Genomic DNA, 144179 nt, shown 5'->3' with positions numbered 1-144179 from the left:
TAACCTGGGGTCTGAAATTTTTTTGAAAATTATTTTATAGATATTTCAATGTAATCTGTTTCCGTGGTAATCCTCTGTATTTTACTTTATTCTTTTAAAAACATTACTGTGAGAAAAGGCCCATGGGCTTAAAGATACACACACACACACAAATGGTTAAGAACTCCCTATGGTCCAACCTCCTCAATTACAGATGATGAAACTAAGGTCCAGAGTGGTCATGATTTAGAATCATAGATCTAAAGATGGAAGGAACTTTGAAAGCCATGTAATCCAAAACTCCTTGTTCATTCTGATACTTGTTAAATATTTAATCTAAAGATATCTACACTGAACATCCTCTAGGGAGATGGTTATAGAACATTCTGACTCTTACTCCAAAAGATTCCCATACTAAAGAAATCACATGTTCAAAAGAATACATTGGATATACTCTCAAATTAAGTGCCTACAGAAAAGGATTGGAATTCAGAATATTCTAAACTATTTTGCCAGAAGAATTTCACTGTAGGCACATTGTAGACCAGCATTAGAGGTAAATTAATACATATAAATATTCCTCCTTTTGGTGAACCATCAAATGAAATCACTGCAATTAGTTTATATTATTAATCAAGTTATATAAATAGGCTGTTTTAAGTAAAACTTGAGTAATAAAATACCTGTATAGCCTGTATCATATTACCTACTATCTTGGGGAAAAGGGGTGGATGAGAGGGAGAAAGAAAGCATGGATTGCAAAATATTTGAAAGCATTTTATTGATAATTGTACTCACATAAGTTGGAAAAATTTTAAACATACCTAAAGTTTAGGTTTTTTAATAAAATAAATATTGTTAAAATAATCAATAAGAAGAAAAATATTTCCCAGAGGGCAGATTTGCTCATTTTTATAAGTATAAGAAATATTATATATGGAATAATGCCTTTTATTAATGTTAGCTGTTTCTGTGCTGGGGGTGGTTGTGGAAGTTATCTGCAGCATCAGGTGGCTAAATGGTTAGAAATCAGATTCTGAAATCATTTTTTAAAGAAGAGATGGATTTTGCATTGAAAGGTTTATTTTATAGATTATGAACTGGAGTTTTAGGAAAGTTAAATGATTTCTTTGTGGGCACAAAGAAAGTACCCTGAATAGTATTTTTGCTATTCTGCATCACTTCTTTCTCTCTCCTCTGAATGTTTATACAACTTTTTTGTACTTATTCAAAATAACATATTTAGCTTTCTATTATATTCTTCTACTGGAGCTTTTTTGAGGACTGATGCTTAATCTTACACTTAGATCCCTTTAAGCATTTAATGGTATTTTTCACAATGTAAGTGATCAATAAATATTTGCTGACCAAATGAATGAATATTCTTCTTTAGGAGATGCTCTTCAGAGTTGGTGTGTGTACAATATGAGCAAATGTTGTTATTTGTATTAGCATTGCTACCCATAGTTTTGACAATAGCTTAAAAGTACTATTTCTGAGTGTTGAGGTCTTATTGTTATAATATACTAGAATCTTACTGTACCCTCAGACATCTAGATATTTACCCAGAAGCACTTAAGAAAAGGAGAATGCTATAGCTGAAAGTATCTTGGTCTGAGCATCAAAATTCCTGAACAGTGTCAAAGTTCTGCCTCTTCCCCCACATGCCCTGTATAAGTAATTTTACTTCACCGGGATTCAGTTCTTTTGGAATATCAAGACCATAAGCTCTTGAGAAATGTTCAAATTTCATTTTGAGCATTTACACTTTGAAAACCAGCAAATACTACAAACCAGGCTTTGATTTATTGTTTTCTTGATTGACTAGACCAGGAATTAGCAAATTATACCCAGATGTCATGTGTTTTTTCATAGTTCTTACATTTTAAAATAAAGTTTTCAAATAAAAATATAATTCTTACCTCATAGGCCATACAAAAACTGTCACTTCTAGATTTGGCTCTCAGAGCTGTAGTTTACCAACAGCTGATCTAAACTTTTAAAAGTTAAAATAATACAGATTAAATTGAAAAGTGTTTCATATGTATATTTTTCCCTTGGAGAGATGGCTGCTAAACATTTACTCTCATATCCCTACATAAAACACAGAAACTGAACCTGATGATGCCTAAACTCCCCTTCCAAATCTGTTGGTATTCTAAGCTGTATTAGTCACAGAAATACATTAATTTCATTTTAATTAAATAAATATTTACTAAACATTTACTCTGTCAGATATATAAAAAAAATCAAAAGATTGTCCTTGCCCTCGAGGAGGTTACAGTCTATAGCTACCAGGAAGAAAGTTGAAACTGCAAGCTTATGACAGAAAATTTTTGAAATTTTATGTAAATATCTCTTACTTCTGGTATCCCATCTCTGCTTAACCTAGAATTTTAAGTCTAAATAATCTGCCAGAATGATGTAATAAGCAAAAACTATGATGATATCATTGATTTATACTATAGATGAACCAGTATTATGGAAAGAATACTATGTTTAGAGTCAATAGATTCTGATTTAAATCTTAAGTCTGCTACTTTCTATTTGTGTGACCTTGGGAAAAACTTTTAATTTCCTCATTCTATAAAATATAGAGGTTGAGAAAATGATTTTGAATATTCTTTCCAAATCTAAATCTATGGTCCAACAAACCACAAGTCAAAGATGAATGAAATCTTTGGACAGTTGGATCACTGAGTATGTAGATACAACTTCAATCTTTTAAAAGTTCTTGATATAATAAAATCAGTGCTTTCAATTTTTCCAGCAAACGACTTCCTGGATGTAGAAATGCCAATGAACCAGCAGGAGCTCAAACCCAATAAATCTGTATAAATGCAAACAGTTTCTAATAGCCTACAGTTCCAAAGTGAACTCATTACATAATGTAAAATATTGGTATAATTAGTCTCTTTTCTTACAGAGTCTACTGTATTCCTATCAAGTTTATGGTTTGTCACATGGGTAAATACACAGATACACAGTTGCTCATTTTTAATAAGTCAGATGTATGAGGGATTTTTTCAATAATAACATTATGAAATCCATTTGTGAATGTATAAAGAGATTTACATAATGGTACCAGTTAGAACACTAAATAAAAAGTAAACAAATTAGACAGTGAAATGTAGTGCTCATAGAAACAAAAATGCACTTAGAAAGGTTATGTTCCTTTCCTTCTTCATACACATGTGTATAGTATTCTCCTGAATCACAGATTTGGAAAGATCTTCAGAAGCTATCTTTTAAGAGTCTTTTCTTGAAGACCTTAAATAAAAGGAGCTGTCCAAAGACAGCCCTTTTAATTCTGAGGTAACTAAATTATTCATATATTTTCCTCAAATAAAGACTAAATTTGCCTTCTCTGAATTCCACCTTTTTAGTCCTCTAGGATCAGGTTGTATAGATCTAACTCTTCTTCTATTTGATAGCCTTGCAAATATTCAACAACAGTTGTCATGTCTCCCCAAGTCTTCTCTGGTCTTGAAAATTCCCATTTCCTTCATCTAATAATTATATTTCATCAACTTTCCAAGTCCTTCCCCATCCCAGTGGCCTTCCTCTGGGCATTATCCATCTTATTGCTTAGTTCCTAGGACTTTCTCATCCTGAAGCATCTGTGTACTCTTTCATTGTCTTTGTCCCATTGGTGAGTTCCTCCCATGGCCTCCATGTTGGGGAAGGACCCAGCCTGCCCATTCCTATCCCAACTCTGTTTCTGATTCACTAATACCAAATGCCCAAGCTGGTACCCCTCCCCTCCACCTTTACAGTTCCCTTTTATCTATTGTCTTCCTCCATTAAAATGTAAGCTTTTTGAAGTCAAGGACTGTTTTACTCTTTGTTTATATTTGTAAACTCAGCACTTAGCATAGTGTCTGGTACACAGTAAGCCTGTAATGAATGCTTATTGCCTGCTTATCTTACTAATATGTTTATTAAAATATTTTCACTCAAAATGAACAGTACTCCAGGTGGGATCCAATCAGGGCAGAGTGCAAAATGATTATCATCTTGCTAATTCCAGTCATTAATCCTCTCTGAATACAGTTTAAGATTACATCAGCTTTCTTTTGCTGTATTATCCCAATATTGACTTTAATGAACTTGCAGCCCACTCAAATTCCACATTTTTGCAGATTAATTCTTTTTCATCTTCCCTTCCTGATATACTTAGGAAATTTATTTTTTGAACCAAGGCAAGATTTTACACGTTGTGTATACCTTTTTTAGATTTCATTTTGTTATAATTAGATCAATTTTTTAACATGTCAAGTTTTTAATCCAGTTCAATAAATGATATAGTTAACTTGATTCTAAGTTAACTTAATAATCTTAACTAATTACAGCTAACTTCAAATAATGTTAACTAATTACAGTTAACTTCAAATTTTCAAAAAGCACTCCAATCATAGTTCAAAATTAAATGACCTAGTTTGTGAAAACTCCTAAGGAGGAATTGTTTAAGCTACAGTCAGAAAAATCACACACACACACACACACACACACACACACACACACACACACACACACCAGGCAATATGGCCAGAACTTCAAGGTTTAATTATCAAGACATTGACATCAAAATTTCAGTATTTGCATCAACCTTGGACTAAATGACTTGTGTTCTAGTAACTATATCTTCTCTGAGCCTCAGTTTACTTATCTTTATAACAGGGTAAATTGTGCAACTGTTTTATTTTGAAAAAAGCAGGAAAGGAGATAAGAATTTAAGTGAGGGATTCAGTAGATCTTAGCCAATTCATCCAACCAACAACAGTTAGCATCCTGAATATGGGAGCAAGGAGTTATAAACTATAAGCTACTACTCCAGTTATTTCAAATAAAGTCCTGCTCTAATTACAATACCTCAATATGGCAAAGAGGTAACTTCAGGTTCTTGAAAGCCCTACCATGAGAGAATAGCACCTATTCCCCAGGATTATAAATGTGATAATATTTATAAAAACAATTATAAAGATAAAATGTGATAATATTTATAAAAAACAATTAGCACAGTGACTGACACAAAGTAGACACTACAAAAATGCTAGCTATTGCTGGTAGGAGTAAGAGTAGAAGTAGGAGTAAGATAGGAGTAGGAGTAGGAATAGGAGTAGTAAGTAGTAGTAGTAACTGTGATAGTAAGACTTTGGGTGCCAACTAGGAATCTACTGACCCTAAACAAATCTAGCAAAACACAGGAGAGTTTATCACCAAAAGGATTTATTACAAAGTGCCAAGTTCTTTGGGAGCAAGAAACTGTGAAAAACAAGAAATCATTATTTCTTAATGTAGTGTCTTTAAAAAGGAACTTTTTACATTATATAGCTCTAAAGTTTACATTATTGATGATCAGATTATTGAGAGCACAACAATAATACAGTGGCCTTTTTTACCTTTGTTTAAAAGGTCACTAGGTTTTATAGACCTTTTAGAGTCACTCATTTCCAGTAATTATGTACTATATTTCAGTAAAATCAGATGCAAAATGTCAGGAGTGGAAAAGATGCTCCCATTTAATTTTTCCTCTGCATTTTTTTAGATTGAAGGTCACAGTAACTTGCAGTCTTAGTCCCTCAAGGTACTACAAGAAACATTTCCCTGATCAGGAGCAAAATTCCTGGGAGACTAAGCTGAGCTTAATGCATCAAAAAGGTTCTACTGCACACTCTTGTAATTCAGTGTCTGTACCAGGAGATCTATCTTTATGGTATGCAAGTGGAATGAATACTTCACAGAGGGCACAGGGAAGGGAAATCCTTTTTTAAACTCTTAAAACTGATATTGTTCCAACGTAGGGACTCCTAACATATTCTGTTTTTTGTGTACCTTTTTGGAAGTCTGGTGAATCTGATGGACCCCTTCTCAGATTAACATTTTTAAATACATAAAATGTACAATAACTATATAAGAAATCAATTATCTTGAAATATAGCTATCAAAAATATTTTTCAAAAATTCACAAATATCCTAAAAGCTTTTTATTTGAAAACTGTTTTATGGCATATGAAATTTAAAATATAATCCTTCTACATTCCCTTACTCAACAAGCCACTTTGTAACAAATATTTTGAATAAAGAGGAAAAAAACAAGTATAGCACAACTACTATTGAGCATGAATTTTTCTGTCTCCTACCTCCTCATCTACAGAAAAAGAAGGAAAAAGTAAGAAGGAAGGGAAAGATGGAGGAAGAGAGGGAGGGAAGAAGGATTGAAAAAAGGAAAGAAGGAAGAGGAAGGAAGGAAGGAAGGAAGGAAGGAAGGAAGGAAGGAAGGAAGGAAGGAAGGAAGGAAGGAAGGAAGGAAGGAAGGAAGGAAGGAAGGAAGGAAGGAAGGAAGGAAGGAAGGAAGCAAGGAAGCAAGGAAGCAAGCAAGGAAGCAAGGAAGGAAAGAAGGAAGGAAGGAAGCAAGGAAGGAAGGAAGGAAGGAAGGGAGGGAGGGAGGGAGGGAGGGAGGAAGGAAGGAAGGAAGGAAGGAAGGAAGGGAGGGAGGGAGGGAGGGAGGGAGGGAGGGAGGGAGGGAGGGAGGAAGGAAGGGAGGGAGGGAGGGAGGAAGGAAGGAAGGAAGGAAGGAAGGAAGGAAGGAAGGAAGGAAGGAAGGAAGGAAGGAAGGAAGGAAGGAAGGAAGGAAGGAAGGAAGGGAGGGAGGGAGGGAGGGAGGGAGGAAGGAAGGAAGGAAGGAAGGAAGGAAGGAAGGAAGGAAGGAAGGAAGGAAGGAAGGAAGGAAGGAAGGAAGGAAGGAAGGAAGGAAGGAAGGAAGGAAGGAAGGAAGGAAGGAAGGAAGGAAGGAAGGAAGGAAGGAAGGAAGGAAGGAAGGAAGGAAGGAAGGAAGGAAGGAAGGAAGGAAGGAAGGGAGGAAGGAAGGGAGGAAGGAAGCAAGGAAGGAAGGAAGGAAGGAAGGAAGCAAGGAAGCAAGGAAGCAAGGAAGCAAGCAAGGAAGCAAGGAAGGAAGGAAGGAAGGAAGGAAGGAAGGAAGGAAGGAAGGAAGGAAGGAAGGAAGGAAGGAAGGAAGGAAGGAAGGAAGGAAGGAAGGAAGGAAGGAAGGAAGGAAGGAAGGAAGGAGTAGCCTCAGGATCACATAAGAACAGTCAGGCAAATCAAATTCCTACAATAGTCATGTCTAAAAATGAGTTCCTTATTATGCTTATTATCTAACATCTCTGATATGAGGTGGTCAGTGTTCTCTATCAGTCATCCAGAATTGCTGTTGTCATTTAATTGATCAGAGTATTTCAGTCTTTCAGAATTGATTTTTTCCCACTACTCATGCTAAAATATTTTTTTCCGGTTCTGTTCAATTCACTCTTCATCAGTTCCTGCCAACCTTTCCATGTCTCCTTGAAACTGTCTTTCCTCATTTCTTCAAACACCATCCTCAACTTTTCCTCCTCTAACCTATATCTAATCACTTACCAAATCCTGTTGATTATACCTTGACAACATTTCACATATAATTGTCTTCTTCCCACCCATTTGGTCATCATTCTGATCACTACAAATAATAACTAAGTTACTATTTCAAAGACACAGGTCAAACCATGATATTCTCCTGCTCAGAAATATCCATCATTCCCCATTGCCTTTAGGATCAAATGGAACCTCCTCAGCCTGTAATTCAATGTCCACCAAAATCTGGCACCCCTTTTCCAAGTTGTTTCATGTTATTTACCTCTAGACATTGTAAATTCACTAAAATTATCCTTTTAGCTATTCCTCCAACATAACATTTTATTTCCTTCTAACCTACATTTGAGCAGACTTATTTCTTATCTGATGAATGATCTCCCTCCTCACATCTGCTTTTTTAGAAACCCAGCCTTCTTAAAGTTCAACTTGAGTCATCTTCTACAAGAAGACATGCCTGACCTGTTCTCCTTCCACCCAGTTATTAGTATTCTCACTCTTCTCAAAATTATGAAGTATTTACTTATGTTTATACACATCTTCCTGAGAGAAGAAATTATTTTGATTTTGTCTTTGTATCTTCAGGGTATGGTTAAGTTCCTGGCACATAGTAGAGGCTTAATAAAAGTTTGCTGAATTAAATACAAACAAAGTTATTTAATATTCTTATTCAAGTGTTCAAACTTGATTAGTGATGATCACTAGCTCAGGAACACTGAATTTTTTTATTAATGAAATGCATTAAATTATTTTTGGACTGTTTTTGAATTGCTATCCCAAAATATATATTTTAAATGACTAGCATGCATCAATAAAGGCTTTGTGCAGCCTATACATATATATGGATTTTGCTCTTGTGGTGCCCTATCGAGAAAACTTGGATGTCATCCTCTAGGGACATCACGGTACATCTGGCATAGCTCTGATATTTTCAAGTTCCTGCCTTGGAGCGTAACTTATATAGAGAAATCAAATGGGTAAAATGTTTCTGTCCAGTCCAATCACTTCTCCATTTGTCAAGATTCATGCTGCCTATGCCTTTAAGAGGCAACACACAAATAAAAGTGTAGGCAGTGAGTCTTAACTGCCTCCTAAATCTTAGAATCACAGAGCTAGAGATGGAATTTGCATTTTCAAAGCCTTACCTTCCATCTTAGAATCAATACTAGGTATTGGTTCCAAGGAAGAAGAGCAGTAAGGGCTAGGCATTGGGGATTAGGTGACTTTCCCAGGGTCATATAGCTAGGAAGTATCTGATACCAGATTTGAACCTAGGACCTCACATTTTTAGACCTGGTCCTCTATCCATTAAGCTACCTAGCTGCCTCCTGAACTTAATGAAATTCAGTCTATTCCTAATTTCAGTTCCTGATCCTTGCTTTGCTTATATTAGATGTAACTCATTTCTCCTGATCATGTCTCAAGGATTACCCTCCACCATCTTTACTCAACTCTCCCTCCCTTTCCACCACCAAGAAAAAAAAACAAAACAAAAACACTATACAGCTTATTATACAATAACAGAATTATTATACAATGACCAAATATGAAAGTACTAAACCATTATAAGCAAAGCAAGTTGACAAGATAACCACAAGGGACTCATGACAAAAATACTATCCACCACCAAAAGAAGGAACTTTCAGTCTTCTCTTTTATTTCCTTCATGAAATCTTTGTCATATGTGTGATTTGTGTCTTCTATCATGACGTGAACAATGTGGAAATATGTATTTCACAAAAGTAGAGGTATAACCTATATCAGACTATTTACTTTCTTGGGAGAGTGTGTGGATGGGGAGTGCGGTTGAGAAAGGTAGGGAGGAAGAAAATATGAATCCTAAAGTGCCATAAAACAATTGTCAAAAATTGTTTCTATGTGTAACTGAAAATATAAAAATTTTAATCTAAAAATAAGAAGTTATTATTATTATAATATTATTATAAGTGATCAATGAATATGAACAAATAGTTCTCAACAGCCATATAAAAGAATGTTCCAAATCACTAATGATAAGAGAAATGCAAAGCAAAACACCTAATACTCATCAAATTGAAAAAGATGGCAAGTAAAAGAAAGAATCAACCTTTGAGAGATTGTAGAAATAGCATGCTAATGCATTGTTGTTGGAGCTATAAATTGGAACAACCACCCTGGAAACCATTTGGAATTATGCAAGAATAAAATATCTATACTATTTGACCCTGAGATTCTATTGTTATATATCTAACCCAAGGAATTCACTGACATAATGCAAAATATTTATAGTAGTATTCTTATGGTAGCAAAGATATGAAAGCAAAGGAATGGGAGAAAGGAAGGAAATACGCATTTATGTAATGTAATGCCTACTGTGTGCCAGACACTGCACTAAGAACTTTTAACAATTGCAGTTCATTTGATTCTCACAGCAACTCTAATAAATTTTTTTTTAATAATTTAGGAAAGTGAGGCCAAAATAGTTTAAATGACTTGTTCAGCATCACATCGCTCAGATGAATTTGAAATTACATCTTCCTAACTCTAGCTTCAGCACTCTATCCACTGCACCACTAACTGCCTCTAAAATTGTGGCATATTGATATTACCATGCTTTATGAACCAACTAGCATGATGATCACAGAGAAATATGGAAATACCTACTTGAATTGATGCAAAGTGAAGTAAGCAAAATTGGGAAAACAATATATACACTGACTACAACAGCATAAATGGATATAACAACAGCAATTGTGTAAATAGCACTTACTACATGCCAGGAATTGTGCTAAGTGCTTCACAGTTACTATTGGCATTTTATCATCACAACCACCTGAGGAGATAAATTGCATTATGGTTTCCTTTTTACAGTTAAGAAAACTGAGATTCAGTGACTTGCCCAAGGTCACTCAGCAAATAAATATCTGAGGTCAGATTTAAACTCAGATCTTCTTCACTCTAAGCCTGACACTATCCAATGGCATCTAACTGTCAAAAACTTAGAAAAGAATAAAAAGTAAACTGGATATTGGATAACTACAAAGATCATATTTGTCCAAAGAGGTCAGGTTCCATAGCTGTAGAATATGAAACATAATCTCAGATCTTTTTCAATGTCTTAATCTGTTTTACTGATTATTTTCTCTTTCTTTTAAAAATATTATTTGTTATAAAGGAATGGATCCTCTAGGAGGGAGCAGAAAGAAATGCACAGAAGAAAATTTGGGCAATGTGCAAACCCTTCTTTGTAAGATGGCAACCCACTGGGACAAATCATCCATCCTACCTACTAAACACTAGGGTGCCCCAAGTCTTGCCAATTATTCTAATTCTACAACTTCCAGATTCCCAGGTCAATGCAATGTATATGACCTGCCAATACCCCCCAAACCCATCCACCTTCCCAATAAATATATCTTCCTAACGGTGAACTCCAGGAGAGAAAATTCCTCTTCCTTTTCTGTTTGCATCCTTAGCATAAACCATAGTACTTGGCAGACAGTAAGTCTTTAATAAGTGTATTTTCATTTATTCATAGGATCATAGTTTTAGAACTGAAAGAGATGAGGGGTAATTAAATCTAGCCCCACCACTTTAGAGATAAAGAAAGTGAAGACCAAAGAGTTTAAGAGAGTTGTCTAAAGTTGCACATCTAGTGTTTGAGAGAGAATTTGAAGCTGGCCTTTCTTACCTTGGGTCAATTGCTCTGTCCATTCTTCTATGCTGCCTCATTCACATGGACCATAATTGATATGAGGGATCCACAAAGGCAAATACTTGGGTTCTGCTGGTTTTGTTTCTAAGTCAAGAGCAAGCATTTACTAAAAGTGCCTACTATGTGCTGGGCACCAGACTAAGTACTGGGGATGCAGAGGAAGGTTCAAACAGCCCTTGCCCTCAAGAAGCCATGATTTTCCATTGTCTTGGGCGACTGTCAAAGTTTTGACAGCTTGTTTCTTTATCTGTAAAATGTGGATAGATACAGAGAACTACCAAGGCTGAAATGAGCTAATGGATGGAGAGTACTGCCATTGTCTGGTACACTTGCCCAAGAATCCATGAGCCCAACTTCAGATGGGAGACTTCCAAATGAGATATACACACGTGTGTGTTTCTGGGTGTGTATATGGCTGCACATACAGGAGAACACATGACACACACTTCTTGCCAGCAAACTAGGCAGATCAATCATCGCTTCTATTCTACCTTCACAGACATAGCATTTTAGGGCCTAGATAAACAATGGATACTTTTTAATTTGTAAGTGACAGAATGAAGAATATTGTGGATTTTCCCCACCAGACTGTAACAATATTAAGGTAAATCAAATTTTGCACCTCATTTATTTAACAATGTCATTTTTAGTTGCTATGAGGTTTTTCTTTTTTTTTCTTTTTTCTTTTTTTTAGCCTCCCAGAATACCAAGCTGCACACATTCCACAGAACTTATTTCTGGAGAGAAAAAAATGGTTAGCACTTGAACACTTAATTAGAATTGGTTACGCTTCTTTTCTTTTATTAAGTGATAATTTATGAAAGACTACTTGAAGTTCGTCTAAAGCACTGCCTTTGAAAAGACTGAAGCAAGGGAATATGTAATCATAATGTAATGTAATCAGAATATTTAATTAACATGTAATCATAAAAAAACAGTCTCATGGCATTAGTGTCCAAAAGTCAACAACAAGAATCTGTTTAAAGGGCAATATACAGAAGCTTCATAATAATGGCATTAATGTGAATTTTATTTACTAAATCATTTTTTCTCTTTCAAACAGGAATAAAGAACCTGGGCGGGGAGGGAATAGAATGGTAAGATGGCTGACTGGCCTGTTGTTTTATACACAAATTGGGAGTTTATCCATTCACCCTCATCCCCACAATTCCTTTCTTTCTCTTCTGCCTCCTCTTCTACTGCTGCTATTTGCTGCTATTTTCTCTATGTATCCAGAGAGTATTACTGAAAATAAACAAAATAATGCAATACTATAATGCAATTAGGATCAACAAATATAACAGAATATACTAAAATCTGGAAAGATCTTTATAAAATAATTCAAAGGAAGAAAAAAAAAGAATTTTTTCAAAAAGCAGAATACACACTAACTTGAACAATATATGGGCAAAAGTGAAAAGCTAAAAGGACAAAAATTCCTCATGGAGACCTTGACTGAAACCTTGTTGACATATTTTATTGAGGGAGTAAATTCATGTAAATATAGTTATAAAGAAGTTTTACTAATCGTATTGATGTTTAATATTGAGCAAAAATATAATTTGTGCTTTTAAAAGAAAGCATACCTTCTTGGAGACAGAGCCCTGAGAGAAAAGGTGAGTTTGGTCCTGGTTCATAAATATCATTTAACTCAGAATTAAAATAAGTGCACAGATTAGATTCTACAACTTCCAGATTCCCAGATCAATGCAATGTATATGACCTGCCAATACACCCCAAACCCATCCACTTTCTCAATAAATGTACCTTCCTAACCATGAAAATTCCCTTCAAGTAGTTAACAAAAATTCTAGGTTGGTCTAATAACAGAATATTGTCTATTGGCAATTATTGTTTATTATTATCATATATTATTATTTATCTGGACTGCCTTATAAGAAATGAATCTATGAATATACCTATTTTACTCTAAAATCCAGATAAAAAGTAAAAGAACGGAGAGCATGCATCCCCAACAGGATATAAAGATCCCCAAAATGTCACAGACCTACTTGTACAAAAATATTTATATCAGTTTTTTGTGGTGGCAAAGAATTGGAAATTGAAGGAGTGTCCATCAATTGAGGAATAGCTGAACAAATTGTGTATATGGTGGTGATGGAATATTATGGTGCTACAAGAAAAGATAAACAAGATAATTTCAGAAAAAACTGGAAAGACCTTCATGAACTGATGTAGAACAAAAACGAACAGAACCAAAAGAAAACTGTACACAGTAATAGCAGTATTATATGATGATCAACTGCGGAAAATTCAGCTATTCTCAGCAATACAATAATCCAGAAGAATCCCAAAGGACTTGAGACAAAGAATGCTATCTACCTCCAGAGAAAGAATTGTTGAAGTTGGAATGTAGCTCAAAGCATACTATTTTTTCACATTAATATATTTGTTTTTCTTTGGGGGGAGGGGTGTTTCTATATGAGTATGCTCTTACAACAGTGACCAATATGTAAGTATAGTTTGCATGATAATATCTGTATAACCTAGATCACATTTTCCATCTCCAATAGTGAGGAGGGAAGAAAGGGAGACAAACAATTTGGGTCTTAAAATTTCAGAAAATAAATGTTGAAAATTGTTATTACATGTAATTGGGGAAATGGAATATCTCTTAAATTTTTAAATTTAGAAAGCTGAATTTGGAGTCAAAAAAGTTGATGAACTAGAAAATTTTTTACAGGAATAATTATTTCATTTTTTTTCTTTAAATCCCTAGAAGCTAACATAATATCTAGTATATCTGGACCCACAAGACAGGAAAAGCCAGCAGCAGAGTTTCCCTTCTCCCTTGCCTTCCCTTAAAGCACTCCTGGCACTGGGATGCTCAAAGGAATGAGAGTAGAAAGAGGGAATAGGGAAATGCCTATTTATGTGCCACATGAATGAGCTAGGAGTCACTAACCACAATCCTTGCAGGGAGATGGAGGATTTCTAGGCTTTACCATCTGCCCTACCTATCACTACCTCCTCTGAGCCTTTCAATCTACCCTGCCTCTGCACCCTCCAGACACCCTCCAGCTCCAGGAAATGGCATCTGACTTGCTGATGAACCTTAAGCATCTCCTCATCCTCTCCACTGCTGAACCTTCAAGACTCTAGATTCTAGACCATCCTTGCCAGCCTGCAGCCGAACTTCCTTAATTGTAATGCCGCTTTTATTTCCCATTAGTCTGAATTTTATGAAAGTAGCAACTGTCTTGCTTTTTTCTCCTTGTATTCATAGCATTTAGCTTAATAAGTGCTTTTAAATTCATTCATTCCTGGTAGATACTTAACAAATACTTGCTGAATGATTTAATTAGTTGGGTCCAAAACCCAATTCTACTCCTTGTTTCCTATATGACCTTGGGCAAGTCACTTTTCTCTGAATCTCAGTTTCTTCTTCTGTAAAACTGAGTAATAAGTTTCAGATTGATTTTTTTAAGATTTCAACTCTTTTTCATCTGAAGATCTATGAACCTATGAAAGCTCCTTTCTTGATCCAGATAGTTCTGTCATATACACCCATCACTTCCCTGAATTACACCTCAATGGAGCACAGAGCTAAATCTTTATTCTCAAAGACCATTCCTAGGAAGTGGGAGTTCTGCTCAGTCCTGCTAATTTGAAAAGCTTTCAGCTTTGGTCAAGTAAGGAACTATATGTCATATGAAGACTAGTGTCACTAAGCTCCAAAGGGGTTCAGCAACAAACGGGACACAAGATGATAATGTTCTCAGTCCCAGCAATCTACATCATCCCCTCAGGAAGAAAGGGGTCTAGATCTGTGAACTGTCAGTGGAGGATGTGCCACATAGAAATGAAATTACAAATCTTTAATTGTTAAAGTAAGCATAAATTGAAACTCTTGGTGTTTGGAAACATCCAGATGATTGGCTGATTTTTTTTTTTACTTTGCAACCAGCTGTTTGGGGCTACATGAAATTTTCTTTAATGGACTTTCTTTTAGAGTAATAAGAATAATTATAACTAACATTTACATGGAGCTTACTATGTATCATATAGATATTGAACATATTTGACACATATTATACAGTTGTGTCACCCTATGAAAGTCACTTAACCAACCTATTTCTTAGAAGTTGTAAAATAGAACTTGTTCTTTCTAGCAATCTATGAAACTTCCATTTATTCATTAATGTTCCTTTTTTAAAGCCAGAAGCAAGATTATTCTATGAGTGTTCTCAAGATACCATTTCTGAGGTGATATATTTTTCAGATCATTACTTCATCAATTATTCCACTAGTGTTTTAGAAGAATCTGGGCTCCTCCTAAAAATATCTCTCATGTGCCCAAGCAATACTCATTTACATTTAAGTTACTAAGTCTCTCATATCTATCTACCTTTTCTCTTTAAAAGCTTACATTTCCTTAAAAATCATAAAGAAAAACCCTGATGTCTTTTCAATACATATTTTAGCATGTTTTTTTTTAATCTTCAAAATGATTAAAAGAAGACTTAAAAACAAATTTATCCCTTGGCAATTTGATTTGTAGGCAATAGAGAACAAAGTTTTACAAATCGAGTACTTTTAAATAAATCATAATTAATTAACTATGCAAATATATCAACGAAACTTGGCTACACAGTTAGATGACTAATTACAGTTCAGAAAGGTTGGAAATTGTAATACTTTTTTTAGCTTGGTTAATATAATGCTATAATTGGGGTTGCTTTGATCATTGAAAATGTCGGAGCCAATATTTTTTTCAAGCTTGGCAGATTTTGAAATCATATGGTTTATGAGTTCTAACTCTTAACTGAAGTGGAGCCAATCCTATGAATTGGAGACAGGAGACCTAGTTTCTAGTCTTACTTATGCCACCTAACTAGCAAGAAAGAGCAAATATCTTCACCTTTGAACCTCGGTTCCTTCATTTTTATAAAAAATTATTTTTGTAATGAAATTATTTCTAAGGTGTCTAAGGCTAAACAATTATTTTACTTATATAATAAACTATTAACTTATACATTTGTGACTACTTGTGTGTGTGTGTATATATATATATGTATATATATATATACTCATGTGCCTATATATAACTAAATCACTTACACATATGTGCATACCTCTGTATTTTAGTAGAACATTGGACTGCAGATCAAGAAGTCCCTCTTGCAAATCTGGATGCTCCCTACCATCTCCCTTAACTTTTAGTCATTCAAACTTCTGGAAATTTCAGTCTCTCTCATCCCTCTCTTAATGAGTCTCCTAGCAGGCAGAAGGAACTGTTCACAACCATTCCAGTGAGTCTTTTCTGAAGTCAAGCTCACCTTTGAGAATTCCTGCCAAATTCCAAACTCTCTAACCCATCTTTAACTCCTTTCTAGTGCCTACAAGTAAAGAGATCAAATAAATGTGATAGTACCAAACAATGATTAGACTCATCCTATGTTCAGAGAGCATGATGATAGGTGCTGGAGAATATGAAAAGTTTAGATAAAACAGTCTTACCATGGAGATAGAATAATGTATAGTTGGAAATTCTTGAACCCTTAAAAACTACGTTACCCCCAATTCCTTTCTATATTAGAATCCTTTTCCCTTTTTCCTGAGTCCTTGCATTTACATGATTATATTTAAGTTTGCTATGACTCCTCCCTCTCTTCTCTTCTTCCTCATGGTCGAGTTAGGCAGGTTTCACTCTAGTACTTTTTTTATTTTAATACATCTTATAAATATAATACTTGAGTTATTGAATATTAATTTTAATCTTTACAATACTCTGCTACATTTGAAATAATATAGAAGGGGGGAATGGCATTTACTAGACATTCTCATTTTGCATTCTATAGAGTTCTAATATCCTTACTTTTCTATTGTAATATTTATTGGGAAATATATGGGGGAATTAGAAAAATGGGGGATAAAAAAGGGGGATAAGGAAGGTTTGTAGCAGGGTATGGAGGAGTTGAGGGGAGAGAGGGAATATTGCTTTGTGAGGCAAAGGAGAGAGATGCCTGCTGCTGAGTGGAAGCAGCAGGGGTCCAATAAGGACTGTCTGTCATTGAATGACTGAACTGATGTTCAGCTCCCTCTCTGCCCCAGAAAAGATAATCCACTTATCTGACTGCAAATTCAAATGATATAAAGTCTAATAACCAGTTTGGATTTTAAAGGTATCAGGAAAGAGGGAAGAGGGATGTCCCTAAATAAGATTGGAGCCTTCCTCAGATTGGAGCTGAGTGTTGGTCTCACAGGCTAGTGGAGGGTTTCTCCCATGCCCATCTATTCTATATCTGTGTTAGCTTTGTCAAATTCAGAAACTTAGCAGTAGACAGCAAGCAACCAAGGAAAGTTCTAACTTTCAGAGCTGATTGGGCCTGTGTCTTCAGGCTGAACAGAGAAGAGGCACTCTGAATCCAGACTGGGAAGCCAACATTGCTCCTACCTCCAACACCAGGAAGGAAATAAAACCGACAGGAAGGAAGTGCTAGTCACAAGACCCAACTGCCACTCCCAGTTGCCCCTTCCCCCACCAACTATCAGTCTTGACAATTTCCTCTCTCTTGATATTCCCACTGTTCCTTGTTCCAACACAGTGGGAGAAAGTTCAGAACTTATTTCTAGTTTCCTTTCCACACTATCTAGGCTAAATTTCCTAAAGAAAAGTAGATCCTAATAAAAAGTAGCCCTGTAAAATGGTTGACCATATAATGAATGAAAGTTTTTCACTAGTAAGTGTAAAAGTCAGTAATTTAACAAACATTTGTGAACATTACATGCCAGGCATTGTGCTAGGCATTGGCAAATACAAAAATAAAATAGTCCCAACCCTTAAGGAATTAAAATTTGGCTAATAGAGCATGAGAACATATTAATTCAGTTTAGATTTGAGAGAGCAGAGGAGAAACAAAAAGAAGAAATATAGAAATTTACTCATTCTTTCCTCACAGATTAATTCAAATGTAGACTTAAACACCCCTCATGTAATCAGTTCCTTTCATATAAAATGGGAGATAGATTTCTTGTGTAAGGAATATGATTTTCTAGGTTGGTGTATTTTCATTGATAACCTCTGACCATCAATGCCTTTCCATCACACAATGTTGAAAATTGCAATCTCTACCAACATTTATATGGAATCCTTGTACATGTCCATCCCCTGGAGCCCCTCTTCAAATCCTCTTCATATTTAGTAGATACTAATGGAGATTTTGGTCTCCATCAATTTATTCCTAACTGATTGCTTAATTGGTTCATCTTCTTTTTTTAGATATGAATTTCTCAAACAGCATCTTGTATATATTTTTACCATGTAATTTCTTAATTATAACTCATTGTAGGTTGCTCATACCTACCATTCATCTCTCATGGCCCTTTGAGGTAATCTTTAATTTAAATACTTTGGAGGCTACATTTTTCCATGATATTAAGTCTATAATGTGAAAGGACTATTAGATCAAAGATTTAGAGCTATGTAAGATTTAAATTAATATCCAACCCTCCAAAAATTAATTTTATAAAGTATTCTAATAATCACTTGAAGTAGAAGGAATAAAAAGGAAATGGAAGTAAAAAAAAACTAATTATTTAACAAAATTAAGACCATGTAACTAAGCTCTCCTTGCTTGTTTAAAAAGCCTGCTCCACCAAAGCCCCAACAGAAAGACCAGCTTGAAAGGCAGGGCTACACCAAATTTATATCCTCCCTAAGTCAGCACATAATGTGAGGGAGAGGGGGGTGCTGTGAATTGTAGTTTATAGGCTAACAGATTCCAATTCCACAACTGTAAGGAACCTTGAAGACCATCAACTACAACCCCTCATTTTACATATAAGGAAACTGAGCCTAAGAAAGGTTAAGTGATTTTTTCAGAGTCATACAACCAGTAAGCCTCCAGAGGCAGGATTTGAACTTGAGTCCTGCTTACTCCAAATCCAGGACTCTCCAGGGAATCACCTACTTATAAGTAAGAATTATAATCTGTTCATGTACATATTTAATACTTTACTTTGGAGCAATGATTCAATGTATATGTTTTCTCTCCTAATGTAGATCTCAACTTTCCACACCTTTTAAAGTATGATCTTTGTCCATGTTTTCCTCTAAATCCTCTGTAGTGTATTTGTATAACAAATGCTCTAAAGATCTTCCTCCAATAATTTTAATCTCAGCAATGTCATAGTACCATTCATTGTCCCTCAGTTTTAATCCATGATTGGCCCACTCCCCTTTCTAATCACAGATAGATATACAGGTATATATAGTGTATATATGTTTATATGTGTGTATATAGTCTTGATAATGTTTTTTATACTGTTTCAATTCAGTACCATCTTTGGGAATATGCTACAGCCTGCTTACACCCACAATGTGTCATTCCATTGCTTTCTGAGTTGTTTGTAATGTTAATTCCTCTAAGATTCTGGTACTCTAGGATTAACAGCCATATGGCATCCCATCACCAAGAGAATACTGGTGTGAATGTGGCGGGTTTTTATAGCAGTAAACAGTTTGGGTTCTTCAAAAGCACTACATTTTACATAGGCAATACATACCAAACTCCTCCTACTCCTCAATAATGATTGAATTGAGCTTAATTAAGAATATATTCCTATGACAATACTGTGTTTTCCCCCACAGAATCAAAAAATTTAGAGGCTGGAAGGGACCTTATAGATTATCTGAAATAATACTATCATTTTTCTTATTAGTAAACTGAGGCCAAATGCCTGAAGTCACACAGCTAATTAATGTAAGGACCAGGATTAGCACCCAAGTTTATATATTCTCCAACTATACTCTTTATTTTAATCTATCGGGATCCTGAAGGGAAAAGGAATAGTTGGTTGGAAAGGTAGGATGAAAATAATCAGAATAAAGTGTCATTGAAACAAAGAAATTAGAGAGCGTGGATAATAATCATTTGGTAGGCTTTGATGCAGTTTTGGAAGTTTCTACCTTTTTTTCTTGTTCATAGTCCCCACCTAGGAAACTCATGGAAACATGCATAATGCTCTCTAGTATACTAAAAGATTCTCCATTTGCAAGTACCGAGTTCATAATATTAAAGAAGCAAAATTTTATTTTAAAAAATAGTTTTAGCAATAAGGAAAGAAAAAACTGCAGGCCAACGAGTAGGCAATGAGAATATGAAACTATTACTCTTTGTAGATGATATGATGGTATACGTAGACAATCCTAGAGAATCAAGTAAAAAACTAGGTGAAATAACCAATACTATTAATTAAGTAGCAGAATGCAGAATAAATCCACATAAATCATCAGCATTTCTATATGTTTTCAACAAAGCCCAGTAGCAAGAAAAGAAAAATTCAGTTTAAAAATCACACTAAACAACATAAAATTCCTGGGAATCTACATGTCAAGGCAAACACAGGAATTATATGAACACAATTACAAAAGAGTTTTCACACAAATAATGTCAGATCTAAACAATTGAAAAAACATTGATTGCTCATGGGTAGGCCGAGCTAATATAACAAAAATGACAATTCTACCTAAATTAATTTATTTATTAAGTGCCACATCAATCAAACTACCAAATATTTATTTTTATAGAACTAGAAAAAATAATAACAAAATTCATCTGGAAGAAAAATATGTCAAGGATATCAAGGGAATAATTGAAAAAAATGTGAAAGATGGCCTACCAGTACCAGATCTCAAACTGTACTATAAGCAGCAATCAATCATCAAAATAATCTGTTACTGGCTAAAGAATAGAAAGGTAGATCAATGGAATAGATGAGATACCCAATATACAGGAGTAAATGACTTTAGCAACCTAGTGTTTAATAAACTCCAAAGAGCTTTTGAAATAAGAACTCACTCTTCAACAAAAACTGCTGGGAAAATTAGAAAATGGTATCACAGAAGCTAGGTATAGAACAATATTTTACACCCAAACCACAATAAGGTCCAAATGGATATATGATTTAGATATAATGATTGATACCATAACTAAATTAGAGGAACAAAGAATAGTTTGCCTGGCAGATCTTGAGAGAAGGGAAGAATTTTGACCAAACAATAGAGTATTACAAGATATAAAATGAATAATTTTGATTATATTAAATCAAAAGGCTTTTGTACACACAAAACTAATATAACCAAGATTAAAAGGAAAACAACAAACTGGAGAATTTTTTTAATATGACAAACATCTCTGATAAAGGTTTAATTTCTCAATTTTATAAAGAACAAAGTCAAATTTATAAGAATACAAGCCATTCACCAATTGACAAATGATCAAAATATGTGAATAAGCAATTTTCAGATGAAGAAATCAAAACCACCGATAATCATATGAAAAAATGTTCTAAATCACTCTTGATTAAAGAAATGCAAATTAAAACAACACTGAGGTACCACTGAGGTAGTAAAGAAAAGTAATAAATGTTGGAGGGAATGTGTCAAAATTGAGACACTAATGCATTGTTGATGGAATTGTGAACTAATCCAACCATTCTCGAGGTCAATTTGGAACTATGCCTAAAGGACCATAAAACAATGCATATCCTTTGGTCTTTTAATACTACTACTAGGACTGTACACCAAAGAGATGCTAAAAAGGGGGAAAAGCACCTACATGTACAAAAATATTGATAGCTGCTCTTTTTGTGATGGCAAAGAATTGGAAAATGAGATGACCTTCAATTGGGGAATGGTTGAACAAATTGTGGTACATGTTGATAATGAAATACAATTGTGCTATAAGAAATGATAAGTAAAATTATTTCAGAAAAAGCTGGAAAGATCTACAGGAACTGATACAGAGCAAATTTGGAGAATTGGGAAAACATTGTGCACAATAACAGAAATATTGGACAATGATTATTTGTGAAAAGTTGGCTACTCCCAGCAATGCAATGATGTGGGAAAATCCTGAAAGACTTATGACAGGGAATGCTATTCACCTCCAGAAAAAAGCACTATTCAAGTCATCTTTCATATCAGTGTATTTTTGGTTTTATTTTGGGGTTTTGGTTGTGCATGACTTTGCTGTCATAACAATGACCAAAATGAAAGTGTGTTTTGCATAACAATTAAAAAGAATGAAAAAAAATTGGTACCCAAAATGGAAGCATGGGGGAAAGGAAATTTTCTAATAATATTAGAAAATGCCTCCCAAAAATCTATTGTAAATTTCCAGTTAAATATAGTTCCAAATATGCAAGTGCTTTCATCCCTGTAGTTCCCAGTGGCTTCATATTGTATTATAGATCCTGTTTCCTCTTTACAACTAGCAGGATTGGTAACTGTCATTTTCTGGCCATCAACTAATTGTGTATCATATTTTGGCCATGAAAAGACCAAATCATGCAAAGATTTTCTCTGTCACTGACTATAGTCTTTAAGGTGGAGAATGACCAAGAGCCCTGCCTGTCTGGAAGTTTCCCCTTCATGTTTCTCTTCCTCTATTATATATTTATCGCCCCCTCTAATGTATGCCAGAGACTCCTTTTCATAAGATTCTCCTGCATATCCACTAATGAATTTTTTAAAAGAAAAAACTCATTAAAAATAGTTTTAAAAGGTAGAAAAAAAGATAGTCAAATGTTCCTGGGTTCTAGTTCCAGTCAATAAATATCCACATGGCCATGACTTCTCAGGCTCTCCATATTTTTGCAACCACTTTAATTCATCAAGCACTCATTATATTAAAATGAGTTGAACTAGAATTCTGAGTTCCTTTCTAACTCTGAAAGTGTGCTTCAAGATCAATTGAATCCTGATTTCCCCTATTTTACTATGATCCCATCAGCAAACATGAATTCAATGACATCAGTAGCTAGATGGCACAGTGGATAGAAGGCTATCTTCAGTCTAAAGGACCTGAGTTAAAATCTAACATCTAATACTTTCTAGCTTGTGATCCTAACTGCTTCCTGCCTCAGTTTCCTCATCTGTAAAACAGGAATAATAAAAGTACTTACCTTCCACAGTTGTTCTGAGGATCAAATAAGATGATGATTGTAAAGGGCTTAGCACAGTTTCTGGAACATAGTAAGCATTACATAAATTTTGAAATCACTACATGACGGTCAGAAGAAGCAATACAAATACACTCTCAAGATCTTTGAAGAACTTTGGTATTGATTGCAAAACATGGGCCATCCAGCATGGCATACCCACATTGAAGAAGGCTCTATGCTCTATTAGCAAGGCAGAATTGCAGAAGCTCAAAAGAAATTTGAAATTCATTTATTTATTTATTTATTCATTCGTTTGCTTATTTATTTATTTGTATGCAAATTTAGATACATCTCCATCCCAAATGTTCATACAGACTATTTGTGTCTTTCCCATGTAGAGTCTTCTGAGCTCATCTTGGTGTGATCAACCACTGTTGGCACACTGTATCCATCCCAGTGATGTCCTTTTGGTCCTTTTCAAGCATAAAGAATGACAACAACAATAACAATTATTATCTCTTTGCAGATGGCTCATTAGATGTGTGTGTATAAACACATTTGTACACAAATATGTATGTAATAATACACACATATATATATATTATTGCAATAGTCTACTAATTGATTTCATTGCTTTCAGTCTCTTCCTTCTCCATTTGATACTCCATATGGCCACCAAAGTGACATTTCTAAAGTACTGACCTGACCAAAAGCTCAGATGACTTTCTATTGGTTGTAAGATCATTTGGGAAAGCCCCTTCTTCAGCATTTCAAGCCCTTCATAATCTGGTTCCAGCATGATTATACATTATTCCCCTTAAAGGATTCTATGATCCACCTAAACTAGACCTAGTGATTGCACACACTCTCCAGTCCTGCCAAATTTGCTATTGTTTATAAACAAGAACCTATTTCCTAACTCCTTCACTTTGCATAGAACTGAAATGTACTCTCTCATCACCTCTACTTTTTAGAATTCCAGGCTTCCTTGAAAACATCAATGCCTCTCTGATAAGAACTTTCTTGGTCTTTCCAAATACTCATGTCATCCTCCTCAAATATATAAACATGTGGACAGATTTCTTGGTCAGTTGGTTGACTTCTCGTTTCAAAATTCTTTGATGTTAGAATACTTTTTTTTTTGGAATAGATGACTCTGAAATAATCATCATCTCCCCATCAATCCTTCAAATAAGTACCCAGTTATTTTTTATTTGGCCATGTGTGCATTTTCTGCTCTGATTTCAAATGAACCTTTTGATTCTTATGGCTATTATGGACATATTAGTTTTGATTTTTTGTGATACTTCTATTTCTCATGTCAACTGGGTGGTCACACAGGGCACTGTGAGAAGCAATGAAAATAATTGCTATCCATTAGTTGTTGCCAACCTTTTTCAGGTGTTTCTATCCCATTTTATGTTTTGATTGTTTGAGCCAAATGGCCTTTGAGGTGTTAAAAGACCTTTTAAAATTTTAACCTCTCTGGTCCTCAGTTTTCTAGGCTGTTTGATAAAGGGGTTCATCTAGCAAAATGTGGGTTATTGAGATTAGAGTTTCATTTTTGTATTTGTATCTCCAGGACTACACACATAGTAGGGCTGAAGAAGACCATAGTAGGTACTCAATAAATATTTGCTGAAAAAAAAAATGAACTCTATTAGATGATCTGTAAGGTCTCATTTTGCTCTAAATCCATGATGCTATGACAAAGATTACAATACAAACACGGATAGCTTAGTACTTTAGCAAATTCCATCCGAGATGACAAATGCACAGCAAATTGCTTCTTATTGAAAGGGAGAGCTCTTTGATCCTGCTGAGTGACATTGACAGCCTCCACTGTGTGGTATGGAATGCTTACCCCACCTGACATTTTTCATTCCTGATGGAAAAGAGTATGACCCCATTTAAAAAAATGCAAACCTTTCCTTTGGAAACTATAGGAACCATATTCATCACTTCTCCCTTACTTCATGGTTCCTGGAGTAGTTTTCCTAACTAATTCCACAGTCTGGCTACTATAATTAGGATTAAAAGTAAACTTTCTAGCTTGTGTAAAAGGATTATGAAATCACACTATTTCAATAGATACTCATTTGCTTTCTTATTTGCCATCAGAAAATTCATAGCTGTTATAACAAATATTTATTTATAGAAAAGATTTTTTATTTTATTTCATCTACCTCCTGTCTATTAAATCAAAGGGGTGTAATCCATCATTTGAATCACCCAAGCCTTTCACCCTGCCATGAACTGTGATGTAAGGCAGAGGATTTGTGAGGGTGCAGCAAGAAATAGCAGGAGGGAAAGATGGTTTTGCAAGTGATCTCCTCATCACAGATATGTATCTTCAATATTTAGTTGTTGTGGCAGGAAAACAGCAACAAATACATGAACTGTAAACCATCTGGCTTGAAATATGTTCAAATATGAATGTTCATCTTGAAAAATGAAATCTATGGAATTCTGGCATCCACTTTGACTTTTGAGAGATGAACAGCTTGGGTATGCAAAGGAGGGATCTAGAGACTAGCCTTTTTACACTTTATATTTTTTCCTGAACGGAGACATCAAATGATTTACTACCTGGGAAAGAAAACTTCCCTTTGGCTTTTATTTACTTTTGTGGAAACCACTATGTCATTGTTGTTCTTAATCTTAGGTACTGTACTCACAATAAGTGAATTGTTATGTTCCTATCTCATGTTTTGAGAAGTAAAAGAAACAAAAAGTGTTCTTATCATTTCACATTTCCAGGCACCGATACGTGCTAGACAAAATACTACACTTGTAAAGATTGTAGTAATAATCCTGGCTCTCACCAAGCTATAGTGAGAAGAGAATAACATAAGAAACTTTGTAAATTAAGGGCAGGATGGCATAGTGGGGGGGAATGGTGTCAAGACACGAGTTTAAATCCAAATTCCTTAACTTTTCAGAACCTGAGTTTTAATATCTGAAAAATGGGAATAATTTAACTTGAACTACTTCACAGGTTGGTTGTGAAGACTGATTAAATGCAGATAGTAAGAAGTTTTGTAAATATAATTCACTGAGTGGCATAAACCGTTGCCCCCGTTAGGCTTGGAGATTGTTTGCCCTGAGTTTGAGGGGAGAAATTTGAGTTATCGATTCATCTTACCTTCCCCTTGTTATTCCAGGATAATTAATAAGCCCCTTGAAATAATGTTGGTTTTGACAAACATAGTATATGGAATGCATGGTAGACATAAAGAGGATGTATTCATTGTAGATCCTGCTAGAACCTCAGTTCTAGCCCTTGGTGACTTCTCATTTAGACTTTTATTATCCCTCAGATACTTTGAGTTTCTTAGAGGTTCTTCTGAAGTAACTCCAGGTGTAGGCAATCAACCAAATAAAAAACCCTTTTAGGGGATAGACCCCAGAATCCAGCTGACTGTGTAGTATCTCAGACTCTTGGGAGAAGTTTTTCTTGCCACAAAGAGGTCTTTGTCTTTCTTGAGAGGCATTCCTCCCATCAATCCTGGAAGTCAGTTTCATTAAATAAACATTTATCAAGCGCCTACTGTATTAAAATCACCATATTAGCCAATGGGTGTACAAAACCAAAAATGAATCAAATCCTACTCTAAAAAGCTTATATTCCTGTTGGGGGAGGATATGAAAAACAGAGTGAATAATTCAAAGTATATATGAGATATAGAGAGTACTCATGCTTGAGAAGATCAGGAAAGCTTCATAGAGGAGATTGCTTCTGAATTGTGCTTTAAAAGAAGGCAGAGATCATATGAGGTGTAGGGGAGAAGGAAGTATATTTTAAAATTCTTTGTTGTTCTGTCATGTTCAGTCATGTCCAACTTTTTGTGACCCCTTTTGGGGGTTTTCTTGGCAAAGCTACTAGAGTGGTTTCTCATTTACTTCTTCAACTCATTTTACAGATGAGGAATCTAAGGCAAACAGGATTAAGTGACTTGTCCAGGGTCACACAGTTGAGTCTTCCTGACTTAAGACCTGGAACTGTATGCACTATGCTATATACCTGCCTCATTTCAAAAATTATATACTATTTTTGCAAATGCATGGAGGGGAGATACAGCAAACAAATGGCAGAACTATTTCACTGGACCAAAAAATGTGCAATAAGTAATGACTAGTATCATAAATGGAAAGCAGATTGTGGAAGACTTTAAAACCTTTATGACAGGCTGAGGAGTTTTAATTTTATCCTAGAAGTAATTAGGGAGCTATCCAATATTTTTGAGTAGGTGGCATAGGAGGAATAATATGGTCAGATTTGTGTTTTAGGCATATCAATTTGGCAGCTTTGTGGAAGATATATATTGGAGAGGGAGAGAAATCAGAGCCAAGAAGACCAGTTACAGATCTATCAAAACAGAACAGTTGATATATTATAATGATATGATACTGGACCTGGGTAGAAGCTACATTTATGGATAGAAAAAGATGAATTTGAACAGTATGGTGGAGGTAGAATCAAACTAATATGACTTGGCAACTGATTGAATTTTGAAATTGAGGGAGAAAGAAACATGAAGGATAATTCCTAGGTTTTAAATCTGGGTGACTAGAAGAATGTAATAGTTTGGAGAAAATATAATGAATTCTATTTGGGTCATGTTGAGCTTGAGAGACCTCCATGAGATATCTAAAGGGAAGAATGAGCATGGTATGCACCTATGAAATGGTTCATTGCAAAGAAAAATGATAAGAACCTATATTTAGGACTAGACTAGACTTTAGAGACCATCTAATTCAATACTTTGATTTTTACAGATGAGTAACCTTGAGTTTGAATCCCACCCCATTTCTATATTGGCTTCATTAGAATGCCTGTTCCAGGTTTGGATCAATGATCCTTTAAGTGGCTTCACTGCAGTTACAGGTGGTAAATAGAGGAATCAAGATTTGAACCCAAATGCCTAATTTTCAAATCCAGTGCTCTTCTCACAATACTGAAATAAGTCTTTAGAAGCAAGGGTTTGTTTTTTGTTTTTGTTAAATAGAAGACAAAGCCTGAGCAATTAAAGTAGTTTTGATAACAACCAAGTCAAAAGAAAAGGTGATTTAGAGATTGTTGGTTTGGTTTTTGTGCCAAAGCAGCTCTCTTATGACCAGGACTAAAGATTCAGGGCCACAATAAATCAACTTTATTGGGATCCTTTTGCCCAACCTCTCCAAAAATAAATTTCCTACATTTCTTTCATATTCTATCTCAATTCTTCCCCTTTATTGGGAGTTCCCTGGCCAACTCATTATGTTGATCTTTCTCTTTTGAAATCCCCCAACCCACTATGTATACAATTTGCGCTGCAATGTTACCCCCCCTCCTTATGTTTGTACTCTATATTTATCATAAATTCCAACTCCTAATCATACAATGGGTTTTTTTGAGGAGACCATATTATCTTTCTTTCTCTCCTAATGCCCAGTACAATGTTATGTTTGTAGTATTTTCAGTGAATCCTAATTGAATAAAATAATTAAGAAATTGTTATTGAATCAGCCTAAATGAAGATTAGCTCAGATGAATATTCTTATCAAACTTTGTACCAAAGATGATTTTTTTAAAGTGGACTGGAAGAAACACATTTTACTCAAAAGAAAATCTACCCAAGTAACAATAACTCAGATTCACATGCACATAAAGACATACAAAATGCCTTTCTCATAATGATTCTGTAAGAATGGGATCATTTCCCACCTTTTACAGATGATAAAACTGAGGTTCCATTAAGCAAGTTGCCCATAGTCCCAAAGCTGGCAGACAGAATTATAACACAGAGTTATAGATTTTGAACTAGAAAAAAGCTTGGAGGTCATCTAGTCCAAGTACCTTCTTTAAAAAAAATTCTAACAAAGGTCTGTCTTCTCTCCCACCAACCTCTCTTTTACATGCTTTACAAAAAAAAAAAAACAGACAAGGAATAGAAGCACAGAGAAGTAGATTTTGCTCAGTCATGTAGAGGCATTAAGGAGCAGAGCCAGGATTTGGAGTTAGAAGATCTTGGTTCAAGATTCCATACCAATCAATCAAGAAACATTTATTAAGCACCTATTTTGGACCAGGCACTACACAAAGAACTAGGGGTACAGAGAAATGTAAAAGATGATCTCTGCTCTCAAGGATCTCACAATCTAATGGGGGGAGATAATGTACAATAACCATGTAAAAACAAGCTGTATTCAAGATAAACTGGATGTAAGGCACAAGAATTAAGGGGATTGGGAAAGTCTTCCTTTAGAAGGTGGCATTTTAGCTGAGATTTGAAGGAGGTCATGGAAACTGGTAGAGGGAGATGAGGCCAGAGAGCATTCCAGACAAAGGGGATATAGAGGTAAGATGCCTGGAGTCAGGAGATGCAGTGTTTTGTGCAAGTAACAGCAAGGTGGCCAGTGTCACTAGATCACAGAGAATAGGAGGCAGGAGAGAGGGGAAAGGGTGGAGAGGGTTTGGGGGTGCAAGATGAAAAAAGACTAAAAAAGTGGGAAGGGCAGTTTACAAAAGGCCCACCAAGCTCTCTAATAAAAATATGAAATAATATCTGTGAAATATTTGTTCTTTAATTAAACTGCTTGAATAAAAAATAGCAATGTATTTCATATTTTTCTTCAAAGTTTTCCCATGTACTTGAATTCTTCTAAAAGGAGAAAGGAAGGAAATCAACAAAATGATCACTATGAATGTTCCTTGAAAACAAGGGCATCTCCATTGCTTTAGGGGTGATGGCAGAGTTTTGTTGTTTGGGGTTGGCTTTAGAGACTATTAACCCTAACACAGCACCATCCACAGGAAGGTGCTGACTAAGCATTTGTTTTGGGTGTAGAGGATGATATTTGGTTATTGGGAACAGGGCCAGGCAATGTTGCTCTAATGCTTAGTTAGAAGAGAATCACTCACAGGTGCTGCTTTTTCTAGGCTGAACTCCTCTGCACTATCTACAGGGAGCTCCAGTTGTTAGTATGCAGCAGCAAAAACTTCACAATGATCAATCTTGCCCTTGAGGATCAAAGAGTTCCTTTGTTGGGTCAGCCACTCTTCAACTAAAGCAGCTAAAAATATAATGCAGAAGGATTCTAGTCTGAGACCTTTGCTGCACAAGTACTGTCTGCTATTTACTATAAATTCACTCTCTTTTTGGATTTCATCTCTAACTCAACTTCTTTGCCTCAGTTTCCTCATCTGCAAAATGGGAGTGATAATTTACATATACCTTACAACGTAGTTGTGAGGACCAAATGAGATAATATGTTTAAAGCCCTTTTCAAACCTTAAGTACTACATAAATGCTAGTTATTATTTTTCCAATAAAGAAGAAGAAAATAGTATGTATTTTTGTTGAGTGTTTTTTTTTTAATTGACATGATCTTTCATTTGGGGCTAATGAAATTCTTCCTCCCTTTTCAAGATTCAGTGCAGGGGACCACCTCCTATATGATTTCCCATCCCCATCCAAAACCATCATCGGTCATTAAAATGTTGTCCTTTGTTCCTATCAGATTTTTTTTAGTCTATTTCATGTGAATTTGCAGTCAGTCAAAATTAACACTTCTTAGGTACCACCTCCAATGCAGGCACTGCTAGTGATACAAAGAAAGGCTTGCAAAGGAGTTTCCAAGAAACATTCCTGTTCTCAAGGAGCTCACAATCTAATTGTGAAACAATACGCAACAACTATGATGAAGATATATATATATATATGTATATATATATATATATATATATATATATATACACAGGATATATTGGGGGGGAGTGATCTCAGAAGGAAGCCACAGTGAAGGTACCTGGGTAGCTCAGTGGATTGAGAGCCAGACCTAGAGACAGGAGGTCCTAGGTTCAAATCTGGCCTCAGACACTTCCCAGCTCTGTGACCCTGGGCAAGTCACTTGACCCCCATTGCCTAGCCCTTACCACTCTTCTGCCTTGGAACCAATGCACAGTATTGACTCCAAGATGGAAGGTAAGGTTAAAAAAAAAAAGAAGGAAGCCACAGAGAGAAAGGAGAACTGGGGAATGATTTTTGTAGAAGGGCAAGACTTTAGCTGAGACTTGAAGGAAGCCAGAAGATGAAAATGAGGAGGGAAAATGTTCCAGACATGAAGAAAAGTCACTGAAAATGTCTGAGCCCAAGAGGTGGAGTGACTTGGTCAAGGAACAGCAAGGAAGCATGTGTCACTGGCTTGCAGAGTATGGGGAAGGAACTGGGGTTTAAGAAGCCTGGAAGGGTCAGGTTATAAAGAGCCTTAAAAGTCAAAGAGAAGGTTTTATATTTGATCCTGAAGGTGATGAGAAAACACAAAAGAGTAACATGACCAGATCTGTGTTTTAGGAAGATTATTTTGACAGCCAAATGGATGGTGGATTGAAGTGGAGAGAGACAAAGTATGAAGACCAACACGCAGGTTATCACAATAGTCTGGGCATGAGATGAAGATGCTTTGCACCACAATGGTCGCAGGAGGGTTTACATACATGTTGTATCCTCCTCATAATCTTTCTGAGGTCAAGGGCCATGCCATTAATCATTTTACAGAATCTCTCAATTGGGAGGGATTTGTTGTTGTTCAGTCATTTTTCAATTATGTTTGAGTCTTCATGACCCCATTGGGAGATTTCTTGGCAAAGATTCTGGAGTGGCTTGCCATTTCCTTCTCCAACTCTTTTACAAATGGGGAAACTGAGGTAAACAGAAGCCCAATATGAACTCAGAAAGATGTCTTCCTGATGCTCTATCTACTGCACCACCTAGTTGCCTATGACAGATCTTCAAATACTTGAAGACAACTATTAAATCTCCCTACATCATTTGACAGACTGACTGACTGACTGGTGCTCCTTTTGGAGTTGGTTCAAATCTTGTCTCTCTCATTTGCCACCTATGTCACCTTGATCAAACCCCTTACCTTCTTTGGCTTTCACATTCCTTATTTACAAAATGAAGGATTTGGCCTAGATGGCCCCAAAAGTCCCTTCCAACTCTAAATCTAGGATCACATGATCTTGAATTTCTTCAGACCAAGGCATACAATGTTTTTGCATCCTTAGCCCTGAGCACAGTGATGTAGACATAGTAGGTACTTAATAAATGTTTATTGAATATAGCAGTGGACACTGCCATTTGCATTAGCAAGACAGATTGCATCCATCGCTCAAAACCAATAAGGCAACATTCATTTCACTGGCTTTCAGGCATTTGTGACTAATGGGCAAGGGAATACTGTCTAATTCACAGCACATGTGCTTTTTTATTTTAAATTTATTCGTTTATTTGTTACATTAAAATACCCAGTTAACTCCATCCTCTCCCTCCCTTCCCCATTAAAGAAGGCATCATATCACAAAAAGATATTATATATATATATGTATATAATTATATCTTGTTTATATTTAAGAATCATGGTTGATAGCAGGACCTGCTTAAAAGGAAATGGTTTGCATCTTTGCAGAGGTGAGATATTATGGGTGGAGAATATTACGCATACTTTTCAGACAATTTGTGTTCATTGGTTTTGCTGATAGGATTTCTTTTTCTTTGTTACACAATATAGCTCCATGTATGAGAGAATAGAAAAGGACATACTTAGAAATGAAATGGAGATGAGATTTTAAAATGGTATCTATTAAAATAAGATTTTAGAGGGGAAAAAAAACCTTTTGATAATCAATTTCTGAATAAAGCAAGTAATCTTCACACAACTGACTTCCTTCCCTGTCATTTAGCATTAGAATCCCCATATTCAAGATCCCCAGCTTTCTGTCATTTTCCTTGTCTACTCTTCCATTGGTAGCTAGCTCAAAATGTTCTCTCTTCCCCTTCCATCCTATGCAACCTCCATCATAATCCTGGACCTAAGAGGAATTCCCCAACCAGTGCCTTGGGACTCCTTGTCCTGTCCTTGGTACTTCTTTTATTTGTTTGTTGTTTGTTTTTTACATTAAAATATCCAGGTAACTCCTTCTCTTGTCCCATTAGAGAAGCTACCATTTGACAAAAAAAAAAAGGTATATATAAAACTATGTCCTACTTATTTCTATTTATCAGTTCTTTCTTTGGAGTTAGACATCTATCATTGATTTATCCTTCAAACCATATTTCTGTTACTGTGTATAATTTTTCTTGGTTTTGCTTGTTTCACTCTTTTTAATTTCATGTAGATCTTTCCATTAAAATTTTTTTAATTTAAATTTAAAACATTAAAAAAAAACCCTACCTTCGGTTCTACGATCAATACTAAATATTGCTTCCAAGTCAGAAGAGTAAGAGGTAGCCAATTGGGATTAAGTGACTTGCCTGGGGCCATATTTGAACTCAGGACTTCTTGTCTCCAGACATGACTATCTACTGAGCCACCTAGCTGCCCTCTTTCTTTGTGCTTTTTAAATTAACCTGTTCATCATTTCTTACACCATAACAGTATTCCATCACAATCATATGCCATTCCCCAGGGGATGCTTTTTTTGAATAATGAAAATGAGGGGTGAAAGTGGCCAACATTCCAACCCTTCTTACCTTATTCTGGCTTCCTCTCATCCTCCTCCTGACTGTTCTACTCCCTGTCTGTCTTTTCCCCAGATAAGCACCAGGAATTCAGAGGGGGATGATTATAGCTGTGGTCCTTGCAAAGACCTTTAAAATCACTTTGGCCAAGACAAACCTCATTATCCTAAACGGCAGAACCTGTCGATATTTGTTCATGATGTTTAGGCATAAAATGTCATGAGGAAGCAGACAGGAGATAAGGCTCCGAGCACACCTGGCACCTGCACAGCCCTCAATATACTTTGTGTTGTCTGTCACAGTCCCTGCATCAGAGACAGAGAGCACAAGGTTCAATTGAAGCTGGCTCTTGTTCTCAAGATAAGAACTGACATCTGGAATCTAATCAACTTGGAGACCAAAAATGTAATCTGATGGCTTAAGATGTCTTTTAACTGAGGAAGAGATAGCACCCTCCACAGGTTGTGGCTATGAAACTGGAATGACACTGATGTTAACAATAAAAGCCTGGAGACGGCAAGGTGGCTCAGTGGATAGAGGTCTAGAGTCAGGGGGAACTGATTTCAAATCAAACCTGAGATTATTCCTAGCCATGTGACTCTAAGCAAGTCATTTAACCCCAATTGCCTAACCTTTACAGCTCTTCTGCCTTAGAACCAATACACCAGTTTGAAGTCAGAACCTAAGAGTTTAAAAATAAGTAAATGAATAAATAAAAATCTGTATCTAAGTGGCACTCAAAAGTTTAAAGAGCTTTTTTCAGCACTTAGCCCAGTGCCTGGTGAATATAGTTGGCTTGTTCATTAAATGACTGACTTCCCCAAACAAGCCTGTGGGGAAGGGAAGTCAAATAATATTATTCCCATATTGAGCTTTATTTGAAAAAAAAAATGCTTATACAGCTCCCTGGTATCACACTAATTTTTTTTCATTTTTTAAGTTTATTTGTTTGTGTTATTAAAATTCTCAAGTATCTGCCTTGTTCCCTCCTTTCCCCATACTATAAAAGGTATCATTTGACAAAAAGATTTATATATATATATATATATATATGTATATATGTATATATATACATATATATATATATAAAAGTATGTGTGGTTTATTTCCATTTATCAGTTCTAATTTCTAAAAGGAAATTATATTGGAGATTTCTGTAGGAGGGTCATATCTCTCCTTTTTTAAAGTGTATTTTAAAGCTTACATGTCAGAACCAAATGTCAGAACCAAAACTAGAACTCAGCTTTTGGACCACAGTTCTGCTAGTATACTGCCCCTGCTGAGAAGAGAAGGTTTTAGCATTTAATAAAAGAATGTGCTGAATACTGACTGAATACAACAATTTGGGGTGGTAGTGGAGGGTCTTATATTTCTTTAGTTCCAATCCTGCCATTTACTGGCAATGTGACCTCAAAAAAGTCCAAGACTCTTTCTCAGTGCCTCAGTTCCAACATCTATAAAATTAAGTGGCTGGATTAAATGATCTCTTAGGTCTTTTCCAAATATGAAATTTTGTGATATGGTTGACCAAATGTAGGGTCTTTGTAGTCAGAAGATATAGGCTTAAATCCCAACTTTGTCCATTTCTATCTGAGTAACTTTGGAAAAGTCACTTATCCTCTCTGACCCTCAATTTCCCCATCTGTAAAATCAAGAGATTTGACTAGATTATACCTCCTGTTCTTTATAAAGTTGAATCTATAATTCTATGATCATAGTATTTTCCCAAAAAAGGAAAATCTCTGAAGAAAAATAAATTAAAATATGAGCTATCCTAGGTACGTTTTCACAATGCAAATCATCACTGCTTCTTTGTAATAAGTCCCATGGATGCTATAAATGAATAACTCAATGTTAACTCAATGTAGTTCTATGTATTCAAGTGGGAATTAACGAACCTTATTTTTAAAGTAATGATGGACATCTCTTTAAAACTAAGTCATCAAATGGTGTTTTTAATGTGGGTCTGGAAATACACTAAGCAATTAACAAAAATTGTGGCCACTCTTTATTACTCCATAATATGCCTCTTTATTATTTGTATTACTAAATGAAAGATATGAAAGTCCTGAAATTTTCAAACCTTCCTCATACTCACCAGACTAAAAATAGAAGAGATAGCATAGAAGTGTAGGTATAATTCCCTCTGAATTAATTTTTATAACCCAACCAGATAAGACCTCAAAGATATGTAAATCCTAAACACTTCAGGAATAATAACAAATTATTTCATGATGGAAGATTATTGGCTTAGAGGAACGAATATGAAGATTTCAAATCTACTGTGAGTCTACTTTAAAGTAAATGACTGTAGCAATTTCTCTAGCTAAGCTATATCTCAAGTTAATTTTGCCAGAATACCTGTGATTTGATCCATTTCTAAAAGGAAACACATCAGAAAGAAGGTTCCTTTTTCTTTCTTCTAAATAAAATCCAAGTTTAAAATATTTTTACTGGCACAAAAAGCATTAGACTGCTCTTGTCCAATAAATCTTGCTTCTTTGTCCATATATATGTATCTTTGTTCTGACATTTATGGAAAATTGGGATGCTTCAATGCAAGATGAAAATGTTTAGTAACATTGGATTTGATTGAATAGTCAACTTTTCTTTCAAGTCTTTGATGCTATACAAATCAAAATGGGGGTACAGGGAGAAAGAGAGGAAGTAAAAGGTGAGATATTTGGCATACAAAAAGAGTCAACATAATGAAATGAATAACAGGAACTGCTTCAGTGTCATAGAGACCGAGTTCAAATCCTACTCCTAACCCAGTTTAGTTCTGACAAGTCACTTAATCTCTCCATGTTCTAAGCAACCCATTAAGATTATAACAGAGGGATGAGTTGTCCACCCACATTGGTGATGGAAGTTTCTACAATACAAATTACATATATTTATGAAATCATTGGTTTTGCACCATTCCAAAAAAATTCACATAAGACCTAGCTTTTATATAGTGCTTTAAGGTTTACAAATGATATATATGTATATATATATACACACATATATATATATATATAGTACTTCATTTTATTCTCCCAGCAAATCTATGAAATAGGATGCTAGTATAATCTTCATTTTTCACCTGAATATTTCAAAGAAAGGAGAAGTAGTAACTTGCCAAAGGTCACACAGATAGTGGGTGTATGAAGTAGGGTTCAAATCCAGGTTTTACTACCTCTAGGTCCAGTGTTCCAAGATGCTAAGCTACATAAAGTTTACTTAATAGACTGAATGACTATGCCCTTATTCATAGTTGAGTGTTTTGTGAAATAAAACATACTTAATAAATGCTCGTTGATTGATGTATAAGTCATTTGCAACAAACACAGAAACTGCAGCTTCAATATGTGATCTTGTATAAGTCTTCACCTTGATGAGTCTCAGTTTCTTCCTCAGTAAAATGAACAGTTAGTCTAGATGGTCTTGGAGATCCCTTGAAGCTCTTCCCCTATTATTCTGTCATCTGAAGTTTCAGGGAGATCTGAAGTCACATATTAAGTAGCAACCCCTAACTGCCACTTTTTTTCCTGTTATCTCATTTTTTAACCTTTTGTTAAACCTTTGGAATTTATCCCCCAGAAGTCCCTTAGTATTTCCCAAAATTCCCTTTAATCTCTCCTGTGCCTCCACATTTGTGTGATGACGTTATTGTTTTTATAAGTAGCTGTAGAACTGCTCCCTCTTCCTTTTTTACTTGCGACCAGGCTGAGTTCAGGCAGTTCTTTTGCTTTAGTTATTAATAATAAAACTTTAAAAAGATAAAAAATAAAAAATAATACTTTTTTGACCTGAACTATCCAGAAAATTATCCCCTTAGCCCTTCCCAAAATCAGTAGTAGGCAGAATCTGTATCCTCGTAGGAAAGATAGAGTCACAGAAGTGGCCCTAGTTTGGCCAATTTTAAGGAAATGCCAGTCTCATAATACTAACCCTGAGAAAATAATATTTGGTAAAGATATAGATTGTGTGTACATGTTGTCATATAAATACAAAGAGTAGCTCTAAAGTGGTGAGGCAATTTCCAAAAAACCCATCCAGCTCAGTCTGATTCTTTTAGGTTAATATGCCTTAGTACATGTATAAAATGTTCGTACCTATAATATTTTTCCTTTTCATCTTTGTCATTTGTTTCTTCATTACTCCCAATTAATATTCATTGAGCTCTTATTTTCATCTACAATCAAAGATTTCCTGAAAGATTAAAGAATGGGGAGAGATACTATAAGTACAAAAATATGAGAGGGAAGAGTTTTTTTCTACATTTAGGCTTCTAAATTTGGTTATTTCATGAATTGTCCAATTAGGTATTATAATTTTGACTGCAACCATGTATAAACCAGTGTAGAAAGTATAGGGAGATCATTTAACAAGAGCTTTCTTTTCTTGTGAAATATTTTGGAGAAAAGAATCATTAGACAGAGGCTTGCTTTTATTTACTTAGGTCATGAGGCATGTCAGCTTGGTGATCTGCTCTTGGCAGGAAGTCCTTAATTAGAAATTCCTAGAAAGCACATCTCCCAGGAGGTGCCTATTAAGACCTAAAGACAAAAGGAGTTAGTAGGAAAGCCCTTATGAAGGGCAGAAAATCCAGGCTAAGGTGAAGAAAAAGAGTAAGTTGCTTCTCAGCATAAAAGCAAAGCCATTCAGATGGGGTGCTGGATTTTGAATGAAAGTCTGTCTGTCGTGTTACTAGTAAGTAGCTCTTTATTTTTCAATGTTACAAAATATGTTAAACATACTTTGAATTTGAGTGTCAGAATGTTAAGTGATTTCAAGTATGACACAAACAGAGATCTGATTAGAAAACATTCAATAGTCATATTTAATCTACCCTTAAAGAATTATGTAAAGTTGTTTATGTGAGCAAGCTCGTTTTCAATTATTTTTAAAGTCAAGTATTTTGTTCTTGCATAATGTATGAATTGGCTTCTGGAAACCAAATGAGGTCTTCAAACCAGCCTGCAAGATTGGGGTCTTTCTGAAGTACTTTCTGAGGTTTTTGTCTCCCTTCCTCTAGATGTCATTGACCTTTAGCAATGTCTCATTGGGAATTTCCAACCTTCTGCAGTTTTAAAACAGCTCAGAGTACTTCCATGGGTTTTTAAACATATAATAAAAATATTTACAATTTATTACGCTTATAATTACCACTAAGAACAATTTGATAATAAGGAAGGGGCTGCTGCATTTCTGATTAGCATGATGAAATTCTAATTTAATTTTTAAAGACCTGTAAGTGATTCTGAATACAGGAAAAGGTTGACGATGGTATTGATTGGCTCCCTCTCTCCACTCTATTCTGTATTCCAGCTGTCATGGCTGGGAGGGAATTTCTATCTGTTTATTGACACATTCCATTGGTACCAAGAAGAGGATGCTTTTCTTTACACACGGGTTATTCTAGGTGTGAGTAAAAGTTTGTAAATTTTTAGAAAATTATATTTCTTTGTCTCCATCTTCCTTTCTAATGTATCTCTTTTTTTTATATACTTTTATTCATATGCAGTCAGCCTTGGCTTGGGCAAGAGCATCCGCAGTGTGCCTGAACTATAATTGCATGTTAATTCTATTGCCCGTCAGTCGAAATTTCATTTCATTTTTGAGAGGGACAGTCTTTGTAAGTACCACATCCAGCTTGACTTTTCTCTGTGGTCAGCATGGTCATTCTTCCTGTGTCAGACCAAGGCTATCCAAATAGTGTATACTTAATAAATGTTTGTTGAATTGAATTATCTAAGTTTTTTTTAGGAGGGGGAGGATGTCTAGACCCATGATTTCAGGTATTTAGAAAACTCCCAGGGCAAAAGCTCCCTCTATAAATGTTGTCACCTTTCTAGATATTGTCATCAATTCATAGCTTTTAGGCTTACAGCATCATTTCCTTAGGAGACTGAGTTTAATTGAGTTGCCCACAATCACACAGCTGGTACGTGTCAAAGATAGGCCTTGTCTCCAGGTCTTCTGATGGCAAGAGTATCCTCCTTAAATACTATGCAACTCTGCTTTTCTAATCCACCATATGTGTGCCATATAACTCCTGAGTTGTCCAAAGGATCTGTGCATTTCTCAGCAAGGGGGAGCTCCCAGTGTGGGAACTCTTTCCACCAACACCTACCAGACAACTATTAAGCATGGAGGGAGGATTTGAATTTGAGTTAATCAGCTTTCAAAATCTGGTCTCTCTCCACTGTGCCTCATCCTCCCTTCAAGTCTTTTTTTTTTTTTAATTTTCCTTCAAGTCTTAATATCCCTTTTAAACAAAGGTTTATGTCTTCCTAAGAGGAAAACCAGCGATTAAGTCAGGAAATCAAAATTTCTAGTTATACTCTCACTTCTTCCATTTGCTTTCTACAAGATATTGGCCACATCATTCAACCTCTCCGTATCTCGTTGACTCTGTCTGAAAAATGGAGTTAATAAACTTGACCCGATTCAGAAAGGTAGAACTACTATAGCAGCATGAATCCTTTCCATTTCAAATTCAAAGCACTTATATAAATAGTTCAGCAGAGAGCCCACAAGGAAACATCTTACAGAATAATGGAATTTAAAAACCTAAGTCACTGGACTTCTTCTTAGAGATGAACCTTACCCTCAAATCACCAATTTTTCCCCCTAATTATACTTATTTCAAAATGGTTTGTCCTCATCCACACATCCAGCAAAAGAGAATGGCAACTTGTACAAAAATATCTTTTTTGAAGAGGGAAAAATATGGGGTTTTCAAACATCAGTATGAATGGAAATCATTGATGAGAAGTTGCTAAAAATCCATATCATCTCCATAATACCTTTCTCTAAGAACCTAAAAAACTAATGGATCCTTTAGCCCATAGAAAATTATGTTCTATAGGTGGGATCAGATATTAACTCTATTTTTCTAAATGTAGAAACCAAGGAATGAATATCAGTAAGTTTGCCCAAAATCATGGAGGCTCATTCAGATAATCTTAGGAATTCAGACTCACTGACTTCATTTTCCCCCCTGACTTTGACTAAATTAGATTTCCTTCCTTCTTCATATATTTTAAACCTTCTGTCCTAATAACAACTTTAAGAGAGAAAGACAAGGGTGAGGCAAAAAAGATTAAGTGACTTGCCTAAAGTCACACACAGACACACACACACTAGCCTAAAGCTAGGAAGTATTTGAGGGCAGATTTGAACCCAGACACTCTAGACCCTAGACCTGGTCTTCTATCAAACAAATAGAATTGAATTGAATAAATCAACTGGCTATTTTATAATCACATAGACAAAATCTCAGTTTTGAAAGAGAAAAAGAAAGAGCATTCAGATCTCCTTTTCTCTTTCTGCTATCCATTATCTGCAAATTCATCATGTTTTCCCTTCCAGTGTTGCAAAGGACCATGGAAGAGACAGTTAGACAAAAGCCTCAAGTTCCACAAACTGGTGGCCTATGCAATAGCTATTAATGCAAGTAAGTGTTTCATTCTTTATGGACTTTCTGTTCTTCCTGATTTATGCAATTTGGGATTATCCAAAAGGATTTCCTAAGAATTTAGATATGATACCCAAATAATTAAAAAATAAAACTAAGAAAATCAGTATTTAGCATTAGGTAAGAAAATCTACAATACGGCAAGGCAACTTTGTGTTAGAATTAGTAAAGCATAATGAGAAAGTCCTGGATCTCTGACAAAGATACTGAATATTATTGTTCTCCTATGTACCTACTTGGTGGCCATGGAAAAGTCATTTAATCTCTCTTGGGATCAGTTTCCATATATCGCAGAATGAGAAATGTCTAAGGTTCCTTCCCTTCCTAAATTCTATGAATTACCTTCTGTAGGTCCATTAAAATCCAAAAGAATAATTTTATAATTAGTCTTTCAAACTCTTTTTGTTCAAATTTTCTTGCTGCCCTGTTTTCCACTATTCAGCATGATATAGTTGATTAATCACTACTTTCAGTTGTGAATAATTAAGCTTGGGAGTAGTGATGGTTGTACACTCAATTTCACCTTAAAAAGTAAACATATTTTTTTTCATATGGTTCAGTGGGATATAGCACTAACCTGTGCAATTGATATAGTCACACAACAATAATTTTCATGTTGGAAGGAAGAAAGCAGAAAAGAAGGAAAGGAAGGAAGGAAGGAAGGAAGGAAGGAAGGAAGGAAGGAAGGAAGGAAGGAAGGAAGGAAGGAAGGAAGGAAGGAAGGAAGGAAGGAAGGAAGGAAGGAAGGAAGAAGAAGGTTCTAGCAATTAGTAGATAGTTATGAAATAATTGATATAAACTGCTTTGAAATGGTATAAAACACCATAACTACTTAAGGTACATACATTTTTCCCCCAAAAGGCATCAAAATTAGTATGTCCCAATAGCCACCACATATAAAACAAGAAAACAAAGTTGTTGAAATGAAAGGCAACACAACTGATAAAGAGTTATGATTCAGAACTGTTTCCCTCAACCAATTTAACTATAAAATGTTTTTCTCATTTGTTTTTATCCTCCCATGCATAGAGAATACCAGAGTAAAAGGAACACTCCAAAACAAATGTGAATTTAATTAAGCAACAAGACATGACAGACTGTGCAGGAGTGCCAATTAACATAGACTTGGGGTGTGCAATGAGACATGAGGCAAAGATTCTCCCAATTGATTTTTCTTAACACCAGATTAAACTAACCAGGGAGATACTTTGAAAAAGTCTTTGTGGTTTGTTAAGAAATAGGGGTAAAGAGATGCAATACTCAGAAGTAAAAAAGAGCTAAAAGGGAGTATCAAATTCAACTAAAAGGAAAGATCTGAAACCAGAAAAATGGCATTAAAATATCTGTTATTTTGTATTATGAATTGTACTGGAATAATGGCACCCAGAAGGTCTTATTTCCCTTAGGTATAGATAGGCCTTTCCCTCAGGTGCTGAGATTTTTAGGTAGGTCGCTTCTACCCTTAGTGCTAATCAGACCATGAAGAATTCTCCTATTTGAAAAAACCATTTGTCTAATCAATTAGCAAGCATTTAAGGATCCTTGTTTGTGTTAAGCATAGTGCAGGGCTCTGGGGATACAAGGAAAAAATGAAGCATTCAGGCCCTCAAAGAACTTACTTCAATCACAATTTTAAAATTTCTCTTGTTAGCTTTGATTTTATTTCAAATAAGTAAACATAATTTTTGAATGGGTGCTTCAATAGAACAGAAGTGGAAAAGCTAATCTTAAAGACAAAGAAATCATAATAACAATAATTACAGCCTGGTAGTACCATGGATAGGGAGTGTTAGGCTTGGAATCAGAAAGACTTGAGTTCAAATATGACCTCAGACATTTACTAGCTATATGACTCTAGACAAGTCATTTAGTCTATTTCTGCCTCAGTTTCTTCAGTTGTAAAATGGGAGATAATAATAGCACCTATCACCTAGGGTTATTTTGAGGATCAAACCAGATAACATTTACAAAGTGCTTAGCACAGTGCCTGGCACATAGTAGGAACTTAATATGTGTTTCCTTCTTTTTATAGTAAGAGTGTTAGGGCATAATGAATTGGTTAAAATTACTAAATTTTGCTGTACAATCATCAAACTAGAAGTTATCTATAAACTGTTAAAAGTAGTTTATAGGGGCAGCTGGGTAGCTCGGTGGATTGAGAGTCAGGCCTAGAGATGAAAGGTCCTAGGTTCAAATCTGGCCTCAGACACTTCCCAGCTCTTCTGCCTTGGAACCAATACACAGTGTTGATTCCAAGACAAAAGTTAAGGGTTTTTTCTAAGTAGTTTATAAACCTATATTCACTTAACACAGAAAGATTCAGAAGAGAAGATCTAGTCTGGGTCTCAGAATATTGAACTAAAATGCTGCTAAAGGCATCTCAGGGGAGTGGTTCCCAGTGTGGCAAATTCTTCAGTATCTGACCATCCTCTACTTCTCTATCCCGATTTTTTTTAAAAAAAGAATTCCTTCCCATCTACTTCTGTCAGAGAAAGTTCTCTGGAAACTCCAGTATTTTGGTCCAAGCTAATACATTTCATGGGATTTACCAATTAATGAAATTCACACTGCCAGTGAGATGGAGACTTGAGCACTCTTCTGAGTGGGTAAATTCACATATCCTCACATTCATATATAATGAAGTAGTAATGTACCCTACAAAGAAAGGTGAATTTAAGGAATATAAAATCAATGACTCTCTGGGAATCAGATAGAATGCACTGTCTTTCCCAGCACTTATATCCAAAGGATTGGATTTTCTGAACCACTTAGATGAGCTCCCCAGAGCCAGATCCTTTTTTTTTACTAAATAGAATCAGGTTAGGGTCTAGCAGCACCCTCTGGTGGTTAAGGAAAGGAGATTAAACAGTACTTTGAATTATTTTTTTATTATATCTAATAGTATATTTGGCCTATCTCCTTTGGTACTATAAATTTTATTCACTGTTTAACCTTTTTTTTTCACAAATTCCTACTGCAATTTGTTGTTGAATGTTGCCTCGTTGTTGAAAAGTGATCCTGAATTCTTAAAGAATATAGCAGTAGAGTATTGGTTCTGGTGCTTTCTATCATACCAGAAAAGCTTTAAGTAAGGTCCTGCCAGCTGACTGTGTCTACATTCTGATCTGAAGATCAATCCAGCTAAGAACAGAGAAACTAATTGTGAGTGGACTGGCCACATGTAATGAATTATCTGGCTTTGGCAATTCAAGAATCAAAAAACAAAAATACAAAATGAACTTTAGTTCCAGGTGACTCTCTTGTTTTTCCATGGTAAATGTGTTAGAAGGGCAGAAAAGAAGGAGAGATTGTTACAAATCACATACTTTTTAGACTATCTATAAACTCTTAAATGTAAGTTTTTAAATGTTTTCTCTCCGCCCAATGACTCATGAATTCCAAAAATCAATTTCATATGTTCAAGATGGGAGAAGCACAGCTGGGTAGAAATTAATCTGAAAACATTATCTGAGGGTTTTAGTGGAATGCAAATTCAATATTCAATATTCAAATGTATCACCAGTATGAAATGGCAGCCAAGAAAGCCAATGTGATATTAGATGACATTAGGAGAGCATTCGTATTTAGGAATAAGGAGGAAATGGTCTTCTTGCTTCCCTAGAAAGACCAGGTCTAAAGTAAAGGTTTCAGTTCTGGGGACCACATTTAAATAAGAGCATTGACAAGATGGAGAACATCCTTAGGAAAATAATCAAAAAGGGATTCTTCTTCATATCTATGTTGGACTAAAGAGGATACTGATAACTGGGAGGGTGGGTAAGGTGAAGATCAGTAGCAGTAGAGTCAAGTGTAGCTCAGACCTGGAAAAAAGAAAGATTTCAAAAGCTTGCCCAAGGTCACACACAGCTCCTGTGTCAGAGCCTTAAACTCAAGGCTTCTTGGACAACTCTCTATCCACTGTGTGATACTGCCTCTCCTAAGGAGATATAGCAATAAGTCAATGCAAAATAATTCTATGGAGAAGATAGTAGAAGGAAAAGAAAGATTTCTTCTAAAAAGCGGCATCTGAAGAGAATTCAGAAGGAAAAAGAGGTTCTAAGCAAGGTGAAAACATTTCTAAGCATGAGGAAAAATCAATAAAAAGTTAAAGTGATAAGAAATGGAGTTTCATGTATGGAAAAGGTAATACCAGGTTAACTGGACTTAAGTATAGGAATAAGAGTCCTGTAGGACATGGATGGTAATATAAATCAGTGCCTGGTTGAAAAGGGCTTTAAAAGCCAAAGAGAAAAACTTACATTTGATCCTAGAGGCGATGGCAAACTAGCCTTTGAAGTTGACTAAATTGAGAAATGATGGAACTGCATTTTAGTGAAATTCACTTTGAAAGCTTTGTAGGGGAGGCTTGAAGAGAAATCTATCCACTTGTGCCAGACACACCAATTTGGAAGCTAGTACATGGTCTAGACGAGCAGGAACGGAGATCAGATGTGAGATGATAAAGTGGGTAGAGAGAAAGGAATGGATGTGAGAGATGTTATAAAGATAGAAATTATAAGATTTAGCAACTGGTTGGCTATGCGGGATGAGGAAAAGTGAAGGGTTTGGGAAAAGTGATAATATACCACTTACATAGCTCTAAAGAGTACGTACATCTCATTTACCAGCAGCCAGGTAGTGCAATATATAAAGCATTGGGGCTAGAGTACAGAAGATGTGAGTTCAAATGTGACCTTCGACACTTACTAGTTGTGTGACTCTGAGCAAGTTACTTAATTCTGTTTGACTTAGTTTCCTCATCTGTAAAATGAGCTAGAGAAGGAAATGGCAAGCCACACCAATATCTTTGCCAAGAAAACCCCAAATGGGGTCATGAAGAGTCAGATGTGATTGAAACAACTGAACAATAACAATATCTCTTTTAATCCTCACTACAACCCTGTGACTTTGGGGCAAAATTCTCCCCATTTTGCAGATGACCAAACTGAAGCTAAGTAACTTGATTAGGATCATATGGCTAGTAAGGGCTTGAGATAGAATTTTAACTCCATTGTTCCTTACTCCAAGTCCAACATTCTATTCACTGGACCACCTACTACCTTTAACACCAATAGAAGAAATTTCTTCTTCACTGTGTTCAGGGATCTATTAAAATATTGGACTGTAAAATCATATATTTTATAATAAAATATAAAAAATTTAAAAACCACAGAGTATCTCTGAGTAATATATGTATATTATCTAATAATACATTACATATAATTGTGATACTGATAAAAGGTTAGATATAGGTATAAATATATATGTAAAGTATGTGCTTCTATCATTATATCTATCATTGCCTATATCGTTATATATATGTGTGTGTGTATCTCCAGCCTCTTCAAATGATAGTAAAGATATTTCTCTACTGGTTTATACTTGCATTTTTTCTGCATTTGAATGATTGAGATTTTATCAGCATGGGCACTTTCTCCAGCAAGTACATCACAGCCTTTCCATGACTTAGTAAACAGTTTCATAAATTGCAATAGTATAAAAAAATTACTTGATGGCTAGATTTCCAATGATGAGTCTTTTTGCCTTGAGCCTGGGCTGTTTCTCAGAAGACAGATAGATAGGTCTTTCCATGATATTATGAAGAGGGAAACAAGCAAAACTAAGAGAACATTATATATAGCAACAGAAATATTGTTTGAAGAATGGCCTGGTATGCCCACCTACAGAGAAAGAACTGATAAATAGAAATAAGCAATAAATTTATATAAGCAATATAAGATATAATATAATATAAGCAATGTGTGAATATAATACAATATAGCATAGAATAACATAACATTATATATTATGTCATATTATATTATATTGTGTTATATTTTGTTATATCATATTATATCATGTTAATTATATTATACTATATTATATAATGTATCATGTTATATTATATATGTGTATATATAAGCAATATAAGAAATGGGCAACAAGTTTATATGAACAAATAAGGAAAATAAGCTTATATAGCTTTTTGTCAAATGATGACTTCTCTTATGAAGGAAAAAGGAGAGAGGGTGGGAGATACCTGGGAATTTTAAAATAACAAACAAATGTATCAATGAATTAATTTTTTTTTATAAAAGGAAAGACATATACCCAAGTTTGTCAATAAAGCTTTCTCAAAGCCTGCAGGCTTAAGAGGACTCCCCAATCCTTGATCTATACTGGCATCCTCACAGAGTCCAGGGTCATCTCTACACAACAAGTAGGCACTGGAGGGGAAATAGAAAAGAAGATTTTTTAAAATACATTTTTATTTATATGCACTAATTCAATTCAATAAAAAGAATTTAAACCCATAAAAAATGAGATGAACAATTCCACCAAAAAAGCCTTCAGATCTAAGCAAAGAATAGCTTCTGACTAGTTCAAATAGTTCTGATAAATATGTGTCCATGTGTGTGTTTATATTTCTGTGTATGATTAAGTCTTATGTGGATAAATGGAACTGACAGTAACTTTGGAGATCATGTTAGTCAACAAGCATTAAAAAAAAACTCTACCTGGAAGGTATTAGAAGTATTAGAATCAATACTGTCTATTGATCCCAAGGTAGAAGAACAGTAAGGGCTAGGCAATAGGGGTTAAGTGACATGCCCAAAATCACACAGCTAGAAAGTGTCTAAGGCGCAATTTGAATTTAGGATCTTCCATCTCTAGGCCTGGCTCTCAATCCACTGAACCATGTTGCTGCCCACATTAAATAAACATTTATTAAGTGTTTACTATGTGCCAAACACTATGCTAAGCACTGGGGATACAAAGACAAAAATATGAACCCCAAACTCAATGGGGGAAATAGCATGCAACAAATAGTACTTAAAGTCAAATCCAAAAATATATTTTAAAAAATTTCCTTTCTCCTTGGCATCCATGTCCAAGGAATGACCACAGGAATCCACCATTCACTATTTCTGTTCTTCAACTGGAGAGGGAGGCAGGGTTTGGAGTGCTTCTGAAGAGTTATAATATTAAAGAAAGAAATTGAGAGATATGGAAAGAAGAAAATATCTTTGAGTTCAGAAAGGTATTCCTGTGACTTCCTAGGAGATCAACAGGAAAAACTAAGCCTTCTGTAGTCCTGTCATGCAAGCAATGCAAACATTTAATTGAAGTTTTAATGTGTTTTTTAAATCTACATTGGTTTAGGAGGCACTTAGAAGTCTGGCAGCAAATCCAGTGCCATCAGCTAAAAACATGGAAATCCCTGTGGTGCATTTTGTGGACTTTCTCTGTAGCTCCCCTACAGAGGAGCTGCTCAAGCCTTTGAAGAGTCCATGGTGAAAATTCCCAGGATAGGCTCAAGTTTGCCAGGCATTTAGCTGCAAGATGCTGCAGCTGAATCTTACCTTAAGCAACACCATCTATTTTCTTACTAAAACCCTTTTTGAGCTAAAAGAGAGCAAGAATCTTGGAAACACTACCCAAGCACATTTAATTAGTGAGCTAACTCCAGAGTTCAAATAAGAAGCTTTTATTGAAGGGGGGGATTAAAAGGGCTACAATTAAGAGTTCAGTTGCTCTGAATATGTTCCTCTTTTCTTTAAAAAATAAATAAAGAAAGAAGATCAAAGGAACTGTAATTGAGGAAGGAATCTTGGATGTCTGGTCAGTCTTTGCTATCTTTCTGCCTGCCTGTCAGTGATAACAGTCATTTTGGAGTTAGTTCACTTCCTAATTAGCCATCCTTTAGAAAAGAGATCCCAGGGACAAATTCTGAATAGGCTTCAGCAGCCAGAATTTGGCCCCAAAGTTTTAAATCTGTGGTCCAATTTCTACAGGAGTGTATGCTAAACTGTGAGGTGATCTGAATGACATCCATTTGTAAATTCCATTACATCGTATTAACCAGGACCTGGAAGAGAGTTTTTAGAATGCTTGAAATCCTTCAGCAGGATTAGATTAGGAATAATTCTTTTTTATGGTGTCATTGCATTATTTTATTTGGAAGGGGGCGGGGTAAAGGTCAAGTATTGAAAAGAGAACATTTGCACCTTCCTGGGCCCTTTTCTCCTGGGTTGCCTCTCTTATTTCAGCATTCTAGAGCAGAGGCCTAAGAGTTCTGCTCCTGGAAGCCTCTATCTATTTATTAGTCACATACAGGTTTGCAAACTAATTTTCACAGCTTATGGGGACCTGCCAGTTGGTAATTGTCTAGTACAGGGACCTGAAGGATGAAAGGAACTGAGTCTGAGGGTAGGGTAAACTTCACACAGGCCCTTATCTCCTGCTTTCTTTGAAGAGTGATTCCCACTCAAAAGCATGCTTTGCTTTCAATGGCAAGGTTCCTCAAGGTCCACCTGGAACAGGGAGTCTAGAATGCTATGCATGAATAAGAATGAAATAGTGTGAAAGGGGAACTTTATATTACTGGGGCTAGAGATCTCTGGAAATGATTTATCAGTGGGGGATTACCTACCGCCCAGGCACCTCTTATCATAAGGAGGCATGCTGGAAGGCCAGGAGGCAGAAAGCCAGGCTAATCAAAATTCCCATCACTGAATTTACAGAGCTGCCCAAGATGCCAGAAAACACTATCCTGTGCCCCACCCCCATTTCCACCTTCCCCCTTCCCCTGTCACTGCCCTTCTTCCCTTTCCCCTTCCCCACCTCCAACTGCTCCTCCCCCTCCTCCCTAGCATCCTTCCATCAATTTCTAATTGCATCCTTTAACGATCTGACCAATGGAAGGCTGCGGTTCAATCACAGAGGAGAAAGGATGAGAAATTAGAGGTTGATGCGCAAACTTCTGGGTGGATGTGCTCCCTGCAAGGTTACCCACCTCTATTAAGATGGGTTAGAGGCGCAGGGTGACAAGCTGCTCAGGACATGTGGGCAGGACGTTCTGGGCTATTTCCTGAGGAATCGAGGCAGCGCTTAGATTGGAAAAGGCAGAGAGCTCAGTGAGACAATCAGGGCTCGGCTGGTTTGGGGTCACCCCGCCGCCCTCCCTAAAACCACAGACTGCTGGTCAAATTTCTTATTTCGGAAGGAAGGCTGTGAAAATGCAATAATTGCTTTGTCAGGGATCAGGAGACAGGGAGAGCATCCCCCACCCCTCTGAATGAGAGGAATCTGCAGGGCTGCTTGTTGCCATGGAAGTTACAGAGGAGAGAGGCACTTTATTATCAGGCGCAGCTCTGACCCTGTGAAGTCAGGCAGCCCCTGGAGCTGGCTGGAGAGGGGCAAAGCAGAAACCCTTCACGAACGAGGGCTTTGGCTAAAAGATCTGGGTCCGGATTTCTGAGTGGCAGCGAGTCCCAAAAGAGAAGTCCTTGCTTTCCCCCTATTGCTGTATAATGTGCTGGGGTGTGGAATAATCAAATTGATTTTACTGTGCCAGGCTCTGGGAGACATGCAAAGAAGACGTTTGTTATCAGTTCAACTTGACAAAAATGTCTTTAGGGTCTAAGATAGGTAAGGTATTAAAAAAGTAAAATGCAGCTAGGTGATACAATGGCTAGACCTGGAGTCAAGAAGACTCATCTTCCCAGTTCAAATCTTGCCTCAGATATTTATTATCTATGTGCCCTAGATAAATCACGTTACCTCAGTTTGCCTCAATTTCTTCATCTGTAAAAAAGAGTTGAAAAAGGAAATAGCAAACCACTAGAGTATTTTTTTTCCAAGAAGACCCCAGATGGGATCACAAAGAGTTGGACACAAATGAACAACAAATTAGACAAGTTTCTGGCAGCAAGAAACAGATAAGACAATGAAAGAAAGATGATCTTATCTAAGAGATAAAAAAAACAACTACATTCTAATATTCTAAAGGACTTGGGATCTGCTCAACATGGCTACTGCCATCCAGTGATGCAGATCACAAACTATTCATACCTACCCACCCTGTGTCACTACTGCCCATGTCCTCCCATGAATCTGTGAATGGTAGTCCAACCAGAGTGCTGGGAGGAATCTTTCACATTGTCCCTACTGTCCGTAGATGTTCATGGAGAATGCATATTACCTCTCAGTTATTTTTTTTGTTCTCCATTCAGAATTTTTTTTCCAATGATATGCTTTACATTGTTGCTTCTTTGCAATGCCATTGGGATTACTTTGTTTAGTTACTTCCATCTCCAGATTTTCTGGAGAAGTAGCTGGTGACACAGTACATAGAACTCTCAGCCTCAAGTCAAGAAGACTTGAGTTCAAACATGGCTTCTAACATTTACTAGACCTGTAACCCTGGGCAAGCCATTTAACCTCTATTTGTCTTGGTTTTCTCAACGGCAAAATAAGGACAATAATATTACCTACATTCTGGGTTATTATGAGGATTCAATGAGTTAATATTTGTTTAATTTTTTTTAAAAAGCTCTTAGCACCATCCTTGGCACTTAGAGATGCTAAATACATGTTTATTTTTTTTAAACTTTTTCCCCCTTCCATTGTATTTTGCCACATTATGAACAATACTATTCATTCTCTTATACCATCTTTTGCAAAATCTTAGAAGTTTGTTCTCTGGATGTGGTTTTCCCTGCATGCCATATTTCTATACCTATACATGACAAGGAAAATAAGTGTTCTCTGAGAAGATTTTATTCTCTTTTGATGCCCTTATGGCAAATGATCTACATTAGTTAGGGAATGGTTATAATCAGTGTCAATGGTCATGTGCACAGATAAAATTAATACATATTAGTGTAGATAAAGAGTAAACAGTACTTTAAGGGAAAGATAGAGGTTCAAGAAAGGGCTCATAGAAGAAATAGCTTTTGCTCCGAACCCTGAAGCATGAGTTTTCTATTAAATATATGATGTATTCAGAAGAGGGATTAGAATTGAATTTGTAAAACAAATAAAGGGGTTGGACTAAATAATATTTAAGGGCTCTTCCAGATATAAATCTTATAAGCCTCTTTGCTTTCTATAGAATTCAAAGGGTCATATATAGATATTAAATCCATAAAATAGATTCATGAAGATGATCAGAGGCAGGTATGACTTTTCCCATGGACAAAGATATAAAGCGACTTGTTGGAAGTCACAAAACAAATCATAAGCAGAGTTAGGAAGGAAATTTGGTCACCTCCAATGCTTACTACCTTATGTGATCTTGGTCAAACCACATGCTCCCTGTGCCCCAATTTCTTCATCTATAAAATAAAGGGTTAGATAAAATTGTCTCTGAGGTCCCTTCTAGCTCTATCCCTATGACCTTATGGCCTGACTCTAACCCAGTGTTCTATATGCTAGAGTACATGGTTTCTTATGTTTAAAAGTATTTTTGAAGCTATTTCCTGAAGCCACAGATGTGCTTTAGTACAAGAAGGATATAAGAAAAAAGAAGGGTTTTTTTTTTTCCCATTTCCAAAATACAGCACTAAAGTTGTCGGGCTTCCCTACTGGTAGCTATGAATTAAAAAGACAGGAATATGTGCTAGATGGTTGAAGGACATTGAACTTGCCTCCTTAGTTTAACTCTTGTTCTAACTAACATGCTTTCACATGATAACCAGAGAGTCTTGGAAATATTTAACCCTAAATTAGGTAGTTAGCCATAACAAAGGGCTTTGATCTCAGCATGAGGCTTAGGGGTGGACAAGAAAAGACAATTTCCACTTGGGGACACTGTGCTTAGCTTTTTTTGCCTGAGAATTTGTGGCTATGACTTGTGAACCTTCCCTTATCAATAAAAGGTTCTGGTGACTATATACTCTAGAGTCTGAAATTAAGATGGCTTTTTTTGTGACCCTGAAGAGGTGAGCCCAGAATATAGTCTCAGGGAGCAATTCCCAACAGAGGCAACCCTCTGAAGCTGTTGGAGGTACATTCAGATGAGACCAGAAGAGAAATAAGCCAACAGGGATTTGAGGCATGGCCATCAACATGAAACTATCACCATGAGGGACAGCAGGACCAGATAATGCAAAAAAAGGAATTTTCTTTTCTGGAATCTTTTTCTTTCTACTATATTTCATAAAATATCTTCACTTTGAACTGATTATATCTTGTAATTAGTAGAAGCTAGAATAAATACAAAAGTAAATAAGTTTTGGAGGCTTGTGGTCTCATAGCTTATCTTGAAACTATAAAGGTTTTTGGAGACTGTGGAGGGAAGTATGAAAGGAGAGTGTCTCAGATGCAGCAATGAAATTGCATTGGTGGGCTAATTTCTAGTGTCTGCTCTATAGAAATGTCACACATACTAGAGAATGAGCCCTGTAAGAATATGGTGATGACATTACCAGAAGACACTGAATAGTGATCTGAAGAAACTATAGGTTTAGAGTGCCAGACCTGGAGTCAGGAAGACCTGGGTTCAAATTTGGCCTCATGTATTGCCTAGCTCTGTGACCTTTGTCACTTAATCCCTCTTGCCTAGCCCATGCCACTCTTCTGTCTTAGAGTTGATACAAAGAAGTTATGGGTTTGTTTGTTTTTTTTAGAAAAATATGAATTTAAATTGCCCCCTCAACATATGCCTGGTCAAATGAGTTCTTTACATGTATGTGTCCTTTATATAAGATCCCTTTTTGTGCTCACCAATAATGATAAGGCAAGTGTTTTCAAGGAAAATGCAGTTTTTGGTTTAGGAGGTAATGTCCCATTTCCAATTTTTCTTTCTATTTTATTTTATCTTTTCTTTGCTCTAATTGTGTCCTCTGGATAATGGAAGCTATCATATAGGATAAATTCAATAAGCAAAGACCTGTGGTCCTATAGATTATCTTGAACCATATATTAATTTTTAAGGATATGTGTCAACTGGACTATGAGAAGATAGTGTCTCAGGTGTTGCACTGAAATTGCATTGAAAGCCTAATTTACATCAAATTAGAGGACCTAGTAAAGTGCATTGTTCAAAGAAGCTACTCACAATATTTGTTGATTCATTTTGAGAAGGTTAGAGAAAACTTTTTGCTTTAGCTTAAAAAAAAACCAATTCAAGCAAACATTTATTAAGCTTCCATGATGTAGAATATTGTGCTAGAATAAATAAAATCAAGAAATAATCCAGCTTTCAATGTGATAATACTATATTGGAAAGCCAAATCAGATATATCACAAATAATTTGAGATTTCCTAATCAGAGTAACACAAATCACAGAAACCTTAAAATCCATTTCCATGTCCAACACCCCCCCCCATACAATGTTGACAAGAATGTGGGGAAATGTCACTTTAATGTATTATTTGTAAGATGGCAGACTGGGACAAATATTTCAGAGAATAATACGGCAATATTCAATGAGTCACAAAATTGTTCCTATTTTTGGAATGTCATGATAAGAATTTATTTATTTTCATTTAGAGAAAAACTTAAGGGCAAAAGAAAGGGTTTGTCCACTTTTACACTGTCCCCTTTAAGAGAGAGAACCCAAAGAACTTGCAGAGGGCTCTTTAAGAGACCTAGGAAAAGAGAGAGGCTGTTGGGAGTTCTGGGGGCAGTGAGTCTCTCTGAGTTGTTTTGGAGAGAGTTGGTGGCTGGATCATTCTATGAGAGAAAAGAAGATTTGTTTGTTATTTTGAAAGAGTTTGATTTGAGATTTGAGATTCATACTGCAGTGCTTCCTGAGAGTTTTTCCCTTCTGAGTCACAGAGGGAGCTGAAGAGCAGTTTTTGTAACTGGGGTGGCAGATAGTTGAAGTGGAGCTGAGACCAGAAGAAACTGTTAGAGGCCTTGTCTTCTCTGGCTTAGGAGAGAGAAGCTGATTCAGTTTCTCTAATGAAATTTTATAAATTACTTTAGGGTTCATTATAAATTAAGGTTTACTATCTTGTATAAGATAGTCAGATAGAATTTCTTCTTTAGTCAGAGAGTATAGTTAAGTCAGATCTGCTCTGCAGATAAGAAGAAACTCCATGAAGAGCCATTTGGGGGGGGGGGGCGGTTATTTAGAAATCTTAGTGTTAGATTTAAGAGATTCCTGTCTTATTCCTAAATCCTGCCTCTTGTCCCTGCCTCTCCTCACAGAGATAAATAAATTTAGGTTGGATCAAACTGCATCAGGCCTTCAATGTATCACCTGAAAACAGCTTGGCACTGACAGCTTTAGCTGATTGTAATAACTGGCCATTACCATATTATTACTAATATTATCAATAATAGTTATAACAGCTTACTAATAATAATTTGATTATCAATAAACCAGCTATTATTTTCCTATTACAGGAACAAGTATTTGGATTAAATTCTTGCATTTGATCTACCTATCAAGCATTTTATTAAGTAAATAGTGTAATAATGGGGGTGTCTAGAGAGAGAAGAGAGGGAGGGAATAGAATCTTCCCTCCCTCAAGGAAAGAACAAAGGAGGATTTTCTCTCACACACACTAGGCACCACACTATATAGTGTTACTGAGGATACAAGGTCAAAAACAAATCCTGCCATCAAAGAGCTTATATCAAGGCAGTAAAAAGCATACGCTTATGCAAATAGATACAAAATATCTACAAAGTAAATCCAAGGTAATTTGAGACACTAGCAGCTATGGAGATCAGGAAAGGCTTTAAGTAAGACATACCACTTGTTGGAATTCTAGTTCTAAAATATCATATGACTGGGGAGGAAAAACTTATCTGTGTGAAAATATTCATAGTTGCTCTATTTGTAATATCAGAAACATAGAAGCAAACTATATGTCCAATAATTAGAGAATGGCAGAAAAAAATTACAGTATAGTAACATAATGGAATATTTTAGTAACATAAAATGCAACACATGAAATGCAACACAAGAAAATATACAAAGGCTTATGTGACAATTTGGAGAAAACCATCAGAACAAGAACTATATATGTAAACTATAATTATGTCTACATATGCCTATGTAAATAATATATATTTTTAAGAAAGGAAAAAGGAAAGCTTAAAGTGAGGGAAGAGGAAAACATGGCCAAAAGTAATGGAATTTTAGGCAAGGCTAATCCCAGAACAAAAGCATTTTCTTTACCTATTTATTGTTTTGTAATTCATTTGGCTTGGCTTTGTGAAGGTTTGGTGGTGAAATTTTACCCCCTTTTTCTTTATGTATTCAATTGTTTTATATATAATAATCTAATTTAAATTGATTTTTGGAGGGAGAAAATAATTAGGGGGATTAGGGAAGGCTTCAGAGGAAAGATACAAGGGTTCTTTGAGGAGGATACATCCTCTGGCAATAATTAAGAAAGAGGAATAAATGTTTGGAAGACACTGGAATGGTGAGTTCCACTGTGACCAGAACACAGAGCTTATGAAGGAGAACAGTGTGGAATGAGACTGGCAAAGTAGGCTGATCATGGAGGGTCTTCACAGAATGTTAAACTGTAAAAATGACAAAACCTGAAATAACTGATGTTGTTCTCCTCTTGGGATTCAATGACAACTGAGGCATATATTTCTAATTTGAAAGTATTCATAACCTCACTATGATAGTACCATGACCTGATTACATTGATAGTTATTTCCACCCAAGAATGAAAAGTGAGACATGAAAACAAGTGGCTTCCCAATATGCTCTCATCATGGTGTGAACTGTTACTGATTGGATACCACAGTCCAAGTGACCTGTCATGCTTTCTCTAGTACAATCTATTGTTCCATAAAAATCCTATTGAACTATTTGGATGTTCAGCCTGTTATACCAATACAAGTACTTTTAGGTAGCATGTCTGTGTCTAACTAACACTTAAAAAATAGTAGGAGAGCTATGTCCCTAGAATAGGCTGCCCTACATTCCATGCATTTTAAACTGAGACACACAAGTAAATCTATTGCAGGGATGGCACTTTCCAGTATTAGGGAAGTTGGCTCTGAAAATTATATGGAATAGATAGAACATAGCTTTGATATTGACATGTTATGCTTTCCAATGTATTAAAATTCCCTACACACGAGATCCTAGAATCAATGATGGACTGTTAGATACACAAAATAAAATCTGTATATAGATAGGATGCCTCTTTGCACCCAAAGGGGAGAATTAACCTTTTTTATTTTAATTAGGAATTTTTAAGTTCTGTCAACATATGCACAAAAGGAATTTGAGTGCAGTCTCCATCAGAATACAATTGGAAAAATTAAAATTCTTATGTGAGTCAAACAGGTAATTCCCTACAGTTTTAGGCTTAGACTTATGTCTGTTTTGGAAAAGGTTCATGACTGTCAGTTGGACAAAACAATTATATTAAGCATCTTTTGGGAAAAGAAGAAACATAATTTGGTGTGTGCCTACCCCTAATACTCCTAATGTTGTTATCAACTCCACCTAAATTCTGTGGCATTGACAAATTAGCAAAGGTTAGCTGGATGCAACTCTCTCTCAAAATTTAATAGAGAGCATAGAGGATAGAGCATCCTCATCCTGCTAACCCAACAATTAAAGTCCATGCTGAAACTTGCATCCATGTTATGTAGTGGAAATCTATTATTATTTTGGTTTTTCTTTCTCAAGAGAACTCTGTAAAATTGGATCCACTTCAATTTTTCAGAATTCTATTTTTCTTTAGCAAATGACCTATTGAAGACAGACAGGAAATTGAGGAACTTACTCTTTCCCAAATCTGATATAGTGCCTGCTCTGCTGCACTATTATCCACATTTAATATTATGACCAAGAATGTGGACATCCCCTGACAGAAAGGGCAGATGAGAACAATTAGTTCCAATAGCCATAAAGGTGGCTGAAGCAAACATTTTGGAGTATTCAGAGCTTGGTCAGACATCAAAGACATCAAGTCATCCACCACATCCTGGGCCATAGCCAGTTGTCCTGACTAATGTCTTGTCACCAGACTTTGATGACTTTGAGGGAAAAAAGAGTAGGGCTGATGACTTTGTGCAGCTCTGCATCAATTAAATCCAATTCATGAGCATGTCAAGATATCACCCTAATGACATCATTGATCCTCTTCAAAATGAAGAATGAACAACAACAAACAATAACTTGTGGCCAATACTGACATCTAATGAAATCCAAGTAACTTGGAGAATAAAAAGCAGAAATAAATTTCTTTGAACCTTGTTACAAATAACTGCTAACACATCCAGAATGGGCATCTTACTACCTAGTTCTATTGAGACTTGGAATTTTAATTTCTGCCCTTTTATAAGCTTCGGAGTCCCACACCATCACTAGCAATGATGACAAGTAAAACTCATAAACGTCGAACCATAGCTCTAACTCAGGACCCTCCGTCATATTGACCTCTATAATCACTGCTGGGTCTAAATCAATTATCTACAATCTATTGAATCTGCAGTTGATTGGAATGTAAGCTTCTTGAGCAGTGACTTTAACTTTTGTTTTTTGTATTTCCTGAACTTAGCACAGTGCCTGGCACATAGTTGTCATGAAGGCAGAGTGATTCTGGAGGCAGAATTTTCATATTCTCTATGATACTTACTACCATGAGCAAGTCTTTTAATTTCCCTGGGTCTCAGGTTCCTCATCTGTAAAATTGGACTAGATAGCCTGTACTCCTCTTAGATATAGATCTGAGATCCCATGACTTATAAATATAGGTTGAGCTGAACTGAATATCTCTACCTCTATGATAACACTGCCTACTTTTCATAGCCCTGCGTGTGTCCCACCTCTTCATTTTAGCAGATGAATGAAAGCAAATCACCTTGAAACTTCTGGGAATCTGACTGGTTTTGAGGTAGTAAGATTACTTTTTGAAAGAATAATCTGAGAATAATAAACTAATCTATGATAATTAATGAATTAATAAAAGGAAGGGGAGATAAAGAAATAAATGTGTTCAAATTAGTTTATTAAATGCATCCTACTAGTCAATTTCTGTGCCAATGCTTTTACATACATCATATCATTTGATACTTATAATAACCCTATGAGATAGGTGCTATTATTTATCCATATGAATAAACTGAGGCAGAGGTTAGTGACTTGGCTCAGGGTCACACAACTAGTGCCTAAGGGCAAATTTGAAGTCATAGATATCTGACTCCAAGTCCAACATTTTCCTGTTCCACTTTGGTGCCAAATAATGAGTATTTATTAAATACCTACTATGTACTATGTGTTGGTGATGCAAAAAAACAAAAATTTAGTAGTGCCCATCCTCAAGGAGCTTGCATTCATTTTATCAGGGAATGAATGGGAAGGGGGATTAGGAAATGTGTCATTGTAGGAAATGTCATTTAAACTGAGCTTTCAAAGAAACTAAAGATTCTAGGAGATGGAGGTGAAAAGGGACCACCTTGAAGTCAATAACAGTCAAGGCAAAGCTATTAAGACAGAAAATGGAATGTGATTTATATATAAGAAGTCCAGTTTGTCTGACTCAAAGTGGATGTGAAGAGGACCAAGAGCATCGGGCCCCAAATGACTTATAGCATAGAGCAGTATCCATATGGGAAAGCCAGAATTTTTGAGTTTCTGGCAATATTCCTAGAAGTCACCCAACTATGAAAGTAGAAAATCCTTATGGGATTAATAATTTATCATGTTATGTTTGTATTGTCTGATTAGCTTCATGATATTGGGGGTAGCAGGACACCCAGTTCCAATGCTCTATTTTTTTAAACAGCTACCTTTGGTCTCAGAATCAACACTGCAGAAGAGCAGTAAGGGTTAGGCCAGTGTTGTCAAAGTATTGGCACATATGCAGAGCTGGCACTGGGGGAACTGTTCTGTTCCCCCTCTTTCCAGAGCCTGAGGACATTTTTGCATGCCCCATCCCTCTGTCCAGCTGCCCAAAGTGAGCACTTGCTCCCTCTGTTCTCAGGGGTAATGGGGTGTGGGGGCAATCATGGGCAGCTTGAATTTGTCCTCTGGGCACTCAAACTCAAAATCCTTCAACAACACTGGTAGGCAATGAGGATTAAATGACTTGCCAAGAGTCACACAACTAGGAAGTGTCTGAGGCCAAGGTTGAAACTAGAACCTCTCAAATCCATGTCTGAGTCTTTTTCAACTGAACCCCCACCCACCCCCAAAACTGCCTCCCCACCAGGCTCTATTTTAAACAATGGTTGATGAAAGAACTGTTTACCTCCATGATTTAAGGAGCTGCGATTTCTTTGATGTGGGCATTCCCTTCATTGAGACTAATTACATTCCCATAGCTCTTGGACTTTTTGACAATTTATCACCTGATGACCATGCTACTGGTCTGATGATGTTATTCTGAACACAGTAAAACTTATCCTCAGATGAGGGGCATACAAATTCCTCAAGGTAAAATGAAGATATTGAACTTGATAGACTCTTGAGGAGAGTCCTTTTCAGCTCTGTATCTGGGATTTTAGGAAACCTTCTTAGCTTGGTGGGATTTTCCAGGACATTTATATCACTGGTGTAGTCTACTGATGTGGACAGAGTGATCTCATGCCCCAATGAGACAAGCAAGAGGATTCTAATAGGAAGTAAATGAGAAAAGGTGAAGGGAAATTAAGCTGAAGGAATAATATATAAAGACATATGCTCTTTCTTCCCTAATCGGTAACTTGGGGGTGAGAAGATGAAGAACATTAAATATAACCACAACTATATCACAACAGAAGCAAGGCACTAGTAATTTTCAGTAGTTACCCCCAGTCAAACAGTGAAAAGAGTACATGTGGAATATATGGAATTTACTCAAATACTGTAATTTTACTGGAAATCTCTGTTTCTCTGTCTCTCTGTCTCTGTCTGTCTGTCTGTCTCTCTCTTTCCCCTCCTCCTGAACCTCCTTCCTCTCTTCTCTTTAAATATATTTTTTTTATCTTTCACCCACCTTCAGTCTAAATAATATTGTTAAAATAGCTTCCAAGGTATATATTTTCTGGGATCACCAGAAAAAGCATAGACACAGAAAAATTGCATGACAAAGCCTGCTTCAATGACAAACAAATTATGGGAATCCTTGTCATTCCTCCCTTCTACAAAGTCAGTCTCCCCCTTCCTTTTTACCAGCATTTTCCCCAAGTCCATGATCATTTAGATCACTAGTGTCTTTTGTTTGGAGGCACTGGTTCCCCTGTCACTATGCTTCTACTCTTAAAATATTTCTTTTTGTAGTTCTGAATAGGGTAACTGGAGAACTGCTCGTTAGTCTTCCCAAATAAATTTTCTCATAACCACTACCTATCTGCTTGCTACCACTATCAGCCACCACAAAGTACCCCTGCCAACATCTTCTGAAAACATTTTGAGCATAAAAACTTTGATGCTAATTAATGAATCCGATGATTAATTTAAGCAATGTAAAAGCAGTGTTTTAAGAAGTTGTCTCCTTGATTCTTTTCTCATTTTGCTCTTTTTCTCAGTGTTTCTCAGAAATGCTTTCATGTCATGTCTCCATTTTCTGCCAAAGCTGTTTTTACTGCCTTCTCTCAGGAATACAGCACTTTACTAGAGTCATTATCAGAGTCATAACTAGGAATGTGTGTGCCTGAGGAAAAGGGGGACCTTGGGGAGATACAATGTGGGCCATCTGTGTGAAGAGGACAGAGAAATGGCCAGTGCAGGGAGGAACCAACTTAGGATGCTGGAAAGCCTTGAATCTCACCTTTGAGCTGTAAAAGCATTCAACTGTAGTGCATCAAGGGTGGCTTTCAGGAAAAATAACTAGAAACTAGACTCATTCATGCCTTAGAGAGAACAGCCTAAATGATAAACCTCTACAAGATCAAGTTCCTTTAAACCTAGGATGCACCAAGGAAGGAAGGAAGGAAGGAAGGAAGGAAGGAAGGAAGGAAGGAAGGAAGGAAGGAAGGAACGAACGAACGAACGAACGAACGAAGGAACGAAGGAATGAAGGAACGAAGAATTTTTATTGGTGCCAAATACTTTGGAAAGCACTAGGGATGCAAATATAATCAAAGACAATTGTTCCTGCCTTCAAGGAACTTACATTGTAATGGGAAAAAATCAAATATAAAAGGGTCCTATGGAGGAAGTATTGTCACTGGCAGCTATAGCAGCATGATTTGGAAATTGTGGGGAAGTACTTGGTCTGGGAAAGTTAAGGCAAAAGGTCAACTCTCAGAGTCAAGGGTATTGAGATCAGAGTCAAGGTGCTAGTGGGAGGTAATAAAGGAATATAGATATAGTGCATGGAATGATAGAATAGGAGAATGGCCAGTGGAGTGATGGTCAGAACCAGGAGCTGGAGCAATTGCTGTCAAAACAGGACTGGTAGTCAAAAGGTAGCACAGAGCTAGCAGCACCTAGGAGAATGTGTCCCTCAGTTTACATCCCACATGCTCAGCCCCCTCAGCTTTCCTTCCCCGTACTCTAGACACCTTTGAAACCCTGTCTGGGTTGCTATGGTAACTTCTCTCCTGCTCAGGTGTCTTGGACAGATGCTGATACTGAAGCTTTTGAAGCTATTCTGGAAATCTTCCCCTTTCCTTACCTTAGATGTTGGGAGTTAGGATGGATGGTTTATGCAGCGGAAAACTGTGCCTTGCCTAGGGCTTGCTAGGAGCTCAGGCAAAGAGTACTTTATAATAATAATAGTTTTCATACTTAGCTGATAAGGTGGATGGGGCTAAAACTTTGGACCAGAATCTCTAGGGGACTTACCTGCAATGTATATATGACTCACTATTATAACTTAAGTTTGCTGAGGCATCACCTCCAAAAAGCTTTGCTGTGAGATTTGTGTGTTAAAGGGAATATTTTTAAATAAATGTGCTACCAGAAGAGAAACATGGAGTAGAGTCTTAAGGGTATTCAGAGCAGAAGATGGTAGGAACAAAAAGGAGGGAGCCAAGCCCATGTTAGTCAAGGGGCTTGAGAAACAGAAGGACTGCATTTAATTATAGATTTTTTAATACCAGATGCCAATAGCCAAATTGCCACTGAGAGAAGAAATGACACCTATCTAAATTTCAGCACTAGTACAAACCCCTATTTCCTCTACTGTAGTTTTAGCTCACTTGGTCCCTTTACTTCTATTCCCACTGCAACTACCCTAATACAGACCCTCATTACCACCCACCTGGAGAGATATAATAATCTCTTGACAGGTCTTTCCACTTCCACTCTCCTCTCTCCAAATTATTTTTTACACTACCATCTGTCAGGCTTGTTTTCCATATTCACAGATCAGGCCATGCCACATCCCCTGTCAAAACTCCTAAATTGCTCTCTATTGTCTACTGAGAAATAGGCAGTTATCCAAAGCTCTCCAAAACCTGATGCCACCCTTCTGCCCCAGCCTTATCACAAACTACAGTAGCCTAAAACCCTCCTCAATTTTCTTTAAAGTATGTAACTTCTCTCACTTCTCTCATGGATTTTGTCTGCATTACTTGGTCTAGTCCAACTGCTCTTGCCTTCATCTCTTTCAATGCCTTTTCCATTTCCTCATATGGCACATCAGGGACTGAACTTTGAGATCCAAAATGTGTTGATTCTACTGTCATGGATGATGAAGAAAAATTTGTATAGAAATGCTGACAGAAGTGCTTTATTTCGCCTCTGTTTGCTTTTCCATCCACTTTCATCTATAATTGCTCTGAGGATGAACTGGCTTAGTTGGGTCTCATGCCAAGCCTTCTGCAGATTTGTTTTCTCTCCTACTGTTCTTTGCTATTTTGTGATATACTATGGCTCAAATCTTCCACCATCCTCCTCCATGCCATTTGCAACAGAGTTTTTATATTCTAAATCAGTTTTGCCCTTGGTTTACATGTTTCTCTGTTTGACAAAGAAGCAAGACTTCCTTAGTTAATATGCTTTCTAATTTACTTTGGACTCCTCATTGTGCCAATTACTATATATCAAGAAGAGAAAATGCTAGATGATTGGAAAATGCATAGATAGAACTATTACAAAAACAAGGTAATCAAGATTACATCAATCACTATTTGCTCATTCCTATAAAACCTTTAAGAGAATTATGTAAGTTACTTGTTAAGAGTATGCTTGCTTTAAAATATGAGATGAGAACAGGCAGGCTTTGGGGACAATTTTTCTACAGAAAAGTGCATCTTTATAGGCACCTGAAATGAGTAGAAAATATAAAGTCCCACAATGCTTATTGTTAATTTTTATTTAAGAAATTGTTATTTTTAAAAGGAATTTTACTATTTAGAGCTCTCTTTCAACAAGGTATCTCCCAAACAGATGTTAAAATCATATAAGACTGCTTGAAACATATAGAAAGTATTTCTGTAAAGATAAGTAGAAATTGACTAAGATAATTTCATTTAAAGATTCTCTGATTTTTGAGTAAGAGACATACATCCCAAAGAATGCCTCACCACAGAAGATGTCCTTCAAAGTCCAAATGGAAAAAAAATTCATATAGTGAGGTTCACCAATTGTTCCTATTCAGGGATGACATTACATTTATTGCATCAAGCTCCAGAACAATTTATAGAGTCTTTGATTATATCCATAACCACCCAAAACCATTTACACAGGAATCTACCAAATGGACCAAAAATGTTTATTGCCCTAACCATTAATGCAGTTATTATACCTACTTTGGACATGTAGGCAGTCTTTGAAGAAAAAAAAATATAGAAAGAAAGAAAGAAAGAAAGAAAGAAAGAAAGAAAGAAAGAAAGAAAGAAAGAAAGAAAGAAAGAAAGAAAGAAAGAAAGAAAGAAAGAAAGAAAGAAAGAAAGAAAGAAAGAAAGAAAGAAAGGAAGGAAGGAAGGAAGGAAGGAAGGAAGGAAGGAAGAAGGAAGAGAGTGAGTGAGAGAGAAAGAAAGAAAGACCACTGATCAGAAGTAGGCTGGAGTCAGCTCAAATTGGGTTGAAAGAGTCAACTGTTAAATTTTCACTGTGAGCTTTAACACCTCAGAAATCAACAAACCTGCAAATCAGGTCTTAATTTATTATTTTGCTAATTATCCATTTAAAAGGTTCTGTTGAAGAAAATGGTAATAATATAGACGCCATTTTACAGTATGTCTTTACTTGTTGACAAGTGGGGGAGGGAACCAGTTAATTAACATTTACCAACACAACTCTGGCCCTCATTTTAGCCACTAAAGATGCCAAAATATTCCTCCTATTGTACCAATTGACTGCCTCATCATGGGCAAGTGGATTACCCAGCAGTTCTAACTCTTCACTGAAGAGAAAAGGAACATATAGTAGAAAGGATGGACACCTCCTAAGTGGAATAAACTATAGTCTGTCCATTGAATCCGCTCCCTGGTGGTAGATAATCTCTAGGTGTCCATTGGTGTATTAGTGCCTCTGTGTTGTGACTGCTCTCTACCCAACAGTTTTCAAAGACCAAGAATGAGCAGCCTTGAGAAGTAGAGCCCTCAGGACAGATGAAGCTATGAACATATTTTCTTCATTTAAAGTTTAAATGTATGTAGCAGGCCTCAACAAACGTAACATTTTCCTGAAGGCAAAAAAAGGGTCCCTGCATCTATCAATCCATTCATATATCAATCCAAGCATATATCAATCCATTCAGAATATATGTGATAATTATATCTGTGTACACAAATCTATTTCAAGTGCAGAAGAATAGTAATTCCCCATCCTTCAAAAGGATCAGGTCTGGACATACAATTAATAGATCCTTAGAGAAAGAATCTTCCTAAAGAAATGGACTCCCACCCACATAATAACTGGACATGGTTGACCGGATTCGATGCCAAATCAAGTCAGAAATCACAGAGCAAACAAATGTAAAAGGTAGGTAAGTGGTAGGAAAGGGTATTTGTTGACAGAAGCCAACTCAAGAATGTGAGCACTATCATATATCCCTCAGGGGATTATCACATACTGGTGACCCAGGCAAGATCTCTTCCTAGAATAGCACCTAGGGTACCCTCCCCTACTTCAAATGTGATGCCTCCAGCTTCATGGTATTCACTGAAAATGAATCCACAAAAGCACCTACAAATGGACACAATGCTTAAGGTCCCACAGTTGTATTTATTTTTATTAGTCAATCAATCAGAAAATACAAGTAGTTCAAAGCAGAAAGATTTGCTATAATAATATAATAACAAAAAAAAGCAATAAAAAATTTCCCACCAATAAACTGGGAACACATTATCCTACAAATACTCACATCAATAGGAAAAGTGGAACATGTATAGAGAGGGACAATGCAGGGGAAGTGTATTTCTGGGATAAACTTGCGAAGGAACAACTCCTATATCTGAAACTTCAAGGTCAACATTATCATTGGGTTTTGTAATCACAGTGCTCCATCTGATCATAGTCCCAACTAGACAGTCTATAGTCTCTTCCTGGTCATTAGTCTATTGAAACTGAGGGTAGATAGTGTTCCATTAGTTCCATTTTCACATTTCCCCTGGTATCGTGGAAACAATTTTTCTAAGTTGAGATCATCTCTTTCAAATTCCTGTTGGTCACTTTAGTTACTACCTGTTAGGATGTAAAGACTAGAAAGCCTCTCCTCATACTAATGCTTCTTTTGTCATTGGAAATAGTACAAGAAAACACATTCAGCCTTTGACCAAAAACCAAAGCAGGGTGCCAAGCTAAAATTCCAAGTGCTCTCTTGAACACTGTACCTAGACTTGTATCATATTTCTTTTGCCCAAATAATTATTTTATTTGGAGTAGAAGTTCCCAAGAACCCCTGCAATTTGACATTTTTATGAAATTGAACAAGAACAAAAACCAAATAAAAGAGATAACAGCCAAAAGAAATGTACTGATCTCTTCACTTAGACCCACTATATACTTCACTAAAACACAGAATATACCCTCCCTCAATTAGACATTATACAAGATATTATGTCATGATAATCACCACCAACTATATATAAGTACTTCAACAAGCCCTGTGACCTCAACCAGGCTGTTAACAGAATGCTGACCATTGACATTCTCTAGGAGAGATCTATAGCCAGAGACCTAGCTAGAGGAGTCTCTCAGAGACTGACTGTTCCTTAAGAATAGATGTTATGCTTACTTGAATAGAAAAAAGCTGGAAATTAGTAGGAAAATATGTGCCTACTACTAGGATATTAATATATTAAGTGTCTCCTATATGCTAGGCACTATACTAAATGCTACAAAGAGGGAAAGTGAAAGTTCCTGTCCTCGAGGAGTTAATATTCCAATAGTGGAGACAACATGCATATAAATATTCCAAGTTTCTGTGGAGAGGGGGGAATTTAAATAATGCTGAGGAAGCTAGGTAGCATAGTGAAGACAGAATGCCAGGTTTGGAGTGAGTAAAACACATATCACAGAGTTAAAATCTGGCCTCACAAACTTGCTAGCTTTGGGACCCTGGGCAAATCACTTAATCTGTTTGTCTGAGTTTCCTCATCTGTAAAATAAACTGGAGAAGGAAATCAAAAACCATTGCCGTATCTTTGCCAAGAAAACCCCAAAGAGGTCATAAAGAGTTGGACACACATATATATATATATCACTACTTTTTGAAAGATGAAGAGAGGAGAGTAAATGAAGAATGATTTTACATAGGAGTTTTAGCTAATTTTCTAAGGAAAAGGGGGATTCAGAGAGGCAGAGATGAGAAAGGAGTAATCTTGGTATAAAGGGTTAGGAGAGGGAACATCGTATATGAGAAGATGCAAGTAAGCCAGTGTTACTTGAACCAAGGAGAATATGGAAAGAAGTAATGGAGCATGAAGTGGTAAATTTGTGAAGAACTTTAAATTACAGGCAGAGGAGTGAGTATTTGATCCTGAAGTTTACAGAGCTTTAAACGTTTATTAAATAGGGGTATGACAGAGTCATACTTGTGCTTTAGGTGCCACTTTAGTGACCATATGGAAGATGGTTCAAAGTGACAGAAAAGACTAAATAGGAGCCAATTCAATATTACAGGTGGGAGATGATTAGTGCCTGAACTAGGGTGGTAGCTATGTAAGTAGAGAAACACAGAAGGATGTCAGAGATATTATGTAGATGGAAAGGATACTTTTTGGCAATTCAATCTATAAAATGAGGTGAATGAGAGTAAGGAGTCCAGGGTGATACTAAGATTTCAAGCCTGAGTGAGTAGAAAGTAGTATCTTCAATAATAATATGTAAGCTTGGAAGAGGCAAGAGTTTTGCAGAAAAAATAATGATTTGGACAAGCTGAGTTTAAGATATTAATGGGACATCCAGTTTCAGGTATCCAAAAGGCAGTTGGTGTTATATAACTATATTTCAGAAGGTTGGAGTGGGATATGTGGATCTAGGAGTTATATGCATAGAGATGATAATTAAACCTATGGGAGCTGATGAGATCACCAAATTGGATAGTATAAACAAAAAAGAGATGGAGCTTTGGTAAACACCCATCATTAGTAGACATAACCTGATGGAAAATCCAGCAGAAGACACTGAGAGAATGGTCCAATAAGTAAGGGCAAAAGCAGAGTCTTAAAAAGCTAAGGGAAGAGAGACTATCCAGGAGAGGTTGGTCAATAATATTAGATTCTGCAAAGAGTTAAAAAAAAAGTACTGAGTATTGTAAGATCCTACTAGACATGGCAATAAAGAGATCATTGGTAACTTTGGGCATAAGAGTTTCAGGTAAGTGATAAAGTCAGAAACCAGATTTCAGAGCAATGGGGAAGTAAGACAAAATATAAATAACTTTTTTAAGGAATCTGGAGGATAGATATGAATGGCAGTTGGTGGAGATGGTAGAATGAAGATTTTAATTGTTTTGTTTATTTAAGGATGGGGTAGGTACAGATATATTTGTAGAGAAGAAACAAGTAGATCAGAAGAGATCAGAGATTAGAGGTGATAATATCAGGAACAATCTTCTAGAGAAGACAGGAGGCAATGACATCAAAGGTTCAAGTTGGCTATGGTGAGAAGAGCCTTCTTTTCAGTAGTGACTGAAATGAAGGGGGAAAAAATAATGAGGCATACATATAACAAAGATTTAATGAGAAGGAAGAACAATGAAATAGAAGTGAAGTGAAGAATGACATCAAGCTCCATTTTTCTCAGGAAATACAAGTTAAATTCCTTGATTAAGGATGGGGGGAGTGGGATGGCTTGGGAAACTTAGAAAGACAAGACAAAATTTGGGAAACCCATTGTGGTAAATGGAAAAGAAAATCAATTAGAGAGGAGTAAACAGATTTCCTTAATGCAGGGAAACTCAAGTTGAAATTAGATAACATAAACTGGAGTGAACCTCATTAGCATAGTTATATGATTTCTTTCAGATACATTCAGTAGCTCTGGTGGGTAGGAATAGGGAAGAAAGATGGTGGAAGTAATCCAAGGTTGGGATTTGGCAGGGAAGGAGCCATGATAGGACTAGGGTATAAAGTATTCAAGGGTGGAAGATAGTGTAGAGTTGAACTGATTCACTAAAGGATTGAGATTGGCTAAACTGAGAGTATAGCTGGGCAGGAGGAAAGAGAAAATGGATAGCTTTGGAGCATACTGTACCTTATCTTTACTGATCTGGTTAACATTTAATGACTGGAAAATTAATAGGATATAGTAAGCACATGGGGTAATTGATTCATTGGGTGCCCCAATTTGTGATATTGACATGGCAAAATGTGTTATTTTGTGCCACAAACAGCTAATTTAGATGGCATCAGACAATACAGTCATATCCTTCACAATAGAACAACTCTGTTGATGTAAAGGACAGAGGACTGATTAGGGCTAAGGGTCAATCACTTCCTGTGGAAAAGAGGGGACAGTTCCAAATTAGAATCCAAAAAAAAAAAAGTGAATATAAGTGAAAGGCAAGAACAAATCAATCAACTAATCAAAAATATCTATTAATTGCCTACTATGTGCCAGATACTGTGCTAAGTATCTGGAATCAGACTCTTTTAGGAGCTTAATTCATGCACTTAAGACAAAATGTAGAAAAGGTAAACTGGGGTTAAGATGGCGGCTTAGAGAAAGCTGAAGTTCAGATCTCCGGAAAACCCTTCCCGACCGATCTCAAACTAGAAGCTCCTAAGGCGCCGAAATTCAAAACGATCAACAGCACAGACCCTGGGAACCCTCCTCCTGGACCTGGACCCGGCTCAAAAGGTACGGCTCCCCTTAAAAGCCAGAACCCGAGATCCCTCGGACCTCAGGGGTAGGAGCGCAGAGTCCAAGGCTCCCGGAAGCGGCAGCCGCGCCGGGCTCAGAGAGCAGGGTCTGAGGAACAACAACCCTCAGGGTCTTCTACCCAAGTCCCAGTCCGGGTGAAAGTTACTGCCTGGGGCTTCCGCTGCAGAGAGCCGGTCGGTCAAAGAGCCGGTAGGTCCGGGTGAAAGTTACTGCCTGGGGCCTCCGCTGCAAAGAACCGGTCGGTCCGGGTGAAAGTTACTGCCTGGGGCCTCCGCTGCAGAGAGCTGGTCAAAACAACAGCAACCCTCAGGGCGGGCAAGACAGCCTCACGGGCTGGATCCTGCTATCCAAGTCTCAGTGAAAGTCTGTGCTCTTGGAGCTTGGGGAAGCGGCAGCCCATCCCCCCGCAGGCCGACGAAACAGCCTCACGGCCAGGGATTCTGAAGGCAACTTCCGGAAATCGAGCCAGGGGGAGAGTGTGGCCTCGTGGTCCGACCCTTCCATTCCAGTTCCAGTGAGGCATATTCAGTTTAACCCAGGGAACCAACATCTGCCCAGGACTAAAGCCTCTGATCACTAGACAAAGACAAGAAAAGCCAATCCTCCACGTTCAGAGATGACAAATTCCACAGAAGCACAGAAGCCCCAAAATACCAAGAAAAATAAGAAGAAAGGGGCGACTCTGGACACATTCTATGGAGCCAAAATACAAAATACAGAGCAGATAGAAGAAGATATACAAGAAAATTCTCCAAAATCTTCCAAAGGAAATAGAAACTCTCCACAAACCCATGAAGAATTTGAATCAGAAAGGACCAAAAAGATGGAAGCCCTCTGGGAGGAAAAGTGGGAAATGATGCAAAAGAAATTCACGCATCTACAAAACCAGTTTGACCAAACTGTAAAAGAAAACCAGGCTTTAAAGCAAGAACTAATAAAGCAAAGCCAAAACACCAAGAAATTAGAAGAGAACATAAAATATCTCACCGACAAGGTGATAGATCTGGAAAACAGGGGGAGAAGAGAAAATTTAAGAATAATTGGACTCCCAGAAAAGCCAGAAATAAACACCAGACTGGACATGGTGATACAAGATATAATCAAAGAAAATTGCCCAGAGATTCTAGAACAAGGGGGCAATACATCCACTGACAGAGCTCACAGAACACCTTCTACACTAAACCCCCAAAAGACAACTCCCAGGAATGTAATTGCCAAATTCCAAAGCTATCAAACAAAAGAAAAAATCCTACAGGAAGCCAGAAAAAGACAATTTAGATATAAAGGAATGCCAATCAGGGTCACACAAGACCTTGCAAGTTCTACGCTGAATGATCGTAAGGCATGGAACATGATCTTCAGAAAGGCAAGAGAGCTGGGTCTCCAACCAAGAATCAGCTACCCAGCAAAACTGACTATATACTTCCAAGGGAAAGTATGGGCATTCAACAAAATAGAAGACTTCCAACTTTTTGCAAAGAAAAGACCAGAGCTCTGTGGAAAGTTTGATACCGAAAATCAAAGAGCAAGGAATACCTGAAAAGGTAAATATTAAGGAAAGGGGAAAAATGTTATCTTCTTTTACTCAAACTCTCTCCTATAAGGACTACATTTATATCAACCTATGTATACTAATATGTGGGGAAAATGTAATGTATAAATAGGGGGTAAAGAAAGACCAAATAGAATAATGGTTCTCACACAAAGATTCACAGGGGAAGGGGAGGGGAAGAAAACTCCTATAAGAAGGAGAGGAAGAGGGGGTGGGGTTTACTTAAACCTCAATCTCAGGGAAATCAACTCTGAGAGGGAAAAACACCCAGATCCATTGGGATCTTGAATTCTATCTTACCCAACAAGGGTAAGGAGAAGGGAAAACCAAGGGGGGGAGGGGGAGAGGGAGAACAAAAAGGGAGGGAAAGAGAGGGGGGAGGGGGAGGGAACAAAAAGGGAGGGACTAAAAAGGGAAACATCAAGGGAGGGGACAAGGGGGACTGATTCAAAGTAAATCACTGGACTAAAAGGTAGAGCCGAAGAAGAAAAGGTTAGAATTAGGGAAGGCAATCAAAATGCCAGGGAGTCCACAAATGACAATCATAACTTTGAACGTGAATGGGATGAACTCACCCATAAAACGTAGACGAATAGCTGAATGGATTAGAATCCAAAACCCTACCATATGTTGTCTTCAAGAAACACACATGAGGCGGGTTGACACCCACAAGGTCAGAATTAAAGGATGGAGTAAGACCTTCTGGGCCTCAACTGATAGAAAGAAGGCAGGAGTGGTAATCATGATATCTGATAAAGCCAATGCAAAAATAGACCTGATCAAAAGGGATAGGGAAGGTAATTATATTTTGTTAAAAGGGACTCTAGACAATGAAGAAATATCATTAATCAACATGTATGCACCAAATAATATAGCACCCAAATTTCTAATGGAGAAACTAGGAGAATTGAAGGAAGAAATAGACAATAAAACCATACTAGTGGGAGACTTAAACCAACCATTATCAAATTTAGATAAATCAAATCAAAAAATAAATAAGAAAGAGGTAAAAGAAGTGAATGAAATCTTAGAAAAATTAGAATTAATAGACATATGGAGAAAAATAAATAGGGATAAAAAGGAATACACCTTCTTCTCAGCACCACATGGCACATTCACAAAAATTGACCATACATTAGGTCACAGAAACATAGCACACAAATGCAAAAAAGCAGAAATAATGAATGCAGCCTTCTCAGATCACAAGGCAATAAAAATAATGATTAGTAATGGTACATGGAAAACCAAATCTAAAACCAATTGGAAATTAAACAATATGATACTCCAAAACCGTTTAGCTAAAGAAGAAATCATAGAAACAATTAATAATTTCATCAAGGAAAATGACAATGGCGAAACATCCTTTCAAACCTTTTGGGATGCAGCCAAAGCGGTAATCAGAGGCAAATTCATATCCCTGAAAGCTCATATTAACAAACAAGGGAGAGCAGAGATCAATCAATTGGAAATGCAATTGAAAAAACTCGAAAGCGATCAAATTAAAAACCCCCAGCAGAAAACCAAATTAGAAATCCTAAAAATTAAGGGAGAAATTAATAAAATCGAAAGTGATAGAACTATTGATTTAATAAATAAGACAAGAAGCTGGTACTTTGAAAAAACAAACAAAATAGACAAAGTACTGGTCAATCTAATTAAAAAAAGGAAGGAAGAAAAGCAAATTCACAGCATTAAAGATGAAAAGGGGGACAGCACCTCCAATGAGGAGGAAATTAAGGCAATCATTAGAAATTACTTTGCCCAATTATATGGCAATAAATACACCAATTTAGGAGAAATGGATGAATATATACAAAAATACAAACTGCCTAGACTAACAGAAGAGGAAATAGAATTCTTAAATAATCCCATATCAGAAATTGAAATCCATCAAGCCATCAAAGAACTTCCTAAGAAAAAATCCCCAGGGCCTGATGGATTCACCTGTGAATTCTATCAAACATTCAGAGAACAGTTAACCCCAATACTATACAAACTATTTGACATAATAAGCAAAGAGGGAGTTCTACCAAACTCCTTTTACGACACAAACATGGTACTGATTCCAAAACCAGGCAGGTCAAAAACAGAGAAAGAAAACTATAGACCAATCTCCCTAATGAATATAGATGCAAAAATTTTAAATAGGATACTAGCAAAAAGACTCCAGCAAGTGATCAGAAGGATCATTCACCATGATCAAGTAGGATTCATACCAGGGATGCAGGGCTGGTTCAACATTAGGAAAACCATCCACATAATTGACCACATCAACAAGCAAACTAGCAAGAACCACATGATTATCTCAATAGATGCAGAAAAAGCCTTTGATAAAATACAACACCCATTCCTATTAAAAACACTAGAAAGCATAGGAATAGAAGGGTCATTCCTAAAAATAATAAACAGTATATATCTAAAACCAACAGCTAATATCATCTGCAATGGGGATAAACTAGATGCATTCCCAATAAGATCAGGAGTGAAACAAGGATGCCCATTATCACCTCTACTATTTGACATTGTACTAGAAACACTAGCAGTAGCAATTAGAGAAGATAAAGAAATTGAAGGCATCAGAATAGGCAAGGAGGAGACCAAGTTATCACTCTTTGCGGATGACATGATGGTCTACTTAAAGAATCCTAGAGATTCAACCAAAAAGCTAATTGAAATAATCAACAACTTTAGCAAAGTTGCAGGATACAAAATAAACCCACATAAATCATCAGCTTTTCTATATATCTCCAACACAGCTCAGCAGCAAGAACTAGAAAGAGAAATCCCATTCAAAATCACCTTAGACAAAATAAAATACCTAGGAATCTATCTCCCAAGACAAACACAGGAACTATATGAACACAACTACAAAACACTCGCCACACAACTAAAACTAGACTTGAACAATTGGAAAAACATTAACTGCTCATGGATAGGACGAGCCAATATAATAAAAATGACCATCCTACCCAAACTTATTTATCTATTTAGTGCCATACCCATTGAACTACCAAAATACTTCTTCACTGATTTAGAAAAAACCATAACAAAGTTCATTTGGAAGAACAAAAGATCAAGGATATCCAGGGAAATAATGAAAAAAAACACATATGATGGGGGCCTTGCAGTCCCAGACCTCAAACTATATTACAAAGCAGCAGTCATCAAAACAATTTGGTACTGGCTAAGAAACAGAAAGGAAGATCAGTGGAATAGACTGGGGGAAAACGACCTCAGCAAGACAGTATACGATAAACCCAAAGATCCCAGCTTTTGGGACAAAAATCCACTATTCGATAAAAACTGCTGGGAAAATTGGAAGACAGTGTGGGAGAGACTAGGAATAGATCAACACCTCACACCCTACACCAAGATAAATTCAAAATGGGTGAGTGACTTAAACATAAAGAAGGAAACCATAAGTAAATTGGGTAAACACAGAATAGTATACATGTCAGACCTTTGGGAGGGGAAAGGCTTTAAAACCAAGCAAGATATAGAAAGAATCACAAAATGTAAAATAAATAATTTTGACTACATCAAACTAAAAAGCTTTTGTACAAACAAAACCAATATAACTAAAATCAGAAGGGAAACAACAAATTGGGAAAAAATCTTCATAGAAACCTCTGACAAAGGTTTAATTACTCATATTTATAATGAGCTAAATCAATTGTACAAAAAATCAAGCCATTCTCCAATTGATAAATGGGCAAGGGAAATGGATAGGCAGTTCTCAGATAAAGAAATCAAAACTATTAACAAGCACATGAAGAAGTGTTCCACATCTCTTATAATCAGAGAGATGCAAATCAAAACAACTCTGAGGTATCACCTCACACCTAGCAGATTGGCTAACATAACAGCAGAGGAAAGTAATGAATGCTGGAGGGGATGTGGCAAAGTAGGGACATTAATTCATTGCTGGTGGAGTTGTGAACTGATCCAACCATTCTGGAGGGCAATTTGGAACTATGCCCAAAGGGCGACAAAAGAATATCTACCCTTTGACCCAGCCATAGCACTGCTGGGTCTGTATCCCAAAGAGATAATGGACACAAAGACTTGTACAAAAATATTCATAGCTGCGCTCTTTGTGGTGGCCCAAAACTGGAAAACGAGGGGATGCCCATCAATTGGGGAATGGCTGAACAAACTGTGGTATATGTTGGTGATGGAATACTATTGTGCTCAAAGGAATAATAAAGTGGAGAAGTTCCATGGAGACTGGAACAACCTCCAGGAAGTGATGCAGAGCGAGAGGAGCAGAACCAGGAGAACATTGTACACAGAGACTAATACACTGTGGTATAATCGAACGTAATGGACTTCTCCATTAGGGGCGGTGTAATGTCCCTGAACAACTTTCAGGGATCCAGGAGAAAAAAAAAAACACCATTCATAAGCAAAGGATAAACTATGGGAGTGGAAACACCGAGAAAAAGCAACTGCCTGAATACAGAGGTTGAGGGGACATGACAGAGGATAGACTTTAAATGAACACTCTAATGCAAATACTATCAACAAAGCAATGGGTTCAAATCAAGAAAACATCTAATGCCCAGTGGACTTACGCGTCGGCTATGGGGGGTGGGGGGGAGGAAAAGAAAATGATCTATGTCTTTAACGAATAATGCTTGGAAATGATCAAATAAAATATATTTAAAAAAAAAAAAAAAAAAAAAAAAAGAAAAGGTAAACTGGAACAGGGATTTCAAGCTAGGAAGTTCTGTATCATTTCAGGGAGTACAGTAAGACCAGGAATGTCAGTGATCTAACTCTTAAAACCCTTTATGGACCATTGTGCCCACGTCTGTTGACTCAGCTACACCTTTGAACCAATGGTCTCTGAAGGGGCTACAATTAGGGAAACTGCAAAGGAAAGTCATAGACATTGTCAAGATAGTTTCTTGCATGCAAAATTTCAACCCAATTCAACATTGCTTTACAGCAACAGTCCAGCCTTGTTCTCTTTGAAGTATTAGCAACTTAGGAAGCAGAAATAACATGGGGAAACAGGGCTTTGTTCCATAATAATGGTAAGAATGGAGGAAGGCATTCTTCCTCCCAGACGGCCATGGCTTTTTCCTTATAGTGACCACCCTCCCACCCAAACCTGTATTCAAAGTCCCCCATACAGACTTTCTGAGGCACAGAGTATAAATGCCTTCAATCATTTTGTACTGTCAGGGTCCCATTACCTTGGAGCAAAGTACTATACAGAATAGATTTTCTCTTAATATTTTAAATCAAAATGAAGGAAGATCAATTTTCTCCTTAATTTTGTGACTCAAGATTTATTTAGAGAACCTCACAACACTTCCAGAGAATGGTGAGGACCCCCTACCTTCCCTCCATCAAGATAGGAGACCTAATTCTATAGAGGGATTCCATAGAAACATTGGCAAGAATTCAAGGGTGACTCTGTGAAAACTGTGACATTTTTCCTCTTTATCTCTAGCTATCCACATTGTGGCACATGTGATCAATATGGAACGCTATCACGCTAGCCAATCCAGAGAGGCCGGAGAGCTGCCAAACAAGCTTTCTTACCTTGGCAACAACCCAAATGAAAGCTACTTGAACCCAATCAGGAAATATGACACAGTGAGTTCCCCTCAGTGCTTGTCCATTTTTCTCATCTGAGAAATCTTCCTCTTTTGATCTCTCTGTCAGGAAAACTATATTTCAAAACCTTTTAATAAAAGAGAGCGAGGCAGAGGGTCTGCCAAATGCTAACATCAATTTCAGCTAAAAATGTGAATTTTTTTTTACTATAAACTGCTGAGAGGGTACACAGCAAGGGGGGGGGGGTGAAGCAAGGAATGGCACTTAATTAGTTTATTGGGGGAAGAGTAGATTAGGCCTAGTATAAACTGCAATAAACCTGTTAAAATGTAATATTTTATATTTTAAAACCTTGCATAAAAGAATTTTTTTCACTTTGTGTCAGACTCATAACTATGAAGTATCATCCAAATTCAGGGAATATAAATTAGGTGTCTTCATTTTCAATTTGCAAATTGTTTTCTTAACCCATTCTGATAGACCACAAATTTGTCACACATTTGATTTGCTGGTAGTGTAGATCTGATATTAGGGAAATGAGCTAATTTTATGCCCAGTGTTGCTATTTGAGGTAACTATACCTTCACAGGGAGGCTGATTATTGAGAAAAGAGGACAATAAAAATGTAGCCAACCAAATTGTCAATAATCTCCACACTCATTGTGCAAACTACCTGGGAACTCAGTATTTTAATGAAAGAACCCTGCATGTGGAATCTGAAGACCTGAGTTAAAAAAATTCCTGATTCTACTACTAAGTAATTACTTTTAACAAGTCAGGGATAATTCTCCTAGTGTTCCCTAGCTCCCCCCAAAATTCTGTGTTTGGATCTTGGATCCAATACCAACTAGCTTTGTAACCCTAGGAAGATGAGATAATGTCTCTTAGCTTTGATTCACTTATCTATAAAAATGAGAATAATAGTGATGATGATGATGATGATGATGATGATGAATACTTTTTCTAAGATCCTTGAGGATGCTTGAAAATAATATTTTCTCTTAAATATTTAAACATTCTACTTTTTCTTGCTTACTTGCTCTATTATGCTAATTTTGAAGAAAGTGTTCATTCAAAAAGGTAAATTTCAGCCTATTCCCCACCCAAAAAAAAAAGGTCTTTATAAACTGGTATCAGCTTATCAGACCTAAAACCTTCCTCTAGAGCAGTGGTAGACAAACTATGGCTCTTGGGTCAAATGGAGCACTGGCCTGTTGTTGTGAAGCCTAAGAGTCAAGTGGTTTTAACATTTTTTTATTAAAAAATATTTTATTTTCCCAATTACATGCAATAATTTTCAACATACATTTTCTGAAACTATGAGATCCAAATTTTCTCCCTCTATCCTTTCTCCCTCCCCTCTTGGAGATGGTAAGCGATTTTATCTGTGTTGTATATGTACTATCATGCCTGTTTTTAACATTTTAAATGAAGTTTTATGGTTTTTAAAAATGTAAAAGCCGGTCTTAGCTCTAACAGCCTACAAGCTGATTTAACCTGACAGCCATAGTTGGCCTCCCCTGTTGTTGAAGGAGAAGAGAAATGCTTCCCTGATTCCCTAAGCTAAAAATGGCCCCTCTGTCAGCCAATCTGTCTGTAAACTAGCATATATTTATTACGGTTTTTACTATGTGCCAAGCCCTATCCTAAGTCCTGGGGATATAAAGAGAGGGAAGAAGAAATAGCTAAAACTCGAATTTCTCATGCCACTCTATTTGAATTCTCCTTTGCATTTATAATATTTTATATCATATTATAGTCATGTATTTTATGTATATATTACATATAATATACATATCATTATGTATATTAGGTATATGATTCAGCCCCCTACTACACTATAAATTCTTTGTCTGCAGGAGTGTGCAGTTTTATCTTTGTATTCCTAATATCTTGCATACAAATAGACGACTGACATCACCTGTTTACTTTTTCTTCATTCCCTTCTTTTCTTCCTTTCTTCCTTCCTCCCTCCCTCTCTCCTTCTTGCCTTCCTTTCCTTCTTCATTCTTTTTTTTCTTCCATAAAATATCTTGGGCTCTTACTTTCCAGTCTTAACTAGGAAAAGTAGCTCTAAAAAATGTACTGAATAAGATTTATCTCTTTCAGAACATAATTACTGAATTCCTAACCACAATAGCTGGTGTAACTGGACTGGTGATCTCTGTGGTTTTAATTTTGATCATAACCTCGTCAGCTGAGATCATTAGAGAGGCCTCTTATGAATTATTCTGGTATATACACCATATGTTTGTCATCTTCTTCATTTTTTTAGTTATCCATGGAACAGGGTGAGTACAAATTCTATGCATTGAGTGTAACATTATAACTATAACATTGTGTACTCCAAATGCTTTTTTATAATTTTTAATAATGATTTTTTTACATTTTGCAATCCGTGTTTTCTTTCTTCTTTCTATTCCTTCTTTCCTCATTCCCAAGATGGCAGGTGATATGGTGTACACATTTCTGGGTTCATCATGTTGTGAAAGCACAAACACCTTTGGTAGTCCTTCTGATAGATTCATGAAATACAGATTGATTTCTCTGGCACTCAGTTTCACAATCTGTAAACAAAAATGGTCTTGAAAGTCTCTATACTTCACCTTTGTTTCAGTGACCTAGTCCTGATGTCTTACTACCAAGAGAAAATGTTTCTTTAGCAGCCTATTTGAGACAGATATTTCATAACAAAGACCAAATAAAGATACTCCACTCAATTTTGCAGTTGGGAGAAAAGCAGATCAGATAGATTGTGACTTGCCCAAAAGATTATAGAGCTAATATAAGTGGTCAAGCTGGAAACTGAATCTAGGTCTCCTATCTCTTACTGTAGTGGTCACTACCATATTTTTCTTAAAAGAACAGCAATTCTCTATTATTTTATTATGGGTTTGAAAAAAAACAACATTTCAAGCTACAGTTGGTAGCCTTCAACACAGCTTCAACAATTTGGTACAAGGAGGCAAATATTTTGTGGTCCCACACAGGTTTTGCTTGGCCCATCCATCAGCAGCCCTTCCAGGGTTTCACCTACACAGGTTGGGTCCATGCATGGGTGATTTCCCTCCCCTTAGACTTGCCTCCCCCCCCCCCCCCAGCCTCTTTGATTAAGTCTCCCAAGGCTTGTGGGTCCAAGAATCAGTTAAGTGGTACGCATACACACTCCAAAGGGAACAATGTTGGCCAGTTTGGCATGTGTGTCTAAGGAAGATAATCACAGATGAGGTGGCCATCAGATGTTGTTATTGTTTCTCCTTTTATTGAAGAGAACTGTTGGCATCACAGGTTGATGTCTTGACTCGTGAGGGCATTGAATGTAAGTGAGGTAGACTTGCATGAAGTAGTCAGCCTCACTCTTGCTTCCACAGTCCAGTGGCAAGACCAAAGGCAGGATGCCCAGAGATGGTCAGCTCAAGATGCAGTGGATGGATAGTTTACCTTGGCATCTTCAATATCTGCTCTAAGTGCCCTGTAGCCACCGGAACAAATTGTTCTCATCTGTCCAGTCCACCAAGGAGAGTTCACACATGTGGGGAAGACACCCCCTAAGTCACCATCAATTTGGGGGCTCTTCAGTTCCTCTCCACGTGGTTGAACGCACCCACCAGGATGGTCTTACCAGGGTGTGGACACTGCATGTGCTCCAGCTTCTTGGAGCCAGAGGTGAGAACTGGGGAACAGGCAGCCACCAAAAGTGGATGAGAAGTCCTGGAAAGGGCTTGGCAATCTGTCACACCAGAAGTGCAGAACCCATATACCCATATGCCTCAACTGGCACTGTAGCACCCACCACTATCAAACATACTATTGGAGACGGAGCATCAGACAGTCGTGAGCCAACTTCCATCGGCTTCCCAATACATCTCAGGTCAGTTCTGCTCCTTTGGAAAAAGCCCAGACTCCTTGCCATCACCTTGGACATTGTTGTCATTGAAGCTGCTCCAACTACCTCTGAAAGGAAGCATAATATATTTGAAGAAGATTGGGGCTCAGAAGATTTGGGTTCAAATCCTACCTGTGTCGATCACAAATGTACTGCCTATATTTGTACATATACACAAATGTACTCACTATATTTGCATGCCAACCTCCTCTCAGTCCCATTCAGTCATTCAGTGAGACAACAAACATTAATAAATGCATATTGGTCACATGAATTGATGGGGATATGATTGGAGATATAGACTCTAAGCGATTACCCTAGTGCAAATATTAATAATATGGAAATAGGTCTTGATCAACAACACAAGTAAAATACAGTGGAACTGAGCCTCGGCTATGAGCGGGGGGGGGGGGGGGGGGGGGAGGCGGAGAAGAAACATGAATCATGTAACCATGGAAAATATTCTAAATTAATTAATTAAATAAAAAATTTTAAGACAAAAAATAAATGCTTACTGTGTGCCAGGTACCATGCTAAATTCTTGAATTATGAAGAAAGGCAAGAAAAAAATCCATACCCTACACAAACTCACATTTTAATGGGTCCTTGAGGAATACACATTGACAATATTCCATACTGGCACCTTCATGACTTTGGGTAGCTAGTCTCTTGGGTCTGACTTGTATTCCCTCCTTAACTTCGTCTCTTGGGATCTTTAGAGTCTACCAAGGTGTAGCTTAGGTGCCACCTTACACTTGAAGGGTTTCCTGATTTCCTCCCCTCCCAGTTCTTAGGGCTTTCTACAACTTGAATTTTCCTTGTATTATTTCTATAGAGTGTCTATTTGCTGAAACCTGTTTGTGTCACATCCTTCCAGTAGAATGTAACACATTGAACACAAGGACTATTTTGTTTTTCTCTTTGGGGCCCCAAAAATTTTGTTGGCATTCTTTATTGGTGTAATTAGAATTTGTTACCCTAAAAACTACAATTCCCAGCATCCCACTCTCCTCACCTTACATGCTGACATAGGAAGGATATAAATTTGGTTTAGCCCCTCCTCTCATGCTCTTCTCTTCCTGTCACAGCTTTGGTGGAGTGGGCTTTCTAAACAGGAGAACTTAGTCACGTGGTCTTAATTTTGTTAAATAATTGTTTTTTTTACTTCTATTTCCTTTTTATTCCTTCTACTTCAAGTGATTATTAATAAATTTCATAAAATATAATTCTTGGAGTGTTGGATATTAACCTAAATTCTACATATTTTAAAATTAAATCAATAATCATTTATTACTATGGATCAGGGGCAGCTAGGTGGTTTGGTGGATAGAAAGTCAGGCCTGAAGATAGTGGGAGGAGTAGGTTTCTGGGTTCAAATCTGGACTCAGATACTTCCTATCTGTGTGACCCATAGCTAGTCAACTTACCACCACCCCCCTCCAGTGACCTAGCCTTTACCACTCTTCTGCTTTGTAACCAATACTTAGTATTGATTCTATGACACAAGGTAAGAGTTTTTTTTTTTTTTAAGCATTTACCATATGTCAAGCACTGTGCTAGGCACTGGGGATACAAAGAAAAAAATCAGTAAATGGAGTTGCACTGAATTTGGAAGTTCTTCAAGCATGATGCAAATGTAAGCTATAATTATCTAATTCAGTGGTTCTCATTTATTGGTTTGCAAAGCCCCAGAGGAGTCGTCAGGATGGTCAAGGGGTTCTCACTAAAATCTTTAGTGTTGCCTCCATCAGTAAGTGATTGTAAAGAATATTATGAGTAGTCTATCAAATTACCCTAGGGGTTCATGTTGCATTTTTGTTGTTGTTGTTGTTGAAAGGGTTTATGGAACAAAAAGTTCAGACCATTGATCTAATCTAACCCTTCATTTTACAGCTGAGCAAAGAGACCCTGAGCTGGTAAGTGATTTGCTGAAGGTCACAAAGCTAGTAAGTGGTAAAGGCAGGATGGAGAAGCCAAGCTTCCTGCTTCCAAGTCTAGTAGGCTTCCTCCCACTACTCACACTGTGCAATTCCCTCCATGCATTTCCATTTAATAACCCTTTTCTTGTTCAGGGCAGGTCTAGCTGTGCCTCTGGGTAGTTTTCTGAGTGTAAATTAGCTCATGTCTTTGGGGAAGTCAAGGTCTCACGCTCTGCTTTCTCCCAGGGGTCCACCCTGCTCCCTTTCAGGGGGCTGTTGCTAATGCTGTTCCTTTGCAGGGTGGTGGAGAATCTCATAGATTGCATCTCCATCCTTGCGGAGGAGACCTTTTCGTCGTTATTCCTTATTGGCTGCCCTGACCTTAATTTCACCAACATTGTTTCTGCACTATGTAAACACAAAGAAATCTAAATTTGTGCTGGACCACCTGGAATCTTTTTAATCTGGATAAATTTATGTCTACTGGAAAGTGTAATATTCATCTTGTTGGGAGGGTTATTTGAGTACAGGGACAACATTTAAAGGGCAGTTAAGGGCAGAGTAGAGGGCTGGACAAGGAGTCAGGAAGACCAACATCCGGAGTCTAAATCTGGTCTGGGACACTTACTAGCTTTTTAACCCTGAGCAACTCGCTTAACCCTGTTTGCCTCAGTTTTTTCACCTGTAAAATGAGCTGAGAAGGAAATGGCAAACCACTCCAATGTCTTTGCCAAAGAAACTGCAAATGAGGTCAGGAAGAATCTGACCCTAAAATAATTCAGTAATCATAATAGCCTCCTTCAATCTTGGGTGTTTGAAGTATTCTAGTGCTGATGGGCATAACTGAAGTCATATTCAAATTCCAATAGTATACCTTGTAAAAGTAGATGCGCTTGAGGCTATTTAGGTGGGTTTTCATTTTGTTTTGTTTTGTTATTGTGGACCTACAATTTTATTGCTTTAGGGAAATCCCATAGAATAAACCTTTCCATCAAAGTAGATTAGCCCCAGCTCTTCAGAAAGTTGCCTGGAGTATTGCAATGTTAAGTGACTTGCCCAGGGTCACATAACCATTTGGTGTCAGAGACTAGATTTGGGTCCTTGGCCATTGTTATCTACCACTACCACCTTTCCTAACTTGTTTTAAGCCTAACAAATTTTTCTAGGATCAACAATGTGGTCACACAATGCAGTAAATTCTTAATAAATGTTTGTTGGTAGAATAACTGACTTGTAAATCAGTCATTCTTTGAATCACTTCTTTTTAAGTTGGAGAATTAAATGCAACTGCTTATCTAACTGAAAATTTTATCCCAGCTAGATAACCTCCATAAAGCTCTCCATTCAGGATGATTCATGATTTCCAGATGGTTTCTATGGATATCCAGCTGCTCTCTGTTTTCATACCCCATAAGGTGCAAAAAGTCTGGGTGACCCAAGAAACCACCAGGATAATGAGTTTGTGTAGGGTCAGAGTTTTTCAGTTCCTATTTCCCTTGGAATACAACAATATAGTTATAACGATATTGAATTTAGGAAGAGAGAAATTCCAAAATTGCCTGCTCTAATAATCCACTAGATTACAGGTGAACAAACTTGGGAATGGGCTCTAAAAGTGGGCTCTGAAACAATTTTCCAAACGTCAATCTATACTTGAATTAATAATAATTATTCTAACTATGAAGGCTCGCTTCACGTAGGTACCTCAGACCTTTTCATGTGATGCAAAGGAAGTTTCATAAATGATCCATTGTGACCTTGTCCTTCTTCTGACCTCTTCCCTCAAAGACCCTTCAGCAGTCTTTGACGAACCAAAGCTATTGTTCTTTGTCCTTCTCCTGACCTCTTTCTTCAAAATCCCTTCATCAGTCAAAAACAGAGAAGGAAAAGGTCAAACCAAGTTTATAAAAAAAGGACCCAATGATAGAAAGTTAGTCAGCAATCAAAATATATTTGAATCTGATTCAATTCACAAATTCATCTTAAGGATGTTGGTGAATTTTTAAAGTTTCTCTTATTTTTCATTTCTTTTTGCTTTATTTTGTGACTTAGTTTTTCTGCCTCATCCAGGAGTTGAACTGCTTTATCTACTCACAGATTCAGTCCCATAACTGAATGGCACAGAAGCTTTGACCTGTTTTGTTCCTAACCTTGGCTGGTTCACCCTCTCCTCAGGCAGTCTGGTGTCCCCTTGCTTCTAGGTGCTTACCATGATGGCGCCAGGCTTAGTAGGGATATTGGATCAGCTTTAGCCCTACTTTAATTCAGACCTCTCAAACTCCAGTGATTCACCAGCCTTGGCATCCTCAGAATCAGGGATTATAGACATGTACCATCACCCCCGGTTTCTTTAGGAACTCCTTAGGAGAACACCATCAAGAATGTTGATTTTCTTACTTGACTCTCCAGAAAATTTAGCTTCAAATTATTCCTCCAGCATTTACCAGCTATGTGACCATGGAAAAGTCATTAACCACTCTCTACCTCAGTTTCTCTACCTGTAGTGTGGGGATTTAATACCTATAGTCTCCACCTCACTGTTTTTCTCTCCAACTCAAATGGGATAATGTATATCAAGAGCTTTGTAAATCTTTAACTATTATATGAAAATTGTTAAAATAGTACTCCACAATGGAGCATTTCTCTTTTATGTATTCAAAATCATTTGTTATTCCTGGGATTACATTTTTCAAATTTAGAATTTAGAGCAAGAAGAGACTTTAAAGATCTTCTAGGGAAGGCGATATGGAGAAGTAGAAATATTGCCGGATTTGGTATCAGAGAACCAAAGGAAAAATTCTTTGTCAAATGCTATGTGGGGGCTATTGGGCGAGCCATCTAATCTCTAGTCCCCTTTTACCTCATCTATAAATACCTAGATCTGTGTTTGAGAGCCTATGGCACGCGTGCCAGAGGGGAATGCTTCCTTTCCCCTCTCCATGAGGGCCTGAAGACATTTGTCACATCACCAGTCCCTTTGCCCAGCACCCCAGTGGGAGCACTTCCTCCCTCCCTGGTCTGGGGTAAGGCAGGGGGCTCACATACCACATGAGAGTTGCAGTTTGGGCATTCAGTTCACCATGGTTGACCTAAGTGTTGCTGAGGTTCTTTCTAGTTCTAAATTTTTGAACCTCTCATTTTACAAGTAAGAAAACTAAAAAGTTTATAGGTGACAGACTTGGTGGGTCATACTATTAGCAAATAGCATGAAATGTGTCACTAGGTCATAATATTAATAAATGGAAGATCCAGGAATTGAACCCAGGATCTCTGATCCAAGCTAAGGAAATGAATGACAATACAGATACCAAGTAAGCTATTTTATCTCTGTATTCTAGAACATTTGAAATGGTCTTAGAATTTTACATCGTTGAGGGAAAAAAAGTCAAAAAAATACCAACACTTAACTTTTGTTTTTTGACCTTTTTTGCATGAGAAGACAAATTGTCCGAAGTCAGACACTGGAGAGTTTGATGATGCACAATGTCACCTACTGTAAAGATCATTACACTGAATGGAAAGAAACTACTCAGTGCCCCTTGCCACAGTTTTCTGGCAATAAACCTTCGGTAAGAATTATCCCCTTTCACAAAAACCTAGAGTTAAAATATAAATAAATGGGAATTTTTTCTCTTATTTGATTAAAATAAAAGTATTTTGTGTCACTAACAGATACATTCAACTTATAATTGTCTACAGAGAGAAGGAGTTCAGTGAATTATTCAAAAAGACAAGAGATGATTCAGTCAATCTTGGTTTTCTTCCCTCCCCATTACTCGGTTTGATTTTTAAATGTTTTTCTACTCATATGAGAAAGTAGATATTCCCAATGTTCTGGGAATTCCCCACACTTCAAGTAAAAATGCAACCCCTTTAAAAGACATTACTCAAGAAGAACCTTATTTTCACCTTTTCTTCCTGGTCCTCCCAACCCCCAACCCTTTTTCCTAGTTCTTTTTTGCTCCTGAAAGGACAGGTAGACCTTAGTCAAGACCTTGGGACCACATAAAAGAGATATAATGAAAACAAATAAATTGAATAATAGAAGAAAAAGCAGACAAAATGAAAGTTTTGCCCCCCAAAATCACATAAATGGGATGAAAAATGCAAAGGAATCATCAGGTAATTAACTGACCAATAAATAAATAATATAAAACATTTACTTTTTTTTTTAATTCCCTCCTCATATCTTAAAAACCACACTTTAGGGCACTATAGTGCATTGCTTCAAAGAGGAAAAATGCAAGGAGAAATGTTAAAAAACAGAAGGAAACTGAAGAGACGTGTCCATTAGACTGTAGCTCTTTTAATGGCCGGTATAGATTCTCTCTATCTTAAACTAAACTATCGTTAGCCACTATCCAACCTGCATATTAATGAAGGACATGAATGCCTCTCTAAAATTTTCAGCTACAGTGTCTCCATAAAAAAATCAATACCCTCCAACGCACCATGAATACAGACCAAAGCCTGCTCCTTGCTGCATGCGCTGACATTAATTATCATTAAAGGGGGGAAACTTACCCATCTCTCTGTTAACTCTCTCCTGCCACACCTCCTTGCACACCCAAACTCATGTTGTCAGTCTTTCCCATTATTTTTAATGGATCCTGATTCAAAGCTTGTGTGGGCTGTACAATTACCGCTTGGCTGAACTGTGCAGTATTCTATCTGATGTCTCGTAGACCCTGAAAGGAAAAGGCATCCCAAGGACACAAAGAGGTTCCTGCACTCCACTGCATCATCCCTATTTTGTCTCTTTATTTCTTCTATTTCCATTCATCTCTCTAATGTCATTTAGCTCTTGGGTTCTAATTAACATAACTTCTATACAGACCAGTTCCCACTATTCCAAGAACCAGTTTCCATTATCTATCACCCCCATATTAATTAAGCCTATCAGAGGGACAAATTAAAACTCACACAACACTTCTGCTCCCCAAGACACCAGGTTTAAAGACAGGTGTTGACAGTAGTTCACAAAGATTTCTGAATCCTTCTTTGCCAAAGAAGGGGTCTTACCATTTTTGTTTGAATTTTTTGTGATTTAACAACACTTCAAACAAAAGTTTTAGCTGAGTCTGAACAAAGCACTTCAAATAGTCTTTTCTTACACTATGTTTTATTTTCAGATAAAGGCAAGAAAAATTCAAGGAGTAGAAATATGAGAAACTACTGCTGTTTGACTAGTGCAGTTTCATCCCTGATCGAGAGTTACAGGAATTTGAGAAACATTTTCAGTTCTCAGGGACAAAGAACAATTATAAGAAATTCTAATGTCCCATGCACCACAAAATCTTCCTAGGGAATGTCACCAAAAAGCACCCCAAATCAACTTTTTTAGGCATTCAGTCCTAGACCTTAGGACAATGAGCTACATGGGCAGAGATTCCAGAGTGCCATGAAAATACTACTGTAGAAGTATCTAAAGACTTTGAGGACACTGAAAAAAATGAAGTGTCACATTGGAAGATACTTTAGAGACCATGTAGGTTAATATCTTTATTTTAGATAACAGGAAATTTTGGGTTGAGGAACTACCTAATGTTATGCTAAGACTAGAAGATAGCCTTACTTTCATCAAGTGTTTTTTTTCCCTGCTACATGTTGGCTTTTTTTTTAAATTCAATCCTTTACTCAATCTATCAGTTACTTCTGGATATCTTGGTAGTCACTTTCTTGAAATTATTCTTCATACCAGGGTTAAATTAAAATTGATTAGTACTAATATCAGTGACAAAGTGCTTTACATCTTTTATTTGGTCATCACAACAATCCTCTAAGATAGGTACTATTATTATCCCTTTTTATAGACAAGTTAATTGAGGCTGAGAGATTGAGATTTGCCCAGGATCAAAGTTAAGTATCTGAGGTAAGATTGGAACTCATCTATCTGACTCTCTGTCCACTGTGTCACTTATCTACCTGATGATCAAATGCTTAAAGTGTGACTAAAAATAAGTTGTCTCCTATAATAACTCATAATCCAAAATAAAAACCGAACTCAATATACAGGGCATCTTTTTAAAGAAATTGAGGGTGAGAAAGTGGTAGAAGGAAGAAGGTAGAGATCCTAGTGTAGGAGTGAGAGGACATTTAAATTAAAATTAAATTAATGGAAAGAATACTAAAATAATGGAAAAAGGGAGGAAGATATAGTAACAATTTCCCTATCTTTTCAAATAAATCTGCCTAATATGTAACTGCATTAGGTTCCTCCTATGAACAATGTACCATATACTCTTTGAAGAGGCAGCATGTCAAGGTGGAAAGAACATTGCACATGTATTTGACTACTTGCCCCACAAGTTACTAGCTCTAAAACCACCTCTCTAGGACTTTCTTTTCTCATTTGTATAAGAGATTTTATTCTTTTTTTTTAAACCCTTACCTTCTGTCTTAGAGTCAATACTGTGCATTGGCTCCAAGGCAGAAGAGTGGTAAGGGCTAGGCAATGGGGGTCAAGTGACTTGCCCAGGGTCACACAGCTAGGAAGTATCTGAGGCCAGATTTGAACCTAGGACCTCCCCATCTCTAGGCCTGGCTCTCAATCCACTGAGCTACCCAGCTGCCCCCAAGAGATTTTATTCTGTAACTGACAAAATACATTTTTTTCCTGCCCAGATAAATGCATTAAAGGGAGTACAATGGAGGGAAGAAGAAGATTGTAAAAGATGTCCTGTGAAAGGGCCAAACCAGCTGGAGGGAAAAGGGCTCCAGTGCTCAAGAACAAGGAAAAAAGGAATCTTGATGTGATCAGTCATATCTTAATGGAGTTTAGATAGTAACTTGTCTATGGTTTCCTTTTTATTCCTTAGCACCTACAAATGTAGGGAATTGTCTGGCAATCTATCCTATATAAATATATGTTCATGTGTGAATGTATTTCTTTAAAAGTCAAAAGATAAAAAATCTAGATGAATAGGGCTGAGTAATAATTGAGTTGTCAATCAGGTAAACCAATAATGAGATTCAGACAAAAGGAAAAATGAGTAAAAATTCAAAAGAAGGTCATAACATACTAAATAAATATTATACTACAAAAGAAAATTAACCTCAAATCCTCAATACAAAAGGAAATCTAATTCCCCAGAAATCATGGAATAATTGCCAAAAAAAAAAGAATGATTCAAAAGAGAAATCAATCTTATAAAAGTTCTTAAAATGGAAATTATAGTTGATGCCAAAGCCCATAATGACAAGAAAAATTGAATAGAGAAGTTAGAACACATAATTGAAAAATTCAAAGATTTGATAAAGAGAGGCAAAATTGCAATTAAAAAATTAAAGAAAATTTTTTGAAGAGAAGCAAAGGCAAAAACTTTGCAAAAATACATAAATTTTTCTTAAGTCAAAGTGACTTGACCTGGACCACATTACATAAAAAAATTATAAACCATAAGTATCCGGAGGAGCATATAAATTTTAAAACATTATCATATCAAAGGAAAGAGTACAAGAAAATTGTAACTTTTAAATAATCATTTATCCTGTCCATGGATTAACTCTTGAAACTCCAAGGCATATTAGGGTTGAATTTTTAGAATCTTAGCACCAAATAGCAAAGTTTGTAGACAATTAGACTTTCCGCTATGAAAGAAAATCACATTTAAAAGATCAAGATAATTCTAAAAATATAAGAAATCAAAGAATAAATGGAATGATCTATTCATAAAAAGCAAAAGACAACTTAAAAATAACACATCTTGCAAAACTGAGCCTAATCATTAATGAAAAAGATAAACCTCCAACAACAAAAAGAAAATTTGAATCACCCTTGCCCCCCAAAAGATGCAAGCAGGCTTTCCGGTTTTCAAAAACCCTAAACAATAGAAGCACATCTCCCATATATTTTCAATTGCTTTAAAAAAGAAAAGAAATAGTAGTTAAGAGGAAAGGGAGGAGGAATTATTAAAGGGCAAGAAATATCAATTTGCTAAAGAGTTTGAATCAGGTAAAGGAAAGGAGGAAAAGTAGAATGATTATTTATTAATTAAATTGCATGCTCCCCTATTAGCAAAATAGTATCTTTTAGGTTAAGGCAAACATTGAGGTATTACTAAAGTTGAAAGAGAGAACAGGAGCCAGAAAAGAACAAGAATCAACTCCTTCTCTATTGGTCCCAGAGGTGAATTAAAAAGGAACAAGAGGGAAAAAAATTTATATATCAGTAAGAATGTAGGATTAGGAGAAAGTGGAGTAAAAGGAGTGGGAAAGAGTGTCTGAGTTAGAGGAGGGAGGATTGGAAGGTGACACTTATCATAGCAGAGAAAAGAAAATTATACCATTAAAATAGATCATTCGAAGAGTAGGTATAAGAGACAGTGCATTCACAATGGCTTTCTTCTGGAGGGAAATGGGCATAATAGGTGGCTGGCTCCTCTGAGCAGTGGATCCCATAAACTAGGGAAAGGGATTTATGGGTCAAGAGGAGTATTTGGCACTGAGAATGGTAAATTCAGAGAAAGGGTAATATGATGTTCAGAGCATCAAATGATAATTGAAAGGACAAAGGGTAGACCTAGTTATTAAAACTTCTGATCGCTAAGCTTTCCTTGCAACACTGCTTTCTTCATGATATTTCTAACAATAAGGCATGTCAAAAGAAAGGTTCCACACAAAATGAGAGAGAAAATAAGTGAATGAATGTATAAACAAATATATAGATAAGGGGAAGCAAAAATATGATGACATCTAAAAATACATTAACAAGGAAATGACATAGAAGAAGAAATTCAGATTTGTTAGACCAGGAAATACTTTGTGAGGTACATAGAGAAAATAAAGAAGAAAAAATGAAATGTATAACACAATGCACAAATGTAGTAATCTAATTTTCACTAGCCTAGAGGGGATAGATATGAAAAATGAGTACAAAGTAAATGAAAACTTCTTGAAAAAGAGTGCAACAAAAATAATATTACATAAGCTAAGGTTGTGGAGGAGAGGAAAAGATTCTGAATCATGTATAATTCTGAGTGAAAAGGGGGAAGAATGAAAAAAAGGAGTGAGAATGATGAATGAATTAATAAATAAAACAAAGAAATTAATAATTTAAATAAATTCAAGGAAAGTTCAATGGGAATAGAAGGGAGCCTGTGGGAATAGAATAGCATCAAAAGGATATAAGCAAAGTTATTTATAAGGACAGAGGGCTAACTTAAAGGAGGAGGGGCCTAAAAATCAGTATAGAAGAAGTAAGCTTAGCCAATGTGTAACCTAAAGTGTGAATAAATTAAGTAAGCCAATAAAATTTAAAAGGAATGACAGAAATTATAAGAAAATAAAATTCACCAATTTCTTGCATGCAAGAAACACTCATAAAAGGCAAATGTACATATGAAATTAAAATGAAAGTTTGGAATTTTTTATAGACTAATTTTCCAAATAGGCTAGAGTTGAAAACTTATGAACATGAAACAAAAATAAAAAACATATAATATCAAAAGAGATGAAGAATATTATATTGCACTTATAGGTTCAATGAATAGGTTCAATATTGCTATTAAAAATTAAAAAATATATGAGGGGATAGGCTAATTGAATCAGTGACGTGAGAGTCAGGTCTGTAGATGGGAGGTTCTGGGTTCAAATTTGACCTCAGAAACTTCTTAGCTATGACCCTGGGCAAGTCACTTAACTCCCATTGTCTAGCCTTTTCTGATCTTCTGCCTTAGAACTAATACCAAATATTAATTCTAAGATGGATAAAATAAAAGTATATGAACCAAATGGCATAGCATCTAAATCTATAACTGAATTGCAAATAGACAGTACATAAATAATCATACAAGACTTTAGTGCTTCTCTCAGCATTGGATGAATCTAACAGATTTTTTTTTTACAAAGGAAAATGTAGAACTGAAAGTGTTGTTAGAAAAGTTAAATTTAAGGGACTTATGGCATCTTCTGAATGGGGACATTAAAGAACATCCATATTTCTCAGCTTAAAGTAGCATCTTTACAAAAATAGAACTTTGCACACAAAAATTATAAATATAAAAGGGAAGAAATATTAAATATATACTTTCCAGCCTATAGCAATAAAATAGTAACAAATATAAAAAGATACAAAGCTAAAGGAAGATTTAGTGATGATATATTGAATAATATGTCAAAAAATAATTCAAGGAAATAGTATCTATGTGAAAGAAGATGATAATAGTGTAATAACATAACAAATTTGGGGGTAAGGGGCATGGCTACAGCAGCCCCATAAGAAAAAAATATATCTGAAAGCAAAATTATTATTAACAAAAATTATATATTAACAAAATAGAAAATATTAATGAACTGAGTATGCATATTTTAAAACTAAAAAACCAACAAGAGGCAAAATGTTATTATGGATAGGGCATTCAAATTAGAGCTTCTTAATAAAAGTTGGCACTTTTAAGAGTAGTAAAATAAAAGGCCTTTAGCTAACCCATTTTCTTTTTACAAAAAGAGGCAGGAAAAATGAGATGTTGGACTCAATGATCTATAAGGTCTTTTCCAGCTCTAACATTATGGGTACCAGAGAAATAACAAAATATGAGGCAAAATTCCTGCTTTTTAAGAAGTTGATCATTTAAATAAGAAGTTGATATTTATCTAGATAATTTGGTCCAAAAATATTCCACATGAATATAAATTATCAAAAAGAAGGAATGGTTTATTATATTTAATTGACAAATGAGAGATTGGATATTTGAACCTAAGGAAAACGTACCATGTTTAAAACTTCAAGTGGCAATAAAATTTAAATAATAGTCCATGAGTATGTTTTCTAGTGTTTCTACATCTGCTCAATCTAGTTCTAGAGACTCCCCAGATTTATGTAGAGTTAGAATTGCCTCTTCCCTTCACTTCTACTCCCTTTCTTGTCCATGTCTCCTCTATGATTTTTCCCCTTTCCTCTACCTCCACCTCATGATCTGCCCCCCACCCCACTCAAGACCAATGGGGAAATGATTCATTTCTTATTTAGTTCAAGACATTTTGCTGAATCCTTTGGGGAGGGGTTTAAATGTAGAACTGAAAAATGTAGAACTGTAGAAACCCAAATCTTTGGTGGATAAGGTTATGAGATGTGTTGAATTTTAGAAGAATTTTGAATTTTAGAAGAAAGTAGATATAGGTAAGGTAGGAATGTTGACTTTTGAGGGAAGAGTAGATCCAGAAGCAAACAAAAGAGACAAAAAGAACAGCAAGAAAGAAAAAAATGTAGCTACAGCAAAAGTAAAACAGAGAGACTTTAGGCAAAGACACAGGTCAGAAATCTGAAAAGAGAGAGTTATGGAAGATTGCAAAAGTAAAGCAATAAATCAAAAAGTGCTTATCGGGTTTCCAGTATGTGACTAACACTCAATTCAGTGTTTTGGGATTGCCTTTATCCACAAGATGATGTGAAAGGTGCCAGGCCAAAATAGACAATGTGTGGTGAATAAGTAGCTTTGACTTACAAGAATGTTTCTTTGGGAAATTTACAGAGGACAAATTTGCACAACCAAGGTTAGATAGAGTAGAGCAGGATCATGAGGTCATAGATGTAGAGATGGAATAGACCTCAGAGGGTATCTAAGACAATACCTTTGTTTATAGATGAGTAATCTGAATCTCAAGCAGATTCAGTGACTTCTCCATAGTTGCAGAGGCAGTGCCAAGAGGGAAAAAAAGATTATTCAAAGCCACATCCAGTGATCTTTCTACAGTGCCATAAGTATCTTGTGAACTGTTCTGTGCAGTTCAGGTATCACTACTACATGAGGATTTCCTTCCCAGCTATTAAAGTTCTTCACCTTTGACTTTATTTCATATCTCTTTATATGTGTTTCATATTTGCTTATCTTTATATATGTTATCTTCCCCCAAGGAAACGGAGGCTCTTTGAGGGTGGGGATTTTTTTTGGTTTTGTCTTTATATGCCCAATTATTAGCACATTGTAGGTCCTTAATAATTGTTTATAAATTGAAATAAATAAAATTTGGTCAGTGGAGGTTGAATATTCTAACCTTCTTGAGATCAGGGACCATATCTTATACCCATATCTTACACTTTTCCTCTATTACCATACTTAATATGTAAAAAAGGACAACAATTGGCCAGTCCATTCAATCATTTATCTAAAAAATATGTATTTATTATTTACTGTTTAAAGGCTATAAGAATTACAAAAAGAAAAAGTCTCTGTTCTCAAGGTACTTATACTTCAATTGGAACTAAACCAATTGATAATAGGATTAGTCCAACATTTTTTTATGGCTCACATATTTGAGTGGACCACAGTTTCAAGATCACAGTTTTCCTGATAGTTACTCAGTCTTTTCTGTTGATTTGGTAAGCATGGTGGAAGAATACTATGTAATGAACTTAATGTTTTACATTCCATGGAGTGGTATGTGTATAAGTAAACCTTCAACTTGTAAGGCAGCACAAGCCAAAGCTATTGATTAGTATAATGTTATCAAGTAATGAGTTTATTAATGTTTCTTTGTAAACCTTTGACTTTGGTGGAATTGAAATCATTTATAATCCTCTCTCAATCAAAAAAGGCTTTCAACTTTCTTATCTCTTTGAAAATTCAATTTTTTTCTTTTTATGTAACAGTATTATTGATCAAGTAAGCATAAATATCAATACCAACATGTTTAATCCCTTAAATAAGCACTTCCCATGGATTTTAGAGATTAGTTGAATAGTTTAGCATTTAGAACAAGGAGATCAGTTATTAGATAATCAGTGAGTGTTACTAGAGAAGCATCCTAATCCCACTATATCATATATTGTCTTGGTTCAAAGTGAAAATATTGGGATCAGATTTTCAGTTCCTTTTTCCCCTTTTTTTCTCTACAGGCTTGGAAATGGGTTTTAGGCCCCATGGTCTTGTATATGTGTGAAAGGATAATTAGGTTCTGGCGATTTCAACAGAAAGTTGTCATTACTAAGGTATGTATGCAGCTTTATGTAGGAATAAAAGCCAGAGTGTAGATGAAAAATTTTTATTAGCCCAAGTTTTAATTTGCCATTTTTATTGCAGAACTGTCTATAATTTAAAGGCTCATCTTCTGTTCTAATAATTGCTTGCATCCTGAGCATCTTTTAGTGTGACTAATTTTATAGAAGAGAAGGTAGGTCTAGTGATCAGAACAGTTTACGGAATTCTGCCAATGGTTTATGAGGCAGTAATAGGGATTCCACCATATTTCTTTTCACTTCAACTTCTTTTTCTGAAAAATACTTATACTTGCTACTGGAATGACATTTTTGACTTGGACTATGAACTGGTCTCATCTTTACCTACCTTCCTGCTCCTACTCTACAGACACAAGGAAGCATCACTTTTTTTGTTTTTGTACAAAAAGGAATGTTTATGATTCCTATTCAGAACCACCTGACAGATACACAAAGAGAGTAGTTTCTTTGAGATCCAGAAATTGTAAGTAAATATTGAATTTTTTCTCCTCAAAGGCTAGAGAAAACCTAACTGTAAGAGTTCTCACATAGTCAAACTCTCTTTGTATAAAACTCTCTTGCATAATATATCCAAGTAGTCATTAAACCTTTATTTGGAAATGTCATTGGAGGAGAGGGAACCTATTCCCTTATGAGATAATTTCATTTTTGGATGCTTATACTTGTCACAAATGTTTTCCTTATTTAAAGTCTACACTTACCTCCTTCATACATAACTCATTTCATCCTTTGGAGCCAAGCCCAAGATCAAGAACATAGTTTTAGGACTTGATGTGACTTCCCATGTCATTTTTTTTCCAACACCCTCATTGTTTTTACAAATGGATAAACTGAAACCCAAAGATTTTAAGTGATTTGCCCAACTTTAAGCAAGTATTAAATAGCAGTGTTGTGATTTGAACCTAGGTTTTTCTGATTCAAAGTTTAGCATCTTTTCTTTTACAGATAATTTGTCTTTCCTTCAAGTCTCCTCCTCTCTCAGTTAATTATTCCCATTCCTTAAACTGATGATTATATGATTTTATCTGAGTATTCATCACTCTTCTGGTTATCCTCATTTAAATGCTTTCCAGCCTATCAATGTCTTCCCTAATATGTAGTAATTAATCCTGAGTACCATACTCCAGATGTAGACTGACCAGGGTAGTATATGATGGCACTATCTTCTCCCTAGATCTAGATATCATTACTCTTAATGCAGTCTAAGATTGCATTCACTTTTTCAAATACCATATTATAATCTTGCTATCCACTAAAAACCCAGCCGTCCAAGTTATGCATTTGAAAGTGTTTTGTTGAACCCAAGTGTGTATGCCTATGTTTATTTTTATTAAATTTCATCTTCATAGACTATAGACATAGACTTCATAGACATAGATCAAGTGTTCTAGGAGGTCAATATATTTGTGGATTCAGGTAAAGAAAAACAAATATTGGTGCCACATTGTCCTGAAACCCAAAGCCAAAACCAGTAACTATCTGTCTGTCTATGTAGACTTTTGGGTCAAAGAAAAGACAGAGAGAATACAGAGTTTATTTCCCTTTGGAGTTTGAGGAAAATACAGTGTTAGATTGAGCAGCATGATTAAGAAGAGTTAAAGGTTGAAAAATGCAATTTATTTAATAAAACTAAGTAAATAAAAAACTAAAAGTAAAACCAAATTATATTTAGATATAATTTGTATAAATATGGGTTTTAGGTTATCATTATTGCTATGTAATAAAGAATTCTATTTTTATAAAAGGAATATATTTGCAGTAGAAAATCTGGTTAATCTGTAGTTGATTTAACTCATTTAAGCACATCTCTGGGGAAACCTAAGAATGTGCGTCATGTAGCCATAATCTAAGAACTACTTTCACCTAGCTAGGAGTTACTCACATTATAGATTGGGTAACCTACTTAGAAAAAAATAAACAATTTCATTTCTTTTTCTTCTTTTTGAAAACATAAACCTTTAAAATGATTCTGAATGCCATAACGAGTTAAAAGCACCTTATACCTGCCTTCACCAACCACTTCATTCTTTCTTTCCTATAATTAAACTTAAATGAAAAGGCAAATTACTATCTTGTCACGATTTAGGTGGTAGCTCATCCGTCTGAAGTCCTGGAACTTCAAATGAAAAAGCGTGGTTTTAAAATGGAGCCTGGACAGTACATCTTTTTGCAGTGTCCTTCCATTTCCCATTTGGAATGGCATCCTTTCACCCTCACCTCAGCCCCTGAGGAAGATTTTTTTAGTATACATATACGTGTGGCAGGTGATTGGACAGAAGCTTTGTTTAAGGTTTTTGGAGCAGAAGAAACATCATTTAAAGAGCCCTGGATGCTCCCAAGGTTAGAAGTAAATTTCATTTTAAAATGCATATGTATATATGAATTAAAAATATTATCTTCAATATGTAAGATTACAGCAATAGAAAGCAATAGCCTTCACCAAGGTTGTGCCACTTATTAGCTGTGAGACTCTAAGCATGTTATTTAACCTCTCTTGGTCTCAATTTCTCCATCTATAAAATAGGCATAACAATAGCATTTACCTCTCAAGGTGGTTATGAGGATCAAATGAATTAACATGTGTAAAGTACTTTATAAACTTTAAAGTGTTACATAAATATTAGCCATTATTATCATCCTTCTGGCAGTTAGATTAAGAATCGAATTTGCTTAATGTAACAGATGTCACAGTATAATTTATTCATTTTTGATATGATCTCATAAACAATATGTTAAGTTTTTAGAGATTAAAGTACCATTATCATGGGAAATGTGTTACTGGCCCAGTTTTCTCTGATGTAGATAAGGTGCAATGATTTCCCTGAGACCAGACTTTGTAGTGTATTTTCAAGAAATCCAAATGAATGGTTTCCATTACGCTTGAATGACATACAATATACCTGCTCAGTTTGTATACACTAAATCTTCTGATTAAACAAGTGAGAAAGGAAGGGAATTGCATTCCAAAAGGGCAATATAGGTCTTCCAACTCACCTTAGTTCTTCTGCTTTTCATTTGGCCAGCTTAAGATAAAAAGAACTTATTTCTCTAACCTTGATTCCATGGACACAACTTCCAATGACTACAAAGCGAGTCCATCACATAGGAGAGACAGGAGGTGCCAAAATAAGTCAATATCTGTCCTTTCACCAATTGAATCTGCCCATAACGACAGCCTCATTGTCACTACAAGGAAGCAGCCCCATACATCTTCAAGTCAAGTTTCAACTCCCCAAATAGAACAATCTTAAACTCATAGGTTTGGTTTGGTTTTGCTTTCTTTTCTTTTCTTTTTGGACTGAGCCTGTTATTTCACTGGTTTTATGAAGTTCCTAGCAATGAAATTCCTTGACTGATTACTCAGCTATGCTCTTTACCCTTACATTAAGTAGATATTTGAGAGGGGGAGGGAATGGACTAAAAAAAAAAGCATCCTTAAAATCACATTTCCTGCTACAGTTCTTGAATATTAAATGGTATTTTACTTTGTATCTTTAGACTGTCAGTGGATGGACCATTTGGAGCTGCTGTTACAAATGTTTTTCACTATCAAGTCAGTGTGTGCATTGCTGCTGGAATAGGAGTCACCCCTTTTGCCTCAGTTTTGAAATCTATATATTATCAAAGTTGTGCTCCACATACAGAGCTGAAACTGAACAAGGTATGGAGAAATCATTCATGTAGACCTTCCCTGGGTAAAGTGTTCAGCCTCCTTATATCATCTGCAGATTCTTGGGGAGGATTTTAATTAACTACAAGGGATAAACTCAAGGATCCTTAACTATACTTATGTTCTTAAAAATCTCCATTCAGTATTATATTTATGAGAAGGGTTATGTCTAATCTTGTTAAAGATGACAAGACATAAATTTTATTGCTCCAATGCCATTATAGAACATGTAATTGCTCATCTTGGTAAAATATGGACATACGACAATTGGCTGTGTGAAGAGACAGCAGTTATATCAAGAGGCAACATTTCTTTGCCAGGTTTGGTTTGAAAATATTGTTGCAATATTGTAATAATGTCTTCTACTTGTGAATCATGGAAAATAGTTAGTCACCAAAGGCTTAAGGTTTTCATATTCCCCATTTCCAGCCAGCTCCTCCTCCCCACTTCCAAACTTCCCTTAATGGTATCACCATCCTCCCAATCACCCAGGCTCAAAGCTTCAGAATTGACTTTGATTCTTTTCTCTCCCCCTACATTATGTCAACTGCTAAATCCTCTCAAATCTTCTTGTGATATATTTCTCAGCTCTGACTCCAACTTTACCTCATTTTTTTCCATTTATAAAATGAAAAAGTTGGACTACTTAATTTCAAAGACCCCTTTCAACAATTAAATACTATGAATAATGAAACCATTATGGTGGTTTCAAACCAAATTAAACATTATGATAGCTCTAAACCAAATAATAATGAAACCATCATCCCAGGGATGCAGGACTCATCCTCATGTTTGCTCACCTCTTTGATTTCTTCTTCCATGTAAGACTTCCTAGATGTCCTATGGATTCACTTAGTCATATAGAGATATGCAACCTGTATATATATAAATATATATACACACACACAATACATAGCGAGGGTGACTGTATGCAAAGCACCAGAACAAATATTGCAGAAAATAACATAGAAATGTATCATCTCTTAAGCAATTTCATGAAATTTGGCCTCTCTTTTCTCCAAAAAAGGTCAGATTTTAAAAATTGCTTCTCAGAGCTCAACAAAACACAAACAGATAGCACTTTACTGAATTGCAGCTTGACAAAGTCAAGAATGTTTGTAGTCATTAAAGATGAATGAGTTAATGAGTAAATTTAAAATATTTGTTATAAGTCTTACTATGTGACAAACCTATGATGATGATCCAGTTTTCTTGAGCTTTTGCATCTACCAAATGGTTTGTTGTCAAGTGAAATCCAAAAATAAAATAGTATGAAGGTCTCTAATCTTTGTCATCTGACACCAGTATAATGATGTAATTCGGCAATCATTTCTAGCTCCATTTCACATATGTTCTGCCAAGAATTTACATAACCAACATTTTGGCCACATAAATTCTTTTCTTTCTCAGAAATTTAAAAAAAATCCTGAATTTTCCCTTAACTGCCACAAAGACTAAAGTCCAGAAAGAACTAAAGATAGTGAAAATGCTAAGGACAGTAAAAAGAGTTTCTTCTAGTATGTTTAAATGGTGTATTGAGAACAGAACTTAAACCAGTGGGTAGAAGTCACAGTAAGGCAAATTTTCTATCAATTACAGTTTTCCCAAAAGGGAATGAGCTATCTTCAGAGAAACACAGAATCTCAAAATTGGAAGAAACATCAGTGTCCATAAAGATCAATCAATATTCCCAAAAGAAATACTCATGTAAACACACTCAACAGTAGAGGTCTAACTTTGTTTGAAGACCTCCAAAGAAGAAGAGCCCAGTACCATTTAAAGTAATCAATTCTACTTTTGGACAATTCTAAATCTTAGAAAATGTTTCCTGATATCAAGTCTACATTTTTCTTTTTATAATTTTTACCCAATTCTCCCAAGTTTGCTTTTAAGGGACTTTGGGAACAAATATGATCCCTCTTCCACATGACAACATTTTAGCACTTGAACATAGCTATCATGTTCCTCCTAAGACTTTTTTCCTTAGGCCAAATATCTCCTAATTCTCATGGGAAATTATCTCAAGACTTTTCACCATCCTAGTTGCCATATTCAGTTAATAATGTCCTTCTTTAACTGTGGTACACAGAACTGAACATATACCCCAGGTATGATCTGACCAAGGTAGATAACACAGGGCCTTCCCCCTCTTTGTGTCTATAAGCTATGCATATATGCATGAAGTGCAAGATTGCATTAATTTGGGGGGGGGCGTCATATTGCTAATTTATTTTGAGTCATATAATGAATGACATGATAAAAGACTGGATAAAAACATAGTAGGTATATGGTACTGGGGGGAAGAGGGAATTCCTTCATAGGATAGGAGATTAAAATATTTGACTTTTAAGGTCCATTCCATCTCTGTGAAGCTCCAAACTCTGGTGAAAAACACATTGGCTCTTGAGAGCAAAGACTTTGGGTAAAGTACCAGTTTTCTCTCTTACTAATTGTGAAATGACAAGCCATTTCTTTCTCTATGACCCTGAGTTACTTCATCTGCAAAATGAAGACTTTAGACTAGATGACCATTGAGTTCTCTTCTAGTTCTAATATTCTTTTGTTTCAACTTTAGCAAAATTATTTACAAAAGAAAATCCCCTTAAAATCATCCAAAGTTTAACTGCTACCCTTTTCACATAAAATTCTTTTTCCTTGGCTCAAATTTAAGTCATCCATCTACCTGCAAAGGTCCTCAGGATACTGCAACACCAACAAATATGACTTTGCTGGCAGGCAATGATGCAGAATTGATGCATCCTTAAGAATAGCCCTCATTTGTGGGGCTCTTGGGAGAGGATTTAGAATGGCAGGGTGGGTTGACATAGAATGATTATGGAAATATTAGAGCCCTGAGAAAGGTATATTAGAACTGTCAGGTTGTAAATTACTAGAATCATATGTTATGGCTAAAAAAAAAAAAGCTTAGAGATCTTCACATCTAACCAATTTATTTATCTAACCATCTACGTTTGCTCAGGGATGCCAGCATCTGCCTTGTTAACAGTGAAACTCAAGACAAGAATATTCAGTTCATTTCAATTCTTCAAGTATTAATTAAACACATACTGTGTGTCAGACACTGTGCTAGCAACTGAGGATCCAAAGACAAAAAGAAAAAGTCCCTGCCTTCAAGAAGCTTACATTCTATTCCAAGAAAACAATAGCAACAGATATTTTATTCTAACCTGTTAGGTTTATATGCAATAAATGCAAAATATTTGTAGTAAGGGGAGGAGAGATCGTTAGCAAGGAATAGGGAACTGAAAAGGCATCATCTAAAAAGGAACACTTGAGCATGGGCTTTACTAGCAGTAGGTGAAGTGATTTATCCAAAGTCACACACTCAGAAATCATCGATCTGGGATTAGAATCCAAGTTTCCCAAAATTGTCCAAGATTCATTCATTATAAGGTGAGGGTCTCTCGTATTGACCAATGTCAGTGAAAACCTAGCTTTGGTTGCCAACTAGATGAAAAATTACACACGTAACCTGCTTCATCACAAGCTAAAGCATTTGGAAAAGTTTATGAAGCCCCCCACCCCCTTTTCAGCAACTTGGTGTTTGTTTGAGTACAGCTATCATTAGGCTTATATAACTAATATTTGTCAGGGACGCCCACAGGCTCTCGCAATATAAATACTATTCCTTCTCCTTAGCTGCCAGCATCTGTATAATTTTAAAAGTTCAGCATAGCAAAAGAAGTACATATTTATCTAACAGCTTCTTCACAATTATAGATCTGGGCTATAGTTTTCAGCTTGTTCCCTTCTGTAACGAGGAGGGGAAAGAAATGATGTGGGGGTTTGGAGCTGGAATGTTAAGGCTGGATGCTGGGCTGCAATTAGACTGGATTTTTTCCCTCCGTGTGTGATGCACAGGTTGGAACATTAAAAGGCAGTAATTTCTCCTAACAACAAAGCCTCAACTTTCAAGTCTGAAGTCGAAACCTGTTTCCCAATGCCAGTGTTCTCTCAGGTCTTTAGAGCAGCAAATTGCCACCCCCTTCCACTCCCTCACCCTCCCTGCCACACCACCCTGTAAACCTTCAAAATAAAACACAGGAGAAAATTAAATGGGCTGCCTGCCACCTTCCCGGAGTCTCGTAATAGTACCCTGTATTTGAAGCTGCCCTTGGACTCCTGACTATTTTTTTTGGCTGCCCAAGAGGACAGAATACATACTAACCAGTGAGGAGCTAATGATGACTTGCAATGGAGAAAGTGAAATTAAGCTGCCATGTTATTAAAAGGACATTTTCAACAGCAGCAAGAAGGGCCAACTTTTTTTTTTTATGAGAAGCGGGACTGTAATGCCATGTTCCTTTGAGATGAAGGAAGGAAACACAGGTAACTGAAGAGCATGGTGGGAAGCTGCAGAAGAGAAGAGGAGAGCCAAGGGGGACAAATGCCCTGTAGATATTAGAAACTCCTCCACTCCTGTCTAGCATGTGTGATTAATTCTGCTTCACACTCAATTTGTGAAAAGAGCACTTGGAAATAAATTTAGGCCAGTTTACTTCTGTGAGCCATCAAAAATGATGGATGAAATGGGGGAGGAGGCAAAAAGGGGAGGGCTAAAGTGGAGATTACTGACATAAGTATATTGGATTACCATTTTTTGAGGTTCCCTAGATGCTAAGGACATTTGAGTTGCTGGAAGTATGACAGATGAAAAAAATATATCATGTTTTCTTTATTTCCTCAACTACATATGCATATGTGCATGTGTATATTTGCATTTATATGTATATTATATATATATATGTCCTAGTCAATGATTTCAATCAAAAACACAATAGATTATCGAAAAGAAAAAACCACATTTCTTCATAAATCATCTTCCCTCATCAGTTTGATAATATATAATTGTGATAATGCATATTTATTTATTGTGCATTCCATGGAAAATGGCCTTTGGGTTCCTAACTTAATCTGATAAACAGATAATTCAAATAAAAAAAGGCAGCAGGGGCCAGTGGGAGCCAAGGAAAGAGACCACAAAAGACAAAAATCCATAGCCTACTTAGATATATTAATAAAATAAAGGAGGACTTTCTTTTGTAATGAATGAAAAATGTCTTTAATTTAATCTCTTTAGTCTGAGAAATTATTTACACTCCTTTGCCCTCACACTCGAGCTCTGCCTCCTGCTGGAAGGGATCATCTGTACTAATCATGTGTGTAGTAGCAAATTGAGTTGGTGTTGTCCAGGTTAGAAGATGCATATAATAATACCATCTGTAGCATCCTTCATGGGAGGACCTCAAACCATTTCAGCCTGTATATTATTCCTCACAGTTGCCTCATTAAGGAGGTGGCAAGTGTGATTATCTTTAATTAGGATAAACTGAGGCATAGTAAGCCTTGCCCCGGGTCATGGAACAAAGCGGTCGTGCAGCTAGAATGTAATCACAGTCAGCAATGTCCAGAGCCTCATATTAAAGCTAATGACTGTGAAAAAAAAGTCAAAAGGACTGAAGACTGTTGAGAGAGGCTAAGCGAGGTCGTGTGTGCTTAAAATGAAGAACAACTTTTATAATTTTATCTCTTCTAAGAGCCCCAGAAAGAATAAGCCACCACTGGGAGACTCCTTCCTGTGGACAAGCCTCTTTGCCACTGAGAATTTCATACTTGCTCAACTGACCCCAGGCTGTTTTAGCAGAGGTGGCCTGTTAACATGTTAAAGTACACGCACTTGGAATTCAAAGGGAGCTCATTATACTGAACTTCAAACTTTCAGGAAGGCTGGCCACTCATTTGCTTTACTGGACCTGAAGGCTGGCCTCGAAAGATATTTTTAAAGTCTATTATATAGGGGAGGGCAGAACCTACTGGTACAGTAATGATAGTGCAGTCTATCTCTATCAGACATTGAACAGCCTGGAAAAGAGGAAAGGAAAGAAGCTGAGATGACAGATTCAAAGATGGAAGGGACCTAAAGGTCATTCGTCCATCTGCCTCATGTTATCATTGAAGAAACTGAGGTCTGGAGAGGTTAAAGGACTTGTCACCATACTCAGAAGATGTGCCAGAGTGAGAACTTGAATCTCGATCCTCCGACTCCAAAACTAATATTTTTCCCACTATCTCTTTTGGAAGATGTTTTAGAGGTGCTTCTCAATCTAGGAGTCTTTGCTGTCTTGGAAACTCAATGATTCTGGAATCATGATATTCCATAATTTATAGATAGATGCCATTACCAGAATAAGTAGAAATCAACTTGTAACAGCTAAAATATATTTGTAAAGTGGAGCGATGCCTCATCATGGGAGAGTTCTTTGTGGTGTGAGGAAGAACAGGTAGAAGATCTTAGAATTCAGTCAATTACATTAAACAAACAAGCAAAAAAATCATACTAGCCAACTCAATGGTGCATGAACTCAATATTGTCTAAATGGAAACAAAGAGCCTCCCTAACACTAACTTCAAAAGTTTGAGGTGGCCTCCCAAATTTATATGTCTTCCTTTTAATCTGCTATGAATCAATTATCCAAAATCCTAAGCCTTTTCAGAATTTATTCATATTCCCAACCTTTATAATGAATCCAATAGTAACATTAACCCTCAACTATTAATATCTCATTTCTTTTATTTGTCCTAATTCTTCAAGTCCAATAGTATTTTCCCATGTTCTAGTATAACTTTCTGGGAAAAGTTATTGTTCATGATTTTGTAGATTTCCCTCATATGTTACTGTTGTACCTGGAACTTAAAATCAAGAAAGGGAGGGAAGGATTCAAAACAGTGTAAAAGACTGTAAAGGTTTAGAATCAGGAAGTTTATAGGAAAGAATGGAGTATTTTTTGGAGAAGTGAACTAAATCTAGAATGAGCATTTATTAAGCACCTGCTATGTGCCAGGTGCTAGAAATAACACGATCTCTGTCCTGGTGTGGCATAACATGTACACAAACAAGTAAATAAAAATGAATTTGATGAGAAATTCTAAAAATAGGAGGAATTGGAGGTTGGGGGATCTCACAAAGAATATGTTCAAGTAAACCTTGAGGGAAAGAAACAGATTCCTAGGGGCAGAAATAGAGTAGAAAGGGAGGGAAGGATTCAAAACAGTGTAAAAGACTGTGCAAAGGTTTAGAAACATGAAGTTTACAGGAAAGAATGGAGTATTTTTGGAGAAGAACTAAATCTAGAAGGAGATCTTGTAGTCAGTTTGTAAATGTCTTTAAGAGACAGAGGAGTTTGCAATCAAGAGGGACTCACTGAATTTACTTAATAAGAGGAAGAACATGGTCAGAACATGCACTTTAGAGATATCAATTTGGCAACTAAATACAAGATAGATTGGACAGCTTAATACAGAGAAACCAATTATAAGACTAATGCAATAATCCAGGTGAAAGGTGATGAACTAGGATTCTGCCCATATAAGTGGAAAGGCAGGCTTTATATTATTTTTCAGCTGTTTCCTTAGTATCAAAACTTAGTGTTTTACTGATCATAAGAATAATAATAACAGTAATATAACATAATTGCTGAATTCAATTTAAATTCCAAGGTCAGTCACTTTCTTCTTGTATGACCCTGAAAAAGTCACAACCTTTCTGGATCTCAGCTTTGTCATCTGTGAAATTGGGATAATATTACCTCCTAAGGTTGTCGGGAGGACAAAAGCGGGGAGAGTATTTTGTAATCCATTTAGTCTGGTGAAAATGTCAGTGAGGAGAAAAAGGATATCTTTTCAGTTTTCATCTTTTTAGATTAAAAAAAAACAACCATTTTGTTCTTTTTAGTCCATATTCATGGAGAAGGCTTTCTTCCCAGAACCCATTCTATATCAGAGGCATTGTGCCTTTCTTAGAATTTAAGGATAAGAATTGTCTTTCAGGACAGAAGTAGGACCTTGTAGTTGTTCATTGTGTATTCTCCTGAGAGTGCACTAGCAGAGCCTGAATGAACCACTCTACTAAACTTGCTTATATTGGACTTACTGTGGCATATTACAGCATTTTAACCAGGAGCTGAGCAATACAACTGGCTCTGGATGAGCAAGTCTCCCCTTGCAAGGGACACAGCCCCATAAAATGGAGACTCAAAGATGGATACCCAAAGGACAAACTTTTTATGGATTTTTCCTCCTTTGTAATTCTAGAGGAAAGGAAAACAATTAATTCATTCTTTTAGCTTTTTGTGTCCACAATGTAAAAGAATGTCAGGTAGTAAGCAAGATATAAAAGTCAATGGCAAGGACCCTACCCTCAAAGAGTTTTGAATTCAGAAACGAGCAATAGAAGATATATACAAATAATGATAGTACAAAATAAAAAATTATAAGAGAAATATGAACAAAGTACAATGAAAATTGATAGGAGGGAGAGATCATTTCCAGGTGGGAGGGTTCAGAGAAGGACATAGTGTTTGAGCTGGGGTTTGAATAATGAATAGATTTTAAAAGACCAAGATGGGATAAGGGGAGTCCAGGTATTGGGAATATCACAGAGTCACGAAATCTTGAAATTTTAGAGTTGGAAAGGACTTCTGCAGCCATCTGGTTCAACCTGTACATGAAATACATCTGTTATAACACACCAAAAAAGTAATCACCCCACTTTTTGCTTACAAACATTCAGGGAGGGGGGACCCACCACTTCTTGGGGCAACTCGTTCTGCCTTTGGATAGGTTAAATAATTAGGAAGTTTTTCCTGACAGCAAACATAAATTTGCCTCTTTGTATCTTCCATTGATTACTCTTGGCACTGCTTTACAGGGTCCAAAAAAAAAAGAAAAAAGAAAAGGAACAAGTCTAATATCCCTTCCAAATAACAGCCCTTCCAATACTTGAACAGAAATAGCATGCTCCTAGTTCCCTTGCTCTGTCTTCTTAAACCAGGGTGTCCAGCACTGAATGCATTATTTGAAATGAAGTCTCCCCAGAGCTCAGTACATTGGGATTATCTCTTCCTGGAAGCTAGATCCCTCCTAATGAATGACAAAAGGTATGGCAGAAGCAGGAAAACGTGGACTCTGTTCTATGGGGTGGTTATTTTACCCACAGTATAAAAAGAATGGAAAGAACACTGAAGTAAGGTAGGTTAGAGTAATTTTGTGGAAGACTGAATACTAGTCTAAGAAGTTTGTACCTTCTTTGGTAAGTGATTAGATAATATTTGACTTCTATAAAATACTGTCCAATAATTCAAATGTTTCCATTGATGAAATGCTCCATTTTAAAAGTCAAATAGGTTCTGTGGAGTACCTCAAATGTATTAATATTGAAATGTATACCCCCCAACTATGGCATTCTCTCTATTTGGTGGTTCTGTGTTAACAATTAAAAGAACTCTTCTTGCCCACCCTCCTTGGGACGTAAGTGGCTTAGTTTCAAAACTGTGGCTTTGTTTAGGTATGACTTAAATTAGGTGGCCTTTGATGAAAATTGGTTTTCAAACCACATGTAGCTTTGAAGAACTAAAAGTGGCTTTGAAAACAAATATGATGTAGTAACATTTAAAGGAAGGAAAGAATATACTATTCAAACATTGTATTTTTAAATGGCTCTGTCATTTTGCAACTGAGATTCAGAGTCTATAATTCCAAATAGAGAATTGTCATTTTTTTATTGGTAGTTGTTGATAGATAATGCAGTGGATAGAGTGCCTGGCATGGAATCAGTTCTAATCTTGTCTCTGACAGTTATTATTTATGTGACACTGGGCAAGTCACTTAACCCTGTTTGCCTCCATTTCCTCATCTGAAAAATTAGTTGAAGAAGGAAATGGCAAAAACCACTCAGTATCTTTGCCAGGAAAACCCCAAATGAGGTCACAAAGAATAGGACACATGACTGAAATGAGTGAAAATAACAATCACAAAGTTGTTGATTATAAACAATAGAAAATAGAATGTTCCAGCTGGACAAAGACTCTAGAACCAAAAAATCCAACTATTCAACTTTAAAGAATTCGACACTGAGGACTAGGAGATGGGGAAACAAAATAGGCAGGATCACAAATTATTCAGAAAGGACATAGCCCTAAGAGACTGATGTATAGGGGTAGTTTTAAACTCTGGCTACAAAGGTCAATAGTGCAAGGAAATAATAGGAACAATGGTCATAAGACAAATTGGTGATTTTTCTTATGTACTTCTCCTATAATGGTTTATAAAAAAAATAGTACAGCTCACATTTGCCATTTGCATGGAATGATAGATCAGTTTGTTCTGGAATTCTGAAGGAACTGCTAGCAGGAAACACAGTCCGTGATGGACTTTTCAAAAGGCCATTAAGATGGAGTTAAGTCCTGTTAAGTGTAGGGTAATACTTCAATCCAGAGGGCTTCACGAGCACACACATTTTAGAGTGTGTTTGCACACTGCCAAAATTTTAAGTACTTGAATTAATGTGTCTGACCCCAGTTCTTATCCTTTGGATTCTTCATGTTGCCCATATACTCTTCTACTTGGTTCTCCAGTTGCAATTGGTACAGACTGTAAACATGCTTGATCTCTATTGTGCCAATGTCTGATGATGTTATTTATCAAAGAATTTGTGCTGAACCATTGAGCCTATCATGTAAAAAGCTTATGCCTACAGGGACATCAGGTTGTCTCAGATGAAAGTCATGAGATTACAGAACTGGAGATAATTATTAATGGTCATTTCCCAGTTAATGAAAACTCCAATAGTTGTGCCACTGAACAGTCCAGGATTCAGGAGTTTGGGGTGTTGGGAAAGGGGGAAATCAGAAGATAGGGTAGTCAGAAATGGCATATTGATGTACACAGGTATCACTTGCCCAATGAACAACTGTTTGGATCAATAAGCAAGCAAATGCAAGCAGAATGTTCCTTCAATTAAAACTTGAAAGGACCTAATGGTTCAATTAAATATGGCAAATGCAGTTGGCATATAGTGGTTACAGTCTGTCTGTTATGCAAAATCTAAGGTTCACACAAAGACCTGAGTCAGACTTCCAAAACATCTGTGGTTCAAAGGAATTAACTTGGCAAGATCACAAATACTCAGATATGATGCATTATAATTAGTAAAATATAACAATATATTATGACATAACATAAAATGATTATTTATAATGTGATATAATAATAGGAACTGAGCCTAAGATTTCATTGCTCTTGGTAAGTCTGCCATGAGGAAATTGCTCCCTACTTTTCATTCTCACTTCTTTATATTCTTTCTTCCTCACCTTCCCTTTTTCCCTTCCTCCTTCCTTTCCCTTTCTGTTTTTCTCTCTATCCTGTGATGTAATATAAAGTAACATAACATCATAACATGACATGACAATTTGAGATGGTATCATATGATGTAAAAAATGATATCATGTGGCATTTTGTCACATGTATCATATTACACTGTTAAATCACATTTTATGTTATATTATGTTATAGATATTTAGTAATCACACATAGTCCACAAAAATACCATCAAGGTACTGAGGAAGATTGAAAATATAAATAAGAAACAGATCTTGCCCTCAAGAAGCTGATCATTTTGTAAGGGGATATGACATAAACAAAGATAGCTGTAACAACAACAACAACAATAATAATAGCTAACATTTATATATCACACACTATGTGTCAGGTGCTATGCTAAATTTATTTAATTTATTTTCTGATTTGATCTTTACAATAATATTAAAAAAGAGGTACTATTATTATCCCCATTATATGGAAACTGAGGTAAATGGAAATTAAGTGACTTGCACAGGCACGGTCACACTGTTTTTAAGTGTCTGGAGTCACATTTGAAGTCCAAAATTCCTGACTCCAGGAACTCTGCCACCTACCTGTGTCATATTATATTCTATAACATAATCATTTCATAAGTCACATAACAAAGCCCTATGTGAGGTTAGAAGGCTTAAGTTATCATTGACTTGGGTAATCAAGAAAGATTTCAAAAAGAAGGTAGCATTTGAATCTATAGTTTGAAAGTATATACACTAGGAATTCAATCTCTAAGGAGTCATTCCTTTGAAAGTTCAATGTACCTCATTATTCTATTAATGATCATTTTTAGATTAGTAGTCTACTTTTCCATGTGGGTACCAAACATCCCTGAACCTCAATGTCACTGAACTCGGCTGCTTTTTTCTACAGATCAGATTTTGTGTTTATAAAAATAATTTGGCATTGAAATATACAGATCAGAGTTATATGTACACACACACACACACACACACACACACACATATATACACACATACTCCTGCACATATACATGTCCTCAATCCATTGTTGATGGAGCATTATACAAGACAAAATGTTGGAGGCATTATGAAACAGTTATCCCTCTGCTAACTTGGGTTTCCCTATCCATTAAAGAGATTAAAAAGAATCAAAGTAAATGCCCTTTTCCTACATCCAACTTTTCTTTTCCTTTCCTGCCTGAAGCACTTGTGCTGAGTCTGTTCATTTTCTTTCCATTGCCTCTTGAACTGAACAAGCTCAAGCATCACCCAGAAGGCTTTGCATCTGTCAATTGCAAAGGAAGAAATAGCAAGTTATTGTAAGGAGGCAAAGAAAATAAAAAGGATTGAGAGACCCTAGGGACACACACACACACCCACATGCACATACACGAGGTCAAGCCATGAGAAAATAAGGATAAAAGTTAAATCTATTTGGAAAAGAAAATAAAAGAGTTGATGTGGTTTAATGTCATGGAATTTTTTATGTAAGGAAGATTAGGACAGTATTTACAATATTCAGTTGTCTCAGTTCATTCATAGCAGCAGAGGATTCAAAGCTGAAAGAAATTTGAGAGATCATTTGGTCCAACCCTCTAATTTTTCACAGAAGGAAACCGAAGCTAAAAAAAAAAAGAAATCAGATGAAGGTTGGATAAGTAACTGGAGTCAGGACTTGAATTCAAGGAGCTTTCTTCCCCATCACATCAGTGTTTTCTTTATTTTAACTGCAAACTGAGTGTTATCCTTTGTAAAGCAATGATTCAGCTTACCGTTCGTAGACTTTTTTTTTTCTTTTTGGGTTTCAAAAAATCATTTCTCCCTATTTTTAAAACATTTATTTATTTATTTTTATGAGCATTTATTATCTCTTTTCCTTTCTTGCCCATTAAACAGTAAGATAGATAGATAGATAGATAGATAGATAGATAGATAGATAGATAGATAGATATAAAACTGTCATAACAAATACATGTAAATTTTAATATAACAAACAAGTTAATTTATTAGGGAAATAGACAAATATGCCCAATTCAGCAAATCAAATTCTCACATTTATTATGTCCAATTGTGCATTTTAAGTTTATCATCTCTTTGATAGCAGATAAGTGCTGTGTTTCTTTTTCAGTGCTCTAGGCTCATGATTTATCATTGCACTGATTAGTGTTCTAAAGTCTTCCAATGCTGTTTATTTCTAAGGCATTTTTATTTTAAAAATTGTTCTAGTTTTGTTCACTTCTATTTGCATCAGTTCATAGAGGTTTCATTAGTTTCCTTTCAAACTATCTATTTTAATCTTTCTTAAAGCAAAATAATATTTTGGTATATTCACATATCATAATTTGTTTAGCTATTTTCTAAAATATGGGCACTTAGTTCCCAGTTGGAGCTAGCTGGAAAATCTAGGCTTAATTTCTTTTTAAAATTCTATCCATGGGGCAAATAAAGGACTCAGTGGATAAAAAGTCATTCCTGGATATCCTAGGTTCAAATTTAGCCTCAGATACTGTCTAACAATGTAACCCTGGGCAAGTCATTTAACCCTAGTTACCTAGCTCTTGTCACTCTTGTACCTTGGAACCAATACTTAGTATTGATCCTGAAACAAAACGTAAAGGTTTTTTTTTTTTATTATAACCTTTACTGAGTGAAAGAACAAAGAATAGAATAGTAATTTGCAAAGTTATAACCATTGCATATAAAACAAAATGTCACCACAAAAAGGGTGCCACCTAAAATATTGAAGCTAGAGAAAAGGGGGGCAACTCAATGGGTATTTTGTGCACTTGAGATAGTAGAGATTTTCCATTTCCAATGAGAGAAATAAAGAAATGACTTAGTTTAAACTGGAAGTAAAAGAAAGACAATGGGGATAGTGATTTCTTTTATCAAGAATAGATGTAATAGCTCAGTCTTCTCCAGGTATTTTAAGATTACATTTATATAGGGCATCTCTTTCCCTCTCCTCCCCACTAAACTATATATATATATATATATATATATATATATATATATATATATATATATATATATATATATATTTACAAGGTAACTTCATGTTCTTTGAGCCTTGCAGTCCCAGCATAGTCCTATCATGTGAAATTTACCAATGAGCAAACTGAGACTGAAAGTGGTTCGTTAACTAACTCGTAGTCACCCAACTAGTCAGTGGAAGAGTCAGAACTTCGAGCCCAGTTTTCTCACACGGAGTCCAAGGATCCTCCAAACCCCAAATGTCAACATTTAAAAGATAGGCACTCATCCCAAGGGGAAAGTTTAAGTGCAAAGAAAACAGGGGAAAACAATCGATATCTGTGTCCCTTTCGGCTGTGTTCATCTGAAAACAATAGCAGACAAACCAAACACTTTCTCCAGCAAATTGATGCCACATTTTGTTCCATGGCATTTACTGAATGGAGAGATTTTGCCTACAGTTTAAAAAAAGGAAAAATCTTTGAGTTGCATGATGTCAATAGACATGCATGCACATACACCACCCCCTAGATTTCATGGATGCTGATTATGTCTGGCTGAAGGGAAAATGTGAGTCCACTGAGGCTTGTAACTACAATTATCATAACCTCTGTTCTCCTGGGGCTCTTGCTGGTGAAGTGGATTAATACACAAGCCTTTGGATTCCCTAGAGGCCTGAGTTCAAATCCTGAGCTTAGGTCATAAGTAAAGATTAAGGTAGTTAATGTAATGTTTTATCTCCATCTGGGAACATTGCAAAGCCATTGCATAGTTTGTTATGATTATTAATCTTTGTTGAGGAAAAGTACAAGATTGAATTTAGTAAATTGATCTTCATGTAGAGGCAAAAGCCCAAATTCTAGGCATTCCCTGAATTCATTCTTGGCTTTTTTCAAAGGAAAAGTGTTTTTTTTTTTTCTAAAGGCATTCAGGCACACTGAGATTGTTTCTACATTGGCACACAGAAGCATATTATTTGCAAAACATCCCAATGTGGACTAAATGTGAACAGAAGGATATGTTTGCTGCTATAGGCATAGATAATTACTAAGAGCATTATGAAAAGACTTCCTTATCCAATTCTCTGCTTTTTTTTTTTTCCTGACAGGTTTATTTCTACTGGATTTGCAGAGTTCCATGTGCCTTTGAGTGGTTTGCTGATCTTTTGTTTTTGCTGGAAGCTCAGATGGCTGAGAAGGGGAAAACCAATTTTCTGAGTTATCATATATTTCTTACTGGATGGGATGAAAATCAGGTATTCATGAAACCATGAAACCGGTGGTGTGCTAGTAAATATTTAATAACCAGTTCTCTGAAAAAAAAGTACACAAACTTTGAAGTTTAATCTCCATTATTAACATATTCTCAAATACTTTTTTTTAAGACTAGACAATTGACAAAACAATAAATCAAGCCCTGATGTGGAGGAGTTAGCCGATTTACAAAGTGTAATTGCTCATATTGAAAATTTAACAAATAGGTCAAGCTAGTTGGTTTGAGCTGGCTCCAGAACACACATTACTGAAACTGAGTAAGCCAACTTGATTTTCTAGACTATATAGGTAGTGAATAGGAATAATCCTCCCCCAGCCAAAAAAAAAAAAAAGGAAATATACAGGAGAAAGAATTAAAGAGCCAGCCTCTAACTCAGAAAAACCTTTGTTTAAGTTCTTTCTCTTATACGATTTGGCTGTGTGACCTTAGACAAGTCACTAACTCTTCAGTGTTTCAAGCAACTCTCTAGGATGAGAAACTGCTGGACAGGTATTGATCTGCCTTGGTGGAAGTCATTAGGATAAAATCATAATTCAAGACAAAGCATGACTATATCTATATAATGATCTGAAGATACAAAAAGATAATTCCATTTAAAAAAAAGAAGAGAGAAACACAAGTTAAATGTTAAGAAAAACTCACTTAAACAATGAGAATTTAGAATTTACAACTAACATTAATTAGAAAAAGAAAAGGAAGATTCCAGAAAACACACTCCCTGTGACGATGAAAATGTTGGGTAGTGGAAAGCAGTAGTAAATTTTGAAACACTGGATTAAATTTATCATGTAAGACTATATTGTCCACTTCAAGAAGTACACTGGACCCCACGTTCCTAATGCATGGTTGCTGATTTCCTGAGTATCTTTTTGGGGCATAGCGGTGTCCAGGGAGCTAACTGTAAAGGTTTCAGTTGGAAACTCTCAAAGACTTACCTTCAAAATATGGATTGCAAAAAGGTGAGAGCTTCAAGAGAGAATAAATTTTTAACACTTGATTAATTGAAAAATCTATTGAGAACCCTCTCTTTAGGCATTCTTATAAATTGTGTGCATGTTAGTAATCTAAAAGAAGAAAAAAAATTCTGTGTTCTATATATTTGTAAAGAGCTAGGTTTTGATTTTTACTAAATAGAATAGATACCAAAAGATGCTAAAAGGTTTTATATCAATAATAGTCTTTTAGTGTTGGTAATGCTGAATGATGAATATTATAACATAAACCATTGCTTTTTTCTCTTTAAATGGGTCTTATCAATGAACCAATTATTAGGTTATGGATTGTGCTATTCCAACCAGTATTTTGCAGCAGGTGGTATTGATATTTACTTCCAAGTAAAGTGTGTTAGACCCAAGGAGATTTGCATTAATAACTGCGTTTGTAAATGGATTCTCCATCTTTCTCTGGGGTTGGCCCCATGGAGCAACACTTTAATTTGGCTCTATGCTTTTGCAAATGAATGAGAGTTTGCTTACTGGTCTACAGCTAAATGAATTTTTATGGTCTGTTTGCATCCCTAGTTAAATATTGTGATTCCTTGGCATTATGTTGAAGTTAGATTTCATTGGAAGCCAAATTTCACACTTCTAGATGAGTTAAATAATGTTAACTACATTTTCTAAACAGTTTTTCTCGTTCATTTAAGTGGCATGTGAATAAATGGGATTTTTGATCAATAATATAGTTCCTTCATATTTGCAGACAATTACATAGTCACTGCTTTACATACATAATTAACTCATTTGATTCTCACAAAATCCCTAAGAGATAGGATTGAAAAGCTACTAATCTTATTTTATAGAAGAAGGACTGAGACCCAGAAAGGGGAAGTAACCTGTCTAAGATCACACAGTGAATAAGTAGATGAGCTGGAACTAAAACCTGGCCCTTTAACGCTAAGTATATTGCTATTTCCAGAATCCTAGGCTTCCTCTCACTTAATAATAACTTATGCTTAGATAAGGGTTCATATTGGTACATCTTGATACAGAACTGAGTTTGGACTTTGTGCAGTAATCCCCAACATTTTTCATTTGATGACAAGTTTTTGATGTCAAAATAAATTAGCACACTCCCACAAGGTAACAGTTGAACTATCCATTTCTGTTAATCAATGAAATACAATGGGAATCCTTTGTGTACACATGGATCAGATTGATAGGGCTCTCAAAATAAATCATTGCTGACTTCCCTTCACCTAGGTACTCTCAACCTACACATTAGAAAGTCATTTCTCTTCAAAATCTTATCATTCTATATTTGTAATTGATCTTAGCAGTTAAATACATTGGGGTTGTGTCTAATAGCAGTGACTATTTTGGAATTGTGAGTGTCTCACTGCTTGATTTTCAACACTATTGCTACTACACTTGTAAAGGCACAGTATGACTGTTTAGTGACTACTTATTTTCTGCATTCCTCTGAATTTAAATTAATTATTTTGATAATTTCCTTCTTGATAAAATTGGAGACACCTAAGGTTGACACACAATTGGGGAATGATGGACAGGATAGAAACTGGTTTTACACAAAGTCAAACATCCAGGAATTAAATGGCCCTCTTAAAAATAATTGTTTAACTGAATTTAACCTTTGTCCTGTCTTTTAGGTCACAAACTAGAATTACAAAAAGTCTTGCCATGGTTACTGAAGTTACCAATCCACAAAAATAATTCACTCACTGAACAATTTAAAAATAAGCATCCTTTACAATTGCCTTCAAGTTAAATCATTAATTATTCTGGGAATATAGCTGCTTTAAAAGCTGTATTGGACATTTTGGCTCAATTACTGGGCAGATGAGTCATTTTGTCAGTACAGTCAGTCAGTATGTCAACAAACATTTATTATGTGCTTACTATGTTCTAGGCATTGTGCTAAATGTGCTGAACCTAAAGAAATATTTTTTAAAGTTCTTATTTTTGCTTTAGTAAAAAAAATGACTAAATTCAACTGGACATTACAAAATTCAGTTCCTTATCTATATCTCAAAAACTTTCTTAATTTTTAAATAACCAAATAAATTCCTGATGTTTATTAAGAACTTGCTATAAGTAAGGTATTTCACTAGATTCCAAGAGGAATTATAAGACATGATCCTGTCCTTGAGCAGTTTTTAAAAATCTACTTGGAATAAGACATATACACAGGGAGAAAAGTTAAGGAAAAAATTTAAGGTAGTATATGTCAATGGATTTCTCTGATCAAATAGCTCACTAGCCAGGGCACTCACTAGAGAAATGCCAATTACAAACCATTCATGTATTCTCATACTATGCAATTTTTGCCTGTCTCTTCCATAAATCTATGGTGTATAGCCTCCATTTTGAATAGCTAGGCTAATGGTATTTGAATGGCCATAGATCTCAGTGCAATTGGTATAATGTCAGCATGTGTAAGAACATCCCTGTCAATGGGAAATCCATGTCTAGCTGGATTTTATACAGGGGATTCTCCATGATAGTGGCAATATACAAGTGCTAAGTGAACATGATAAGCAATATAGACCAAAAGGAGAGCATTATGAACTAGGCTGAGGAGGGAAATTTCCAGATGAAAAGTATTCATAGGAGAAGATCGGATTGGAGAAGAGAATATTTAACAAGGAGAATCATGTGTACAAGAGTACACAAGATGAGACAGAGTAAACCACTATGACTGAAATAAAAAGGTAGGAAAGAGAAAAACTAGTGAAAAATTTGGTGCAAGAAGTTGAGTAGATTTTGAAGGTCCTTGAAAAACAAGATAAGGCATTGGACCTTTATGTAGACAATGGGGATATTTTAAAGTTTTTACATTTGGAAATAACATGATGAAAGTAATGTTTCAGTAAGGTTTATTGAGTGACAGTATAAAGGACATATTAATGTGGGAAGAAATAGAAGAATGAATATTGCTTAGGAAGCTATAGGCACAAGGTGATGAGAAATTGTACCAGGATGGTATAGGTTGGAATAGAAAAATGACACACATAAGAAATATCAAGGTGGAGGCATCACATAGACTTAGTGACTTGATTGGTGAATCAATGTGGTGAAGAAAGTGAGAGTCAAAGATGACTCTCAAGGTACCTGAATGATGGAGGACATGGACCAAAAAAAAAAGTGAATCAAGAAAAGAAATTGACTTTGAGAGGAATTAAGTACATTCTGTTTTAGCCATAATGATGGATATGAGGTAACAATGAGATAATAAAAAGGCAAATGTCCAGCATATAGAAATATAGGATTAGAAACTGGGAGAGGTATCTGGTCTAGAGAGAAAACTTTGAAACACAAGTTTCGTTGTAGGTATGATGGATGGAATCTCTGCATGAGAAAGTCTAAAAACAGAAGATTAGATAGTCCAAGGGTAAGTCTTAGAGCACATTCATATTTAGAGAGCAGAAGGAAACAGGAGACAGAGGAGGAGAGATACAAGAGCCAGGATAATATGAAAGCCTAGAGATGAGCAAGTGCAAGAAGAAAGGAGAGACCAAAAATTTTAAATGATTTATAAAAGTCAATCACAGAAAAGAACTATTGATATATATTGATTAGAAGTATCAATACTAAACGTGTGCACCAAATATTATAGTATCCAAATTAATGAAGGAAAAGCAAAAGAAAGCTAAAGGAGTTACAGGTGGAAATTGGTAACAAACTTGTAAAAGAGGATTTAAATCTTCCCTTCTTAGAACTGGATAAATCTAACCAAAATAAATTTAAAAGAAGTTAGAGATAAATAAAATGTTAGATAAGTTTGATACAATAGATATATATAGAGAGAGGACTGTACAGAGCTAGAAAGTAACATACCTTTTTCTCAGTGGCATATGGTACTTTTACAAAAATTCACCATATATTAAGATAATGCAACAAATTATATTTAATAAATGACTATACAGTCACAGAATAAAAATTAATCAGACACTAAATAACTTAATCTTAAAGAATGAGTGGATTAAATAACAAATCATAAAGCAGTAAATAAGTATATTAAAGAAAATTATTATAATGAGACAACATATCAATATATATGGGACATAGCAAAAGCAGTACAGGAAAATTTCTCTCTTTAAATGTTTATATCCATGAAATAGAGAAACAGCATTTCAATGAATTAGATATGCAATTTTTTAAAAATATAAATAGAACAATTTTTTAAATTGCTAATTCAATACTAAATTGAAAATGCTAAAAATAAAAATGAGATTAGCAAAAAGAATGTTAGAAAATTATTGAATTAATATATAAAACTGAGTTGGTTTTAGGAAGAAACAGACAAATTAGATTAACTATTGATTAAGAGAGAGAAGACAAAATCACCAGCATCAAAATTGAAATTTTGGTTGAATTTACCACTAATGAAGATGAAATCAAAACAATTATTAGGAATTAATTTGCCCAGTTATATGCCAACAAACTTAATGACTTAAGTGAAATGAATTGATACTTACAAAAATATAAATTGTCTATACTAAAAGAAGAGGAAAGAGAATATTTAAATGAAACTATTTTACATGTTGTAAAAGAACTTCTTAAGAAAAAAAGCATCGGGACCAGCAGGGTTTACAAGTGCATTTTACCAAACACTTAAAAATCATCTAATTCAATTATTAAATAAATTATTTAGAACAATTGGTAATGAAGGAGTACTACCAAACTCCTTTTATGAAACAAATATGATGCTGACACCTAAACCAGGAAGTGAAAAAACAAAGAAAGAAAATTAGAAGCCAATTTCTTTAAGGAATATAGATGCAAAAATCTAAATAAAACATTAGCCAACTGACTATAACAATATGTAACAAAGGTTACACATTATAACCAAACAAGATTCATACCAGGTATGTAGGCATGAAGGTTTAATATAAGGGAAACTATTAAAAATAATCATGCAAATAAAAATCATGATTATATAAATAGATGCATAAAAACACAATACTCATTCATATTAAAATTATTAAATAAAAGGTATTAGTGTACTTTTCCTTAATACATATTAATACATATATTTAAAACCATCAGCAGACATTATTTTTAATGGGGATGAGTTAAAGACTTCCCTACATACCAGGAGTAAAAACCAGGATACCTATTATCAAAAATATTATTTAATATTGCACTGCAAATGCTATAAATTGCAAGAATATAAGAAAAATAAATTGAAGATATCAAAATTGGCAAAGAAGTAATAAAACTATCTCTTTATACAGATGATAAGGTGACATATATGGAAAATCCTGGAGATTCAGCTAAAAAAATAATTAAAAGAATCAATAGTTTTAGCAAAATAGTAAGATATATAATAAACCCACATAAATCATCAGCATTTCTATATATCACTAACAAGATCCTATAAGAAGAGAAAACAAGAAATTAATTTAACCATAGAAAGAATAAAATGTGTAGGAGTACATTCTTCCAAAACAAGTCTACAAACTACAAGAACTTAATTATAAAATACTTTTTATGTAAAGTCAGAGTTAAATAATTGGAGAAATAGTCATTGTTCATGGGTGGGCAGAGCCAATATAATTAAAATTACAATTCTATCTAAGCTAATTTACTTATTTAATCCCATGCCAATTAAATTACTAAAAATTATTTTTATTGTAATAGAAATTTATAATGAAATTAATTTGGGAAAACAAGAATATTGATTAAAAGTATCAATACTAAACGTGTGCAGAATATCAACAGAAATAATAGAAAAACTTGAAGGGAAAAGGTCTAGCAGTACCAGATTTAAAACTATATTATAGAGAAGTAATTATAGAAATTATCTGGGACTGGTTAAGAAAGAGAAAAGAAGATCAATGGAACAGAACAGGTATATAGCAAATAATTGTAAAAGATTATAGTAACCTTGTGTTTGGAGGATAAGAATTCACTATTAGGTAAAAATTGTTGGGGAAACTGGTGGCAAAAACTAGATATAGATCAATATTTTACATCATTTATCAAGATAAGATCAAATTAAGTATATGACCTCAGTATAAAAGAATATATAAACAAATTAAAACAAAGAACATATCATCTATTAGATTTTTGCATAGGAGAAAACTTTTATGAATAAACAATAGGTAGCATTAGAAAATGTAAAATGGATAATTTTGGATTCATCAAATTGAAAATTGTACAAATAAATATAATGTAGCTAAGATTAGAAGGAAAACAATAAGTTGGGAAATTTTTTTTATAGTTTCTTGGATCGAGGTCTCACATCTAAAATATATAGAGAACTTTGTCAATATCAGAATATGAGCCATTACCCAATTTATGAAGGGTTAAAACATATAAATAGACAGTTTTGGATGAAGAAATCAGAACTATATATTAACTATATGAAAAATTGCTCAAAATTATTATTAATTAGATAAATTCAAATCCAAATAACTATGAGATATCCTCTTATAACTATAAGATTGTATGAAATGATAAAAGGGGGAAATGACAAATGTTGGAAGAGATGTAGAAAAATGGGAACACTAATATATTGTTGGTGGAACTGTGAAATGATCCATCCACTTTGAAGAGCAATCTGGAATTATACTCTAAAGAGTTATAAAACCTTGCCTAACTTTTGAACCAGTAATACCACCATTAGGTTTATTTCCTAAGGTGATCAAAGAAAAAGGAAAGGAAATTATGTCCTAAAATATTTATAGCATCTCTTTTTGTTGAGGCAAAAAACTGAAAATTGAAAGGACATCCATTAATTAGGAAATGACTCAACAAATTGTGGTATATGCTTGTAATGGAATGCTATTGTGCCATAAGAAATGAAAAAAAAAAAACTGGAAAGGTTTGTATGAAGTGATGCAGAGTAAAATGAACAGAACAAGGAGAATGTTGTTCACAGTAACAATAATGTATGATGATCAGCTGTGAATGACTTAACTATTATAAACATCAATCATTCAGGACATCTCTGTAAAAATTAAAATGGGTTTGACAAATATAAGAATTTTAAAAATTGTTGTGGTTGCCATTTATAATAATTAAAAATTAAATTTTGAGTCTGTTAGTAGCTTTAGTAGCTTTAGTACAGCAAGGTAGAGATAATAAAGGGGGTAATGTAGGAAAGAGATAGAAAATATTGCCAAGCTAAATTAACTAAGTCTGGATCCGAGTGCCTCACTAAAGAGAGTGTCCCACTGAAGACAGGAGAAGAGCCAAAGAGCCAGGGTCTCTGGCCAGGGTCTCCTCAATCCAATCAAGTCACTAAAGCCGAACTCCTCAAGCCACCAAAATTGAATCCAAGGCAGAATTGAATGCCTAATCAAGTTGAGCCCCACCAAACTGAGCCACCAAAAGACAGAGCTGCCAAAAGTCCTTAGCCACCAAAAGAGACAGAGGGTCTCAGAGGCTACTGGTTTCATGGGGTTTTCTCCATACATCAGCTATCCCCGTCATATCTCAGGAATCAGTTTCTTAAATTGCCTGGCACTGCCCAGGGGCCAGTGACTTTGGATTCACCTTCTGTCCTCTGAGGGTGTGAACTTTTATCAAAAGGATTCTCAAGTTCCTGACTGATTTAAGTTAAAAGGGTGGAACACTCCAAGTACTTGATTGATTAAGTTAAGATAAAAAAAAATAAATTCCCTTTCACATCTCCAAGGGACTCATGATGAAAAAGGATATCTACCACCATCGAAATGATATCCACCACATCAAGATGGAGTCAAAATACAGATTGAAACTTAAAATTCTTCCCATTATTTCCTCCATGAATTTTTCTCTAATGAAAACAATATGTGTCTTATTTCACAACAAGAACAGGAAAATATGAATTATATGATAACATGTTCAACTATAAACTATATCATATTACTTGCCTTCTTGGAGAGGGAAAGGAGTAGAAGGGAAGAGGTAGAAAAAGAATGAGACAGATTGGGGCATAGCTAATGTGAAAATGTGTTTCTTTTGGATAAGTATATTTATTATAATATATTAAATATTTATAACAAATTATATATATATATATAATGTTACAAATTATGTTACACATATAAGAAATAAAATAAATGGTAACTCCAAAAAAGGAGTATACTGTTTCATCAGAGACGTTGAGGTAGACAACATATTGCAAGAAGTTAAGTGGCCTGGTTGTGAAGAAAGAGTGACAAGTAATGCAGAATATATATTTGAGCCATTTAACAGTAAAAGCTTGGTGCTTACTTCTACTTAGCTTTGATTTTCCCCTGATGAGAATGCCTAATAATGATCGTTTTTTAAATATTGATTATGGATGATGAAATATGGTCCAATAGATGGGGTACTAGCAAGGTACTCAGAGGACCTATATTCAAATATTGCTGCTAAAATGTACCAACTATACACCTGTTATCCCAGATAAGTCATTTAAGCTGCCGAACCTTCAATTCCTATGACTAAAAAGGTGTTAGAATCTGAGGTCTGAGTCCTTGAAATTCATTAAATCAACAGTCCCTTACTTTATACTTAGGAGCCTTTCATTATCCAAATAATTATATCATGCTATGATTTTTTTTATTTTAGGCTGCCCACATAGCTTTACACTGGGATGAAAATGTTGATGCAATTACTGGTCTAAAGCAGAAGACATTCTATGGAAGACCTAACTGGAACAATGAGTTCAGACAACTAGCTTACAACCACCCCAGGTAGGGTTAGTTTATTGACTATGCATATTCTGCCTCTCTCTAGATTAATCTAAAGTGCTCTTTAATTTGAAAGTCATTGGATACTAATTGTTTAATGCATGTCATTGTTTCTAAATAAGACTCTTCTCTCTGGAGAATATGTACTTCATCTTTATCAGAAAATATCAGAGTTAAGGTGTCAAAAAGTTAGTATTTGCCAACTTGTTTTGACTAACTCAAAAATCTTCCCTCTTTATCAGCCCAAACTCAAATTTTTCAAACACCCTAATTTAAAAATATTTCTTACCCTGCATATATCTTTAAGAATTCGCCAGAGAATACAGTTGTTCCTTAATTGTTATTAAATTAAAATATCCAGTTTGGTTGGGCTAAAAATCTAACTAGAGCTTCTTGCTTTAAAAGTCTTAATATCAAACAAGGAGTGATAGATCATCATTTATACTCTTATCTCAGTCTCTGTTTTTCAGGCAGTAGAAAAGTCAGAAATTGTGAATCATTTAGTGTGTTCTTTGGGTAAGATACTATTTTTGAAAATAAAAGTATTCTACCCCGAAGTTTCCAATTGTTCAAAGAAATTATCTAGTTTTCAAGAGTAAGCATGTGGTCAGAATTTTCATTATATAGCATAGGGTGGGGGGGAAATCCCTTTCCAGAGCAAATAGACCTTGGAAGTAATTGTGTAGTACATTCCAAAGAAACTATTAACCAAAAGATCCTGGATTCAAATCTGGCCTCAGATACCTCCTAGCTATGTGATCCTAGAAAAATAACTTCCATTGCCCAGCCTTTACCACTCTCCTGCCTTAGAACCAATACACTGAATTGATTCTAAGATTGAAGAAGGTAAGAGTGTGAAAAAAGAAACTATTAAATATTTTGCTACTATGTTAAAAATAAATCCAGTCTATGGAGCCAAATTTCCTTATTCAATTCATCCCAATTTTACTTAATTGTCATCATCATCATCATCATCATCATCATCATGAAGCATTTAATTTTTTTAATTATGTGTGATGTCATAGTAGTTGCAATCCAAAGAAGACACTAAACGCTATCATAGATCCATTGACACTAACTCCTTTCCATAGGACAGTATATCCTTAACTAACACAGTCATTAAGGTAATGCATGATTGCATAGCATACTATTACCTAAAAGTCAATGGAAAGTTAATTTAATCAGTGTAAGAGTATATAATTCAAAGGATCATAAGATTGTAGAGCTGGAAGAGAACTCATGAGCTGCCCACTCCAACTTTCTCATTTTGCAAGGTAAGAAAATGAGGACCTAGGACTTGTTCACAGTTAGACAGACAGGAAATTTCAGAGGTATCCTTCGAACCAATTGAGCAGGGGCAAAAATGAACCTTAATAATACCATGCCCAAACTGGACAGTCTTGTTTTCTAAAACTGAAAAGCACCTTAATAATTCAGAGTGTGGGAAGGCAGTCAACTCTTTCCTGGCTGATTTAGGAAGGCTTCATAGAGAATTTCAATAATTATTTAGATTTCATAAAAAAAATAATGAGTGGTTTGGATGGTAGTGAAGGGACAAGGAAAAGATATGAAAAGGACTAAGAAGTAACAGCAATAAATAAGTCTTTGAATAGATATGCTAACACAAATAGAAGTCAGGGTAGAATCTAGGCTAAAGTGAGAAAGATAATTGTCCAATAGGAAAAGTAAAGATATTAATGGATGTGGGACTTATTACTGAAAAGGATTTTGGACGTCCTGGCCTCAAAGCCCCTTATTTTACAGATGAGGAAGCAGACCCAGAGCTTGCTTTAGCAAAGCAAGTTAAGCTTTAAAGCTTCTTCAACCTTTGAGGGGCAGAAGTAAGTCTGGCCAAAGTAATCGGTTAAAAAGACCACTTTAGTAGTAGTGATGATGATGCACTATAGGGGAATGGTGGTTAAAGTGGGAGATTTGTCCAAATAAGATTTGTGATTCTTCAGCTGAGAGCTGTCAAGTAAGTTAACTAGCCTAATGCAATCACAGTGGGAATAGAGTTGAAAGGGGGCTGATAAAGGAGATGTGAAGAAAAATCAGTGTCAGGATATAGCTAATCAGGTGTTAGTAAGGCACAGAAATAAGTCGAAAATTACTCAGAGATTGCTGATGAGGAAGAACAGAGGGGATGGTGCTGACAAACAATGGGCAAAATGAGCACAGGGGGCATCTTGGAGGAAAGATAAATCGGTTTGAACTGCAGTGGTTGTTTAGTATATAGTTTCTGTAGAAGGAGTGGGGCTTGGAAAAGCTAGCGTAATAATGCCACTTTATGATGGTTCAGCTGGCTTCATCTTTTATAATTTTCACCTTATAGTCAGAGAAAAAAATCAATTGCAAAAGCATTTTATAGTCACTTCTCAATTATCAAAGAGTGGGTTTTTGACACTAAGCTTTTGATTCTTTTCTTTTTCCACATAAAAATCTTGGCTTACAATTCATGTTGATGTTATCACCTATGCCTCTTAGAAATGTCACTTATTGACATCTTACATTATCTCTGCTAACTTACCTTACATGCAGCCTGCAGCACGGTAGGGAAGTCTCTAAAAACAAAAACATTTAATTATCTCCCTGCCCAGGAAAGGTATGAACCAGAAACAGAGAGAGCTGAGAAAGAAAAAGAGAGAGAACAAACGATGGAATTATGAACTCTGCCCAGCTGTTGTTTTGTATGGTTGCTAAGATGCAATTTTATCTAACCCCAGCATGAAGTAGTCAACAAGAAAGAGGGGCAGAAGGACAGGTGAGAGGATGAATTAAGAGTTTTATTCTTGGGGCAGTTAGGTTGTTCCGTGATTAGAGAACCAGGACTGGAAATGGATGTCCTGGATTCAAATTTTGTCTCAGACACTTCCTAGATATATGACCCTGGGATAATCACTTAGCCCTAATTACCTAGCCCTTACTCCTCTTTTTAGTATATTTAGTAACAATTTTAATATGAAAGGCAAGGTGTTTTTTTTTAAACCCTTACCTTCTGCCTTAGAATCAGCACTAAGGCAGAAGAGTGTTAAGGGCTAGGCAATGGGGGTTAAGTACAGCTAGGAAGTGTCTGAGGACAGATTTGAACCCAGGACCTCCCATCTCTAGACCTGGCTCCCAATCCACTGAGCTACCCAACTGCCCCAGAAGATAAGAGTTTAAAAAGGGGGGTTCTAAACTTTCCTGGATAGTATTCAACACCATTATTTTGTCTGAAGCAAAATCCTAGAACCTCAGATTTTCAGATACAATTACCAAAGCGCACATTTAAAAGCCAAATACAATTTTTTGAAAGTGTTTACTCTTTAGGATTGTGTGTGCTTATTCTCCTAACCAATGGCTTGGATAATAAAGAGTTGACCCTTTTTGTCACCCCTATTAGCTTTATAATGTTATGTTAGCTTTAGTAGAAAGCACATGAAAGCTGGAAATATTTTTAAGATATATTTTTCATCCTATATGAAAAGGGTATTTTTAATGATCATATTGAATAATCATTTAACCCACAGTTACATAATGCTTTAAGGTTTGCAAAGTATGTTATATATATATATTTACATATATATATAATTTCATTTGAACCTTACAACAGAGCTGTAATTTTAAGAAAAGCCTATGCCACTACATTTTACAAATTAGGAAACTGAGTCTCGGAAACTAAGTGATTTGCCCAAAGTTAAAAAACTAGTTAGTGTCATGACCTGAATGGTTCACAGTATTCTCACTGGTGAGATGCATTTTACCAGAGCTCTGCTATTCCAAAGAGTAAACAATTTATCTATCAATCCATCTATCTTTTGCCTTCTTATTGATGTTTCTAATTATTCCTTCCTGTTCCCACAAACTTGACTGAAACTTTCATCCTGCTGGAGTCATCTCATTTCCCCCACTCATTAGGAACATTTTCATCAGAAAGGTCTATTTGCCCTTTCACAAACTCTAGTGGAGTTGAGTGCCTTTCAGCCCAATAACCATGTAAACTTCCTCAGCTTCTTGATAAAGGTCTTGATATCTTCCAAAACAGATGGAGGCCCCAGGGTTTGAATTTCACTTAATGCTTTCACTATGGCATATTTCCTAGCCCAAGAAAAAGGATTAAGATTTTAAAAAATTTTTAACCTTTGAATTTAGACCTCTGTTGCTTACTAGACAATTTCAAGTGCCAGTATAATGAATAATAGACACATGTAGGCAAAAGTCAATTGGTGTTTTATCCCTGGAATACCAGAGCTCAGAAAAAAAGTCATCTCACCAATGAGACAACTAAGCATCACCCTTCAGAAAGACAATGACCCCTTTAAAATAATTTTGTTTTCTGCTTTGTAAAAAGAAGATTTATGTTTAATGAAGCTTTTAATGAAGAAATCTCGGAAAGAGAATGCCAATAAAATCTAATTTTTAAAAGAGAAAATCTAATATTTAGAAGTATTTCAATATCCTGGCCTTTGTCCAGATATAAATGAAACACACAATCCAATTACTGTTCTGCACAAAGGACAAAGTCACATTAATTTTCCTCAAGATGGTTATTAAAGAGATAAACTGTATTTTTTTCTTATTATGTCAAGGATATGTTTGTTCCCAATCATACTTGGCTACTCTTGCAAGACTGGTCTCTTCTGTCATTAGCTCATCTCTATTGGCAGAGATAGGTCAGTAGGAATTGGTGGATTTGTTAGTGGTCTAAGAAAAGAGCCTTTGTTCTTGAGGGCCTTTGAAGTGAGAATCTCAACCATTTCTATTCATCACCAGAAAGCTAAGAATCCTTTTGACTTACTCTTTTAAAAACATTTACCTGTTCACTCAAAGCTATGGCTTACTCTTTCTCCCAGAAGAAAGAGTTAAATAAAAAGAATAAAGGAAAAGGGTAGAGAAAACACTTTTTTTAGAAGATGAAAACCAGAACCAAAAAAAAAAGCTCGAAGGGAAGCAGATCAAAGAGAAAAGTGCCAGCTACAAAAAGAAGCAGAAAATTGCAAAAATAACAGTAATAGGGAAACAAATTGATGGACATCAAAATGAATACAAATAAGGAAAGAGGAAGAAAAATTAAAAATAGATGAAAGGCTGAAAAGAGAAAAATCTGACAGCTTATACTTTTGTTTTTGTTTGTAATTAATTTTCATAATTATTAAGGCTTCGATATGAAAATAGAAGTATGCTAAAAAACATTTCAGCACACAGAAAAGGTATATATTAAAAAACAAAGTCAATTTGCTGCCATACCCACACTAATATCCATAAGGCAACTTATGCATTATAAAAGATAGATGATAGAAATCTTCAGGAAATAACTCAATACAAGAACAATGAAAAAAAAATCTCTCCATAATTTGGCATGAGGAGACAAACCTCTCAACTGTGAACAAGCTAACTACATGGTGTTGGAAAAGAACTACCACCTCTCCTGGACTCAGTTTCCTTATCTGTAAAAAAGAAAAATGTTAAACATGATAAACTCTGAAGTCTTATCAAATTCTGAAATGCTACAATTTACTCAATGTATTAATATCCATAAATGTGAGGCTGGAGCAGCTGGGAGGCAAAATGAAATACTGCCAGGCTTGGAGGCAGGAAGCCTCATCTTCCTGACTTCAACTTTCGCCTAGCTTTGTGACCCTGGGTAAGTGCCTTACCCTGTTTGTCTCAGTTTCCTCATCTGTAAAACAATCTAGAGAAGAAAATGGCAACAAATTCCAGTATCTTTGTCAAGAAAACCCCAAATGGGGTCACAGAGAGTCAGACATGACTCGAAACTACTGAGCAACAACTGTATTGTCACCTATAGAAATAGGTATTCTTTATAAAAATCAAGATTGAATTTCACTTTAGTGAGCTTTCTGAATATGTTTTTCATGCTTTTGACAAATATTTAGATTGGCAGGCAGAGTAGGTCCCAAGAAAAGAAAATGATTAGGAACCACATTTTTATAATTTTCAGTTATCTCATTGATGAGAACACTCAGGACATATTCCTCAACCTTCAGAACTTGTGGTTCTGTTGTTTTTCATGAACTAATCTTTGATTATTTTCATTCTTTTCCTTTTTTACTTTAAGCATTATTTTATATCTAACTACTTCAGACATGTCTAACACTCTACCCAACCTTAGCAGGGGGCAAAATGCTGAATAATTAATTATCATAAAGCATTTTGTAATATGATATATGGACCTATTTTTCATAATTCACATAAAAATATCTTTCTTTTTATCTTTCTAAAAAAAATTTCCAGGTGTTTTAGGGAAGTCATACAGAATAGCAGAATGCCACCATCACTAATTCTTAAATACAAGTCATCTGTTTTCAGTACCATTTTACTTTTTATTATTTCAACAAGTATATCTTAAATACCTACTGCACATATAGCATTTTTGCATCATTATGATCTCAAAGGATTATGTCTAACTCAAAATAATTGTAATTTTGTCTTTCAAAAATTTCATCTCTTCCTATAATTCTTGAAAAATTGAAATGTATATTTTCTCTGGCTACTTTAAATAGTGTTCCTAAAATGAAACTATACTTTTTTTTTATAAGAGCATTTAAAAAATTTTAAAGTTATTATACATGCATCTGATAAGAATTCATTTGGGATATAAGATTATGTTGCCCTACAAAATATGTCAATATTGTAGAAGATAACAGAATATGCTACATTAGACTCGATTGTCACCAGTACAACAAGCTTTGACCATATCCCCAACTTAGTCTCCTCTCTGATCTCTGTTTACTTCTATTTAATCAATATCATTGTCAATTCTAAAAGTTTTCTGTGTGTTTCAAATACAGAGAATACTAACAAAACAGATCCACAGGAATGCATACCTGCAACCAAGACAATTTCTTTCAGGAATAAATAGTCTTTTGAGTAACCTACAAGAACAATACTATGGAAAATCTTGACCAAATGGCCATAAACAATAGCTCTTTTGAAACCATTCCATTCTCAGTACCCTTCTTACTGCTATACAGTATCTCTAATTGGGCATCTGAGATGTCACCTGTATTATCTGTTGCCTTGTACTCAATAGCCCGGTGCATATATGTTGGCTAGATTGTTAGCCCAGTAATTCATCTCTTCAGAGCTGTTTATCTAAGCAAGTGTTCTGGGACACCTTTTCTGGTACATTCAAATATGTTATCTTCCAACATCAATTTAGGGCCTTTAGCTTAAAGATCCCAGCAATAATTGAAAATCTGAGCTAGGAGAACAGGCAGTGGCATTGAACCTATTGATGGTGGAGATAGGCTTGTGGGTCTTTAGACCCTAACAGGTTTTAGGAACTTGGCCCTAATAATGAGCAACAAAAGCTTTAGAGCTGAGAAATATTGATTTGGGATAGTAGTAGCAATGAAGGAACACAGAAAAACAAAAGGACTTTCAAAACAAAATGGGATTTCAAGAATCTTCTGCACAATACAAGTTTCCTACATATAAAAGGAACCTCTCCTATGGTTACATAGGCACACACTCTGATATTGTTTTTCTGCAACAATTCTCACCAAATCATATATGATTTTCTTTCACGAATTAACAATCATCCATTTTCCCACCTAGAGAGTACATAATTATCTTCTAATCAATGTTTCAAAGCATCTTGTCCAGAGGTTAAAAGAACTATTGTTTGTATTGCATGATCCAATTATTTTAACCATTAATTACAGCAATGAACTTCCACTAAGCTATAATTCAGTTGCCTTATCATGGCATGAAGGCAAGCAACTCAAAGTCATTAAAATTTATGCCAAAGAAGCATAAACCTCAGTAGAAATACCAAGCTGGAAGTGCCTGACCAGATTATGGGTCTGAAATTGAAGGGCCAGTCTGACTCAGTTTAGAGGAGGTCTTCATTAGATCCTTGGTCATGAAATGTTGAAATATCTTGAACACAACTCTTTTTGTTGAATGCCCATACTTTCCCCTAGAAGTATATAGTCAGTTTTGATGGATAGTTGATCCTTGGTTGAAAACCCAATTCTCTTGCCTTTCTGAATATCATGTTCCAGACCTATGGTCCTTTAGTGTAGAAGCTGCCAGGTCTTGTGTGATCCTGATTGGTGCTCCTTGGTATCTTAATTGTCTCTTTTTGGCTTCTTATAGAATTTTCTCCTTAGCTTGAAAGCTCTGGAATTTTGCAATTACATTTCTGGGAGTTGTCTTTTGAGGATTTAGTGTAGAGGGTGTTCTATGAATTCTTTCAATGTCTATTTTTCCCCTTGTTCAAGAACATCAGGGCAGTTTTCTTGGGTGATTTCTTGTAGTATGATGTCAAGATTTCTGTTTATTTCTGGCTTTTCAGTTAGACCAATGATTCTCAAATTATCTCTCCTTGCTCTGTTTTCCTGATCTGTCATCTTCTCAGTGAGATATTTTGTGGTTTTTTTTTCCTATTTTGTCAATCTTTTGACTTTGCTTTGTTAATTTGTGCTGTTTTGCAAGATCATTGTATTCCAGTTGCCTAATTCTGATCTTTAAAGACTGGTTTTCCTTTTCAGTTTGGTCTATCCTGCTTTTCATGGCTTCCAGCTGTTTCTCCAATTGGGAGTTCTTGTCCTTTAAACTGTTATTTTCTCTTTGAACTATTTCCCACTTCTCTTGCCAGAAGGCTTCCATATTTTTGATAAGCTCCAATTTAAATTCTTCAAGAGTTTGTGGACAATTTCCATTTTTTGGAAGGTTTTGGGTTTATTTGAATTTTCTCCTCTATTTCCTCTGTAGCCTGAGTTTTTCCTCCATAAAAAATTTCCAGGGTCAACCCCGTCTTCTTGTTTTTTTGTTTTGGTAGAGGGAGGTTGTAGCTTCTAGGCACAATTTGCCATCACTGTGGAGGTTTTTCCTTCCCTTTTTAGTCAGAAATCTGAGTGATATGGGCAGGATCTCTGTGTATGGAGTTAAGGAGCAAGGATTTTGCCTAAGGCAAGCTCTTGAATCTCTACAGCTTCTACTGTTTGCTGCCCTTCTCTGTGTTATCTTCCCACAAGTGCCCAAGGTCTGGGCTCTTCAGCTTGCTAGGGTTTCAGGTGTAGCTGCTCTCAGGGGTAGGTCTTTAGTGGTCTTAGTCAGCTCCCAAGGACCTAGAGGTGCCCCTCACTCACTCGCTGATTCTGGTGTGCGCTGGCTCTGACTCTGACTCTGTAGGAGGGGTGGGGGAGGGTAGATCAGCTCACGTTTTGATAGGAGCTTTTTCACCCCCTTATAGCGTGGAAATGCCCAAATCCCATGTACCTTCAATTCTGCGCCCTACTGTAAAGTCCCTTCATTCTTGTGAATTTGTTTTTTTTGATCTTTTGAGGTAGTCTATATCGCTGGGTGCTGAGGAGAGGAAGAGTCTTGCATCTAGACTGCCACCATGTTTACCTGGAAGACCATGAACACAACTCTTGAAAATCATTTTCTAAGGGGTCTGTTTTCTGTCTCAATGAAGGGGACCCCTACATGAATGTATGTGTGAATCCTTTAGTATTCTAAATTACAATCAAATCCAATCTATAATTTCAAATGGAATTAATTTTCTGAGTGTATTTTAAAATTGAGATATAGGGCTTTAGAGAACTCAATTTCAGAAGGCCATTTCAGGCACTCAAAGAAATTTTGTTGGTCCACTTTCTAGTTTCCTATATTGTACTTAGATTTTACTTTCATGTATCATACTGGCTCCTTTACTTTATCTTGATTTTCCTACAAATAGTTTTATTTCTTCTTTTCTCCTTCCACAAACCTTCTTGTGATAAACATTTTTCTTCACTTAGTGCCCAGTGATGAATTTGTCCAGCCCAAGAAACTCATAATATTATGTGTGTGTGTGTGTGTATGTGAGAGAGAGAGAGAGAGAGAGAGAGAGAGAGAGAGAGAGAGAGAGAGAGAGAGAGAGAGAGAGAGAGGGAGGGAGGGAGGGAGGGAGGGAGAGAAAGAGAGAGAGAGAGAGAGAGAGAGAGAGAGAGAGAGTTTATGTAAGGGACTTTGATGAGTTCAACCCCATCATTTTACAAGTGGGGGAAGTCCCAGAACCCTAGAAAAGTTGTAATTTTCCCAGGGCCACACAGCTACTAAGTGTCTTAGGTGGGACTTGACCCCAGGTATTTCTGACTCTATGTCTAGTACACTCTCCACAATACTACACTGCCTTGCCTTCCAAATATTAACAAGGACATGGAATGGTTTTGATTGCCAATAACTAGAGGCAGTATCTACATCACTGAAAGTACTGATGACTAAAATAGTGATGCTGAAGTATAAGCAGACGCCTATACTGCCCATTTCAGTGCAGAGCCTTTCCTCTTCCTTCTCTTCCATCTTCTCACTTTGTGGACTCCATTGTAAACCACAAATGTGCCCCAACCTGTCCCGACACTAGTGGAACTTTCTGGTTATCTGTCCAGCATCCCTTGCTCTTGCTGCTGATCCCACTATGTCAGAAGAAAGTGAGGGAGCCTCCAGTCTATTGGGAAGACCCCCAGGATTGAACTTCTATGAGGACTGGGACATGAGTGATCTGGCAAGAATGGGCTGCAATCTACATCGCTGAAGGGAATTCTCAAAGGAGGGAGGTCATGTATCCATTTGAGTATTCGAGAGCCCCACCTAGTGGGCAATATTAATGGTAACATTAATCCATGCATCATTTCCTCCCAGAGAAATCTACAGAACAATTTTGATGCAGAAATCTCCGTGTGTGAATACCTGTTTTGAAATGTGATTTTGTGTCTTTAAATATCACCACAGATTGTTTTTTTCACGATTTGCTTAGGAGCTGAAGAAAAAAGTTAAAGTGTATCAGAGTGAATAAAATGAGCTTCTTTTCATTTACAGATAAAAGGAAAATATAGAACTATGTCTGCCATTTAATTGGAAGTTGACTAGAACCATATTGTATGAATGAATTTTATCTCACCCATTGTTTTCAGGAATTTAAAAATACTTTCATGTTAATTTGGGTAAATGTGTCCATCTGGTTTCACATTTGCCTGTATGCACACCCTTCATTTCTCATTTGTACATGTGCATAATGCTTTTAGTACCACATTTCAAAAAATTTAGCATTCAGATTAGGGCACATGGGAACTCTATTGACAAAAATATCTTCAAGTTCATTTACTTTAACTCTTTTAATACTCAATTAAATTATATTCAGATATTAGATGAATTATATAATAGTTGGGAGGGGAGACACAATAGATTCACATATAAAGTAGATTCAGTCTCATTATGTAAAGCCTTGACAAAAAAGAGAGAGAAACTCAAAACCCAAGATTTATAAACAGAAAAAATGTATGGATATGTTTATATTTTATTTTATGTTTTTCTGGATTACTGAAGAAACTACTTTAGCTGTTCCCCAAGTCTACCCTTTTTATGTGCTAGAAGAAAGAAGAAAAGAAGGCAAGAGTTTAGACCTCAGTGTTCTAAAGAGACTCAGCAACATTTGGACCAATCTTTAACTTGCAACAAAGGAGGAAATAACATGAATTTGACCCTAAAAGCTACTCTGTTCTGTCCAACAGTATAATGAAACATTATTGAGGTGTAATTGTGGGCACTAATGAAAGAATACATTTTGAGAAGTTAGAAATCAATGATACTGGTTCTAAACAGAAAGATATAGTAATAGAAGGATAGTAACCTCAATATACTATTAAAACAACTGACAACAATAATCCCCCAAAGGGTGTTTTATAAAATATAATAATGTGACAAATTATTTGGGAGAGTATCTAGTTGTAAAAAAAAAAATGCCCAGAAAAGATTAACCCACAGTTGGGTCTACTGTCTAGTCCAGAAATGTACTTTGAGTATGTAGTCTTTGTGTCTTCTTTCTAAGTCCCCATAAATCCAAGGGAAAGCTTCTATTTATTGATTTTATTTGCAGAATGCACTCTGGGCATAGAGTAATTTGATTTTTTTTAAATGGGGTTTAGAGTCTGTCTTTCCAGGCATATAACTTACCAAGCATAAAAGCTAACACATAAAAACAAACATACAATTTAAAGATAGGGTGCTCAAGGCAGTAGGAGCTAGGAAGCCTGAGAGTCGGTAGGATTACTCCTGAGCTTACCAAGCTCCCATATATCTGTTGGATTTAAATCTCCTGACATACAATATTTTGAATCTCATCTGTCCATAGCAAGGCTGAAGTGTTTAGGGGAGGGAGAGAGAGACCTCTGAGAACAAGATAGATATTTAGCCAATGTAGAAGTGAAAAATTGAATTTTCTTCTTCGTTGGTAGCATTTTTTATTATTAAATTCCAAAGACAAGACTTTTAACAGGTTTAAGTACTTTAGTAGCTCATTTAAATTTTGTTCTCTCCTCAGCAAAGTCAGCAGCACTAGACAGATCAATGCTGATAATGCTGCATCTATTCCAGAGTCTTATGGATTCACATAGATCTACAGCTTTTGGACTGTAAACTGAAGAATGATGCTCCCTGTTTCTACATTTCTTTTACCAAGAGCCATTTTTTAAAAATTCTAAGTAATCTTGGGCAATTCAATTTTATTGGAGGATTTCCCCCTTTGCTAAATTCTTTTGAGGGGTCTGTAGTACTTGTCCATGGGCTCATAAAAGGAAGGCTACCACATCTGTGCTATAATAGCTTTGGGGAGGGTTTTCTGCTTAATGAATCATAGTATTTATTCATAAATTGTTATCTGTCTGTGGAAAAACATAAATGCTATAGGTGGGTGTGTTGAAGTACAGGAGGTGATAAAAGGATAATAGTAATAATAATAGCTAGCATTTGTATTGTGCTTGAAGGCTTAACAAAGCACTTTGTGCATGTTATTTCATTTGATCCTTGCAACAACTCTGTAAAGTAAATTCAATTGTTATCTCCATTTTATAGATGAGGAAATTTAAGATTAACCTAAGGTCATACAGCCAATAAATGCCTGAGACAGGGTTTAAACTAAAGATCTTGGTGACTCCAGGTCCCATATTATATCCATTCTCACCTAACTGCTCCTACATTTAAGCATTGGTTCCAGAAAGATAGGGAAATGCTGAATTTTCAACTTTTGTATATAAGGAAGGCCACACCCATGCACATATTGGGTGTTTAATGATTTGTTGAAGGAGTGTTTTAGGTATAGAAATAATCTTTGTGAATATACAAAAAATGGAAACATGACCAATAAAGTTATGGAAGAACTACCTCTAGTTTGACTAGAACAGAGAAATTGTGAAGATCTGTGAAATAAATTGGGAAAAGTAACTTAAAGCTAGAATGTGGAACAACATTTATGTGTACATCTTCCTGATCATTTCTAAAATTTAAAATTAATATTTATGTGGTAGGTAGCAGAAAAGTTGTAATATCTAATATCTCTACAAAAAGTCAAAATTCTAAGAAAATATGAATAACAAAGAATCTATAAATACATACAGAATGCATACATATGTAAGATTACAGTCATAATACCCAAATCCAACCAACAAAAATTCGCTTTATCACTTGATAAATGAAACTAGCATGGTTAAGTTCATTGACATCCCATTATAGGAGGATCAGTTGAATTTGCTGTGGATGCTTAGACTGAAGAAGAGAAGGCTTTGGAAGAACATGATAGATAACTTCAAGTAACTGAGGGACTGTCATGTGCAAGAGAGAGCCCCAGAGATAGACTAAGGATCAATGAGTAGAAATTACAAAGAGATTGACTTGGGTTCAATGTTAGAGAAAGCATCCTATAACAATTATAGCTATCCAAAGAACAAGGATTGGCTCAAAAAGATTTTTAAGGAGGGGCTAGATGAACATTTCTCAGATATGTTTTTGTAGGAATACTTTTGGGTATTTTTTTGACCTGGATGGCCAATGAGATCTTTTTCAACTTAAAAATTCTGTAATTCTTTGATACCATATAATAATACCCATAGTCTTTGGATTATGGAATGGTGTATAAACTACAGCATTAAATGGAATGATGTAGCTACAAAATGCAGGGAAACAATTTGAATAAATTCAGTTCTCCGCTCATTTTTAAACACCCTTCATGCAAGAGAGTGAATATGGTAGGCACTGAAGATACAAAGATAAAATTAAAAACAGCCCTATCTTCAAGAAGCTTCTACTTTGTCTTAATGATGGCCAATGATCTGAACCTTGAATGAAATGAGTGGCACACAATCTAGACTGATATCTAGCATTTTAAATTAATGTAGCTCATTTGAAAAATGAATCTAGATTCAGAAAAGAGATTATGCTTATGATGTAAAAATGAGTCACCACTAAAATGTATTTTGTTATATAAATATAACTGTTAGCATTATAAATAAAAACACTCATATATGTATATATAAATGCTAAGGTTGGCAAAGTGCTTTCCATATTTAACCTCATTTGATCTTCATAACAATCTTCTGAGAGAGATGCTTTATCTCCATTTTCTGGATGGGGAAACTGAGACTTAGAGGTTGTGATTTGCCCAAGGCCAAACAGCTGGTGAGGATCTGAGGTAGAATTTGAACTTCGGTTCTTTCCTAACTGCAAATCTCACACGCTATGCCCTAAGCCACCTAGCTGTCTCAATATTTTTATGCAAGTCCTGGGGAGAGAAAATCAAAGATTATTAAGCTCTGCAAATAGTGACTACAAATCCAAACTATAGAATAGCCATTACTTATGCATAGGGAGGTAGTAGTCAGTCCTGGGAGCCACCAATATATATGACTAAGCATCACCTTCAGTGGCGTTGCCTTTGAATCCAAAAATCAATAATGGACACATGCAGAACTAGAGCTTCTATATGAGGTACTATATGTCAAGAGTGAATCAATCAGGAGAGCTCTTGGTGAATTTGACAAGGCTACTCTCACTTTGGGCTGGTTCATGGTGCTGGTGTTCTCACACTCTCCACAGATCTTGAACTTGCTTTCTAGGATTCTTTTCATCTTTCCCTTATGTACTTGTTGACTTTTGGTCTTATTGTATTGTGTATGGAAAGCCTAGTGACAAAGCACCAGAAAAATAAACTTGTCTACTCAACTAACATTATACCAAATGTTTAAATATACAAAGAAAAAAGCTGGGAACTTGTTAAAAAGTAGTAGCATTATTTAAATGTACATATATCTCTAATAACCTCAGGCTATGGCACTTTGTAATAAAACAATGGCTTATTCCAGTCCATTTCATCCCTCCAAGTCCTATCTGGGCAGGGAAGAAAGTAGAAACTGGCACAGAGAGCATATATTCCTTGGAACAACTTTATTGAATCAAATAGTTGTCTGTGTTAGTGGGCATCTTTTTCTTTAAAAAGAATTTTCTGGAATTTTGCCATAGGGATGAGGACTTTTCAAATGGCAGTTAGAATTGAGAGAGGAAATTAGTTTAAATGTACTGTAATTATAAATTACTGTAATTACCTTTTGCAAGTTACCTTTGAAAGCAGGGTTGGAAATTGTGTTGAACCATCAGTTCTTGTCACAGATGTCATGTCCTGGAAGTAGTCCCTTTTATTAATGAATCTCGGAGGTATAATAATAATTGGAATACAGTTAAATGAGGAAGAATGTGTTGAGACATATACTGGAATGAATTGGGTTATAAGAACTTCCTTGCAAAAAGCCAATTATTGCAATAATAAAGAGTGGTATTTGAGTAGTTGCTCTGGGTCCTAAAATTTTCCATATAGAGTATCTACCATGTTGGGAGTCTAGATCTTGAGGGTGCCATAGAAATCAATGAGAAACATTCCAAAGCAGGGTAGCAGGAATCTGGACTCTGTGAGGGTTGCAGATGCTCCTAGAGATAAACGAAAATATGGCCACTATGTTTATTAAAATTTCTAATCCCATGACCATCATAGACAACTGGAACCATTTTAACAGTAGCCTTCTGTATCAGTAGAGAGTCATTTACCTGGTATGACTTAGGGGACAAAAGAAAGGCCTCATTATTCCAAGATATCCCATAAACTCTGATCTAGACGTGGTCATAGTCAATAGGTCAAGGGCACAGCTGTAATTTAACTTGTGCCAAAACAAAATAATAACTTTTAAAATTGATGCCTCTGTGTTCTCTGTGTTTATCATCGTATCTAGGACAGAAATTATATTTAATAAAACATTCGAGTCAAATCAACAAGTATTCATTATGTGTCTGCTATGTGCCAGGCAATGTACCAAACAGTGAGGATACAAAAAGACAATCATTCCTTTCAAGGAGCTCACAGTCTAATGGGAGAAATAACATGAAAACACCTACATACAAATAAGATATATACAGAATAAATTGGAGAAAATTCAACAGAGTGAAGACATTAGAATTAAGGGGGAATCAGGAAAAGCCTCTTGGATAATGTAGAATTTTCATTGGGACCTGACAGAAGCCAGAGAAGCCATCAGTAGATGCTATGTCTTGTGAAAGGAATAGCAAAGAACCCAACATCACTAGATTACTGATTATATGAGTGTGTATATATATATATATATATATATATATATATATATATATATAAAGAAGAATGGAGCAATAGGACAGAACCATTTATAAAGGGCTTTGAATGACAGGATTTTATATTTGGTTCTAGAGGTGAGTTTCCTCCAGGCAGAAAATCACACTCGGGCTCTCCATCATTTCTCCTTTCCCCTTAAGGCAAATAGAGACCAGAGATAGAGACTGGAGTGGACAATAGAATTAAATTAAATTAACCCTACTTTTCCACATAAAAAGTTAAGTAATTCCTCCTAAAAGAGTGATTACAATTAGTAATACTTGTTTCTATTTTTGTACATTGGAGTTAAGGGGGGGAAGGAATGTTTTAACAATTTGTAACTAGCATTGTCATTTGAATTTGAACTGAGTTTTGTTGTCTTTTAGAAATCATTATGTCTATTTCTGTAGTCACTATGTTTTTTCTTCTTTCTTTACTGTCATTTCTTATGAGGCTTCTCATGTTTCTCTAACTTTTTCCTTATTTATTGGTTCTTACAAGCCAATAATATTCCATTATATTCACATCACAATTAGTTCAACATTCTCCAATTATTGATAATTTTTCCTGCTTTCATGTCACTGATTTATTTAGTCATTAATTCATTGAGTATTTATTAAGTCCCTACTATGTAAAAGATATTGTCCTAGGCATCGGGCATACAAAAACAAAATATCCCTTTCTCTCAAAGCGTTTACATTTTATAGAAGTGAAATTACATGTGCACAATCTTAGGTGTGCATAAAGCATTGGTCAAGTATGCTAGCATATTAATGCTTGAATTACCAATTATGTAATAGGGACTTCATATGCATGCCTTTGGGCATCTGTCAGTACAAAATATATACAACAAAATTCATGGGGAGTATTAAACACTTGGAGATGAAGAAAGATTTTGGGTAGTCTGGAGAGTTTGAACTGAGCCTCAAAGGAGAGGCAGAGACAAAGAAGAAGTGCATTCTAGGCTGGGGGAACAGTCTATGCAAAAGGAATAGAAAGGGAAGGTGTAATGATATATAAAAGAAGACCCATTTGGAAGGAATGTAGCATGAATAATGAGTAGTAATCCAGACTGGGAAATCAGTCTGGAAAGATATTTTGGAATTAGATTGCAAAGAATTTGAAATACCAAACTGAGAAGTTTATTATATTCCATTCTAGTGGAATGGAATTCTTAGATAGCCACTGAAGGTTTTGAAGAAAGGGAGTGACATGATTAGACATGTGCTTAAAGAATATCAATTTGGATTCTGGAAGGCAAGGTGGAGAAGAATTACATTGAGGGAGAATGGAAATAGAGAAACCAATTAGGAAAAACTGCTCTGTTCTGAGTAAGAGGGGGATGAAGGCTTTAATCTGAGATAGTTGCCTTGTGAGTTAAGGTAAGAAAATAGTATGAAATGTCATAAAAGTAGAATTGACCAGATTTGGCAACTGACTGTACATTAGGGGTTGAAGGTAAAGGAAGATTAAGAATGAGAACACTCCTGGTCCAACATTCAATACAATGTGTCATTCAATAATACCAATTTGACAGTGGCAATTGCAGTGATTCATCATGAAGTCTCCCTTAGTTTGCTCTCTCTCTTTCCCTTCTTCAACAATGCAAAAATAATAATATGGTGAACTAATCTATGACATCATCAAAACCCTACTTCTTCCTTATTTTATGTATTGGATTCTGGATCCCCAAACATGGGAATCTAAGGCTTCAGGACAGCTACTGCCTTCCTGCTTCCACAACTCACTAGGTCTAGTTCCCAGTTTTTGGCAACATGAAATATTTTGTTCTTTCAGATGTACAAGTTAAACCATTAAGATCTAATCATTTCAGCAACTGTTTTCTTTTAGTCTCTTTTTCTTTCCATTCCAACATCGAGTATTGTCCTTTCACTTTGTCCTTCTAAAAATGCAAATAAACGAGGAAAGAAGCACACATTAAATCAATAATTCCTTAATAGGAATTGGTTTTTATCAAATTAGTTTCTTCTTTGTAATGACAAGAGGAAACCCAGAGCATAATTGTAGAAAGACTAGGAGCCTAGGGAAAAGGGAAGAGAGGAGAAATAGAGAGATGAAGAAACCTCATCTTCTTCACACTATAAATAACCCCGAGCAAGATTTGGCTCTTCTAACATTTCTCCTGTTTTTGTCTTTACTACAGCAGTAATATTGGCGTATTCTTCTGTGGACCCAAAGCTCTCTCCAAGACTCTTCAAAAGATGTGTGTCTTATATTCATCAGTTGACCCTAAAGGTGTTCATTTTAATTACAACAAAGAAAACTCCTAAGTCATATTTCAAAATTTGTCATTGTATGCCTCTACACTGATAACTTGATATTGATATGATATTTACATGATTACATTGAATATGTTTTTAATAATGTGTATGTCTTCCTCTAATGGAGACCATCTCTGCAACTTTTTATCTTGTGTGATTCTTGTCCATGACTTCCCATGCATCTCCACCCAACATACTAGAGACCTTACTCTTATTCTTTTAGCACAGTTGCTTTTAATTGTCCCCACATAATTGATCTACCTCCTTCATGGCTACATATGTTCTTTTCTATATTAAATGACTTCCAACAAAACACCAACCCTAGAAGTTTTCAGGATATATATATTCAAGGTACTCTTAGCATTGTCTATTTGGTTACTAATAATTTTGACTCTTTTCAGATAATATTGTTCCAAGTACCAAATTCATAGCTAGATAGAATCACAAAAACAATTATTATGAGTGAAAGGAATATTTGTATCAGCAAGCAGTTTAAAAGAATCTCCACTTCCAACTCAAATCTTTACCCACCTACTTGGTGCAAGATAGATATTGCTGAACCAACTCAACTGCCCATTTTGCTGCAAAGTACATCCACTTTGTTTCTATGCTATGGATGGTTGGACCAATATCTTTCATATAATTATTAACTCCAATAAAAAAGACTTTATTTGAGGACTAAATGCAATGAGTATAATTTAGTGTGAATGGAGCATTCAGAATTACCTTCAATAATAAACTTTTGGTTTAGGGGGCCAAACCTTCTAAGGTGTGTGTGTGGGGAATTTATGTCCATATGTTACCCTGTCTTATACCTCCTATGAAGTTAATAATAATAAGATTGTTGAACATAATTACCCTCTAAATCAGACCGACACCCCACAATAGTCTTTCATTATTATTATATAAGCATGAATGGCCCCTTATTTGAGGCAAGTCTTAAAGGATATATTTTATTTATTAAATCAAGTGCATGG

At 35.8% G+C, this 144179-nt stretch overlaps 1 protein-coding gene across 1 annotated transcript; it reads left to right on the top strand.

Annotated features, from left to right (window-relative positions):
* Window positions 1–39004: 39004 nt before the first annotated feature.
* NOX3 (NADPH oxidase 3) lies at window positions 39005–143872 on the top strand. Its single transcript, XM_007484802.2, has 11 exons — window positions 39005–39121; window positions 40861–40945; window positions 76902–77047; window positions 79118–79299; window positions 86253–86382; window positions 95649–95741; window positions 97855–98108; window positions 99267–99429; window positions 114694–114840; window positions 124364–124488; window positions 143085–143872. The coding sequence occupies exons 1-11, from the start codon at window positions 39005–39007 to the stop codon at window positions 143209–143211; spliced, it is 1569 nt and encodes a 522-aa protein (XP_007484864.2). The 3' UTR covers window positions 143212–143872.
* The last annotated feature ends 307 nt before the right edge of the window (window positions 143873–144179 follow it).

Source organism: Monodelphis domestica, chromosome 2 (genome assembly GCF_027887165.1).
Source record: "Monodelphis domestica isolate mMonDom1 chromosome 2, mMonDom1.pri, whole genome shotgun sequence".
Lineage (NCBI taxonomy): Eukaryota > Metazoa > Chordata > Mammalia > Didelphimorphia > Didelphidae > Monodelphis > Monodelphis domestica.
Note: the sequence above shows the minus strand (reverse complement) of the source record. Positions and strands in the feature narration are given on the sequence as shown.

What these genes read in the sequence shown, in the direction of transcription:
- NOX3 (XM_007484802.2), top strand. Translation starts at nt 39,005, where the DNA reads ATGCAGTCAGCCTTGGCTTGGGCAAGAGCATCCGCAGTGTGCCTGAAC. An exon ending in CAATCAGGAAATATGACACA is followed by an intron (nt 77,048 to 79,117) that starts GTGAGTTCCCCT and finishes TATCTCTTTCAG; the next exon opens with AACATAATTACTGAATTCCT. An exon ending in AGAAAGTTGTCATTACTAAG is followed by an intron (nt 95,742 to 97,854) that starts GTATGTATGCAG and finishes GTCACGATTTAG; the next exon opens with GTGGTAGCTCATCCGTCTGA.